This window comes from Carcharhinus amblyrhynchos, chromosome 2, assembly GCF_965287045.1.
Source record: "Carcharhinus amblyrhynchos chromosome 2, sCarAmb.v2.hapA, whole genome shotgun sequence".
Classification (NCBI taxonomy): domain Eukaryota; kingdom Metazoa; phylum Chordata; class Chondrichthyes; order Carcharhiniformes; family Carcharhinidae; genus Carcharhinus; species Carcharhinus amblyrhynchos.
Genome location: NC_137325.1, coordinates 112,214,641 through 112,334,565, shown reverse-complemented (window position 1 = coordinate 112,334,565; position 119,925 = coordinate 112,214,641). Strand labels below are relative to the sequence as shown.

Genomic DNA, 119,925 nt, shown 5'->3' with positions numbered 1-119,925 from the left:
CCACAATGATAATTGTTTAGGAATTGTAAACTATTAGTAGTTATAGTAAGCATCTTTCTATTTGAATGGTAATGAATTGTAAATACTGATGTCTTTAGTGGATATGAACATGCATGGGTAAAGTCATCAGTAATGCGGGCTTTTGGGGGTTTAGTCTACTGAGCTGCCTCCAGTTCTGAGTCCATGCACTGTATTTTGATATCTTTATAAGTAAAGAAGATTGATTATCACAACACATTTGATACAACACATTTTGGGTAGCATAGTGGTTCACACTGCTGCCTCAGCACCAGGGACCCAGGTTTGATTCCTGGCTTAGGTCACTGTGTGGAGTTTGCACATTCTCCCTGTGGCTACATGGGTTTTCTCCGGGTGCTCCATTTTCCTCCCACAGTCCAAAAATGTACGGGTTAGGTGGATAGGCCATGCTAAATTGCCCCTTAGTGTCAGAGGGACTAGCTAGGGTAAATGCATGGGGTTATGGGGATAGGGTCTGGGTGGAATTGTGGTCAGTGCAGAGTCGATGGGCCAAATGGCCTCCTTCTGTATTGAAGGACTCTGATTCTTTTTACTTTTCACAACATCACAGTGCAGGGTCTGTTCCCATTGGAAGACAATGTCTGAACTATCAAGGAAGCTTCAAACCCCAGAAGTGTATCTGAGCTCAGGTCATTACTGGGCATGGTGAATTACTATGGGAAGTTTCTGCCAGACATTTCAACAATGTTGGTGCCACTGTATCTATTTCACAAAGAAACAAAATGGTAGTGGGGTTAGCACAAAAAGAAACTTTTAATGATGTGAAGGTACCTCACAAGAGGTTATTACAGAAGGTCAGGGGGCATGGAGTTGGGGGTAGGGTGTTAGCGTGGATAGAGGACTGGTTGTCAAATAGGAGGCAGAGAGTCGGGGTCAATGGGTGCTATTCGGATTGGCGGATGGTGACTAGTGGAGTGCCCCAGGGGTCGGTGCTGGGGCCTCAGCTATTTACCATTTATATAGATGATCTGGAGGAGGGAACGGAGTGCAGGGTGTCGAAATTTGCTGATGACACCAAAATTGGTGGCAAGGCAAATTGTGCGGAGGGTGTGGAGAGTCTACAGAAGGATCTAGATAGGCTGGGCGAATGGGCCAGGAAATGGCAAATGGAATTTAATGTTGGCAAGTGCGAGGTGGTCCACTTTGGTAGGAATAATGGTAGGAAGGATTATTACTTACGTGGAGAAAAACTGCAGCAGGCGACGGTGCAGAGGGACCTCGGGGTCCTTGGGCATGAGTTGCAAAAACCCAGCCTGCAGGTGCAGCAGGTGGTCAGGAAGGCGAATGGGATGCTGGCCTTCATCGCGAGGGGGATTGAATATAAAAGTAGGGAGGTCTTGCTGCGGCTGTATAGGGCATTGGTGAGGCCGCAGCTGGAGTACTGTGTGCAGTTTTGGGCGCCGTACTTACGCAAGGATATTTTAGCCTTGGAGGGAGTGCAGAGGAGGTTTACTAGGCTGATGCTGGAGTTGAGGGGGTTGAGCTATGAGGAGAGGCTGAATAGATTAGGCTTGTACTCGTTAGAGTTTAGAAGAATGAGGGGAGATCTCATTGAGACGTATAAGATGATGAATGGGATGGATAGGATAGAGGTGGAGAGACTCTTCCTGCTCAGAAAGGATAGTAGGACTAGGGGGCATAGCCTCAAGATAAAGGGGGGGCGGTTTAGAACGGAGTTGAGGAGGAACTTCTTCACTCAAAGGGTGGTGAATCTCTGGAATTCTCTGCCCGTTGAAGTGGTGGAGGCTGCCTCGCTAAATATTTTTAAGACGTGGGTTGATGGGTTTTTGATGAGGGGATTAAGGGTTATGGGGAGAGGGCGGGAATGTGGAACTGAGCCACGACAGATCAGCTATGATCTTATTGAATGGTGGGGCAGGCTCGAAGGGCTAGATGGCCTACTCCTGCTCCTATTTCTTATGTTCTTATGTTCTAAATGCTGCTTCAGTCAGCTAATCTGCTGGTTCACTTTGATCGGGACAGAAAACTCATTCTGTCATGCGATGCCTCACCCTACGGTGTTGAGGCAGTACTCCTTCATCTGATGGAGGACGGGTCAGAAAAACCTATTAGTTTTGCATCACGTACACTGACAACAACTGAGGGGGAATATTCGCAGTTAGACAAGGAAGGTCTACCATCATCTTTGCTGTGAAATGGTTTCATCAGAATCTTTATAGTCTTTCATTCACCACATGTGCCGACCACCAGCCATTGATGAGTCTTCTCAGTGAATCCAAGTTTATTCCCCTCATGATCTCAGCAAGAATACAGCGCTGGGCTCTCACATTGTCAGCTTACCAGTACAATCAGTGGCCTGATAATCCATGGTATGGGACTCATGTGGACTTTGCAGGGCCTTTTAAGGGTCATATGTTTTTAATCATCATGAACACGCATCCCAAGTGGTTAGAAGTATACATCATGGGCAACATTACAGCTCCCACTAGGATAGAGAAGCTACTCCAAGTTTTTGAAACTCATGGTTTACCGGGTTCTCTTGTTTCTGATAACAGTATAACATTTACAAGTGATTTGTTACAAGAGTTTATACAAAGGAATGGAATGCACCATGTGCATACTGAACCTTTTTATCCAACTTCAAATGATTTAGCAGAGTTAGTTGTTCAGATGCTGAAAGAAGGATTGAGGAGAACGTTAGGTAATACCTTGGGAACCAAGCTCTCATGGTTCTTGTTCCCGTATCATATCGTGCCATGAACAACCGGACTCTCACCAGCTGAATTACTAATGGATAGGAAGTCAAATCTCACCTGGATCTGTTACATCCAGATGTCAAAGCGAGAGTGGGAAGGAAAAGCAGTAGACATGATTATCATGCTCAGTACAGACATTTCAACTTGTGTGATTGTGTCCAAACAAGGACATCCAAATCTGGATGTTGTTCAAATCTTGCTGCATGCAGACATGGACTGCTTCATTATGCAATGAATTGTGAGTGAATCTGAACACCAAGCAATTTTCAGTGAACAGTTCCACTTCTGAGTTGATGGAAGGTGAAACAACTGAAAACAGGACCGTTCTGTTCTAGGTCTGTTCTGTTCAGCTGCTGCATGATGCCAAGTGCAATCATTCTTACATAACTTCTGGAGTTCAGTTTTTGTGTCAATTTTTGGACCGAGACTGCATTAAGGTCTGGATATGAGTTGTCCTGAATGAATCCAAACTGAGCATTGGTGTGAGATAGAACATAGAACATTACAGCGCAGAACAGGCCCTTCGGCCCACGATGTTGTGCCGACCAATTAAGGAAAAAGCAATGACCCTCTAATCTAAACCAATCCCTTTCCATCCATAAACCTATCCACGGATCTCTTAAACACCTCCAAACTAGCCGCATCTACAACTGCAGCAGGCAGGGCATTCCATTCCCTCACCACCCTCTGGGTAAAGAACCTACCTCTGACATCCGTCCTATAACTACCACCCCTTAATTTAAAGCTATGTCCCCTCGTGCTAGCTTTCTCCATCCAAGGAAAAAGGCTATCACTGTCCACCCTATCTAAACCTCTAATCATCTTGTATGTTTCAATAAGGTCTCCTCTTAGCCGCCTTCTTTCTAACAAAAACAACCTCAAATCCCTCAGTCTCTCCTCATAGGACCTTCCCTCCATACCAGGCAACATCCTGGTAAACCTCCTCTGCACCCTCTCCAATGCCTCCACATCCTTCCTATAATGTGGGGACCAGAACTGTACACAATACTCCAAGTGCGGCCGCACCAGAGTTTTGTACAGTTGCAACATGACGTTGCAGCTCCTAAATTCAATCCCACTACCAATAAACGCCAAGACACCGTATGCCTTCCTAACAACCTTATCAACTTGATTTCCAACTTTCAGGGATCTATGCACATATACACTTAGATCCCTCTGTTCGTCAACACTATTCAGAGTCCTACCGTTAGCCCTATACTCTACACATCTGTTATTCCTGCCAAAGTGAATTACCTCACACTTTTCCGCATTAAACTCCATCTGCCACCTCTCGGCCCAGCTCTGCAACTTGTCCAAGTCTCTCTGTAAACTATGACACCCCTCTTCACTATCTACCACTCCTCCGACTTTGGTGTCATCAGCAAATTTACTAATCCATCCTACTATACCCTCATCCAGATCATTTATAAAAATTACAAACAGCAGTGGCCCCAAAACAGATCCCTGAGGCACACCTGAGGTAACCGAACTCCATGACGAATACTTTCCATCAACCACCACCCTCTGTCTTCTATCAGCTAGCCAATTCCTGATCCAATTAACTAAATTACCCTCAATCCCATACATCTGCATTTTCTGCAGAAGCCTTCCATGGTGAACCTTATCAAACGCCTTACTAAAGTCCATATATACCAAGTCAACTGCCTTACCCCCATCCACCTCTTTGGTCATTTTTTCAAAAAACTCAATAAGGTTAGTAAGGCACGACCTACCCTTCACAAAACCATGCTGACTATCTCCAATCAATTCATTACTCTCTAAATAACTATAAATCCTATCCCTAATAATTTTTTCTAATACCTTGCCCACAACAGAAGTAAGACTCAACGGTCTATAATTCCCGGGGAAGTCTCTATTCCCCTTCTTAAACAATGGGACATCATTCGCTATCCTCCAGTCTTCTGGCACTATACCCGTGACCAACGACGACCTGAAGATCAGAGCCAGAGGCTCTGCAATCGCCTCTCTTGCCTCCCAGAGAATCCTAGGGTAAATCCCGTCCGGCCCAGGGGACTTATCTATTTTCAAACCCTCAAGAATATCTAGCACATCCTCCTTATCTACTGCAATACTATCCAGTTTACAACACTGTAACCCAGTGTTCTCCACAACTACATTTACGTCTCCCTGCGTGAATACTGAAGAGAAATATTTGTTCAGTGCCTCTCCAGTCTCTTCCGGTTCCACACATAACTTCCCACTGCTGTCTCTGACTGGCCCTAATCTTGCCCTAACCAATCTTCTATTCTTAACATATCTAAAGAAAGCCTTAGGATTCTCCTTAATCCTATCAGCCAAAGTCTTCTCGTGTCCTCTTTTAGCTCTTCTTAACTCACTCTTTAACTCCCTTCTGGCTAATCTATAGCTTTCCAGTGCACTACCTGAGCCCTCAAGCCTCATCCTGACATAAGCCTCCTTTTTCCTTTTAACCAGCGAATCAACTTTTTTAGTGCACCACAGTTCCCTTGCTCGACTATTTCCTCCTTGCTTGACAGGGACATACTTATCAAGGACTTGCAGTAGCTGCTCCTTGAATAAACTCCACATTTCGGATGTTCCCAGCCCCTGTAGTTTCCTAGTCCAACCTATGCTCCCTAATTCTCTCCTAATAGCCTCATAATTACCCTTCCCCCAGCTATAACTACTGCCCCGAGGTTCATGCCTATCCCTTTCCATCACTAAGGTGAACGTAACCGAATTGTGGTCACTAACACCAAAATGCTCACCAACTTCCAAGTCTAACACCTGGTCTGGCTCATTTCCCAGCACCAAATCCAATATAGCCTCACCTCTAGTTGGCCCATCTACATACTGAGTCAAAAAACCTTCCTGCATGCTTTGTGTAAAAACTGACCCCTCTAACGAGCTAGAACTATAGCTATTCCAATCAATATTAGTAAAGTTAAAGTCTCCCATAACAATTACCCTATTACTTTCACTCCTGTCCAGGATCGTCTCTGCAATCCTTTCCTCTACCTCTCTAGAACTTTTAGGAGGTCTATAAAAGACTCCCAACAGGGTGACCTCTCCTCTCCTATTTCTAATCTCAGCCCATACTACCTCAACAGACAAGTCCTCATCAAACTTCTTTTCTGTCACTGTGATACAGTCCTTGACTAATAATGCTACTCCTCCCCCCCCACCTCCTTCTCTACTCCAACTGAAGTATTTGAACCCCAGAACCTGCAACAACTATTCCTGTCCCTGCTCTATCCATGTCTCTGAAATGGCCACAACATCAAAGTTCCAGGTACTGATCCACGCTGCAAGTTCATCCACCTTATTGCGAATACTCCTCGCATTAAAGTATACGCATTTCAAACCATGCTCTACTCCACCCCACACGATGCTGTGCTCTGCAGTCCTCATCTATGACCCCCTCAATTTCATCCCTGCTACTCAGGATCCCACCCCCCCCCCCCCCCCGAATCAGTTTAAACCCCCCTGCATAGCCTTTGCAAAATTTCCCCCCAAGATATTGGTTCCCCTCTGATTCAGGTGTAGACCATCACTCTTGTAGCGGTCCCACCTTCCCCAGAATGAGCCCCAATTGTTCAAGAACCTGAACCCCTCCCTCCTGCACCATCCCCTCAGCCACGAGTTCAAACTTTCCCTCTCTCTGTTCTTCTCTAAACTATCCCGTGGCACAGGCAAGAGTCCCGAGATAACCACTCTGTTTGATTTGGCCCTAAGTTTCCACCCCAGCTCCATAAATTTCTGTTTAATATCCCCTTCCCTTATCCTCCCTATGTCATGTGTCCCCACATGAACTATGACTTGGGGCTGACTCCCCTCTCCCTTAAGAGTCTTGAACACCTGCTCTGAAACATCCCGGGCCCCAGCCCCTGGGAGGCAACACACCAGCCCTGAATCCCTTCCATTACTGTTGACTCTCCTATCTGTCCCCCTAACTATGGAGTCCCCAATCACCAGGCCCAATCTTTTACTTCCCCTACCCACCTGAGCCTTCACAGCAGGCTCACCTCCAGAGACCTGCTCCCTTTGGCTATCTCCAGTTGATTCTTCCTCAACTGTAGCCTCCAGGACAGAAAACTTATTTTGGAGGGGAACAGCCCTGGGGGATTGTCTCCCCGATTGCTTCTCACCCCTCTTCCTAGCAGTTACCCAAGACTCATTTTTAGGAGTGACTATCTCTTTGTAACTCCTATCAATGTCCGCCTCAACCTCCCGAATTATCCGGAGTTCCTCCAGTTCCAGCTCCAGCTCCTTAACACGATCTTCCAGAAGCTGCAAGTGTACACACTTCCTGCAGGTAAAATCAGCAGGAACACTACTGGTGTCCCTCACCTTGTACATACCGCAGGAGGTGCAGCTTACTGCCTGAACCGCCATCTCTGAAACAATTTCCAGGAGGGGGAAAAAAAAAACTTCCCACACACTTATTATTAGGTTAGAGGAGGGGGGAGGGTGGGATACTCTACCTGTGTAGAGGATCGGGTATCCTCTCTGTACCAATTTATAGGGTCAGAGAGACAAAAAAAAACAAACTACAACTACCGGTAAGCCTCCTAATGACGACTTCCGGTTTCTAGCTAATTTAAAAAAAAAGGTTGCTGCTCGCAACTTTAACTAGAAAGAAAAAGTTAAAAATTTTAAAATTTACCTTAATCGTGACCTCCACACACGCCCAAATCGCTGCCTCTCCGTGCTGCTCCACAGGAACAGGATAGTCAATGAACAAGTGCCACTTGACAGTACCATTGCTGCACTTTGTGAGTTTCCAACCTGTGTTTTATCCAACAGTGAGATAGGGACTTGGGGGCAAAATTATAGCCCTATAATTCTACAACCTTGTTGTATTGTCACTTTAGAGAAATAATTTAGCTGATGGTCTGTTGTTTCACAGTTACGTTCATTTTTGTGACACTTTTTCCTACTTATCTATCTAGCCTCTGAATTTCGAACCCTTGCTGCACAAAGTACTGACTTTTCTGTTCTGTTCCTAGCTTCCCAGGCATCTGATCATTTAATTCCCTATCCACAAGTCACCAGAAAATCATGGAAGAAGGTAAATATCAAATGCAAAAGTACAACAGAGAAAAAAAAAGTAGCAAGGCATTGTTTAGGAGAAGAAGAAAGTAACCAATTACAACGACACCATGAAGGAAAAGGAGATGAAATATTCTTTGATGATAACCATTACAGTGAACTGTACCACAACCTTTATTGTCATAAAACAAAACCTTACTGTTCAATTCAGCATAAGCATCCTAACAGGGACTCCAATAGTTTTTCTGGAACAATTGTGTATATTCTTTCAACTGATTGTGATAACTAAGCACTGAAGCTGCATGACTGGTTTGAATAGAATCCAAGGAATTGTGATAACTAAGCATTGCAGCTGCATAGTTATGGCTTGAATAGTATCCAAGGAATTTTGTATATTTGTATTACATTTATCTGTGTTCTAGATAGTTTACATTTCAATTTCAAAAGTAATAAATGAAACCAGACTGTATCTTGGTAAATCACAAATGGGGCCATTATTAGCCATACAAAGAATTATTTGATGCATCTATTTCCACGCGGCCTAAGTCAGACTGCATTGCAGTCAAACATGTTGACTTTTGATTAGAAACATGAGATATTTTGAATATGCTTTCACTTTGCCATGTGTATTAAGCTTGTAATTCACAACAGGGGTGACTTAAGGTTATAAAGTGTGATTTAATGATTTTATTAACATTAGTAGAGATGCAGAAAGAAGTGTGGTTCAAGACATCTAATTTTTGGTGTGGAAAAATCCAATTGAACAGCATAATTTGCACAGGTTACAGAAGTTGTTCTGTATGCATATGGTAGGAGTTATATAAACTGTGCAACTTTAACTAGAATTCAATTTTAATTGAAGTTGGGAGTATGGTTTCAAGAATTGATACAATGATGTAGTTTTTTGGTTGAATGTTGGAAGATTCTTATGCTTGGTTCACTTGATCACACAGAAACCAAAACATCAAAAAAGGATCAAAAATATCCTTTGATAAGGGCAAACTAAGAATAGGTTAAACTATACTGTGGTATCCTGGAATTGACGACACAGAGAAAAAAAGATCAGTGCTACTGGATTTTAAATTCTGTAAAATGCAGCCAATGTATTATCATTTCAGTCCTGTCATAAAATGCCAGTTGCAACTTTGTCAGCTTGGATTAGCTTCAGTTGCTTTGCATGACTAAGTCAGAAGCTAATGGGTTTATACACTAGAATTGAGTATGTTTCCAGGCTGCAGTTCTAGCGCTGTTCCAGGGTCATGATAACTTTTAATGGTGTAAACCTTTACCCAAGATATTTAGGTGGGATGTTAGACATTTTGGCCCTAATGTTCTGGTTGTTCATGCCAGTGGAATCTTCCAGTCCCACTGATGGTGCACCCTGCCACAGCAAGGGGTGCAGTCAATGGGAAGATCTCATCTCCGGCCAGCGGTGGGCCATCCCTACCATGAAACACGCAGCAACTTGCGTGGAAAATCCTGCCCTTTATTTCATTCTTCCAGAAGAACAGAAATTTTCCTGATGTCTTGACCAACATTCCTCCATCAACTAAAAGCATATGAACTGATCATTCTTCTCATGCATCATTCCACATGTGACATTCGATGCTCTGGCAGTATGATCTGACAGTATATAAATGTTTCTTTCATTAATTTTAGTAAAATTGAAATTTAAAAGATGGCCCAAAAATGCTGTTCCCTTACTTAATTGGCTGTAAACTACTATTATGACAATTATTCCGTACCTCTTCTAATGTTGTGTAATGTTCTAATATCTACATAAGAGATAACTCTAATTTTGTATTTGAAGATATCCCTATGAAGACCAATTATATTCCCCACAACTACATTTAGGAGGTCACGCCTACCAAATTACAACTGGCTTAAAAACACATTCAACAACAGAACAAGTACAACTTATATTTATATAGCACTTAATATGATGAAACGCTCCAAGACACCTCACATGAATATTATAAAACAAAATATGACTCAAAGCCACAATAAGAGATATTAGGTCAGATGACCAATAGTTTGGTCAGAGGGAGGTTTCAAGAAGTGTCCAAAAGGAGGAAAGTAAGATAGAGGTAGAGAGATGCAGGGAGGGACCTTCAGAGCTTGAAGACATAGCCACCAATGGCAGAGTAATTATGTTTGGGAATACACAAGAATCCAAAATTAGAGGAGCGCAGCTCCGTGGGATTGGAAGAGATTGCAGAAGTAAGACAGGCCAAGGCCACGGACGGATTTGAAAACAGGAATGAGAGTTTTAAATTCAAATATTGCTCAACTGGGTACCAGTGAAAACATGGAGGTGATAGGGGAATGAGACCTGCTGTGAGTTAAGCCATGGATAGCAAAGATTTGGATTCACAGACCTAGAATGTGGGAGACCAGTCATGGGTCCACTTGAACAGTCAATAGAACAGGTAATAAATGAGGGTTTCAGCAGCTGATAAGTTGAGAATAGATGAAATTGAGTGACATTACAGAGGTGAAAATGGTGGTCTTAGTGCACCAATATAAAGTCAGAAACTCACCTACAGATCAAATATGACACCAATTGCAAAAAAGCCAGCTTAATTTTAGACAGTTGCCAAGGATAGAATTGATAGTTACGGAACAGAGTTTGGAGTATGGAACAAAAACAATGTTTACAGTCTATCCAATACTCAGTTGGGGGAAATTTCTACTCATCCACTACTGGATGTCAGATAAACAGTCTGATAATTTAGCCATAGTGGATGAGTGGTATGCTATGATAGCTTTTCATCTTTAACCAATCAGAACTTAATTGAATAACAAATCTCAAAGGGAATAACAATTTATAAAGTATGAGAAAAGGGTGGACTCTTTAATTGATGGAGGAATGTTGGTCAAGACATCATTGCCATGGAGAATGGGCCAGTTAACTGCCAAGAAATAAAAACAGAAAATATTGATTTGATTGACGAGGCTGGTCGCTACCTCTCCTATCCATGAGGACCAATACTTTTCTGTGGGCCCTCAAAATCCACAGCAGGACATCCAGGGAAGAGTCAGAGAACTAGTGGAGGGTCGTGCATGGGGACAGGGAGGAGGCAAGTTCTGAGAAGGATGCAATGAGTCTGCAAAGTGACATAAATAAGTTGTATGAGCAGCAAAAAAATTGGCAGCTGACTGTAATGTGGGAAAATGTGAGGTTGCTCCCCTTGGTAAGAATATAAAATCAATATTCTATCTAAATAGAGAGACTAAAATGTCTGCTGTCCTCTTATATTAATGATGAAAAGCATGCAGGTACAGCAAGTAATTAAGAAGGCAAATGGAATGCAGGCATTTGACGCAAGGCAGATAGAGTATAAAAGTAGGCAAGTCTTGTTATAAACTGTACAGTGTGTTGGTGTTGTACATCTAGAGTACTGTGTACAATTTTGGTCTCCTTTTTTAAGGAGAGATATACTTGAAATGGAGGAGGATCAGAGAAGGTTTACGAGGTTTGCTAGATGAAGGGGTTGTCTTATGAGGAACGTTTTGAGTGAGTTGGAGTTTGGAACTCATTGGAGTTTGGAAGAATGAGAGGTGATCATATTGAAATAAGATTCTGAGGGGGGATTAACAGGGTCAATGCTGAGATGTTTCCTCTAGAACAAGGGAGCACAATTCCAAAACAAAAGGATTCCCATTTAAGATGGAGCTGTAGAAAAAATTCTGCTCTCAGAGAGCTATTAATCTTTGGAATTCTCTTTGCCCAAGAACAGTGAATAGTCATTGAATATATTTAAGGCTGATCGGACAGATTTTTGAATTACAAGAGTTTTTTTATTCATTCATGAGACATGGATATTGCTGGCTGGCCAGCATTTATTGCCCATCCCTAGTTGCTCGAGAAGGTGGTGGTGATCTGCCTTCTTGAATCGCTGCAATCCATGTTCTGTGGATTGACCCACAATGCCGTCAGGGAGGGAATCCCAGGATTTTGATCCAGTGACTGCAAAGGAACAGCAATATATTTCCAAGTCAGGATGGTGAGTGGTTTGGAGGGGAACTTGTAGGTGGTGGTGTTCTCATTTATCTGCTACCCTTATTCTTCTAGATGGAAGAGGTCGTGGGTATGGAAGGTGCTGTCTAAGGATCTTTGGTGAATTGATGCATTGCATCTTGTAAATAGTATACACTCCTGCTAGTGAGCATTGGTGGTGGAGGGATTGAATGTTTGTAGATGTGGTGCCAATCAAGTGGACTGCTTTGTCCTGGATGGTATCAAGCTTCTTGAATGTTTTTGGAGCTGCATCCATCCAGGCAAGTGGGGAGTATTCCACCATACTCCTAACTTGTGCCTTGCAGATGTGGATAGGTTTTGAGAAGTTAGAAGGTGAGTTACTTGCCACAGTATTTCCTAGCCTCTGACCTGCTATTGTAGCCACTGTGTTTATGTGGTGAACCCAGTTGAGTTTCTAGTGCGGGATTCAGTGATGGTTATACCATTGAATGTCAAGGGGCGGCGATTAGAATGTCTCTTATTAGTGATGGTCATTGCTTGGCATTTGTGTGGTGTGAATGTTACTTGCCACTTGTCAGCCCAAGCCAGGATATTGTGCAGATTTTGTTGCATTTGAACATGGACTGCTTAGTATCTGAGAAGTTGGGACCGGTGTTGAACATTGTGCAATCATTCCTGCATCTGACCTTACATAAGAACATAAGAAATAGGAGCAGGAGTAGACCAACTAGCCCTTCGAGCCTGCCCCGCCATTCAATAAGATCATGGCTGATCTGTCTTGGCTCAGTTCCACATTCCCGCCCTCTCCCCATAACCCTTAATCCCCTCTCTTATCAAAAACCCATCAATCCGCGTCTTAAAAATATTTAGCGAGGTAGCCTCCACCACTTCAACGGGCAGAGAATTCCAGAGATTCACCACCCTTTGAGTGAAGAAGTTCCTCCTCAACTCCGTTCTAAACCGCCCCCCCTTTATCTTGAGGCTATGCCCCCTAGTCCTACTATCCTTTCTGAGCGGGAAGAGTCTCTCCACCTCTATCCTGTCCATCCCATTCATCATCTTATACGTCTCAATGAGATCTCCCCTCATTCTTCTAAACTCTAACGAGTACAAGCCTCGTTTATTCAGCCTCTCCTCATAGCTCAACCCCCTCAACTCCGGCATCAGCCTAGTAAACCTCCTCTGCACTCCCTCCAAGGCCAAAATATCCTTGCATAAGTACGGCGCCCAAAACTGCACACAGTACTCCAGCTGCGGCCTCACCAATGCCCTATACAGCCGCAGCAAGACCTCCCTACTTTTATATTCAATCCCCCTCGCGATGAAGGCCAGCATCCCATTCGCCTTCCTGACCACCTGCTGCACCTGCAAGCTGGGTATTTGCGACTCATGCACAAGGACCCCGAGGTCCCTCTGCACCGTCGCCTGCTGCAGTTTTTCTCCACGTAAGTAATAATCCTTCCTACCATTACTCCTACCAAAGTGGACCACCTTGCACTTGCCAACATTAAATTCCATTTGCCATTTCCTGGCCCATTCGCCCAGCCTATCTAGATCCTTCTGTAGACTCTCCACACCCTCCGCACAATTTGCCTTTCCACCAATTTTGGTGTCATCAGCAAATTTCGACACCCTACACTCGGTTCCCTCCTCCAGATCATCTATATAAATGGTAAATAGCTGAGGCCCCAGCACCGACCCCTGGGGCACTCCACTAGTCACCATCCGCCAATCCGAATAGCACCCATTCACCCCCACTCTCTGCCTCCTATTTGACAACCAGTCCTCTATCCACGCTAACACCCTACCCCCAACTCCATGCCCCCTGACCTTCTGCAATAACCTCTTGTGAGGTACCTTGTCAAACGCCTTCTGAAAATCCAGAAAGACCACATCCACCGGCTCTCCTCTATCCACCGCCCTAGACACATCCTCATAGAACTCCAGTAAATTTGTCAGACACGACTTCCCTTTAACGAAACCGTGCTGCGTCTGCTCTATCAAGCAGTTCCCCTCAAGATGCCTCGCTATTTCCTCCTTGATGACGGATATACGACGGAGGGAAGGTCATTGATGAAGCAGCTGAAGATTGTTGGGCCTAGGACACTATCCTGAGGGACTCCTGCAGAGATGTCCTGGAGCTGAGATGACCAACCAACCACAATCATCTTCCTATGACTCCAACCAGCGGAGAGTTTGCTCCTGATACCCACTGATCCCAATTTCGCTAGGGCTCCTTGATACCACAATTGGCCGAATGCAGCCTTTTTGTCAAGGGCGGTCACTCACCTCTGGAATTCAACTCTTTTGTACATGTTTGAAGCACGGCTGTGATGAAGTCAGGAGACGAGTTACCTTGACAACTCCCAAGTTGGGCATCCCTGAGCAGGTGGTGCTTGATAGCACTGTTGATAACTCTTTCCATCACTTCACTGACAATTGAGAATCGACTAATTGGGCAGTAATTGGCTGGGTTGGATTTGTCCTGCTTTTTGTGTACATGACATAACTGGGCAATTTTCTACATTGTTGAATAGATGCCAGTATTGTAACTGTTCTGGAAGAGCTTGGCTAGGGGAGCAGCAAGTTCTGGAGCATTATTCTTCAGTACTATTGCCAGAATGTTATCAGGGCCCATTGCCATTGCGGTATCCAGTACCTCCAGCTGTTTCTTGATATCACATGGAGCGAATTGAATTGGCTGGCGACTAGCATCTGAGATGCTGGGGACCACTGGAGGAGGCCGAGATGGATCATCCACACTGCACTTCTGGCTGAAGATTGCTGCAAATACTTCAGCCTTATCTTTTGCATTGATGTGCTGGGCTCCTCCATTGTTGAGGATGGGGATATTTGTGGAGCCACCTCCTCCTGTGAGTTGTTTAATTGTCCACCACCATTCTCAGCTGGATGTGGAAGGACTGCAGAGGTTAGATCTGATCCGTTGGTCGTGGGATCGCTTAGCTCTATCACTTGCTGTTTTTGCCATTTAGCATGCAAGTAGTCCTGAGTGGTAGCTTCACACCTCATTTTTAGATATGCCTGGTGCTGCTCCTGACATGCCTTCCTGCATTCTCCACAGAACCAGGGTTGATCCCCTGGCTTGATGGTAATGATTGAGTGGGGAATATGCCAGACCATGAGTATCAAGGGTTATGGGAAAGTGAAGTTGAGGTCATGTTCAGATCAGCCATGATCTTACTGAGTGGAACAGTCTCAAGGGGCTGTATGGCCTATTCTTGCTCCATGTTCCTATTTTCTTCCTATTTAACTAAAACTATCTACAAAGAAATGCACAGTCCTGTATCTTTAAGATGTTGGCCGAGAATTCAGTTCTGAACAGGACAAGATAATAACAACAAAGTTGTTCATCTCATGATTTTAAAACTTGCTATAGGAGCCATAACATTAATAATGGTCTTTTCAATAAGTAGTGATTGTGTCATTCTAACTTTGCTTTATTATTTATCATCCAATTTATAATGTAAAATAACACACGTACAGAATTTGTGGGAATTTGCTAACAGGCAGAAGAGCCATTGAAGTGTTTGTCTTTATGAAAATCCAGTAACATGTGGGCATCTCAGCTACACTTAAAAAATCCTATTCAGAAACAAGGTTATTTCACTTAGTAATAAAGAAATAAGAGGATGATTAGAAATATTTTAAGTGAACAAATTGGAATGGAAACTTACTCTACTGTTGTAAGATGGCATTTATGATTTTGCAACATCCCTTTGCAATGTGTTTAAATCTGTTAACACTATCAAATGCAGAGACTAGCAATTTATCACTTTTCAAAGTGATCTAGGTACCAAGACAATTGTTTGCAACATTTACAAGTTGCAAGTTTACAACTAGTATAAGTTTCATAGTGTGCTGCGTCTGGACTGTCAACCTTCATCAAGTTGCCAACTTGATGCATGAGATCCAAGATGTATGTTGTTGGTGGAACGAAAAGCCCAATAATATCTTGTGGCGGTTGGTCAACCAAGTGGACTTCATTCCAGGCTCGGGTATAGTTTCCACGAACAAGACTACAACTGATCCCTATTCTATCAGCTAAAGCCTGAAAAACAAATGGAATTATTAAGCAGGTTATTACAAATACTTTAAATTATTTCACTTTGGAAACTGTATAAAAGAGCAATTGAATTGTTTACCAGAAAAAAAAACCTACCTTGAATAGAAGGGCTCTGTGGTAGTAGATTCCTTTTTCAATTTTCCCAATAGGAATGATATTTGATTTTAATTCAAATTTCACATCAGCAATGTGAAGTTCCCAGGTGAATTCATGAAGCTTTTCCTTGCTTACAGGTCCACCCATCTTGTCAGAAACAAACCTTGTATTGAAAATTAAACAAAGTAAATTAATTGTTGATTACCAAGCAAAGGGATAAAAAGAATGAGAAAAAGGAAGAGTCCCAGGATAGAAACTTGAGGTCTCTGGATGTTGTTCTCAAGGCAGGAAGGGAAGCATATAGTTATGCAGACTAAATACAGGCAGCCTAAGGGAAAAGAGGCATGAAGTTCAAATTAATCATTAATTTCACAAAGTTCTACTTGTTTGTTAAACTGCATCTGAAAATATTTTGCATATACACAAAAGAACTTATGCAGTTGTGAATCTGTAGTAAATATGTGAGATTCCTGAGAAGAAATCCTCCTCTGGCTGCCTTACCTGAGCCCCACACTGCCGCTCCTGTGACCTTACCTGGGCCCCACACTGCCGCTCCTGTGACCTTACCTGGGCCCCACACTGTAGCTCCTGCTGCCTCACCTGGGCCCCACACTGTTGTTCCTGCTGCCTCACCTGGGCCCCACACTGTTGTTCCTGCTGCCTCACCTGGGCCTCACACTGTTGTTCCTGCTGCCTTACCTGGGCCCCATACTGTTGTTTCTGCTGCCTCACCTGAGCCTCACACTGCCGCTCCTGCTGCCTCGCTTGGGCCCCACATTGCCATTTACTTTCAGTACCTTCCTTCCCTCTCCTTGTTACTTATCCAGTCAGACTGGTTTCTCTCCGATTGCTGCTAATAAATTCACTAGTGAGCAAATTCCATAGAGAATCAGCCTATGATTGGATCAGAGCAGTTTTACAGCATCTTTCAAATATCAATCACCTGAATGTTTATGTTTGGTAGGCTGCATTGAGCTTACAAGTTTGCTTGAAACCGAAGGTGCCAGGGTGGTGATATTTCACATCATCGGATCATGCGATCTGTGCATGAAGTCACAACATTAACTGATTAAATCTCCAGGAATGCCTTGCATAAGCAACTCTATGTCCTAACAACATCAATGGAACATGATATGATAACTAAAGACTGGCTGACCCAGCTCGGAACTAGTATCCTTGTTGTCTGCAATTTGAAGTTAGTCAGTGAGATTGGAGTGGGAAACCTACAGGTAAAGTTCCATATTGACTAATGCTTATCCAGTCTTTGCCATTATAGAATCATAATGTGGAGATGCTGGCGTTGGACCGGGGTAAACACAGTAAGAAGTCTGACAACACCAGGTTTAAGTCCAACTGATTTATTTGATAGTAAACTCGCAAGCTTTCAGGCTTTGCCCCTTCGTCAGGTGCATGGAGAGTTCTGGCCTCAGACAGAGCATACAACAGCACAGACTATTTACAGGTTACTGATTAGAATGCGAGTCTTTACATCTAACCTGCTATTCAAGTCTTAAAGAGGCCAACAATGTGAGTGGAAGGAACATTAAGCCCAGGTTAAAGAGATGTGTATTGTCTCCAGCCAGTACAGTAAGTGAGGTTTAGCAAACCCAGGCAAGTCACGGGGGTTACAGATCGTGTGACATGAACCCAAGATCCCTGTTGAGACCGTCCTCACATGTGCGGAACTTGGCTATCAGTCTCTGTTCAGCGACTCTGCGCTGTCGTGTGTTGTGAAGGCCGCCTTGGAGAATGCTTACCCGAAGGTCAGAGGCCGAATGCCTGTGACCACTGAACTGTTCGCCAACAGGAAGGGAACAGTCTTGCCTGGTGATTGTCGAGCGATGTTCAGTCATCCGTTGTCATAGCGTCTGCATGGTCTCCCCAATGTACCATGCTTTGGGACATCCTTTCCTGCAGCGTGTTAGGTAGACAATGTTGGCTGAGTTGCAACGGTATGTACCGTGTACCTGGTGGATGGTATTCTCATGTGTGATGATGTCATCCATGTCGATGATCTGGCATGTCTTGCAGAGGTTGCTGTGGCAGGGTTGTGTGGTGTTGCGGTCACTATTCTCCTGAAGACTGGGTAGTTTGCTGCGAACAATGGTCTGTTTGAGGTTGCGCAGTTGTCTGAAGGCAAGAAGTGGGGGTGTGGGGATGGCCCTGGCGAGATATTCGTCTTCATCAAGGATATGTTGAAGACTCCGGAGAACATATTGTAGCTTTTCCGCTCCGGGGAAGTACTGGACAACGAAAGGTACTCTCCACCATGTCCCGTGTTTGTCTTCTGAGGAGGTCGGTGCGGTTTTTCGCTGTGGCGCACTGCCTGATATGATGGGACGGTCCCATTGCCCGACACAATGGGACGGCTGGGCAGTAGAGATCCCCAACGCGGGGAGTACATGGAATGAGAGCACGGAGGGTGCTCTGAAGGTCTGGATCAAAGGTCTTGATCAGAGTGTTGAGTTGATGAGTGTGTTCTTTGGACTCTGATCAAGACCTTTGATCCAGACCTTCAGAGCACCCTCCGTGCTCTCATTCCACGTACTCCCCACGTTGGGGATCTCTACTGCCTCCCAAAGATACACAAGGCAAACACACACGGCCGTCCCATCGTATCGGGCAATGGGACCCTGTGCAAGAACCTCTCTGGCTATGTCGAGGGCATCCTGAAACCCATTGTACAAAAAACCCCCAGCTTTCGTCATGACACTATGGACTTCCTACGGAAACTCAGCACACATGGAGCAGTTGAACCAGGGACACTCCTCGTCACAATGGATGTCTCGGCACTCTACACCAACATCCCCCACGACGATGGCATTGCTGCAACTGCCTCAGTACTCAACGCCGACAACTGCCAGTTTCCAGATGCAATTTTACAACTCATCTGCTTCAACCTGGACCACAATGTCTTCACCTTCAACATCCAGTTCTTCATCCAGACACACGGAACAGCCATGGGGACCAAATTCACACCTCAAAATGCCAACATCTTCATGCACAGGTTCGAACAAGACTTTTTCACTGCACAGGACCTTCAACCGATGCTATGCACTAGATACATCGATGACATTTTCTTCCTTTGGACTCATGGTGAACTTTCACTGAAACAACTATATGATGATATCAACAAGTTCCACCCCAACATCAGACTCACCATGGACTATTCTCCAGAATCGGTTGCATTCTTGGACACGTGCATCTCCATCGAGGATGGTCACCTCAGCACTTCACTGTACCACAACCCCACAGACAAACTCACAATGCTCCACTTCTCCAGCTTTCACCCTAAACACATTAAAGAAGCCATCCCCTATGGACAAGCCCTCCGTATACACAAGATCTGCTCAGATGAGGAGGATCGTGACAAACACCTCCAGACGCTGAAATATGCCCTCATAAGAACAGGACATGGCGCTCGACTCATCGATCAACAGTTCCGATGCGCCACAGCGAAAAACCGCACCAACCTCCTCAGAAGACAAACACGGGACACAGTGGACAGAGTACCCTTCGTCATCCAGTACTTCCCTGGAGCGGAGAAGCTACGACACCTTCTCCGGAGTCTTCAACATATCATTGATGAAGACGAACATCTCGCCAGGGCTATCCCCACACCCCCACTTCTCATCTTCAGACAACCGCACAACCTCAAACAGACCATTGTTCGCAGCAAATTACCCAGCCTTCAGGAGAACAGTGACCACAATACCACACAACCCTGCCACAGCAACCTCTGCAAGACATGCCGGATCATCGACATGGATACCATCATCACACGCGAGACTACCATCCACCAGGTACACGGTACATACTGTTGCAACTCGGCCAATGTTGTCTACCTAATACGCTGCAGGAAAGGATGTCCTGAAGCATGGTACATTGGGGAGACCATGCAGACGCTATGACAACGGATGAATGAACATCGCTCGACAATCACCAGGCAAGACTGTTCCCTTTCTGTTGGCGAACACTTCAGCGGTCATGGGCATTTGGCCTCTGACCTTCAGGTAAGCATTCTCCAAGGCAGCCTTCACAACACACAACAGCGCAGAGTTGTTGAACAGAGACTGATAGCCAAGTTCCGCACATGTGAGGACGGTCTCAACAGGGATCTTGGGTTCATGTTGCATTATCTGTAACCCCTATTACTTGCCTGGGTTTGCTAAACCTCACTTACTGTACTGTCTGGAGACAATACACATCTCTTTAACCTGGGCGTAATGCTCCTTCCACTCACATTGTTGGCCTCTTTAAGACTTGAATAGTAGGTTAGGTGTAAAGACTCGCATTCAAATCAGTAATCTGTAAACAGTCTGTGCTTTATATGGTCTGTCTGAGGCCAGAACTTTCCATTAACCTGACGAAGGGGCAAACCCCAAAAGCTTGCGAGTTTACTATCAAATAAATTGGCTGGACTTAAACCTGGTGTTGTCAGACTTCTTACTGTATTAAAGGATCATACAGCATAGGAGGCCATTCAGCCTATCATGCTGGTGCCAACTCTTTGAAAGAGCTATCCAATTAGTCACCCACTCCCCTAACAGAAAGCAAAGAGTGGGATAAAATGGGTGTTTTTCTGGTTGGCAATTAGTGACTAGTGGTATGTCTCAGGGATCAGTGTTGGAACCGCAATTGTTTGCTATTTACATAGATGATTTGGAGTTGGGGACCAAGTGTAGTATGTCAAAATTTGCAGATAACACTAAGATGAGTGGCAGAGCAAAGTGTGCAGAGGATGCTGAAAGTCTACAAAGGAATATACTTAGTCTAAGTGAGTGGGTGAGGGTTTGGCAGATGGAGTACAATGTTGGTAAATGTGAGGTCATCCATTTTGGTAGGAATAACAGCAAAATGGACTGTTATTTAAATGGTAAAAAATTGCAGCATGCTGCTGTGAAAGGGTCCTGGGTGTCCTTGTGCAAGAATCACAAGGAACTGGTTTTCAGGTGCAGCAGATAATTAAGGCGGCAAATGGAATTTTGTCCTTCATTGCTAGAGGGATGGAGTTTAAAAACAGCAAGGTTATGTTGCAGCTGTGTAGGGTACTGGTGAGGCCACATCTGGAGTACTGTATACAGTTTTGGTCTCTTTACTTGAGAAAGGATATACTGGCACTGGAGGGAGTGCAGAAGAGATTCACTAGGTTGATTCCGGAGTTGAGAGGGTTGGCTTATCAGGACAAACTGAGTAGACTGGGGCTAAACTCATTGGAATTCAGAAGAATGAGTATAGAAACATATAAGATTATGAAGGGAATAGATAGAAACAGGGAAGTTATTTCCTTTGGCAAGTGAAACTAGAGCTAGGAGGCATGGCCCCATGCTTTGGGGGAGCAAAGTTAGGACTGAGTTGAGGAACTTCTTCACACAAAGGGTTGTGAATCTGTGGATTTCATTGTTCAGTGAAGCAGCTGAGGCTACCTCATTGAATGTTTTTAAGGCAAGGTTAGATAAATTTTTGAACAGTAAAGGAATTAAGGGTTATGGTGAGTCGGCAGATAAGTGGAGCTGAGTCCATGAAAAGATCAGCTATGGTCTTATTGAATGGCAGAGTAGGCTTGAGGGGCCAGATGGTCTACTCCTGCTCCTAGTTCTTATGCTCTCCTCTTTCCCACTGACATTGTTGTTGACCTTTTCATGTAAATATCCAAGTCCCTTTTGAAAGTTATCAATAAGTCTGTTTCCACCACTCTTTGAGGCAACACATTCCAGACCCTAACAACACACTTTACTACAAAAATCTTCTCATCTGCCCTCAGGTTCTTCTGCTAATTATCTTAAATTTGTGTTTGTCGGTTACCAAGCCAACAGCCACTGGAAACTCTTATCAATGCCTTTTGTACCTTTAATCATCGCTATTAAATCTCCCTTGACCTTCACCATTCTGCAGAGAACAATCCTGGTTTCTGGAGTCTCTTTACAGTACTATATCTGTGAAATAACTATTTGAAGTTTAGGAAAGGTTTTATGAATTAGGAACACAATTCAAAAATATTGCCTGTTTGGATGTTTTAAATTTATGCAAAATTGTGTAGAAAAGTACTTACGTTGCAAGTGCCACGATTTGTTCTTTTGTGCTGGCAAGTGGTAAAATATTTCTTGTAACTTCACTGATGTAAGCATCAAAAAGTACATCATAAGGACACTCCCATGGCTTATTTTTCTCTTCCTCCTCAGTCTTTAGCTGGAGTTGTTCCTCTTTCAGTTTTTCCTCCTCTTTTTTCCCTCTACTTTTACTTTTGCTGTGATAAAAAATATTTGGAGACTTGTTTAAGATGATGGGGTCAAAAATTTATAGTTCTTTGTCATATTTATGATGAAATGGGAATTGCACCCCATAGAATTTCCAGGATCAGATCACTGACACGTAATGTACAAGGTGTTCATGCACCTTGAGTTCCCACTGAGCTGCTCAGGTAAAATGGAGCAGTCACAAGTTCAGCACTTACCACGTCGGGGTGGGGGAACATGCCGCCAGTGTGTATGGGGAGGGAGGGGGTTTCCTAGTGCACTGAGAAATCAGGGTGCCTTTGCGAAATGATGCTCGAGCACTCTGAAGCCAGATTCACTGGTGTGTTTAGGCCCTATCCCCTAGTACAGCTCACGCACTCCAAAAAATTTACTGAGTGTGGGACGATTGCTGTACGGAGCACTCCTGAGAGATTGGTGCGGATCACTGCACTATTCTTGCTGTTATGACACTTTGGCCAGAATGTTATGGCCATTCACGCTGGCAGGAATTTCGTATCCCACTGCAGCAAAGGAAGATTTGACTGGGTGCCAAATTCTCTGACCTTGCTGAGAGCATGGCATGAATGGCCGCTAAGGTTGCACCCCATGTTTCTTGTAAGGGGTCTGTTTACAGTTCAGATCGGTTCTGCAGGGTGTTAATTTGTCTAGGAAAAGCCTTCAAATCGGTCGCTGGGAGCACAAGATAAGTACTCATTTTAAACATGGAACTCGCGATCTTACTAACTCGTCTCACCGCGAGGTGAGGGTGAGAGGCAAAAAGTCTGTATCATGCTCAGTTTCTTGCCTCTCACAATTTGAATATGCATGACATGCTTGTCATATCATCAGTGAGCCCCAGATGCTATCGTCCTGGCTCAGTGGCACTTACCCACTCACCGTTCGAGGTCTTCACTGGTGAGAATCACATATGGTTCCCACCAAAAGGGGGTGGGGTCCTCGCTGGTGGGTCCGGAGGCAATTGAAGCCCCCTGGCTGGTCAGAGGCAAGGCCTGGCAGTGCTCACCAGGCACCCTAACAGTGCCCACTCGACACTGTGGCAGTTCCAACTAGGCACACTGGCAGTGCTTGGGGCAGTGCCAAGGTTAGGGTGAGGAGGGCAGTGGGGCTCTGCAGGGGAGTATAAGGGGGGCGCTTTGCAGAGAGGGTGATTGGGAGGAAATCTGCAGGGATGGAGATTGGCGGGGGCAAAGCGAGGTGCTGGGAAGGGGACAGACAAGGCACAGTGAGTGATCGGGGTGTGTCCCAGTGTCCATGGGGGTGGGGGGGCAGAAGAGCTTCCAGTATACGGGGAGATTGGGGTGCCTGCGCAATGGTGCCCCAAGAGATCAGCAGTCAGCTTCACCAGTGAAATTAGGCTCTGCCCCTCTCTCTACTGGCAAGAATTGCATCCTGGCTTCTTTTTTAATTAAGTGCCATACAGTTGCAACTGGGAGCTCACCCAAAAAATTAACGTGATCATCTCCTGTTTTCACGCTCATTGGGCACCTAGAATTTATTTTGTAAAATTCCACCCAGAGTGTTTATTTAAGTAGAACTCATGCATTTATGTTTATTTGGGTTCCCTTTGGGGTTTCAGAGTAGAGTTTTGATTAGGTTGGATTAGGTAATCTTGCTTTGCTGGACTACAAAAGTCAGTGTGTCATTTTGTCATCCTGTGAGCAGCCTCACAAAAATGGAGCTCTGCTCTGGCTCCATCTACGCTGCTTCTGCTGGAAATTCTGTACCATTGTCTACAAGAATGCTTCATATCAAGGTGCCTATCGCATTGTGTGAAGTCAACATCATTGGAAAAGTAAATTATACAGCATTGGTTTTCAACCCATGGATCTCTGTGAAGTAATAACTCATTGGATTTTGATTCTGGACACTGGAACCCATGTGAAACAATATTTATTTTCTCTGCAGCCTCTTTTTTGTAAATATTTTCTTTCCTTATCCATCTTTAACTGTTTGAATGCAAAGGAGGCAATGTTGTGACCCATCTCATGTTTTATATGTGCAAATAAACTAATCCTTTGAGTTCATCCTATCTTGAATTTGCTGTGGCATTATTAATAGAAAACTGGATCATACCAAAACTGAGGGGTCAGGAAATATACCAATATTTATAAAGGACGGAAGCAAATCAAAAACAAAGAAATTAATGCTATTTAGATTAGCCACCACTCCTGTTCATAACAATGTGAGATTTGCAGTTATGGATTTTGATACTAGGAACTCAGGTTATTAACTCAAAATTTTGATTGTTATAATTTCACGACCATTCTGTAAAACAGTAACATAAAAAGTTAGACAGACCTAGATGATTTGTCTTTGGTATAGGATTTGCTCGAAGAGTAGCGATTGCTGCCAGCTGACAGGGCCTCAGTAAGTTTATCGTCAATTGATAATCCTGCCGACTGTCTGCAAAATAAGACACTAAATCAGTGATTTAATGATATGGGACAAAGTCTTATATCCTGCAAGCTTTCTAATATTCAAAAGATTTTCAATTCTAATATTTAACATGATGGGCTGAGAATTTGTCTGTTTCATCTTTTTGGTGGGAAGATCACAATTCACAAGTTGCCTGTTCCAATTCTACTGGCTGTGGGACATATGCTGTCATGTCATTGTCATGCTTATAGCCTGGATCTGGGCATTTCCATTCCTCTGGCATCCCCTGTGTCACTACCTCTGCACTCAACAGGGGGCCAATGAGCTTTGTGCTCAGAGTGGCTGATGCAGCCAACCTGCTCTTCTTAAAATCAACCTACCCCTCCTAAAGGAAAGTTGCACTTAATAATGTTGTTTGAATTTAAATGAAACACCAGGACAGAGGGTTCCAGGTTCACAGATGTGGCATCAGAGACATAAGTCGTGGAAATGGGCTGGACTTTTGAAAATTTTAAACATTTTTCTTTTAAGAATTTTGCTTTCTATTTTCAGGGTTTCTCTGACCTGCCAGCCACATAAATGATGCAAGCTTTTAATGGATTCAGAGGCTAACCTGTAAATTGTCACATTGCACCATTAATTGATCTACAAATATTTACCGGTTTGATGGCATGATGGCACAGTGATTAGCACTGTTGCCTCACAGCCCCAGGGATCCGGGTTTGATTCCTGGCTTGGGTCACTGTCTGTGTGGAGTTTGCACACAGTTTTCTCAGGGTGCTCTGGTTTCCTCCCACAGCCCAAAGATGAGCAAGTTAAGTGAATTGGCCATCCTAAATTCTCCCTCAGTGTACCCGAACAGACGCCAAGAGTATGGCAACTAGGAGATTTTCACAGTAACTTCATTGCAGTGTGAAAGTAAGCCTACTAGTAACTAATAAATAAACTTTCAGGTCTTGAGTTAAATTACCCTAACGAGGCAGACAGAACAAGAGGGAAACCCCTATAATGCTGTTCACATGAGGCCTGGGTCTCATTTCCATGAATGACAAATTGCATTCTGATCACATGAGGAATTGGGCAGCCCAACCACAAGCCGTGCATAATTCATAGTGTAACTCTTAAGGTCTATTTAAAACAGGGACATTTCTTTTTAAGAGGGGTTGCTTCCTCTCCTCGTGTTATCATAGATAATGCCACCACTGATCTCTTCCTTGTATCAACCTCCAACCTCACCCCCCCCTTCCACATGTCTATCAGCCTCTGTGGAAGAAACAACACCTCCTCAATTTATTTGCACTTTTAAATCCCAACTGTTTAGCCTTTGGCCCACTTTCACCACAGTTACTGATTTCGTTATTTCCACTTTTACCCAGCTCTGTGGGTCAGTGTTGCAGATTCTATTCTTAACTGTAATTGCAGACAGAGTATCACTTGTAATGTCTTCACTTTCTGCTTCCTGACAGTTACTTCTCATGTGGCCTAAGGATTTAGCTTGATCCCCTTCCACATGCTGCCCCAGCTCAACATAACCTAAAAACACACTGTTAGTTTTCATATGCACCAGGTCCTTTTCATCCCTCAGTCCTGTGTTCCTGATCCATCTTGGCTCTCAGTCAAGTATTGCTTCGATGAGAAAATTCTCATCTTTGTTTTCAAGGCCCTTTAGGGTCTCATCCCCACTCCACTCTTCCCTGTAATCTCCTCCAATTCCACAACTCTCTGAGATTTAGATGCTGAGATGTCAGAATGTCTAAAAAAAAATGTGGTTAAAAGACACTAGACAGAAGCGCATTGGGAATGTAACCAGCAGACAATCATCATTTTAACCATGTGCTTTGCCCCTCTTTTTCTGGGCATACTGGATTAAAATCAAAGCTTTAGAATATCAGTATATCTGGTGAATTTACAAATAGGATTCATAATCAGAACTTCCCATTGATATTGTCACTGAACTAGTAATGCAGAGACCCAGGGTAATGGTCTGGGGACGTGGGTTCAAATCCCACCATTTAAAGTAATGACCATGGCATTTGTAAAAACCCAGCTGGTTCATTAATGTCCTTTAGGAAATGAAATCAATCGTCTTTACCTGGTCTGGGCCATATGTGACTCCAGACCCACAACAATGTGAATGACTCTTAACTGCCACTTAGTTCAATGGCAATTAGGGATGGGCATTAAATGCTAGTAATAAGTCTGACAACTACAGTTTACCTGTCTGTGCTGTTATATGCTCTGTCTAAGGCCAGAACTCTCCATTCGCCTGACAAAGGGCAAACCCCAAAAGCTTGCGAGTTTACTATCAAATAAATCGGTTGGACTTAAACCGGGTGTTGTCAGACTTCTTACTGTGTTTACCCCAGTCCAATGTCAGCATCTCCACATCATTAAGTGCTAGCCAGCAGCACCCATATCATATCACTGATGTGGATGGAGTTATGCTACTCACCAGCAATTCATCTGAATGCTTAAAAAAAGTTGTCCATTTCTTTTAACACTCAATTTTAAATAACAATTTGATCTTCACTTTTTGGAATTGGGAATACTAACATGAAATAAAACTTACCCATCTGTTCTTTTTGCATTAATTAGCAGTATTGGTCGGTGCTGGTTCAACTCCTGGTTACTGAATTCTTCGAGAGTCAAGACCTTCATGCCTGGTTTAATCTATAAAAATAAACTTCAGTTAACTCAGCTTCTGTGTCAACTTGTATTGCATTTTAAAAAATGAATCTCACAAATTGACTTGAAGATCTATGATTATTCTCATTTCTTGTCTGCCACCATAAACCATTGTGCCCTTTATCTCGTGGAGCTTTTTCCCAAGACCATTTTCTCATTTTAAGTCTTACCCTCTCTTCAAAATCCTACTAATTCTCATCACACCCTCAAAGTTCCTCACCCATCCTCTTACTGATTAGTTTTCACATCACCTTTTCCATCTTCCAAAGCACAATACATTTCCTATTTACAATACATAACCACTTGTGGTAAATATTTATCATACCTATTCACTGCAACCATGCTTGCAGCTTGAGGAACTTTGGCTCCTAGTTGGTGAGCTCTGAGTTGCTTACCAGCCATACGGTGAATGCAAGAGCAGGTCAAAGGTTGGGAATTCCATGGAGAATAACTTACCTCCTGACTCCCCAGATACGTTCGCAAGGCATAAGTCAGGAGTATGACTCTCAATTTACCTGGATGAATGCAGCTTTTTGTAATATTCAATTTTTAATGTTTTGGAATAAACTTCGACAAAATTTATGAATAAGTATATTTGTGGACAAAAAATAACTACTATCTTACCAGCAATGCACACAATCCATGAATGAATAAAAAAGTCAGTTTTTTGCCCTTGTGCTTCCTTTCAACTATCTGTTTTCTGTATCTTTGCATTAAATACAATCTTTGGCAATATGGCTCATTTTGCAAACAATACAGCATTTATGTTATTTTAACATCAATTCACGAAAATGCAGATAATCAATGAACACATTAATAAAGATCAGATCTATATTTGCATGATATAGTTGGCAGAATCAACTTTATAGTGATTAATATTCAAATGGTTTTAGCAACAGTTCTACAGTAAAAAACGTGATGAAAAATTGCCTCCAATTTGATACCCAAGGACTCAGATTCCAATATGCAGCAAATTTAAATTTTGCTATTTTTACTAAGTTTACCAATCAACTAACCTGACATCATAGCAGAGAACAGGACCCTGGGTATCTATTTTCATTGAGCTAGTTTGTTGTTAGTTGGAATGGAGCAGTCGGGCTGAATGGTTTGTTACTGTGTTGACTATCTTACGTAAAATGAGACATTTAGAAAGTTTTTATATTTATAAATAACGTGTACCCGACCAGGATCATAGAAACCATCTGTAATTATGTCTTTGGATGATAAGTAGCCAGTTAAAGCATATTTGAGAGCAATGTTATGGTCCAGCAATCTTTTCACAGCTGCTTCACTAAAATTGTTCTTGCGACTGGAGGACAGGTTTACTTCGTCTAGGATTTCCAAAACTCTATAAAACAAAAGTAAATAAACGCTCAGAAAGCAAGCTGGAGGACAGAGTAACACACTGGTATGCCAGTTGTACTTTCATCTATTGTGTTGGACTTTCAGATAAAAATTAACAGAAAGCAGTCTGAGAATCCTCTTGGATTCTAAGATTTGAAGTAAAATGAATGTGAAGTCTAGATAAGAAATGGATGATATGAGTTCTTCTCAATATCAGCTCATGCAACTCACTCTATTTCTAACATTTTTAGTTAGCTTTTAAGTCACATTAATGCATTAAGCATTTTTTTTATGAATGAAACTTCGGCACATTTTGTGGGCAATCAGTGTTCTACATGGTGTTTGATCATGGAATTACTGAATGTTCTCAGTTCCTCAGCGTTGGAGTCCTTCATCTCAATAAATACAAACATTAAAAAAACATGCAAAATAAACTGCATATATTAAAACAAAATAATTCACTAATAAGCTTTTTCTGGTTCTCAAAAGCCTATTGAACTACTGTCTGTTTCCTTACATCATCCATTTCAACTACTCTCTGCCAATGTTGTTCATCTGAGTGGAAAGCAGAACACATTGTACTTATTAAGGAGGAATCCATGCTACTTACACCTCAAATACAGACCAGAATCCCAAAGGACAACTGTATGAAAGCTCATGAAAACCACAGTGAATGAAAAATGGCGATGTCTGCTGTTTTCCATTTGGAGGAAAGATCATGTATTGAAAGAAAAATAAATGAACCATCTATCTTCCACCATTCTGGCAGCCTTTTCTGAGAGTTGGACAATTTGGTACTGATGTTTAATTTGTATCTCCAGTGAACTAATGATGTGGTTACTTTTCCATGATGTGGTTTATTGATAGCCTTTTCTGTCCTTTTGATTGATTTATCTTCCCAATCCACAAAAATATTTTCACTTTTTAACTAGTAGTGTAGTACAACCTCCCTGTAAACTGATGGCAAACCTAGTTCCTTAAATAAGGCATGACACTAATATATTGACAGGAACTCGCATGAAATTTGTACCTTTCAACTAGCATGTCAATTCAAAGTAACATTTACCTTCTCCAAACTATTTTAATAGGCTAAATCAGACATCCAAACTTTGTATTCAAAAATATCAAAAAAACTGTTGAAACGTAGATCAGGTGATATCAACTATGCCATGAGTGCTTTGTTGAGCATTTCCAGATGATCAAGGAACCAATGAATATTGGTCCTAACTAAATATGATTTGTACGGCAAACCAGCCAGGTAATTTCCCTCAGGGAGGGTAGAAAGTCACATTTGAGTACTCCAGTGTGGTCCTGGCAGCAAACTACATTACAGCATTGGCAAAGATCTATTTTTCTTAGTGAGATGGCTTATGATACAAACAAAAGAGGGAATAATGAGAAATTAGTTCAATTATTATTAACAATTAAGCCATCAGTTTTTAATCAGCACACATATTGTTTGCAATATAAATTTACAGTTAGTATAAGTTTAATTTTTGATGGACTGATATGCATGCAGTTCAGTCAATACTATAATGAATAGAATTTAGTATAATATAATTCACACTGCATCATTGTTAACTGCTCCTCATGGAGAATTATCTCAAATTCTTACTACATGTATACGTTTCCATTAGAATAAATAAAATTGTTATATAGAGAACAGTTACAACAAAATAACAGGACACAGGTTTTATAAAACACAGGAATATTTATTGCATCTGTATAAAGTGATTATTTTTAATGACTAACAGACATAGTAAAACGTAATTACTGAGTGCTGCGCAGTAGCCATGAAAGGCCATTTAAATGCTACTTCCTGGGGAGACAAACTTGCATCAATGTCAATGAGGTTATAAAGGAGCCAGAGCTATAAAAGCTACCTGAAGGGTATTTATAATCCAAAACATCTTCTGAGCAATGTTGTGCATTATAGTTGACTTGCCCTGACAAATCACTCCTTCAAAGATTCATGAATTGGATAGAATGTTGTATTAATTTTTGTTTCCTGGCATTTAGTATTCAATTATAACTGCTTATTCTACTCCATACTTACCCAAGCTTACAAAGTTCAGCTGCTGTTGGCTCATCTTTAGCACAGACAAGTATAGCCCAGCAGGCATTGCGTTTCACTTCTTCATTATTAGAATGGAGCAGTTCAACAAGTGGTTCCAATCCACCAGCGTTTCTCAGCTGTGAAAACAAACTCAATTTTAAATAAGTTTCAGTTATATCCTTCCAATAGCCATTTTTTAAACAGAAAATATTGGCTAAAATGCTACTACATATTAAGAAAATAGCTATGATCTGTTGATTTTCAGTGGGAATGTAACATTCAATTCACCTGATAATCAAAATATATGACTTCTACCAATTTCAGTCCTGAATCCAAAACAATTTGTAACTCTTGTGATAAATTGTTTACAAATGTGTTTGACCTCCAATGCTCATAGCTCAAAAAGCTACTTTTCAAGTTAGTTTTCTTCACCAATCACAGGCTGAGCCCATTAGTGCTAATTTTGTGATTCTGGCCAACAGAAGAGCACACTGACTGCTCAAAAATTTCCAGGGTCAATATATTTGCACCATTAACATGTGCTGTCAATTTGAGTTTCCACTGAAGCACTCAGATGTCACATGGCTTCTGCCCATGCTGCAAAGAAAGCTGAGATATCAGCCATCAGATGCTGCATTACCGCTGGGTCAGAAATTGCTGTCATGGAGTTGGCCACCACTTCCTGCTGGAAAGGATGAACTCTGGGTTTTGTACAAAACTCTGTCCCAATATGGAGCCATTCCTCTCCATGCTCCTTTACTTTGACATGAAGTTCTCAGGCAGCCCTGCCAATGCAGCAAGCATTTCTGCGCAATGTTCATCAAGCCTTTTATGTAGGCTGAGCCATCACAATCCTCATCTGTGGAGCAGTGCCCTTTGTCTTCTGGGAAGCTGGAACATGCGTTATTCTTCCTCCTGGCCTTGTTGCAGCCCATTTATGCCTGGTGGCTCACCACTGTGCAAAAGTATGCACAATACAGTATTTGAGTTGGTGGTTATGTGTGTCAGATTAAATAATGCTGCTGCTTTTTTAGGCATATGGGCTTCTTCTCATCCTGCATAGTCAGACAGCACTGGCTGGCCAGATGGCTGCTCTTGGATAGCTGAAAGGGAATATTGGGTGAGGGAAATGACAGATGCATGGAAAGCAAGAGGTATACAGTGTGCGGGATGAGGAGAAAGTGGAATTTGAGAAGGTGCTTAAGGAACATGCCATCATACTGGATACATTCAGCAACACTGGTGGCAAAGGCCTTGGTCAGTGCTTTCTCCTCCAAGGGGCTGAGGACATGCAGATATACCTGTCCCCTGCCAGTTCACTAAATTGACTCCTGGCATGAGAGAGTTGTTCTGTAATGAAAGGCAGAGTAAACAGAACCAATATTCTCCAGGGTATAGAAGGAGAGTGACCTCATTGAAGTATACTAGATTCTGAATGAAGTTAACAGTGTAGACATAGAGGTTGCTCTCCTGGATGGGGAGTATAGAATACAGTCTCAGGATAATGGAAATGAAATTTCTTCATTTAGAGGATTATGAATCTTTGGAATAAAAAACAGAAAATGTTGGAAATATTCAGGTTAGGCAGCACCCGTGAAGAGGAAGAGGTTTTGAAAAAGAAGCTGCCTGACCTGCTCAGTACTTTCAGCATTTTGCTTTGATTTCAGATTTCAGCATCCACAGTATTTTGTTTTTGTCTAGTGTAAATCTTTGGAATTTACTATGCCTTAAGGTTGTGGATGCTGCACTGTTATTTAAAGCAAAATTGACAGATTTTTGGTCTCTCAGGAATCAAGGGCTATGGAAACAGGCAAGAATGTGGAGTTGTGGGAAAAGATCAGCAATGAACATACTGAATGGTGCATTAAGTTCAATGGGGCAAATGGTCTACTTTTGCTTCTATTTCTCAAGTTATGTTCTTTCTTGCTTCCTTGTATTGTGTGCCACCTTTTTTGGCAACAGACGGAAGTCTGTCAGTGTGATGCAATGTATATAGATGATCTGGAGGAGGGAACCGAGTGTAAGGTGTCGAAATTTGCGGATGACACCAAGATTGGGGGAACGGCAAATTGTACGGAGGGTGTGGAGAGTCTGCAGAAGGATCTAGATAGGCTGGGCGAATGGGCCAGGAAATGGCAAATGGAATTTAATGTTGGCAAGTGTGAGGTGGTCCACTTTGGTGGGAAGAATGGTAGGAAGGACTATTACTTACGTGGCGAAAAACTGCAGCAGGCGACGGAGCAGAGGGACCTCGGGGTCCTTCTGCATGAGTCGCAAAAACCCAGCTTGCAGGTGCAGCAGGTGGTCAGGAAGGCGAATGGGATGCTGGCCTTCATAGTGAAGGGGATTGAATATAAAAGTAGGGAGGTCTTGCTGCAGCTATATAGGGCATTGGTGAGGCCGCAGCTGGAGTACTGTGTGCAGTTTTTGGCGCCGCACCTGCGCAAAGATATTTTGGCCTTGGAGGGAGTGCAGAGGAGGTTTACTAGGCTGATACCGGAGTTGAGGGGGTTGAGCTATGAGGAGAGGCTGAATAAACTAGGCTTGTACTTGTTGGAGTTTAGAAGAATGAGGGGAGATCTCATTGAGACGTATAAGATGATGAATGGGATGGATAGGATAGAGGTGGAGAGACTCTTCCCGCTCAAAAAAGACAATAGGACTAGGGGGCACAGTCTCAAGATAAAGGGGGGGCGTTTTAGAATGGAGTTGAGGAGGAACTTCTTCACTCAAAGGGTGGTGAATCTCTGGAATTCTCTACCCGTTGAAGTGGTGGAGGCTGCCTCGCTAAATACTTTCAAGAAGCGGGTTGATGGGTTTTTGATAAGAGAGGGGATTAAGGGTTATGGGGAGAGGGCCGGAAAGTGGAACTGAGCCACGACAGATCAGCCATGATCTTACTGAATGGCGGGGCAGGCTCGAAGGGCCAGATGGCCTACTCCTGCTCCTATTTCTTATGTTCTTATATGTTCTTATATTTGGTCGTCATAGGTGAATGGCTGTAGGTATGTGACCTGTAGCAGTGTTTAGTGCTAGGCATGACTCTGAGGCTAGGATGATAAGAATGACGAGCAATCAATGCTCACTATCCTGCAGGTCAGCGCATAATGCATAACTGCCGACTCTCGAAGTCCCAATGCCATTTAATGCTAACTTGAACATTGGTTGGCAGTGGGTGTGACTTCTGTCCTTGGAAGGATGTCCTACCCATGATAGCTGTTGGCTAATTTTCAACTAGGCCAGGCACAGTGCTGCAGTGGCCAGAAGGAGTACTGCACCGCAGTGTTCTGCCTGGGATTAAATCCCAGACCGTTGAAAAGGTGAATCCTGGGCTTGCAGGGTTGGAGGAGGCGGGGACAGTCTCTGGGTTTCAACATCTTGGGGGGAGGGTTATGCTGCTTTGAGAAATATGAGGCTGGTGGTGTGGTGGACAAGAAATGACATTTGAAGAAGCATTCAATTACCTTGACAACTTGTACAAGTCACTAAACCTTTTCTCGTATATCACTGTGAGGTCCTCCATCTTGTGCCTCTATTTTACCAGATGAGGCGGCTTTCCGTTTTTCCCTGTTTTGAGGCCTCCTGTGGCCTTCAAGCTTCTTAGCCTGCCTGTTATCCTTAATTGGATAGCAAGCCTGCTCTCTGGTTAATCTGGAGAAAATCACAGCTGGCTGACAATTGACCCTACCTTCAGGGTCTCTTATCCATGGGCAAAATGCTGTCCTCTGCTTCAACCCCAGTTCTTGGCCTTGCTCCAAGAAGATTTCTGCTCCTGCCCTTAACCTCAAGAAATAACTCCATTCCTACCAACAACATGATCATGACAGATCTTTCAGTGAACTCAGCTCCACTTACCCGTCCGCTCACCATAACCCTTAATTCATTTACTGTTCAAAAATTTATTTATCCTTGCCTTAAAAACATTCAATCAGGTAGCCTCAACTGCTTCACTGGGCAGGGAATTCCACAGATTCACAACCTTTTGTTTGAAGAAGTTCCTCCTCAACTCAGTCCTAAATCTGCACCCCCTTATTTTGAGGCCATGCCCCCTAGTTCTAGTTTCACCCACCAGTGGAAACAACTTTCCTGCTTCTATCTTATCTTCATAATCTTATATGTTTCTATAAGATCTCCCCTCATTCTTCTGAATTCCAATGAGTATAGCCCCAGTCTACTCAGTGTCTCCTCATAAGACAACCCTCTCAACTTCGGAATTAACCTAGTGAATCTCCTCTGTACCCCCTCCAGTGCCAGTCTATCCTTTCTCAAGTAAGGAGACCAAAACTGTACACAGTACTCCAGGTATGGCCTTACTAGCACTTTATACAGCTGTGACATAATCTCCCTGTTTTTAAACTCCATCCCTCTCGAAATGAAAGATGAAATTCCATTTGCTTTCGTGATTACCTGCTGCATCCGCAAACCAACTTTTTGTGATTCGTGCACAAGGACATCCAGGTCCCTCTGCACAGCAGCATGCTGCAATTTTTTACCATTTAAATAATATCCATTTTGCGGTTATTCTGACCAAAATGGATGACCTCACATTTACCAACATTGTACCCCATCTGCCAGACCCCTGTCCACTCACTTAAACTATCTATATCCCTTTGCAGACTTTCAGTGAAACATATTTCATACAAATATATTTCACACAAATTACATTTAACGTTTTGAATATGATCAGTTTCATTTTGCAGCTTTGAACTAATTCTTACCTCTGTTCTTCCATTTGCATCACAAGCTAATGAAGCCACAACTAGTGCAGCTTTGCTCTGCACCAGAGTGTTGCTAGACTTCAATGGTTCTGTGATGGCAGTCATCGTCCCGTAATTCTGAATACTGGCACGAATAGGTTCCTGTAGGGCTAGATTAGTAATTGTAGCAGCAGCGTTGACAACAATGCCATCTATTGGCTCAGTTAGCAATTTCACCAATGGCTCCACACCTTCAGCAACAAACACAGCCCTGTTTCAAATGAAATAAATATTAGAAAACAAGGATTTCTTCCTAAACTTGGTCAGAATTATAAAGTAACTTTTTGGTGCCTCTGCTGATTTCTTCCCAACCCCAAGCCAAATTTCCTCTAAAGCTCAGCCCTGTTCTAACCTAAATTTGCATTTTTCTTTCCCTCCCCATGCCCTCTCCAAACTTATCTTGTCCACAAGACCTTCCTCTTGATCCATCAATGTCGTTCCCACTAAAACTGTTAACAAATCAATTTCCCTGCTGGCTTCCATATTAGCTGATACTGTTAGCAGTTTTGTCTTAAGTACTGTCTCCATCCCCCCCCTTTCATAAGAACATAAGAAATAGGAGCAGGAGTAGGCCATCTAGCCCCTCGAGCCTGTCCCGCCATTCAATAAGATCATGGCTGATCTGTCGTGGCTCAGTTCCACATTCCCGCCCTCTCCCCATAACCCTTAATCCCCTCGCTTATCAAAAACCCATCAACCCACGTCTTAAAAATATTTAGCGAGGCAGCCTCCACCACTTCAACAGGCAGAGAATTCCAGAGATTCACCACCCTTTGAGTGAAGAAGTTCCTCCTCAACTCCGTTCTAAACCGCCCCCCCTTTATCTTGAGGCTGTGCCCCCTAGTCCTACTGTCCTTTCTGAGCAGGAAGAGTCTCTCCACCTCTATCTTTCAATCTGCTGTCATCTCAAGCTTCCTCAAAAGAGACCCCTGACCCTCCATCTTACCAAAGTATTGCTCACTTCCAACCACCTTTCTTCTCAAAAGTTCACAATATGAAACTGTCTCATCAAAGTCATAAATGAACATTCCATGTGATTATAACAAAAATAACCTATTCCCCTTCATCCTTCTCAAATTGTCTGCAGCTTTTAACATGGTTAACCAAACACATCCTCCTCCTCCAATGCCTCTCCATCATTACCCATCCACCTGTTGTGATCTCTCCAGGTTGCATTCTCTCCAATTGTAGTCTTCCCGCTTCCAAACAGTGACCTCCGATGCCTTCCGCATGCAGCCCCTTGGGCAACGTCATTTGAAAACACAGCATCAATTTCCACAAGTACGTTGGAGACACACAGTTCTGCTGCACTATCACCTCTCACAAACACCCTACTATCTCAAAATTGCCAGATAACATTCCTAACATCCAGGACTGGATGAACAGAATTTTTTCCAACTAAATATTGGGAAGACCAAAGTCATTGGGTGGAATTGAATGTCTTTCCCTGTGGCAGGTTTGGTGACAAGAGAAGCATTTAATTGGGCGGGAGGGTGGTGGGTAGGGTCTCCATCCTGATCAAGTCCATGATAGCCTTAAGTGGACAATAAATATTTACTTTGGGGCCTCATTTTGTAACAGTTAATATTAACCCAGCGATGGGCGATCCCCATGCGGGGATTGGGTTGGGCGGGCTTCTTGAAGTGGGGATATGGTCCTCGATCAAGGACAATTAGAACTCGATCAAGGCAGATTTAGGTTAAAACAGAGATAAGCTTTAGAGGGAGCTTGGCTCGCTTGGCATGGGAAGGGGGGAGCCGCTGAGATTCATCCCCTGCAATTGCTGCTGATCCCCTCCCTCCTCCCTCATGTTCCACAACCCCTATCACCCAACTGTGGCCCGGGTCACCCATGGCATTCTTAGGTCTCAGGGAGTGTCGTACCTACAGAAGCCATCACTCCCTGCTATCAATAGAGCTGTCAACACTTTTGTGGGTTGGACTTTTGTCTCTGGGGTCCTTGATCCCAGGGAAGGCCAGTTGTTAGCCTTTCAAGTGTTCGATTGACACATGATGCAGTGGGCCTTCCCCACGTGAGCCTCTCAAGCCAGTATGCCAGACTCCCATCCATTAAATCACAAACATGTTCCTAGCCACAGATTTCCTCTTGCTCTTTGGCAGCTGTGAGTGACTAACACAGACTATATGCAACTTGGATGTCATATCTGACCATGAGATAATATTTTGAGATAATATTTCACACATTTTTCCCACATACCTACACCACCACTAAAACCACCTATTTCCACATCTGTAATGTTGCACAACTTCACCTCTGCCTTAGCTGAAATGCTGCTGGAATTTTATTTGTGCTTTTGGTACAAATGGAATTGACAATTCCAATTCACTCCTGGCCAGCCTATTCCTTGTAAGCTTCAGCTCCTTCAAAACTCTGCAGTCCTGTCTTGACTCAAACCAAGTCCTATTCCCCTATCACCCCAATGCTCGCTCATCTGTTTTGGTATCAGGTTAAGCCTCAATTTTAAAATTCTATCCTTGTTTTCAAAGCAATGAAGGACCTGTATAGTGCACCGACAAATCTTGCAAAAATGCGCTCCATGCTCTCACCTTCCCTATCCCTTCCAGCCATAAAACCTTCCAAGATATCCATGCTTTTCTAATTCTCACCTTTTGAGCATCCCCAATTTTAATCTCTCTACCATCAGACTTCAGCTGCCAAGGCACAAAGTGCTGGAATTCCCTCCTTAAAACCTCTATGCCTCTCATTCCTCCTTAAAACCTAGTATATCCTTACATGGTTCATTGTTAAATTTTGAGTCAAGATTCTCATGTGAAGTGCCTTTGGACATTTTACAATGTTGAAATGGTATGTAAGTACCTTTTTGTTGGGAGAAATGTATACCTCCGTATGTATTTCAGGTAATTATTTATAGAGATACCTCATTATTTGAAAATAATCACATATTTGCAAGCTTTGTCTGTGCACTATATAAGTCCTTCATTGCTTCAGTAAAAGATCAGTTTCTTATCCCCAATGTGTGTTGTATCATTTTGTTTTATGGAAAAAAGATACATTCCATCTCTTTCAGTGGACATCATTGGATTGCACATTCCAGGAGAAATTCTAACTCCTTAATGAACCTTGTAAACAAAATAATATGCAAAATAAACTTAAAAGTAACTAGCTATCTTGGTAACACATTGAGTCAAAGTAAGAGAGATCAGGTTTAGGAAATAGTCACTTGGCTCAAGGAATTTCATTTCTCCAATATGTAATATTTTCCATATTGTGCTAATATCAACAACTTGCATGTATTTTGAATCTTTAAAATTGGAACATGTCCCAAAACTAAAGGGACAAGAAATAAGCACCAAAACATAAGAACATAAGAACATAAGAAATAGGAGCAGGAGTAGGCCACCCAGCCCTTCGAGCCTGCCCCGCCATTCAATAAGATCATGGCTGATCTGTCGCTGCTCAGTTCCACTTTCCCGCCCTCTCCCCATAACCCTTAATCCCCTCTCCTATCAAAAACCCATCAACCCGCGTCTTAAAAATATTTAGCGAGGCAGCCTCCACCACTTCAAAACAAAGAGGATTTATTAGAATGAATGACTAAAAGGCTTAGTCACAGGCAACGGTACTGAGGACTTGTGCTCCAGAAGTTGCTGCTTCCCTAGCCAAGCACTTCCAGTATAGTTACAACACTGGCATTTACCCAACAATGTGGAAAATCACCCAGGTTAGTCCAGTACACAAAAAGCCAGACAAATCCAACCCAGCCAATTACCACCCAGTCTACTCAAATATCATTAAAGTGTTGGAAGGGGTCATCAACAGTGCTATCACGCGTCACCTGCTCAGGAATGGCCAGTTTGGATTTTGCCAGAGTTACACAGCTCCAGTCATCATTACAGCCCTGGTTCAAACATGGACAAAAGAGCTGAATGCCAGGGATGAGGTGAGAGTGACAGCCTTTTGGACTAGTGACCATAATTCAATTAGTTTTAAGATAGCTATGAGAATGATAGGTCTGGCCCAAAAGTTCAAATTCTAAATTGGTGCAAGGCCAATTTTGATGGCATCAGGCAGGAACTTTCAAAAGTTAAATTGGGGGAGTCTGTGGGAAGGCAAAGGGATGTCTGGTGAGTGGGAGGCTTTCAAAAGTGTGCTTACCAGGGTTCAGGGTAAGCACATTCCTTTTAGAGTGAAGGGCAAGGCTGTAGACGTAGAGAATCCTAGATGACTCGGTATATTGAAGCCGAACATTGAAACCGTATATTGGGAACATCACCACCTGCAAGTTCCCCTCCAAGCCTCTCACCATCTTGACTTGGAAATAAATCACCATTCCTTTGCAGTCCCAGAGTCAAAATCCTGGAATTCCCTCCCTCATAGCACTGTGAGTCAACCCACAGCACATGGACAACAGCGATTCAAGAAGGCAGCCCACCACTACCTTCTCAACGGCAACTAGAGTTGGGCAATAAATGCTGGCTAGCCAGGGACACTCATCCCACGAATGAATTTAAAAAGGTACATTTTAATGGGAGACTTAAAAGAGCAGAGAGAGAGGTGGAGAGGTTTAAGAGAGGGAATTCCAGAGCTTTGGACTTTGGAGATTCTCACACATTCCACATTCCGAAATCTTGCACTCTCTGCTGCTTTCTCCTCTGAGTCTCGCACTCTACACTGCTGTCTGTATGGATTTCCAGAACACATGTAATAAGGTTCCACATAACAGACTACTGGCAAAAATAAGAATGCACTGAAGGGAATACTGATTTTGGCAGAACGTGACAAGTATTGTTTCCAGGAATTTGTTCTGGAATATCAATTTTTCATCATATTTATTAATGATTTTAATGCAAGTATTGAGAGTTGTATATCCAATTGTTTAGATAAATCAGAGGGATGGGACAGTAGATAGTGAAAATGAGAGCAGAATGTTGCAATGGGACATAGACAGGTTAAGTGAATGCGCAAAATGATGACAGATAAAATTTAATGTCGGTAAGTGTTAGGTCATTTACTTTGGACCTACATTGGTGTATTAAATAAATCGTGGCAAAGATGATGTACAAGAAAAAAGTAGATTTGAGAGTTCAAGTATACAAGTCATTTGAAACCAGTAGCGAGGAATGAAATCAAAAAGGCTGATGGAGCATTAGTTTTCGTCACAAGGAGCTGAAATGCAAAAGCAAGTTAGAACTGAACCTGAGTCAGTTTCTGTCTGGTTCCTTTTGTTCAACTTTGGGTACCACACCTAAGAAAGAATATATTCACCAGAATAACATTGAGCCAAAAAGATAAAATTATGAGGAGAGGTTGCACACACATAACTTGTATTCTCCTGAGTATTGGTGATTAAGGGCAATCTGATCGAGGGGTTTAAAATGTTAAAGGGATTCAACAGCTATTTCTTCTGGTGATGCAATCAAAATCAAGGGGACACAATTTTTAATAAAACTAGAGTTACATCACTTAAACAGTAGAATGAGGAAGCTTTTTTTTGTGGAGAACCCAATAGAAATCTGGAATTTTTTCCCACAAAAGTCTAGATGTTGGGAAAATTGTTGTTTTCAAAACAGATGGTTAGATTTTATGAGATAAGGTAATCAAGGGATAGGGAACCAAGGTGAGAAAATGGAGTTGAGGTATAGATCAGCGATGATCTGACTGAAATGTGGAATAAGCTCAAAAGGGTTGAATAGCCTGTGCGTGTTGCTATGTAACGCTACCTTCCTGTGTCTGAATATTTTTTTGAGTTGCACAAAAGTTTTGACTCTGAACCTGAAATCTCAAACCTCAGGGTTCTTACATTTATGAGTAGTACAAAAAACATTACCAAGAGTGTTGACTGATGTAGAAATTAAGTATACTGTCCTTTTCCTTTAGGAACCTAAAATTTTAATTTAGTAGAAACTGTTGACTGCACAGATCCAAAGTCTTTGGACTTCAAACCTTGCAGTCTGTGGACTGAGCCTGAAAATACAACATGTCGATAATGTGAAGGTAAAGGCAGCTGGAACCAGAGATTCAATAATTCATAATGATGTAATGAAGATGCTCTTTTGCAATTGGGATTAAGACAACTTTTAAACTGCTTGAGATAGATCTTTAGGGGCTGAAAGTCCGGAGTTCTGCTATGCTGAACAATGCATGGAGTAAGCTTTATGTTCGCACAAAAGCCATGGTCTCTATCTCAAATCATGGGAAAGGGTTATTGATTTGATCAGAGCAGGTGTCCATTTCTGTAAAAGCACAAAGGCAGTTTTACTAGTCTACCAGCAGATGGCGAAGCACCCCATAAATATACTGCTAGTCAAAGGGAAAATGAGGTTTTTTTTAATAGATCTTAAAAAGGAGCCATACAGTATTTAATTAAAAAATAACTGTCTATCTTTGGGATCAAGATGTCCAAGCAACAAGATTTCTAACAAAGCCTTAAAATTTCGGCACGGGGGGGGGGGGTCAGAATTTGCAGGATTGCCCGAGCACTCATCTGATGTGAATGCAGGCTGAAGAAGTGCCTTTTTCCTCACTGGGATTTGTGGCGGCATTTTAAATTCAGGATACAACCTCAGTAGGACCAACAAATTCTTATCCCACTCCTGAACCACACCATTTCGGAATTCTATTTTTCTATCCTTTTCCAACTCAAGAATTTCAGCCCTCAGTTGACATATTATCGTGATATAACTAACTTGACAATGATTCATGCTAACACTAGGGCTTTGAAACTACGGGTTTGCAAATATTAGCTTGAAACTTTGATATAGATCTCATTTATTTAAATCCTCTTTAAAACAAAACTGCAGACACAGTGAATTCTTGTACATTGATATTCACAAATTTCAAGTTTTTGTTGCACAAAACAGATAATGGATCCATTCCTGATCAGTGACATTGCTCTTCGCATGAGCAACAAATTTACAGGGAAAATCAGCATGACAAGCTCCGATGCAAAGTACGTATAGCATTTATAATAAATCTGATTACCTAGCATTGCTGGAATTAGCAGTTGTTAGATTTGCCAGAGCTAAGGCTGCTGCCTCTTTCATTTCCACATTGTCACTTGTCAGAAGTGGAACCAGATGATCAATACCTCCTGCAAAAAAAAGACCCCAGAGAAATCTAGTTTCAACTTCGCATGTGTGCAAGTTGTCTATTATAAAATTTGTTATTCATGGAACAACAATTTAACCATGATTTAAATCATCTGTACTTACCTTCTGTTCTGAAAGTCTCTTTGCTAGCTTCATCTTCACTCATAACTGCTACTGCTTCACAAGCAGCTATTCTTGTTGCATCATTGTTGATTCCCAAAAGCATCACCAATACTTTTTCCAAACCATGTTGATGGAAAATACGTCTGATTTCACCTTATATTATTGAGACAAGTGTGAATGAAAGTTTCAAAACACGTAAATATTAGAGATATGGAGAGTTTTTTGCACATCTAATAACTGCAATGACAAATATATCGGATCATTACATTTCCAAAATTAATATATTAATTATTTTCAATGTACCTTGCATCACTCTTAATTCAGGTTTCCTTCCACAGTCCAAAGATGTACTGGTTAGATTGATTGGCCATTCTAAACTGACCCGAGTGTCAGCGGGACTAGCAGGGTAAATATGTGGGGTTACAGGAATAAGGCCTGGGTGGGATTGTGGTCAGTGCAGGCCCAATGGGCCGAATGGTGTCCTTGTGCACTGTAGGGATTCTATGATTGACACATTATTTTTGCACAAACCTGTAGCTGGTGCCTAACTTAATAAAACTCATAACAAGGATACTCAGCAATACCAGTAGGTATCATTCACCACATCTTCATTATGACTATTTTTCCTGTTTATAATCCTCCATACTTCAGTTCTGAACACTTTTCAAACAATCAGCATACTTGGGTTATAATCAGCAATATTCAATCAAAATTATTGAATGATATTGTGTAAAATCATGTACGTCACAGAAAGCATATTTCTTGACTGCAGAGAAGGGTTCTTTAGTTTAAAGTATACAACTTTCTAGACACTGGCCAGAATTTCCTATTTTCCTTGAAAGCCTGCAGTAATGCAAACACAAATTAACAAGTGTTCACTGCAACCATTAACACCACAAGCAACACTGGCATCTGCAATAAAACTCATTTGATGGCCAAAACAAACTGAAAATTATTACACAAAACATACACTTATAGAAACAATATCTCCAAAATGATTTCAAGACAGGAATGTAAACTTGAAGATCCATTGATAAAATGGTGCAGCACAATCCATAATTTTTGATGTCAGATGGAATGCTCAAGTAAATTATTGCAATCACTCACAAAATATCCATTTTGAAAAAATTAAATGTCAACATTACAGCCACTGTGTTTGTAATTGGGATCCTACAGTGTGTTGCCAATAAATACTGAAATAAATCCTCAGAGACATGTGTCCATTCACCGGATTTCCTTTATTTACAAACTCAATTCCACTCCTAATAGTGCTTGAGGTATAAAGTCAGAAACCAGAACGTCAGCAGCCCTGACACTCCTCAGGTGAGACTCTGATTGGGCAGGCAATCATTACCTCAATCAGGGAGCTCATATTCCAAGAGGCCAACCTCATGGGCCTTGTTGAGGTCACTCATAAAGACATGTTATCTGTTGAAGACAGGGAGCCATGGGTCCCAATGTTCAAAGCAGTTATGACTCTACACGATGGCTTGAAAAACATATGTTTTTCCTGAAAGTGGTACTTGGAGAATTAATAAAATTGTATCATGTTATCAACCTTACTATCTGTCCAAACTCAAAATGTTTGCTTTGTTTTTATTTGTTCGGAGATGTGAGCATTACTGGTTGGGCCAGCTTTTATTGCCCATCCCTCATTATCCTTGAACCAAGTGGTTTGTTAGGCCATTTCAGAGGGCATTTTAAGAGCCAATCACATTGCTACGGGTCTGGAATCACACGTAAGCCAGACCAGATAAGGGTAACAGATTTCCTTCTCTACAGGACATTAGTGAATCAGATGGCTTTTTATGATAATTGATCATGTTTTCATGATTATCATTAGATTTTTAATTTCAGATATATTTAATTCAGATTTCAACACCTGCTGACGCAGAATTTGAACCCACGTCCCCAGAGCATAATCCTGCGTCTTTCGATTACTTGTGCAGTGACAATAACACTATACCACCACTTCCCCAATTTGTTAAAGGAAAAATTGATGAAAACAAAGATGTTATTTGAAGCACAGACGACATGTGTGATCCTCAATTTCATGCAACCTGATTAAATTGCATCATACCTAAATTAAAGGAAATTTGATAACACTGCATATTAACATTGCTGGAAACCTACACAGCAGTGCAAACTTTAATTTGGGAATCAAGGGGAAAAGTCTACACCCCAGTCCTCAACCTACACACCATACTGCACATAAGCATCATTGCTCAAACAGGCCTTCTTCCGCCAAAGACCAGGACCAAGAAATGCGTGACATACAGAGCCCTCCAATATGGCTTCAACCTCAGGATTCTTTGCAGCTACAGGCCCTTCAGCCCTCCAAGCCTGCATCGATCATGCTGCCTGACTAAACAGACAATGTGAGTGGAGAGGGAGTTAAGCACAGGTTAAAGAGGTGCGAATTGTTTCAAGCCAAGATAATTAGTGAGATTTTGCAAGTCCAGGCAAATCGTAGGGGTTACAGATAGTATGACATGAACCCAAGATCCCAGTTGAGGCCATCCTCATGTGTGCGGAACTTGACTATCAATTTATGCTCGGCGATTCTACATTGTCATGTGTCTTGAAGGCTGCCTTGGAAAACGCTTATCCAAAGATTGGAGGCTGAATGTCCTAGACTGCTGAAGTGTTCCACGATAGGAAAGGAACACTCCTGTCTAGTGATTGGCGAGTGGTGTCCATTCATCGTAGCATCTGCATGGTGTCACTAATTTATATGCCTGAGGACATCCTCCCCTGCAGTGTATTAGGTAAACAACCTCCTACTTACTATCCTGGATTGAGACAATTCACACCTCTTTAACCTGTGCTTAACCTTCTCTCCACTCACATTGTCTGTATCTGTAAAGACTTGATTAAGACTCATATTCCAAGCATTATATTGCAATTGAGTCTGTGTCTATATATGTCCTGTTTGTGAAGTCAACTCTCTACTCACCTGATGAAGGAGCAATGCTCCGAAAGCTCATGCTACCAAATAAACCTGTTAGACTTTAACCTGATGTTGTGAGACTTTTTACTGTGCCCACCGAGTCCAAAGCTGGCATCTCCACATCATCCTATTCATGTATTCATCTAGTTGCCCTTTATATGTCACTATCATACCCGCTCTATCACCTCCCCGGGTAGTATGTTCCAGACATTCACCACCCTCTGTGTAAAACACTTGCCTCGCACATCTCCTCTAAACTTTTCCTTATGCACCATAAATTTATGTCCCCTGGTACTTGACTGTTCTACCCTAGGAAAGAACATCTGACTATCCATTCTGTCCGTGCCACTATAATCTTGTAAACCTTTATCAGGTCATCCCTCAACCTCTGTCATTCCAGTGAGAATAAACCAAGTTTATCCAACCTTTCCTCATAGCTAATACCTTCCAGACCAGGCAACATCTTGGAAAGCCTCTTCTGTAGCCTCTCCAAAGCATCCACATCCTTCTGGTAGTGTGGCAACCAGAATTGTACACAATATTCTAAATAAGGCCTAACTAAGGTTCTGTACATCTGTAATATGACCTGCCAATTTTTATACTCAATGCCCCAAACGATGAAGGCAAGCATGCTGTATGCCTTCTTGACTACCTTATCCATCTGCATTGCCACTTTCAGTGATCGATAGACATGTACGCCCAGTTCTTTCTGCCTGTCAATACTGCTAAGGGTTTTACCATTTACTATATAATTCCTACATGCATTGGACTTTCCAAAATGCATTATCTCACACTTATCTGGATTATACTCTATTTGCCATTTCTCCGCCCAAGTCTCCAACCAGTCTATATCTTGTTTCATTCTCTGACAATCCTCTTCACTATCCACAACTCCACCAATTTTTGTGTCATCTGCGGAACTTACTGATCAAACCAGCTACATTTTCCTACAGATAATTTATATATACCATGAACGATAAAGGTCCCAGAACTGATCCCTATGTAATACTGCTAGTCACAGCCTTCCATTAAGAAAAGCACTCCTATACTGCTAGCCTCTGTCTTCTATGGCCAAGCAGTTCTGGATCCATCTTGCCAGCTCTCCTCTGATCCCATGTGGTTTCACTCATACCAGCATGACCAACTCTAAGTTGTGAATGAACTAAAATTCGTCAGGAGTAAATCAAAGAACAAAGAACAGTACAGCACAGGAACAGACCCTTTGGGCCCACCAAGCCTGTGCCGATACAGATGCCTCCCTAACCTAATATTTTCTTGCCTCTACGTGGTCCACATCCCTCCATTCCCTGCCTATTTGTGTATTTATCCAGATGCCTCTTGAACATTGTTATAGAATCTGCTTCCACCACCTCCTCCAGCAGCACATTCTAGGCATTCACCACCCTCTGGTGAAAAGTTGCCCCTGATATCTGTTTTAAACTTTCCTCCTCTCACTTTCGACCTATGCCCCTGAGAAATTGACCCTTTAACCCTGGGAAAAAGACTCTGACTATCCACTCTATCCAAGCATGTCATAAGAAAGAACAAAGAACATCCCAGCACGGGAAACAGGCCCTTCGGCCCAACGAGCCCGTGGCGCCGCATTTTCCGACACCTACCCTGCCCTGTGTGTATGTGAATGGAACCCCTAATGTAGCCAGATTCAGGGGAGAATAGTGTCAATTTGGTACACCAATCAGCCTAAGAGCACATCTTTGGGGTGTGGGAGGAAACCGGAGCGCCCGGAGGAAACCCACGCAACCACAGAGAGAATGCGCAAACTCCCACACACACAGGCCCAAATCCATGTATCTGCACAGCTAGCAGTGATAGTCACTGAGCTGTTGTGGTGCCCGTCTGCTGGTCCAGGATTAAGCATACACAACGACACAAAGTACTAGGCCACTCTCGGAACCTCCAAGAGCAGCCCACGCACAACCCACCGTATGCATGCCCCTCGTTTGACAACAAGGTGGACCGACACCTGTGGATTAAAAAGACAAAACATTAACATGTAATACTACATTTCCAGTGTCGTCCCGAGGCTCTTACCCTATTTAATACCCTCTACTATAACCCTCCATCCCTGTTTCGCTCATGTGTCTATCTAAGTAAACCTTAAACAAGTCCAACGTGCCTGCCTCCACCACCTTACTTGGTAGCGCGTTCCATACCCCCACGACCCTCTCCGTGAAAAACCTTCCTCTCGTATCCAAATTATACTTCTCCCCCCTCACCCTTAGATCGTGACCTCTTGTAATTGTCCCCAATCTAGGGAAAAGCCTACCACTGTTGACTCTATCTACTCCCTTCATTATTTTATACACCTCTATCAGATCCCCCCTTAACCTCCGTCTTTCTAAGGAGAAGAGCCCTAGTTTCTCCAACCTTTCCTCGTAACTCAGTCCTTCCATGCCAGGCAACATCCTGGTAAACCTCCTCTGCACCCTCTCCAGGGTCTCCACGTTCTTCCGGTAGTAAGGTGACCAGAACTGGACGCAGTACTCCAAGATGCGGCCTAACCAATGTTCTGTACAACTGAAGCATTATATGGCAGCTCTTATACTCTATACCCCTTCCTATAAAGGCTAGCATTCCATAACCTTTCTTCACAACCTTCTCTACCTGTGTTGATACCTTCAGAGACTTGTGCACCTGCACTCCCAGGTCCCTCTGTATTTCTATACTCTTAATCGGTCTACCTTTTATCATGTAACTCCTCCCTGCATTATTCCTTCCAAAATGCATCACCTCGCATTTGTCAGGATTAAATTCCATCTGCCATCTATCTGCCCAATATACCAACCTATCTACATCCTGCTGTGTCACCTGACAGTCCTCCTCAGCATCTGCCAATCCTGCCATCTTGGTGTCATCCGCAAACTTGCTGATCACACCACGTACGCCCTCTTCCAAGTCGTTTATATATACTACAAAGAGGAGAGGTCCCAGTACTGAGCCCTGCGGCACACCACTGGTGACTGACCTCCAGCCAGAAAAGGACCCTTCCAATACTACTCTGTCTCCTATTGCCCAGCCAGTTTTCAATCCACCTAGCTACCTGTCCTTGTATCCCATGTGCCTTAACCTTTTCTACCAGCCTACCGTGAGGGACTTTGTCAAACGCCTTACTGAAATCCATATAGATTACATCAACGGCTCACCCATCGTCAACCGTTTTTGTCACCTCCTCAAAGAATTCTACCAGATTCGTAAGGCAAGACCTCCCCCGAACAAAGCCATGTTGCGTATCCCTAATCAGATCGCAACACTCCAAATGCTCATACATCCTATCCCTAAGAATTTTTTCCAATAATTTTCCTACCACTGATGTCAAACTCACTGGTCTATAATTACCAGGGTTGTCCCTACTACCCTTTTTAAACGGCGGTACCACATTAGCTGAGATCCCTCAGTATGCTAATATTTCTAAGGGCTCTACCATTTACTGTATACTTTCCTTCTGCAGTAGGCCTTCCAAATCACATCACCTCACATTTGTCTGGGTTAAATGCCATCTGCCATTTTTCAGCCCACGTCTCCAGTTTATATCCTGCTGTAGCCTCTGACAGTCCTCCTCATTATCTGCTACTCCCCCAATTTTTGTATCATCTGCAAATTTATTAATCAGACCATCAATATTTTCCTCCAAATCATCTATATATATTACAAACAACAGAGGTCCCAGCACTGATCTTTGCGGAACACCACTTGTCACAGACCTCCAATTAAAGTCTGCATGTTATCCCAGTGTCTGTGTGGGTTTCCTCCAGTGCGCCGGTTTCCTCCCACAGTTCAAAAGAGTGGTACTCCGGTCATACTCTCTTCCATCCTTTTCCATCAGGAAAATGATACAAAAGTCTGAGGACACTACCAATCAACTCAAAAAAGGCTTCTTCCCTGCTGCCATTAAACTTTTGAATGGAACTACCTCACATTAAGTTGATCTTTCTCTACACTCTACACCCTGGGACCGCAACTGTGTCCAAGGAAGAGACAAAGATTTGCGTCAGAGGCGCAGCAATTTCATCTTGTAAACCTATCAGGTCCTCTCTCATCCTCCAATGCTCCAATGAAAACAATCCAAATTTGTTCAACCTTTCTTCATCGATGATATCCTCCAAACCAGGCTACATCCTGGTAAGTCTCTTCTGCACTCTTTCCAATGCATCAACGTCCTTCCAGTTGTGTGGCGACCAGAATTGTACACAATACTCCAAACGTGGCCTATCCAGCTTATACAGCTGCAACATGATTTTCCAAATCCTATACTCAATGCCCCAACCGATGAAGGCCAGCATGCCACGTGCCTTCTTGTCCACCTGAGTTGCTACCTTCAGAGAACTGTGGATCTGCATGCTGAGATCCCTCAGTATGCTAATATTTCTAAGGGCTCTACCATTTACTGTATACTTTCCTTCTGCAGTAGGCCTTCCAAATCACATCACCTCACATTTGTCTGGGTTAAATGCCATCTGCCATTTTTCAGCCCACGTCTCCATTTTATATCCTGCTGTAGCCTCTGACAGTCCTCCTCATTATCCGCTACTCCCCCAATTTTTGTATCATCTGCAAATTTATTAATCAGACCATCAATATTTTCCTCCAAATCATCTATATATATTACAAACAACAGAGGTCCCAGCACTGATCTTTGCGGAACACCACTTGTCACAGACCTCCAATTAAAGAAGTACCTTTCCAATGCTACTCTCTGCTTTCTATGCCCAAGTCAGTTTTGTATCCATCTTATCCAGCTCATCTTGGATCCCATATGACTTCACCTTCTGTAGCAGCCTGCCATGAGGAACCTTATCGAAGGCTTTACTAAAGTCCATGTGTATAACATCCACTGCCCTGCCCTGATCAATTTTTCTTGTCACTTCCTCAAAGAACTCAATCAAGTTTGTGGGACATGACCTTCCCTTGGGTAGCACAGTGGTTGGCACTGCTGCCTCACAATGCCAGGGACCTGGGTTCAATTCTAGCCTTGGTCCACTGTCTGTGTGGAGTCTGCATGTTATCCCAGTGTCTGCGTGGGTTTCCTCCAGTGCGCCGGTTTCCTCCCACAGTTCAAAAGAGTGGTACTCCGGTCATACTCTCTTCCATCCTTTTCCATTAGGAAAATGATACAAAAGTCTGAGGACACATACCAATCAACTCAAAAAAGGCTTCTTCCCTGCTGCCATTAAACTTTTGAATGGAACTACCTCACATTAAGTTGATCTTTCTCTACACCCTAGCTATCACTGTAACACTACACTCTGCACTCTCTCCTTTCCTATGAACGGTACGCTCTGTCTGTATAGCATGCAAGAAACAATATTTTTCACTGTATACTAATACATTTGACAATAATAAATCAAATCAAATCAGAGATCAAAAGCCTAATCAAATAGATTTTAAGTGTGATGTTGAGGGGCAGAGGCACGAGAGAGGAACTTCAGAGCTTATGGCTCAAGCAGCTAATAGCATAATCCTCAAGAGTGCAGTGATTAAAATCAGGATTTTTAAGAGACCAGAATTAGAGGAGCACAGAAATCTCAGATGAGGGGCTGGGGAACATTACATATAAAGGGATGGATGAGGCTATGAAGGGATTTGAAAACAAGAATGAGAATTTTAAAATCAAGCCATTGCTTTATTGAGAGCCGATCTGAGTCCAGATTTTTAGCAAGAAATGCTACAGCAACAGAAACAGAAGTCAGAAAAAAATGACTAGGAGCAGTTTGCAGTTTACAGGTATGTAAAAATAATTACCAGAACAAACAGCTTTTGACAGTATCTGGACTGTTTATTCTTTGTCTGGAAATGAAGCATCATCTTCACATCATACTTAAGCGAACTGTACATATTCTGATTTTTTTGTGTGCATGTCCAGTTACCAATCTAGTGTGTCGGGGGAAGAAATTGCACTGAGTTGTGTTAAATCTTTCAACATTAGTTTTTGAAAATTCCCTATCCAGTTCCACCCAAGCTGACAGTGGCTACTGATCATTTCTTCAAAGATGTTTCCAAGTTTTTAATTTTTTGAGATTATTGATTCGTCATTTTTTAATCTAACTTTTCATTAGAGTTGCCTATCTCTGAACCATATGTTGTATCGTGAGACCTTGTCAAGTACATTATTAAACATGCGTGGAATTGACCAAGTCACCAAAGACTTTGGTAAAGTAGGCTTTTCATTTACTGGATAAAAGCTTTTGATTTACTGGCCCAAGGGAGTAACAAATTACAAAAATATCAAACTTTGCTCTGTTTCTCTTGGGTGCAAAAAACGTTTTGAGTCATTTTTATGGTGCGATTACAAATTGTGTACTGCACAACTATAAATTCACATTCTGGCTAGAAACATACACTAGCAGCATCTAAAATTAAGTTGGGCTGAGGGGGCTGAAATGCAGCAACTGAGACATTGCCAGGAACAGAGAGAGCATTGGAGGAATACAGAGAGAGTAGGAGGGATCTCAAACGGGGAGTTAGGAGAGCAAAGAGGGGGCATGAGGTGGCTTTGGCAGGTAGGGTTAAGGAGAATCCAAAGGCATTTTACTATCTTAAGAACAAAAGGGTGGCTAGGGGTAAAATCGGTCCTCTCAGGGACAGACGTGGGGAATTGTGCTAAGAGGCAGAGGGAATGGGAGAGATCCTGAATGAATACTTTGCGTCGGTATTCACGAAGGAGAGGGGCTTGATGTCTGGTACGGTCATTGAGGGAGCAGTAGACCAATTGAAAGATCTATCGATTACGAGGGAAGAAGTTAGGGCTTTTAGCTGGCATTAAAACCGATAAATCTCCGGGGCCTGATTGCATTTATCCTAGGCTGCTTAGGGAGGCGAGGGATGAGACTGCTGGGCCTCTAACGCGAATCTTTGTCTCTTCTTTGGACACAGGTGAGGTCCCAGAGGACTGGAGGATAGCGAACGTGGTACCGTTGTTTAAAAAGGGTAGGAGGGATAGCCCAGGTAACTATAGGCCGGTGAGCTTAACGTCAGTGGTAGGTAAGTTGATGGAGAGGATTCTTAGGGATAGGATGTATGCGCACTTAGAGCATTGTGATCTGATTAAGGATACGCAGCATGGCTTTGTAAAGGGGAAGTCTTGCCTTACGAATCTGGTAGAATTCTTTGAGGAGGTGACAAAAACGGCCGACGAAGGACAAGCCGTTGATGTTGTCTATATGGATTTCAGTAAGGCGTTTGACAAAGTCCCTCATGGTAGGTTGGTACAGAAGATTAAAACTCAAGGGATATGTGGCCAGGTATCTAGTTGGGTAGAGAACTGGCTTGCAAAGAGGAGTCAGAGAGTAGTAGTGGAGGGGTCCTTTTCTAGCTGGAGGTCTGTCACTAGTGGTGTGCCGCAGGGCTCAGTACTGGGACCTCTTCTCTTCGTAGTGTATATAAATGATTTGGAAGAGGGAGTAGGTGGTGTGATCAGCAAATTTGCTGATGACACCAAGATGGCTGGATTGGCGGGCAGTGAGGAGCAGTGTCTGGCAACACAGCGGAATATTGATAGGCTGGTTGATTGGGCAGATATGTGGCAAATGGAGTTTAATCCAGATAAATGTGAGGTGATGCATTTTGGCTGGAGTAATGTAGGGGGGAGTTATATGGTAAAGGGTAAGCCCGTAAGGAGTATAGAATCGCAGCGAGACCTGGGGGTGCAAGTGCACAAGTTTTTGAAGGTGGCAGTGCAAGTGGAGAGTGTGGTGAAGAAAGCCTATGGTATGTTAGCCTTTATAGGAAGGGGTACAGAATATAAGAGCTGGAGTCTAATGTTGCAGTTGTACAGAACGTTGGTTAGGCCGCATTTAGAGTACTGTGTCCAGTTCTGGTCACCTTACTACTGGAAGAATGTGGAGACTCTGGAGAGAGTGCAGAGGAGGTTTACCAGGATGTTGCCTGGTATGGAAGGACTGGGGTATGAGGAAAGATTGAAGAAATTGGGGCTCTTTTCCCTTGAAAGACGCTGACTGAGGGGGGATCTAATAGAGGTATATAAGATTATGAAGGGTATAGATAGAGTAAACAGAGGTAAGCTATTTCCTATGATAGAGACACGTAGGACAAGGGGCCATGGACTTAAGGTGAGGGGGGAGAGGTACAACACAGATATTAGAGGGAGGTTTTTCCCACCGAGGGTACTGGGGGTATGGAATGCTCTGCCAAGTAAGGTGGTGGAGGCAAACACGCTAGAGTCATTTAAGAGTAACTTAGACAGGCACATGACCGAGTTGGAGATGGGTGGATATAGGAGATTGTTTTAAATAAGAGTCATTAGCATTGGGGCGTCCCTGGTAAGGTAAATGGATACGGTATAATAATAATGTTTTTTTCCCTTTTCATTCACAAGTTATAAGTCGGTCCGCCTCGTGTCCAACGAGGGGCATACACGCGATGGGTTGTACTGGGGCTGCTCTTGGTTGTTCGAGACAGGCAACATCCTGGCAAACGTCCTCTGCACTCTCTCCAGAGTCTCCACGTCCTTCCGGTAGTAAGGCGACCAGAACTGGACACAGTACTCTAAATGCGGCCTAACCAAAGTTCTGTACAACTGCAACATTAGACTCCAGCTTCATGTCGTTAGTGTGTGCCTAAACTGGACAAGATACTGGGCAAGACGACAGCTCAGTGACTATTGCTGATTGCTGTGCAGACACATGGATTTGGGACGGTGTCTGTGGGAGTTTGCGCATTCTCCCCCTGCTTGCGTGGGTTTTCTCCAGGTGCTCCAGTTTCCTCCCACACCCCAAAGATGTGCTGTTAAGCTGATTGGCAGGAATAAATTGTCCCTAAATCAGTTTCCCTCAATCTGGATGGCCATAAAACATTAGACAAGGGTCGTGGGTGGAAAGGGGGACTGGTGGTGTTGAGATGGCAGCGCTGGCTCGTTGGGCCGAAGGGCCTGTTTCCTGGGCTGTTTTTGTTCTTTGTTCTTTGTCATTGTATCACAGGTTAAAGCCTCAGCCCGTGACGCTCATAAGGCCAAATTTTCAAAATATTGTAAGTGAACAATTAGCACTAAACTACAAAAAAAGTTTAAAAAGTGAGCATATAACAAACCTTCCATCCAGGGGGCAGCACCTTCTAAAACATCCCAGTGTAAATTTGTATATCATTGATATTCCCCAACAACAATCATTTACTTTTTATACAAAAATATGCAGTGCTGTTACACATACCAGTGACAGCAGGCAAAAAAGCATTATTTGTACTGTATTTACCTAGAGTGCTAATAATTATTTTTCATCAAATGATAACCAAGAGAAATTTCCTATTGTTTCAATCTAGGTAATACTGTGTCTTAAATATGTTTTTCAAAATTAAATTCTGACATACTATTACGAGCTGATTTTGTTATTGCGTTAGTTGCATGCCTTTGTGCCTCAGGAAAAGTAGATGTAGCCACTAATACCAAAAGCTTTTCCAGGGCTCCTGTTTCACGGATGATTGCAACATTCTGTGACTCTTCCAGACAGTTTGCCAGTACATGCAATGTATCTGCATGAAGATCACTAAATTCCTGGGGGGGACAAAATAAATGCAATCACTAATATTAAAATGTAGTATTAATATTTGCAATTTTGTGCAAAAACTGTTAAATATTCTGAATATCACTGTAAAAATCATGAATCATAAATTATAAAATTGTCTTCTACTTTGTAAAGTATTTTTCTTTGGAGCCTTAATAACCAATTAAATTCCATTGAATAAAGCAAATAAACTCCAGCAGAAACCTGTAACTGGAAGTGTAATCGCATGACATGACTTCATACTGTGTGCACTGATCATGGAAGCCAGCCAGTGAGCTGGTATACGGAGCAAATTGAATCAAATTCCTATTTTAAGTAGGCCAGTAAACTATATTCACATGCCTCACCTGAATTGTACATCCAATCATGTGATGAAAAGGTTCAATTTCAGAAAAATTGTCTAATTATAGATTTAAGTATACACAGCCCGAAGTGTCCAAAATCAAATGCCTATCTTAAAACAGCAATACCACAAGAATTTCATCATGCAAACCACCATGAAAATGTTACAAAATTAAATCAAACCTAAGGAAATTAAAACAAAAATGTTATATTTTCCCCACCAGTCATGGAAAATATTCAAAGAGCCAGTTAATAAAGATAGGATAAGGACAGGTTAAATTAAATGTAAGGCCAGACGAGTACAGCTCCACAGGAACACAAAACAGTATCTTTTAATAAGAAGACAATACCAGTAAAATTTTCAGGAACGAGTTGGCTCTCCCAAACTGATTATTAATGTAATGTACGGTCATTGAGGGAGCGGTAGACCGATTGAAAGATCTATTGATTACGAGGGAAGAAGTGTTGGGGCTTTTAGAGGGCATTAAGACCGATAAATCTCTGGGGCCTGACTGCATTTAACCTAGGCTGCTTAGAGAGGCGAGGGATGAGATTGCTGGGCCTCTGACGCAAATCTTTGTCTCTTCTTTGGACACAGGTGAGGTCCCAGAGGACTGGAGGATAGCTAACGTGGTACCGTTGTTTAAAAAGGGTAGGAGGGATAGCCCAGGTAACTATAGGCCGGTGAACTTAACGTCAGTGGTAGGTAAGTTGATGGAGAGGATTCTTAGGGATAGGATGTATGCGCACTTGGAGCGTTGCGATCTGATTAAGGATACGCAGCATGGCTTTGTAAAGGGGAAGTCTTGCCTTACGAATCTGGTAGAATTCTTTGAGGAGGTGACAAAAACGGTCGACGAAGGACGAGCCGTTGATGTCGTCTATATGGATTTCAGTAAGGCATTTGACAAAGTCCCTCATGGTAGGTTGGTACAGAAGATTAAAGCTCATGGGATATGTGGTCAGGTGCCTAGATGGGTAGAGAACTGGCTTGCAAAGAGAGTCAGAGAGTAGTAGTGGAGGGGTCCTTTTCTAGCTGGAGGTCTGTCACTAGTGGTGTGCCGCAGGGCTCAGTACTGGGACCTCTTCTCTTTGTAGTGTATATAAATGATTTGGAAGAGGGAGTAGGTGGTGTGATCAGCAAATTTGCTGATGACACCAAGATGGCTGGATTGGCGGGCAGTGAGGAGCAGTGTCTGGCAATACAGCGGGATATTGATAGGCTGGTTGATTGGGCAGATACGTAGCAAATGGAGTTTAATCCAGATAAATGTGAGGTGATGCATTTTGGCCGGAATAATGTAGGGGGAAGTTATATGATAAAGGGTAAGCCTGTAAGGAGTATAGAGTCGCAGCGGGACCTGGGGGTGCAAGTGCACAAGTCTTTGAAGGTGGCAGTGCAAGTGGAGAGTGTGGTGAAGAAAGCCTATGGTATGTTAGCCTTTATAGGAAGGGGTATAGAATATAAGAGCTGGAGTCTAATGTTGCAGTTGTACAGAACGTTGGTTAGGCCGCATTTGGAGTACTGCATACAGTTCTGGTCGCCTTACTACCAGAAGGACGTGGAGACTCTGGAGAGAGTGCAGAGGAGGTTTACCAGGATGTTGCCTGGTATGGAAGGACTGGGGTATGAGGAAAGATTGAAGAAATTGGGGCTCTTTTCCCTTGAAAGACACCGACTGAGGGGGGATCTAATAGAGGTATATAAGATTATGAAGGGTATGGATAGAGTAAACAGAGGTAAGCTATTTCCTATGATAGAGTCACGTAGGACAAGGGGCCATGGACTTAAGGTGAGGGGGGAGAGGTACAACACAGATATTAGAGGGAGGTTTTTCACACAGAGGGTAGTGGGGGTATGGAATGCTCTGCCAAGTAAGGTGGTGGAAGCAAACACGCTAGACTCCTTTAAGAGTAACTTAGGCACATGACTGAGTTGGAGATGGGTGGATATAGGAGAACCTTTAATTAAGGGTCATTAGCATTGGGGTGTCCCTAGAAATGTAAATGGGTATAGTATGATAATAATGCTTTTCTCTTTTCATTCACAGGTTTTAAGTCGGTCCACCTCGTGTCCAACGAGGGGCATACACGCGATGGGTCGTACTGGGGCTGCTCTTGGTTGTTCGAGATTGGCCTAGTGCTTCATGTCGTTAGTGTGTGCCTAAACTGGACAAGATACGGGGCAAGATGACAGCTCAGTGACTATCGCTGATTGCTGTGCAGACACATGGATTTGGGCCGGTGTCTGTGGGAGTTTGCGCATTCTCCCCGTGCTTGCGTGGGTTTTCTCCGGGTGCTCCGGTTTCCTCCCAAACCCCAAAGATGTGCTGTGAGGCTGATTGGCAGGAATAAATTGTCCCTAAATCAGTTTTCCCTCAATCTGGATGGCCATAAAACATTAGATAGGGGTCATGGGTACAGAGGTGGTGTTGAGATGGCAGCGTGGGCTCGTTGGGCCGAAGGGCCTGTTTCCCAGGCTGATTTTGTTCTTCTTTGTAAAATAACTAATTCAAATCACAGTATTAAGCCTGCTCTGTCATTCCATATGATCATAGCTGATCCCCTGTCTCAATGTAATACTCCCACTCTCTCGCCATACCCCTTGATGCTTTTAGATATTAAAAATCTATTTCCTATCTTCTATATTCAGTGACTTGGCTCCACAGTCTTCTGTGGTAAAGAATTCCACAGATTCGCCACCCTCCGAGTGAAGACATTTATTCTCCAATGCTGTATTATATTCTATCTGCCATTTCCTCAATCACTACATGTAATACCCCTTTGCAGACTCTCTGCAACCTCCTCGCAATATAATTTTTTTTAGCAAACTTAAAGACATTACACATACTCTTCTCACCTAAGTCATTGATATAAATTGTAAATAGTTCAGTTTCAAGCAATGATCCTTGAACATCCTTTAGTTACAGCCTATAAATCCAAAAATAACCCATTTATTCCTATTGTCTACTCTGCCTGTTAGTCAATAACCAATCTACATTAATATATTGCTGCCAACACATGAGTGTGAAGTTTGTCTCATAACCTCTTGTACTGTACCTTACTTTTAGGAAATCCAAATGCACTACATCCACTGATCCTCCTTTGTTTACTTGCTTGTAACAATTCCAAAAACTTTCAAAAAATTTATCAAACATTATTTCCATTTCATAAATCTGTATTACTCTGTTATGACATTCTTAACCATATATTCTAGTATCTTTCCTGCTAAACATATAGAACTAACTGGTCTATAGTTCTATGTTCCCTCCCTCCCTACTAATTCGGTGAGCTTCTCGTTAAGTACAGGACCAGCAGCTTTGTAGATCTCTGTGGGTATGGCATCTGTCCCTGGGGCTTTGCCACAGGATAGCTGGCTGACAGCTTTTGTGACTTCGGCTACTACCGGTGGGTCATCCATGGCGCTGCTGATATCAACCTGGGGAATCCTGTCTATTGCCTCATCGTTAATAGATGACGGTCGGTTGAGGATGGCTTCAAAGTGTTCAGCCCATCTCTGCAGGATCTGAGCCATCTCTGCAATGAGAGTTGTACCATCTGTATTCAGTAGGGGGGAACTCCTGAGAGATTGAGGTCTGTAGAGAGTGTTGAGGGCTTCACAGAACTATTTCAAGTCGTTTCTGTCAGCGTATCCCTGTACTTCAACTGCCTTGGTGCTCAGCCAGGCATCCTGCATTTTACGCAATTTATTCTGGACTGTGCTGCAAGCACTGGTAAAAGCATTTTTCTTGGCAGCTGACGATGGGTCATTCTGACAGGCCCGATGAAGACAGTGCTTTTCAACAAGTAGAGCCTGTAACTCCTCATCATTCTCATTAAACCAATCATGCAGCTTGCGGGTAGAGGGCCCGAGCATCTTCGGTGCAAATGTATGGACAGCACCCCTGAAGCGTTCCCAGTCATCCTCAGCGTTGTCTGCGAGGTGTATGTCAGCAAGCTTGATTTCTAAGTCTTCCGCCAGTACTGAAGCTATCCTGGGGTTCTTTAGCTTGGCCGCATTGATTCTTTTCATAACCTTGCTTCCTTGTGATCGCCTTTTGGGTCTGATGCGGAGCCTCATTTTGGGGACAATGAGCCTGTGATCTGTCGAGCAGTCAGCACCACACATGGCCTTGGTCAGTCTGACATCCTGCCTGTCTTTTCTCCTGACAATGACATTGTCAATGAGATGCCAATGCTTAGAGCAGGGGTGCATCCAAAAGGTCTCGTTATGTGTAGGCAGACGGAAGGTTGTGCTGCTGATGACGAGGTCATGTGCTGCAGAGGTCTTCATTAAGGGTAGGCTGTTACTGTTACACTTGCCCACTCCATGCCTCCTAATGACTCCGTATCAGATTGCAGAGTCACACCCTACTCTTGCATTGAAATCTCCAAGCAAGATCAGCTTGTAGGTACTGCTCACTGCTGATAGTAGGGCGTTTAGTTCTTCGTAGAACTTGTGTTTCATCTTGTCCAGGTTGTTCATTGTGAGGGCATAGGCGCTGATCAGGTTGGCTTGACTTCTGTTCTGTAGCAGAAGCTGTAATGTCATAAGCCGGTTGTTCACACCTTTGGATAGACTATCAAGTTTCTGAACAAGGTGACTCCTGACAGCGAATCCAACTCCAGCATCACGATGCTCATCGCTGCCACGACCACTCCAGAGAAAAGTATATCGACCTCCGGTTTCAATCAACTGACCTACGTTGGTCCTGTACTTATCGAGAAGCTCACCGAGTTGTTCCAGTCCTTTTGGAAGCAAGGATCCATTCCTCAGGAACTTAAAGATGCTTCCATCATACATCTCTACAGGAGGAAGGGCAATTGGCAAGTATGCGACAACCACCGAGGAATCTCGCTGCTCTCCATCACAGGAAAAACCCTCGCAAGAGTCCTGCTAAATCATCTGGTCACTCATCTGGAGCTGGGCCTGCTTCCAGAGTCACAGTGTGGCTTCCGCAAAGGTCGCGGGACTATTGACATGATTTTTGCTGCGCGCCAACTTCAGGAGAAGTGTCAGGAGCAGAATCGCGAGCTCTATACCTTTGTTGACCTCGCGAAAGCCTTCGATGCTGTAAGCCGACAAGGCCTGTGGAGGATCATGTCAAAGTTCAGCTGCCCGCCCCCCCCCCGAATTCATTCGGATGGTACGCCAGTTCCATGATGGCATGATGGCCAGAGTTCTGGATGGCGGAGAATCCTCTGAGGCATTCCCAGTCACCAATGGCGTCAAACAGGTCTGTGTGCTCACACCCACACTGTTCAGCATGATGTTTACTGCCATACTGAATGATGCCTTCCAGGACAGTGTTGCTGGAATCAGCCTCAAGTACAGAGTGGATAGGAAGCTGTTCAACCTGAGGAGACTTCAAGCTTTTCAAAGTGAAGGAGACCGTTCTGAGAGACTTCCTCTTTGCTGATGACTGCGCCCTGTATATTGGCTCAGAGATACAAGTCCGTATGAATAAACTTTCCATGGCTTGTGACAACTTTGGACTCACAAGTCATGTACCAGCCTGCTCTTCATGCACCATACACAGAACCCATAATCACAATCAAAAGGCAGAAACTACAGGCAGTGGACCAGTTCACTCATCTTGGCAGCACCTTCTCCCAAGCAGTGACTATTAATACAGAAGTTAACTGCAGAATAGCAAAGGCAAGTTCTGCTTTCGGCAGACCGCACTCCACTGTATGGGAACATCGAGGAATCCGCCCAGCAACAAAACTGAAGGTCTGCGGTACTCACTACCCTCCTGTATGCCTGTGAAACGTGGATTGTGTATCAAAGGCATGCAAGACAGCTCAATCATTTCCACATGACTTGTCTTCGCAGAATATTACGCATCAGATAGCAAGACAAAGTACCGGACACTGAGGTTCTCTCTAGAGCAAGTCTACCATCAGTCCACACACTGCTGATGACAGGGCAAACCAGGTGGGCAGGTCATGTCATCTGTATGTCAGAGGAGCGCATACCCAAGCAGCTCCTTTTTGGGGAACTCTCTGTTGGAAGGCGCTCACATGGAGGGCAGAAGAAACGTTTTAACGGCACACTCAAGGCCTCCCTGAAGTCGCCTGACATTGACACGACCACCTGGGAAACGCTGGCACAAAATCCCCCTACCTGGCGCTGCCTCATCCACAAAGGCTGTCAAGCTTACGAAGCAAGGTGTATTGCTGAAGCACAACTTAAGCACAAACTGTGCAAGTCTAGAGCCATCAGCGTAACAACTACAGTATCTACACAAGTCTGTCCAATATGTGCCAGGACATTCCGTGCCCGAATTGGCCTGATCAGTCATCTTCGGACACACTGCAACCAGCCTCAAAATGACTAATGGTGTCGAGGTCCTCATCGATGGTGATGGACAAACAACTTTCTTCAATAGCGGAGTTGGGTTTGCTACCTTGCAGTCCAGAAGACGATTCTAAAATCTAGACAATTCTGAAAGATCAATATATCCACCACCCACTCTGTAGCTACCTATGGTCGCTGGCCCCCCGACCATATCCGGGCCCAGTCACGATCCCCTCTTCCACCTCCCCGCCCTGATTTCTCCCCACCAACAATGCCAACCCAGCCCCTGCCGAAGATTGACCACACCCACACCCTCAGTGTACCCCAATCGCTGGCCTCCCTCCCTCCCTCCTTCGCCCCCTCCCACACTGATCCTGTCTGCAGGGTGACAGCAGGACGCGCCCCCCCCGCCACCTGACCTTCTGGGGGGCCCCGGCTGTAACCCCTTCACTTGAGGAGGATCAGGCTGCTAGCTTTCCAAAAGTGAGAGCTACTCTAAACCCCATTGAGTGAACCACTCCCAGGGAGGGAGGGGGGGAGGGTTTGGGGAGAAGGCTAGCGGTCTTGGAGACTTCAGTCCCGGGATCGTTAATCATTTTTAAATTATATTAAAATCTGCCCCCCCCCCCCACCCCACCCCCGCCACCTCCCCGCCCAACCACCGGCACAGCACACCTAACACAGCTCCACGCCTATTTCCAGCACGGAACTGTCAGTGCCAGAAATCTGGCACTGCAAGTGGTGCTCAGGACCAGATGCCCTGCATGGATCACACTAATCCAGCCCCGCTGAATTCTCCTGGGAGAATCTCCCCCTATATGTTTGCTAATGCTAATTTCTTTACATTACACATTTTCAACTAATTTTAGTGCCTTGTGTTTTCTACAATAAAGGCTGTCAGAAAGTATTTGGCATCTCCTCATACAACATTTTAACTTTTCCTCTCTCTGAGTCACTTTTGCCAATCTCTTCCTTTTTAAAAACCATAAAAGCACTTACAATCTTTTTATGTCACTTACTAGTTTCATATTTTATTTTATATTAATTTATTGGTTATCCTTTGCAGAATTCTAAAATCCTCTGAACCCACAGTCTGTCAATTCTTTTTAGCAATATTCTAAGCCTTTATCTTAAAATTTTGTTAGTCACATCCCACCACTGTTTCCACGATTTTTTAAAGGCTCAAACTTGCCAAACTGATTTTCTCATGAGTTTAAATAAAACATAAAACTAATCCAAAAGAATGAGATTGGGGATGTACAAGACAAAAATTGTGAGTGCTTATCAGTCACGCAAGCTATCCAGCAAATCGCAGATGCCATAGCAGACTTAGTATGGCTCCTGCACTGTCCAAGACCACAAGGAACTACAAAGGGTTGTGAACTAAGTCCAGTCCATCATGCAAACGAACCTCACATCGATTGACTCTGTCTAGGCTTCCTGCTGCCTCAGAAAAGCAGCCAGCATAATTAGGGCCCCATACACCCCGGACATTCTCTCTTCCATCTTCTTCCATTGGAAAAAAGATACAAAAGTCTGAGGTCACGTACCAACCAATTCAAAAACAGCTTCTTCCCTGCTGCCATCAGACTTTTGAATGGACCCACCTTGCACTCAGTTGATCTTTCTCTACACCCTGGCTACGACCGTAACATTACATTCTGTACTCTCTCCTTTCCTTCTCTATGAATGGTATGCTTTGTTTGTATGGCACGCAAGAAACAATACTTTCACTGTATACTAATACATGTGACAATAATAAATCAAATCAAATTTTAAAATGGTCTTTCACTTTTTTCTTTAGTCTGCGCCATTTCTAATTTTTGACATACGAAAGAGCTTCCCAATTTGATCACCTTCTGTCCTGAAATGGGAAGTTAAGCTGATGTGCTATTACACTTCAAGTGAATCTGGCATTACTAAATGAAGTTCTAATATGGTCTCTAGTTGCATTCCTATTTTCCATAATAGCAAGTGGGTCAAAATTATTTTACTGTCTTGCTTGAATGGGAGGAGGAAAACATTATACATTTGGGGAAGAATTTTCAGTCAACAGTTGTTGTTTATACAGGACACATGGAATCAATAATTGATTTTGATGCCACATGACAAAACGAACTGATTTCAAATTTCATTTACTATTGTATGTTGGTCATTATGGTAATGACTAGCATGTGATATCACAGTTGCTCAAGAAAGTACTGAAACTACTTCCATTACTGCATCATACTGTTAACAGTTGGATCAAACACTGCACTTTTACAAAATACACAATTTTATTACCGGTGTTTCAAGGACCTGCAGAAGGCTTTCATGGCCGTCGTTCTGACACAGTGCCTTTCTGCTCTCTACATCAGTGGATATGGTTATTAGGGTTTGCAATGCCAACTGTTGAATGACAGGATATTCAGAATTCAGTAGGTTCAGCACAGGAAAAATTCCGTTCATTCCATTAAGTGCAGCACGACACACATAGTCCTAGAAAAAATATTCAAGAGGAAAATAACCTTCAGAATTTTAATTCACTGTTGAATGAATATTTTAAAAATACTATAAATTTACTTCTGTGAATCCTAATTACATTCATACTTCGTAATTGTACTTACTCTGCCTGATTGAATTAAAAACTGTGCCCTTGTATCTCAGTATTCAGTCATACATTGTTCAATTTTATGGCCAACGATCGTAAGATGTATGGAGGTTAAATTGACTTGCACATTACAGTACACATTAGCCTGTTCCTGATTATTGCATTGCAGGCTTCATATTAAGTTCTGATGAAGTATCCTACAGATTCGAAACATTAGTTCTGTTTCTCTCTTCAGAGATGCTGAGGTTTTCCAGAATTTTCTGTTTCTATTTCAGATTTCCAGCATCCACAGTGTTTTGCTTTCATATTATATATTGTTGATATTATGTATATGTAAAAAATTTGTACTGCCTACTATTTTAAACAACTGTTGTGGGCCAACAGCCCATCTTTAGGTGACTGGCAAATTAGATATATACAAATTTGGGTTTGGTTTAGGATTACTTTAAAAAGGTCATAACAGCAACCCCCATGACATCTGATTTTTTAAATTGGTTTCACATATTGATTACGTTCATTAAATTAAGGAAATCAGTATTATCACATTATGTCTGAGAATACGCTTGTCAATCATAATTGAAGAAAAATAAATATTACCTTAACTAAATTTGAAATACACTCAATGGAATTCTTTTGAACATCAGGATCTGTACTTGAAAGAAGTTGAATGAGTGGTTCCATCCCACCTTTCTCATAAATTTCCACTTTACTGGTAAAATCAATGGACATGGAAGCTAGGCACAGAGTAGCGAGTTCATGGACAACAACATCATCTGAAGGCAGAAGAGGCAATAAACAGTTAAAATCGCTCATTCTCTCTCTGTCCCAATTCAATGTGTCACACTATTACACAAGCAAACAAAATTGGAATGAAATAGAGCCCTACTCTTTCTTGATGGGTTCTCCTGACCTGGAGTCAGAAAGTTAAAAACAATTAAAATTGTCCACGGTCGAGCTCAAGAGTTTAATAGAACTACAATTACCTGTGTTTTCTTTTTAGGCCATTTTAGGCCACTAGGAAGCACAGCACAGTGGCACAATCGTTAGCACTACTGCCTCATAGTGCCAAGGACCCAGGTTCAATTCCCGGCTTGGGTCACTGTCTGTGCAGAGTTGCACGTTCTCCCCGTATCTGCGTGTGTTTCCTTCAGGTGATCCGGTTTCCTTCCACAGTCCGAAAGACATGTTGGTTAGGTTCTTCGGCATGCTAAATTCTCCCCTCAGTGTACCTGAACAGGTGCCGGCGTGTGGTGACTAGGGGATTTTCACAGCAACTTCATTGCAGTGTTAATGTAAACCTACTTGTGACATAATAAATAAACTTAAACTTCTCAAAGGGAAATTACCTCAAAGAGAGTCCAAATCTAACTGAAAACATCACAACAATAATCAGACTCCAGACTAAACATGAGCAATGCCATATTTTTCATTTTTTTCTTGTATACTTCTGAAATATGAAACTATGGACAGTGCCAAACACTTAGAGAATTTCACCAAATACAAGAAGAAATCAACCAGTAATTAACAAATGGTTAACATTCATTCTAAATAGCACTGGTAAGACAGGAAGTCCTACATGCTGCTCAACATGCGTTCAGCTATGAGAAGTTAAGAGCTGGATGGACCATGGATATTCAAAATGGCAGCACTGGCGGATGTCAAGATCTACTTGCTCAGCAAAATTCTGGCAGAACTTAGCTGCACGCATATTAACACCTTCGCTAAAATGCATGTGGCGCAATTCACAGTATGAGCGAGTACATGTGCGTTTGCGTGCACACTATTTTGGCACCAAAATGGCCCAAACAATGAGTGCTACCAAGCATAATTGCATAGACACAATTTCAACACTTGGGACCAAACATTAGCATTAAGGCCTTTCAAATAAGTTAACTGAAGTGTAAAGCTCTCTGTGCTACCTTGCCATTGTACCTTAAGACAGTAAAAACTCCTTCACAAAAATATTATTAAAGATTGCTCAACTTGTTGTTTTGAGATGTCTTAAAGCAACTAAAGGAGACCTAGCATATCAGGTCTCCCCATCAGAAGATATTCATCTGAATGAAATATTAGGCTGAGTTTTTATCTTGAAGCAGAGGTAGGTTTTGTCTGGAGGTGGACATTCCAGCAATTTTGTGCTATCAGTTGGTGTGCTGCCAACAGTTTCCCACATCTAGCCTATAAGCAGGCAGCTTCTGGGATTGGTCCTTAATTGACCACTTTCTTGAAACCCTTCTCCAGCGTCCAAGCATAGCCACTCCCGAGTCCAGACCTGAAATTCAGCTCAACGTTGGAACTGGGGCCCTGGAATAAAAATCTGCTCATCATTGTTAAATGGGTGCAAGCCAGACGATGAAGTATGAAGCAAGACACAACTCATTTCTTTGAGAGGAGGTTTATTCATGTTGTGCGGCTTTACAGATCGTTCCTTCCTAACTACTACCCCGGTGTCCCAGTTAACTCTCCCTTTACTCTGAGTATCAGCTAAACAAATGAACTAATAGAAAATTTACGAATTAGCAGCCCCTTAAAGAGGTACCATAATAATAAAAACTTTAAAGGAAACTTAACAAACTAAATTAAAATATTGTTTCCAGGGTAGGTGATGCACTCCAGCTTTTGCAGCACCCACTTGTCACGGAAGGCTTCAGATTCCATATGCTCCCTCTGTAGGGACACCTGGATGTGAACACAGCCATGGAAGGGGTGCAGACAGTTAGGTTGGACGACCCCTGTTAATGCTCATGTTGTAAACACAGTAAAAAGTCTGACAACACCAGGTTTTAGTCCAACCTATTTATTTGATAATATTCTCACAAGCTTTCGAGGGGACAGCCTCTTTGTCAGGTGAATGGAGAGTTCTGGCCTCAGACAGAGCATATAAAGCACAGACAGTTTAGAGATTACTGATTAAAATGCGAATCCTTACACCTAACCTGCTGTTCAAGACCTGAAGTGGCTGACAATGTGAGTGGTAGGAGCACTGATCACAGTTTAAAGAGATGTGTATTGTCTCCAGACAGTACAGTAAGTGAGGTTTTGCAAACCCAGGCAAGTCACGGGGGTTACAGATAGTGCGACATGAACCCAAGATCCCTGTTGAGACCGTCCTCATGTGTGCGGAACTTGGCTATCAGTCTCTGCTCAGCGACTCTGCGCTGTCGTGTGTTGTGAAGGCCGCCTTGGAGAATGCTTACCCGAAGGTCAACACACGACAGCGCAGAGTCGCTGAGCAGAGACTGATAGCCAAGTTCCGCACACATGAGGACGGTCTCAACAGGGATCTTGGGTTCATGTCGCACTATCTGTAACCCCCGTGACTTGCCTGGGTTTGCAAAACCTCACTTACTGTACTGTCTGGAGACAATACACATCTCTTTAAACTGTGATCAGTGCTCCTACCACTCACATTGTCAGCCACTTCAGGTCTTGAACAGCAGGTTAGGTGTAAGGATTCGCATTTTAATCAGTAATCTCTAAACTGTCTGTGCTTTATATGCTCTGTCTGAGGCCAGAACTCTCCATTCACCTGACAAAGAGGCTGTCCCCTCGAAAGCTTGTGAGAATATTATCAAATAAATAGGTTGGACTAAAACCTGGTGTTGTCAGACTTTTTACTGTGTTTACGCCAGTCCAACACCGGCATACCCACATCAATGCTCATGTTGACCAGATGCACAAGAAGGTCCCCTGATCTACCCACGCCTCTCCATCAAAAATTCAGATGGTGAGGTTGAAGTGCAATCAAAACTTGAGGAGCACCAACTTCAAATAATCAAAAAGGGACAGCAAGCTCACTCAATCGATATGCACATGGAATACGGACTCCTCAAGACCGCAGAAAATAGGAGACCTGGGAGTCCATGATCCCATTAACCTATTATTGCATGAGACTGCTGCATGCAATGCCCTTCATGCCAAATCCCAATGGCAAAGTACCCCAATAAAAAGAAACCTCCACTGGGGGCTCCTTCTATTTCAGGACAGAAATCCACAGCGTGTCCAGACAGTTGGCGAGGGAAAGAAGGCGAAGGCTGTGCAGCAGCAGCCTATTCAGGAAGTGCCTCCTAGCAGAACAAAAAGGCAGAGGAAATTTCTGCTAGGAGGTTCAATTTGTTGAGCCAAGATTGTAGAAGGAGGTTTTGGGATTTAAGGCCAATGTGAAATTGGGTCTGAATGGGGATCAGTTCAGATGGGAGTCCACCACATGCTTGAGCTGCCTCAGCACCTTGATTGCAGCTGGGGCCAAATATCAGTTTTAAGGCTGGATATCAATAGGCATGTAATGCTTAAGTTGCTGTGGTGTCATCCAGTCCACTCTTCACCATTCAGGACATTTCTAATTCTGGTCACCCCAGCTCTCATACCCTTCCTCCAGCCACATGAACCAACTGCTTTATACATTTTGAATATACTATTTGAATAAATGGACTAATTGCAAATCAACCAATTAACAGCCCATTAAAGAGGCACAATGACAAAAGAAACAAAAACTAATGGAAACTTAACAAATTAAATAATATTGTTCCTGAGGCTGATGTTGCATGTCTGACCTTGGAATACCCACAGTTGTACGGACACCCAGGTGGAAACACAGCCTCAGAAGAGGGACAGTCAAGTCAAACAACCCCCACCTTGGCCTGCTATCTGAACCTGTTAATGACCACCTTGGTCAGGCCTCAGGGCAGACCCATGAAGTACCTAATCTGCCACCTTCCTCTGCATCAGGTGGCCAAGGATTAGGAGCATGGGGCTGAGATGCAACCAAAAATCGAGGTGCAGACTCATCAAGAAATCAAAAAGACTTGAGCCCTGTTCTTAATCAAATAAAGCCCTTCACAGCGTTTCTTTAGCAGCATAATCAACAAACTATTAACTATCATTGAGAAATTAATGAATTTAGAGATTAGAAAAGATTGTTATCCTCATTTATGAATTCAAATCCTGCAAAACCAATTAAGCGTAGATGATAGAATGGCCTGTGATTGTGTATTGTGTTGCAATGTGAAGTTATAAGGTGACAGTCCAGATTGAAATTATGATCAATTTAATTTGATTATATTTGGGAATCGGTCCCAATGTAGAATTTTCTCTCAGGTATCCTTAATGGAAAAAAATTGCAAAATGTCTGTGGAAAGTATGGGCTCAATTTTTCAAACTATTACTATTGTTTGTGTTATGTCCATAATTACAATGAGCACCCGTCCGGTTCCTGAATGGCAATGTCATGCCCAAACCCACATCAAGGGCCAGGACCATTTTGGGCTGTCAATTAATAGTGAACCTATTTACATGCATTTCATTTTTGGGAATATTCACGTATCTCAGTTATGAATTTCTTCAACAACACAATGTGTTATCTGAGTTTATAGATATTGTGTAATGTGTGAAGCGTGTGCTGAAGGTGTGGGGTGGACAGGGGGGCAGGATAGCAACAAAGGAAGTTTCTTTGTATTGATAACCTTCCATGCAATAAAGTAGTTGACATTTATATCACGTGTACTATAGATGATGGTTCCGAGGTTCTTCACAGAAATATGAGATAAATAAAAAACAAACCAAAAAAAAGATATTTGAAGGGATAACCAAAATTTGTCGGAGTCTTAAGAAAGGAAATTCAGAGTTGAATCGAAGGTAGCTAAAATTTGGAAGCAAGAAGAGAAAAGCAAAAGGAGGTTTGAAGGAGTAAGAGTATGGGAAGGGTAGTATTTGCAGCTGTTGTAGATTACAAGATAAGGAGGGGAGATGTTATGGAGAAAATCAAACACATGATCACAAATTTTATATTGAAGATTTTTGGGGATTGGTGACAATAAGTCAGTGAGAACAAGAGTGAAAAGTAAGGTGATAGTAAATGGCACGTCATAGGATATTAGCACCAGAGTTTCAGGACACAGGAGTAGGTCATTCAGCCTATCAACTACATCATGACTAATTTGTAACAGAACTCAGTTTACCTGCTTTTTCCCTATCCCTTGACACCATGATCTATTTCAGTACTGAAAGCTTCAGTTGCATCATCATCCATATCCTTTGGGAGAGAAAATCTCAGATTTTTTACTATCCATAGTGTGAAAACTTTTTTTTTTGAATTTGCTCCTGAACAGCTGAACTATAATTTCAAGGTTATCTTCCTTGCTCTCCATTCCCCCATCAGAATAAATAGTTCCTTTGTTTATTCTATTCACAACTTATATTTATATAGCACCTTTAACATAATGAAACATCCTGAGGCACATCACAGGAGCATTACAAAATGACAACAAGGAGACATTAAATCATATATTCAAAAGCTTGGTCAAAATGGAAGGTTCTGAGGAATGTCTTAAAAGGAGGCAAGCTGGTTAGATGCAAAGAGGCGTAGGTAGGGAATTCCAGCACTTGAAGCCCCCGCAACTGAAGGGACTGCCAACTATGCTGGAGCAATTATGACTGGGAATATATAAATGGCCAGAATTAGAGAAACATGGGTATACTGGAGGGTTGCGAAGGGAATTAGAGTTAGGGAAAGGCAAGGACATGCAGGGATTTGTAGATAAGGATGAAGATTTTAAAATCAAAATCCAGCAAATTATAAGCCAAAGAAGATCAGCAAGTACTGTAGTGATAAGTCAATGGGACAAAGAGACAACAAAGAAGTAGAGCACAGGAACAGGCCCTTTGGCCCTCCAGGATTGTGCCAATCATGATGCCCTAACTCAAAAAACCTTCTGCCTTTACTCTCCATTTCCTCCCTATTCATGTACCCATCCATGTGTCTCTTAAATGTTGCTTTTGTGTCTGTTTCCACTACATCCTGTGGTTGTGTATTCCAGACATCCACCATGCTCCACATGAAAAATTTACCCTGCACATCGCCCTTAGAATTTTCCCCCTCACCTTAAACCTGTGCTCCCTTGTAATTGAATTTTCACCTTGGGAAAAAGCCTCTGACTATCCATCCTGTCTATGCCTTTCACAATTTCGTAGACCGCTATTAGTTTTCCCTTCAGTCTCTGTCTTTCCAGTGAAAACAATCCTAGTTTATTCAAACTCTCCTCATAGTCAATATCCTTGAGACCAGGCAACAGCCTGGTGAACCTTCTTTACCTTTCTCCAAAGCTTCCACATCCATCTGATAATGAGGTGACCAGAACAGCATGCAATACTCCACATGCTGCCTAACCAAAGTTTTATATAGCTGCAACATGATTTCCCAACTCCTGTACTCAATGTCCTGGCTGATGAAGACAGCATGCCATATGCCTTCTTAATCATCTTGGCCGTCGGTGTTACAACTTTTAAGAAACTGTGCACCTACACACCCAGGTCCCTCTGTATGTTAACATTCCTAAGGGTTCTGCCCTTTACAGTATAATTCATATGTAAATTTTATCCTCCAAAATGCATCATCTCGCATCTGTCTGGATTAAACTCCACCTGCCCAAGTCTCCAAATTATCAATATCCTGTTGTATCCTCTGACGATCCTCAGCACTGCAGGCAACTCCACCAATCTTCACAACATCTGCAAGCTTACTAATCAGACCACTGACATTTTCCTGCAGATCAGTTATATATTCAACAAACAACAAGAGATCCCAGCACTGATTCCTGTGGAATGCCACTAGCTGCAGATCTTCATTCTGAAAAACACCCTTCCACCACTACTCTGTTTCCTGTAACCAAGCCAGCTTTGTATCCATCTAGCCAGCCCACTCCGAATCCCATGTGATTTTAGTTTTTGTACCATTCTGCCATGCGGGACCTTGTCAAATGCCTGACCAAAATCCATGTAAACTACATCCACAGCTCTTCCCTCATCACCTCTTCAAAAAACTCAATCAAGTTGGTGACTCTTGACCTACCCTGTACAAAACCATGCTGCCTGTCACTAACTAGTTCCTTTTCCTCCAAATGTGCATATATTCTGTCCCTTAGTAGCATCTCCAAAAGCTTCCCCACCACTGATGTCAGGTTCGCCGGCTTACAATTTGCTGGATTGTCCCTGTTTCCTTTCTTAAACAAGGGACATGCTGTCAATTAATATACATTGGCAGGGGAGTTTTGGATTATCTCAAGTTTACAGAGGGTAGAATGTGGGAGAACAGCATGAGTGCACTGGAATAATCAAGTCTAGAGGTAACAAAAGTGTGGATTATGAGTTCAGCAGCAGATGAGCCAAGACAGGGGTGAAGTCAAGTAATGCAACAGATTTGAAAATAGATGGTCTTAGAAATGGCATAAATGTGCGGTCAGAAGTACATTTCAGGATTAAATGTGACAACCAAGATTGTGAACAGCCAGGCTTAACCTCAGACTGTTTTCATGGTGAGAGATGGAGTTGATAGTGTTACTATCCTAGCTGATGTTATTGCTAGATGGAAAGGTCCCAGAATGAAACTCTGGCTCAACTGACTGTAAATTCTATTTTAGTTTATAAATACTGATGAACAAAGTCACAGTATTCAACCAAAAAGATGTTTATTATACTTCAGACTCCTTTATCTTTACAAGTGTACACTGATTTTTAAGGATAACAAAAGTTACAAAATGTATCTTTTACAATAATGTTCTTGGTAAGTACATATTCCCTTTCAACCAACAGGCCAACTGTGGTTAGACACACCCCACTCTGAAACTAAGTAGTGGACACCACACAATACAACTTTTGTGCATTTCTCACCAAATGAGAAATGAGATTATCATGCTGAATGTCAGTTGGTCTCACTGGAACTTGAGTGTTTCCAAACAAAATCTTCTGCTAAACAATGCTTTCCCTCTATCATGTGCCATCACCATGGATCCACATCCAGGATTTCAATCTCTCCTTTCAGTATTCCTCTGCTTTGAATATCCATGTGCATTCTACCTTCCACACAACCTTTCTGATACCCAGCTATGCCAACAGAACACCACTGCTTCACAGGCTGTATGTATTAAGGTATCACCTTAATCACCCTTGAATTAGTTCAGATATCTGGCTTCTCACAAGTCCATTTCATCAGGTCTGCAACTTTCAGATCTATCTTTAATAGGAAGCCTCTCTCTGCTCCTTTCTTCAACTTCAGTGAACAGTATATTGCTTAATTTCCAGTTCCTTTGTCATTTTGACTTGCATCTTCCTAGGACATCTCTTTTCATCCTTGGATTCTTGAATTATCTGTTCTTTAGCTTCTGGGATTTGCTTTCTTGCCGTGACTCCATAGATCTGCCTCTCTGCATCTGGCAGTTTCTGAGACAGCTGTTTCCTCTCCAAATGTTACAGGGTCCAGTTTAAAAACAAAACTCAAATTCTTTCTAACCTAAATGACTCTTGGTTGCTAAGTAACGCCCTAGTCTTTCTTTAGTACTTGTTTGCTTTTACATTGTAAACACTCTAATCACAGGGGAAGCAATGGTAACATGGTATTGTCGCTGGACTAGTAACTAGGAGACCAAAGTAACGTTCTGGTTTCTAATCCCACCACAGCAGATGGTGAAATTAGGAATCAATTTAAAAAAATCAAGAATTAAAAGTCTGATGATGACTATGAAACTATTGTTGATTGTCATACCGATCTGGTTTACTAATGTCCTTTAGGGAAGGCAATCCACTGTCCTTACATGTTCTTTCCTACAGGTGACTCCAGATCCATACCAATAAGGTCAACTCTTAACTGCCCTCCTCAAGGGGAATTAGGGATGGGGCAATAAATGCTGGCCTAACCAGCAATGCCCATATCCCATGAACAATTTTTTTTAAAAGTCTCAGAGGTGAGTGTGTCAATTGTCAGCGTTGAGTCAAGACTCAGAAATGGTTCCAACGCTCAGCTGAAGATATTGAGTTGAAAGCTTAACTCAAATTCAAACAGGGACACCCCACATTTGCAAACAATATGGTTTAGCCTGATTCAGGAGAGAAGAGGAATCTCTTGAAAGGGAGCAGGTTTTGATGGGGATTGAATATATCTGCCCAAGCTTTAGTTGAAAGAAGGCTCATCCAATACTGAATGGAAAAGTAAGAATTGCTGTACAAAAAAAGACCATGGTATATCTAATACACATTTTACTCTTGAAATAATCATAACAATGGATCTACAGATTAATGGATGATTTGTCTGCAATACACTCAGACTTGATTTGAGGAAACCCTGGTTGTAGAAAGTTTTGGGGACTACTAGAGGGGGACGAAGGCTAGATGGCCTAATAACCGTGTTGCAAACTGGGCCATGTCCCAATAGATGGAGGCAGACCTTCCAACTTGCCTCTATTGCCAGCTCAGGCCTTCTTTGGGAGATAGTGGACCTGCCTCCAGCTCGTGCCCATCTTCTCAGGATGAAAATATGGCAGCTGGGAACAGCTGAGACAGAGGCAGACTTGTGGAATTGGGAAAAATCCTGACTCCCAATTCCCTTGAAGACAAAAATCCAACCCCAAGTATGTGACAAAAAGCTGTCGAGGAGAATATCACAGATGTAAGGAAAATCCACATAAGCACATCTGAAGACATGAATAGAAGGATACACTGTTAGGGTTAGATAGTGAGGAGTTAGATGAAGTGGGATGCAAAGAGGTTCATGTGAAGTATAAACGTTGGTAGTGACTAATCGCCATGAAGCCTGTTTCTGCAATGTGTCCCTTAAGTGGGGAATTTTAGTCCGGTGGAGTGCATGGGGTTAGTTGCGGTTAGGAAACAAAATGGGGGAAAAATGAGTGCATCTGGAAACCGACTCCAACTCACCAACTTCAACTTGGGCCCATCTGACTATTTACAAGCAACCCCACAGGAGAGACACATTGTCTATTAACAAGCCGTATGGACTTTCCCTGCTCCTATTTTCTATATGTTAATTGCTCTATTAGATTGATATTTCAATTCACTTTCAAATTTAACACCACACACAAATGTTTCCTGAACCTTGCTGGTCAAAGCAAAAGTTCAGAAAACATATTAGCAACTGAGGGCTTTGAATCAAATTCATGGAATTACTGTGATAAATACTCATACTCACAGCTGCTTATTTACCTGCTGGTGAGAAAGGGTTTGTTTATAGCATTTTTGCTGAGAGTTTACCTTTCTCGTATATATTAAAGAACATAAGAACATAAAAAAAAGGAGCAGGAGTCGGCCATTTAGCCCTTTGAGCCTGCCCCGCCATTCAATAAGATCATGGCTGATCTGAAGTGGATCAGTTCCACTTTCCCGCTTTCTCCCCATAACCCTTAATTCCCTTGTCTATCAGAAATCTATCTACCCGTGACTTAAATATATTCAATGAGGTAGCCTCCACCACTTCAATGGGCAGAGAATTCCAGAGATTCACCACCCTTTGAGTGAAGAAGTTCCTCCTCAACTCCATTCTAAACTGCCCCCCCTCTTATTTTGAGGCTGTGCCCTCTAGTTCTGTTTTCCTTTCTAAGTGAAAAGAATCTCTCTACCTCTATCCTATCTAGCCCCTTCATTATCTTGTAAGTCTCTATAAGATCCCCCCTCAGCCTTCTAAACTCCAACAAGTACAGGCCCAGTATATTTAATCTCTCCTCATAAGCTAATGCCCTCATCTCCGCTATCAGCATGGTGAACCTTCTCTGTACTCCCTCCAAGGCCAATATATCCTTTCGCAAATAAGGGGACCAAAACTGCATACAGTACTCCAGTTGCAGCCTCACCAGTGCCTTGTACAGTTGCAGCAAGACCTCCCTGCTTTTATATTCTATCTCCCTCGCGATAAAGGACAACATTCCATTCACCTTCTTGATCACCTGCTGCACCTGCAGACTGAGTTTTTGCAATTCGTGCACAAGGACCCCCAGGTCCCTCTGCACAGTAGCATGCTATAGCTTTTCACCATTTAAATAATAATCTCTCCTACTATTATTTCGACCAAAGTGGATAACCTCACATTTGCTAACGTTATACTCCATCTGCCAGGTCCTCGCCCACTCACTTAGCCTGTCCAGATCTCTCTGCAGACTTTCCACGCCCTCCATGCAATTCGCTTTTCCACTCATCTTCGTGTCATCAGCAAATTTTGTTATCCTACACTCATCCCCCTCCTCCAGATCGTCTATGTATATGGTAAACAGTTGAGGCCCCAGCACCAATCCCTGTGACACTCCACTAGTCACCAACCGCCAACCAGAAAAGCATCCATTGATCCCAAAGACTGAGCTTCCTTCACATGTCCAAACATCAGTGTTTCAGTGTGTTCAGGTTGTCATATCAGGTGGTGATAGCTGCAACCTCCGAGAGGAAGACATGCTATCTGCTGGACTGCATGACCATGCACTACTAATGGCTGCCAAGGTCACTGCAACGTACTTTTTTTTAGCTTTCAGATCCTTCCTTGGCTCTTGCACCAACATCTCCAAGAATTCCTAATCTGCTGACCATAAATGTACACAGCGAAGTCAGTAATTCTGTGGACTTTTCTTGCAAAGATGCCAGTCAGAATGAGCAGGCAGTAGGATTTGCATCTCTGGCTGATTTCCCAAAGCAGCAGCTGGGCACATCAAATAAACTAGACTATTTGTCAATCACCTCCATTCTATAAATATGCAGTTAGGGTGTGCAATCACAAAACAATAATTATACAAGTGTACACAAAATTCGAGGGGAAGCTGCCATGATGCTGCCACCTTGTAGCAGTTAAAGCTCCCCAATATCTTTGGAGCAATAAGCAGATTGGATGATGGCTGTTTGGAGATAAAGAATACCTACTTCAAACATTGTTGATGATAGATGTTATCTACTGCTGATTTTTTTTTCTTTGTTAGGTACAGCATCTGCATCTAACTGAACAAAGCTGGGAGAGGGTTGCAGCCTCCAATCCAGACTCATCACCATAACCTGTTCTTGTGACCAGATAAAACTCTGTCTAACTGATCCTACCAAAGTGTGAACATCTGAGCTAATACTTGTTATGCATGATGCAAACCTCAAGGTTCAGGTGCTCTGAGGAATTGTCATTTGCGGATTGCAGCTACTGCTGCTGTATGCGCAAAGGCACTGTCGGAGATAAAGGACATGAATTAGCATTGACAAGGCAATCCATGTTGCAGTTTACCGTTAAGATAATCACATTTGTTGAAATCAAGTCAATATGACTGGCAGCTGTATGACATAGGGATTGCTGTTATCTAATTGTATCACCAGGTAGCTGGGAGGTGCTCATCTTCAAAGTCAACAATGGGTCACAAGGACAAGTTATGGTGATGAGTCTGCACTGGAGGCTGCAACCCTCTCCAAACTTTGTTCAGTTAGATGCAGATGCTGTACTGAACAAAGAAAAAAAAATCAGCAGCAGATGATAACTGTCATCAACAATGTTTGAAGTAGGTACAACTTATCTCCAAAGTCAAGGACACTGTAACTTTAGTGATCTCCAACAACTCTTTCTCTGCTATTGTCAGCCATAAGTTTCAAGATGAATGGCAGTAGTGGGTGAACAGGTGGAGATGTGAGAAAGTGCATAGAAAAAGAAGAGTTGGCATACTTGCAAGGTAGGTGGGTATGAACATAAGAACATAAGAACATAAGAAATAGGAGCAGGAGTAGGCCATCTGGCCCTTCGAGCCTGCCCCGCCATTCAATAAGATCATGGCTGATCTGTCGTGGCTCAGTTCCACTTTCCCGCCCTCTCCCCATAACCCTTAATCCCCTCTCTTATCAAAAACCCATCAACCCACGTCTTAAAAATATTTAGTGAGGTGGCCTCCACCACTTCAACGGGCAGAGAATTCCAGAGATTCACCACCCTTTGAGTGAAGAAGTTCTTCCTCAACTCCGTTCTAAACCGCCCCCCCTTTATCTTGAGGCTGTGCCCCCTAGTCCTACTGTCCTTTCTGAGCGGGAAGAGCCTCTCCACCTCTATCCTATCCATCCCATTCATCATCTTATACATCTCAATGAGATCTCCCCTCATTCTTCTAAACTCCAACGAGTACAAGCCTAAGTCATGTGATAGAATAGGTTTGAGAAGGCAGATTGAGGATGGGTGATGCATACAGCAACATACAAGTAAATGTGCTACATACTTAACTTCCCTGACCTGGTTACTTCCATAAAGCATTTCCTGCATTGAATCTATAGCCATATGGCTAACTGCTAAAATCTTAAAGCATGATGGGAAAAGAAGTCAACCTTATACCAGCATAAGTGCTGTGGGGAAAAATGATTACAGCTTTACCAGCTGGCCTGCCAAACAATTATCTTGTGATAAGGACCTATTTAACATTGAAATGCTGTAAATGTTCCTAAACAAAGGACTGAAGGAGGAACAATGGAGTAAACATCTCCTTGATCAGTAAGCAACTGAAGAGGATGTCACACATTAAAAGAACTTGCGTGACAGAAGAGGAATGGCAAGAATCAGAATAACTAGAAAATGCAGAGACTTGTTGACCAGAAACTCTGCAGCAACCAGAGGTGTCACGAGACACAGAGTGCTTGGAACATTCGAGAAGGAAGGCAATATAAGCTACATAAGATAACATCTTATCAGGGAGGTGAGTGGAATCTGCAAGAATAACCATCGTGCAAGATGGATCCTAAACTGGGATTCACCTCATCAGATGGCATCTTTAAGTCCGTTATTAATAAATACTCATTTATGATCTAGTAAGTGTGTGTTTATCTGCAATTCCAGCCGAGCAGAGTGAAACTCTGACCCTCAACAAATCAATGAGCATCACATAACATTCCTTGCTATTGCCTTGCAGGGCACCTCCAGCTACACCTTCTGGGTATCAGCTGTTGGTTTCTTACTCCCATTGCTGGGGCAGAGTGCCATCTTCTAACTCTTAAACTAACCATAACAATCCATCAAGTGAGGTGTCACTAAACTGCAGTACAGTCTTTGCCGATATGGAATCCATTCTTAAACTTTCACTTTGTTATTTCCAACTTCAATTCCTCAAGATCCGTCTTCACACTGGCCCTTTAAATGCTGGAGTTGAGATTATGTCAAGTAGGTGCTCATCATGTCTACTGCTGTTCACTAGATTCCAAATCTGGGAATAAAGGGCTTATGAACTGGCTGAGATAAAAAGCGCACGGACAGACATGCTGAACTTTCTTCTGCCTTTCCACACAGTACCAAATGCTCCATAATAGCAAACATGATTTCAGGGGATGACAATGGTGAAACTTTGTCAATAAATTATTTAAAGCTATTTTAAATGAATTTTGTATTTGAAAAGTACTAATTAGCAACAAAGCAATCTAGACAATAATTTTGTAGGTGATGTCAAAAGGTTTTGTTGGTACAGCAATAGATTATTTAACATAAGCAGTTATCTGGATAGAACCATATTCTTCCTCTCTCTGAAATTTATTCTCAGAATTACAGATTCTTTGCAGAATTACAGATATTTGCAGATTCTTAGTAACAGCAATGAGGTTTAGAATTACCATCTGGTGCTAGACATGCGATAATGGATGGTAGAAAATTCAACTGCCTCATTGATTTTCGAACTTCACCTGTAATAAATAAAAACACCAGCATGTAGAAAATGAATCAACAGCTTTAAGTATCTTTATTCATCTTACCAAAGCTCAGCCATTGCAACCAAAGGCCATTTCATCCAGAGGTGTCACAAACCATTGCCCCAAAAGAGAAAAAGGATAGAATTTTAACATGGAACAAAGCATATGTTTGGATGCTTTGTCAAGGGGTCAAAGATGGAAACTTGCTCCAGTATGCTGACTACCCGATTTAAAAAAGTATCTCAGGCACATTCAGCAAGTTGCATGCAATGCACATAGGGATTTGAATGTCTTAATCTTTCCACTAAAGCATTAGTTCAATGTAATATTGAATTTAACAACATTTCCATGGATTTCCAAGCTTCGTGAACCTACCCTTTGACACCAAAGTAAGAACACAGCTGTAACCCATCAGTTCCATTGAAAGTCAAGCAAATGTTGTAATTATTATTCAGTTTTTTTTTAATTCATTCATGAGATTTGGATGGGTGAGCCAGCATTTATTGCCCATCCCTTATTGCTCGAGAACTATAGAATAGAACCAGGGAATCCCGACAGTGCAGAAGGAGGCCATTTGGCCCATCATGTCTGCATCAACTCTCTAAAAGAGCATCTCACTCAGGCTGTCCAATAAAGCATGATCTTGGGTTTGAGACCCTGGTCTACAAGTACTCTTCTCCAGTTGGCTTAAGGCTGAGCTGGCAGGTTGGAAGCAATGATGAAATTAATCATCTATGTCTGCCTTCATTAAGAGAAGGTTCCCAACATATGGAATAGGGCTGTTAATTTTAATTATCGGAAAGCTTTTTGGAATATTCTGCTCAAATTTGACTACACTCATAAATTTGTCACCTTCCTCCATTTACTCCAAGATAACATGCAAACTGTGATCATTACCAACAGTACCTCCACAGATCAGTGAAGACTGGGATCAAATAAGGCTGTCATCTCACCAACAGTCTTCTCTATCTTACTCGCTGCCTTGGTGGTTATTTTCCAGACGTCGCTGGATTCCGGGGAAGTGCCGGAAGATTGGAAAACGGCTAATGTTACGCCGTTGTTTAAGAAGGGTGCCAGGCAAAAGGCGGGGAATTATAGGCCGGTTAGTTTAACGTCTGTTGTAGGTAAAATGTTAGAATCCGTCATCAAGGAGGAAATAACGAGGCATCTTGAGTGGAATTGCTTGACAGAGCAGACGCAGCACGGTTTCGTTAAGGGGAAGTCGTGTCTGACAAATTTACTGGAGTCCTATGAGGATGTGTCTACGGCGGTGGATAGAGGAGAGCTGGAGGATGTGGTCTTTCTTGATTTTCAGAAGGCGTTTGACAAGGTACCTCACAAGAGGTTATTGCAGAAGGTCAGGGGACATGGAGTTGGGGGTAGGGTGTTAGCGTGGATAGAGGACTGGTTGTCAAATAGGAGGCAGTGAGTGGGGGTCAATGGGTGCTATTCGGATTGGCGGTTGGTGACTAGTGGAGTGCCCCAGGGGTCGGTGCTGGGGCCTCAGCTATTTACCATTTATATAGATGATCTGGAGGAGGGAACTGAGTGTATGGTGTCGAAATTTGCTGATGACACCAAGATTGGTGGAACGGCAAATTGCACGGAGGGTGTGGAGAGTCTGCAGAAGGATCTAGATAGGCTGGGTGAATGGGCCAGGAACTGGCAAATGGAATTTAATGTTGGCAAGTGCGAGGTGGTCCACTTTGGTAGGAATAACGGTAGGAAGGATTATTACTTACGTGGAGAAAAACTGCAGCAGGCAACAGTGCAGAGGGACCTCGGGGTCCTTGTGCATGAGTCGCAAAAACCCAGCTTGCAGGTACAGCAGGTGGTCTGGAAGGCGAATGGGATGCTGGCCTTCATCGCGAGGGGGATTGAATATAAAAGCAGGGAGGTCTTGCTGCGGCTGTATAGGGCATTGGTGAGACCGCAGCTGGAGTACTGTGTGCAGTTTTGGTCGCCGTACTTACGCAGGGATATTTTGGCCTTGGAGGGAGTGCAGAGGAGGTTTACTAGGCTGATGCCGGAGTTGAGGGGGTTGAGCTATGAGGAGAGGCTGAATAAACTAGGCTTGTACTCGTTAGAGTTTAGAAGAATGAGGGGAGATCTCATTGAGACGTATAAGATGATGAATGGGATGGATAGGATAGAGGTGGAGAGGCTCTTCCCGCTCAGAAAGGACAGTAGGACTAGGGGGCACAGCCTCAAGATAAAGGGGGGGCAGTTTAGAACGGAGTTGAGGAGGAACTTCTTCACTCAAAGGGTGGTGAATCTCTGGAATTCTCTGCCCGTTGAGGTGGTGGAGGCTGCCTCGCTAAATATTTTTAAGACGCGGGTTGATGGGTTTTTGATAAGCGAGGGGATTAAGGGTTATGGGGAGAGGGCGGGAATGTGGAACTGAACCCACATCAGAACTGAGCCACGACAGATCAGCCATGATCTTATTGAATGGCGGGGCAGGCTCGAAGGGCCAGATACAAAGAACAAAGAACAACCCAGCACGGGAAACAGGCCCTTCGGCCCAACGAGCCCGCGCCGCCGCATCACCCTGCACCTATTCTACCCTGCATGTCTACGAATGGGACCCTACTCAGTCAGATTCAGGGAAGAAATAGTGTCAATTTGGTAGAAACCGATTAGCCTAAGAGCACATCTTTGGGGTGTGGGAGGAAACCGGAGCGCCCGGAGGAAACCCACGCAACCACAGGGAGAATGCGCAAACTCCCACAGACACAGGCCCAAATCCATGTATCTGCACAGCTAGCAGTGCTAGTCACTGAGCTGTTGCGGCGCCCGTCTATCGGTCCAGGATCAAGCACACACACCGACATGAAGTACTAGGCCACTCCTGGACTTCCAAGAGCAGCCCACGCACGACCCACCGTGTGCATGCCCCTCGCTTGACACGAGGTGGACCTCCACCTGTGGAATAAAGACAAAAAATATTAATCATACAGCCTGCCCTTCCGGTGTCTCCCGAGGTTTAACCCTATTTAATAGCCCCTACCATATCCCTCCATTCTCGTTTCACTCATGTGCCTATCTAACTGCATCTTAAACAAGTCCAACGTTCCTGCCTCCACCACCCTACTCGGTAGCGCATTCCAGACCCCCACAACTCTCTGCGTAAAGAACCTTCTTCTTACCTCCAAATTATACCTCCCCCCCTCACCCTTAAGTGATGACCTCTCGTGTTCGTACCCAGTCTAGGGAGCAGTCTCTCACTATTAACTCTATCTATTCCCTTCAGTATCTTATATACCTCTATCATGTCCCCTCTCAATCTCCGTCTTTCCAAGGAGAATAGCCCCAGTCTCTTCAATCTCTCCTCGTAATCCAGTCCCCCCATGCCAGGCAACATCCTGGTAAACCTCCTCTGCACCCTTTCCAGAGACTCCACGTCCTTCTGGTAGTAAGGTGACCAGAACTGGACGCAGTACTCCAAATGCGGTCTAACCAACGTTCTGTATAACTGAAGCATTAGACGGCAGCTTTTATACTCTAAGCCCCTTCCTATAAAGGCTAACATCCCATAAGCCTTCCTAACAATGTTCTCCACTTGTGACGCAACCTTCATGGATTTGTGAACCTGCACTCCCAGGTCCCTCTGTACGTCTATACTCCTAATCGGCCTACCTTTTATCACATAGCTCCTCTCTGCATTATTCCATCCAAAATGCATCACCTCGCATTTGTCAGGATTAAATGCCATCTGCCACCTATCTGCCCACTGCACCAACCTATCTATATCCTGTTGTATCACCTGACAATCCAGTTCCGTACCCGCCAACCCTGCCATCTTGGTGTCATCAGCAAACTTGCTGATCACACCACCTACGCCCTCTTCCAAGTCATTTATGTAGACTACAAAGAGGAGAGGTCCCAGTACTGAGCCCTGAGGCACACCACTGGTCACTGGCCTCCAGCCCGACAAGGTACCCTGCACAACTACCCTCTGTCTCCTATTTCCCAGCCAGTTCTCAATCCACCTAGCTACCTGGCCTCGTATCCCATGCGCCTTAACCTTTTCTACCAGCCTACCGTGAGGGACTTTGTCAAACGCCTTACTGAAATCCATATAGATGACATCAACGGCTCTCCCATCGTCAACCGTTTTTGTCACCTCCTCAAAGAATTCCACCAGATTCGTAAGGCAAGACCTCCCTCTAACAAAGCCATGTTGCGTATCCCTAATCAGATTGCAACGCTCCAAATGCTCATACATCCTACCCCTAAGTATTTTTTCCATTAACTTCCCTACCACCAACGTCAAACTCACCGGCCTATAATTCCCAGGGTTATCCCTACTACCTTTTTTGAACAACGGGACCACATTTGCTACCCTCCAGTCTTCTGGGACCTCACCTGTGTCCAAAGAAGAGACAAAGATTTGCGCCAGAGGCCCAGCAATTTCATCTTTCGCCTCCCTAAGCAGCCTGGGATAAATACCATCAGGCCCCGGAGCTTTATCCGTCCTTACGCTACCTAAAAGCCCTAGCACTTCCTCTCTCGTAATAACTATATCCTGCAACTGAACCTCCGCTCCCTCCAAGAGACCGCACGATTCCGAACCCCTCTCCTTCGTGAATACCGACGCAAAGTATTCATTCAGGAGCTCCCCCATTCCCTCCGACTCAATACACAACTCTCCACTCTTGTCCCTAAGAGGACCAATTTTCCCTCTAACTACTCTCTTGCCTCTAATATAGGAATAAAATGCCTTAGGATTTTCCTTAATCCTACCAGCCAAAGCCATCTCATGCCCTCTCTTCGCCCTTCTAATTCCCCTTTTTAGCTCCCTCCTACACTCTCTATATTCCTCCAGCGCACACTCCGTACCCATTTGTTTTGACCTAACATACGCCTCCCTCTTCTTCCTGACCAAGTCTTCAATATCCCCCGTAATCCACGGCTCTCTAATCCTACCTTTCCCATCCTTTCGCTTAACCGGAACATACCTCCCCTGCAACCATTTCATTTTGTCCCTAAAAGCCTCCCACTTGCCAACCGTGGACTTGCCAGCTAACAGTCCCTCCCAGTCAGTTTGCCGCAGCTCCCTCCTAATCCTGCCATAGCTCGCCTTTCCCCAGTTCAGCACACTCCCGTTCGGACGGCACTCGTCCCTTTCCATTTTTATCCTAAAGTAGACGGACTTGTGGTCACTGTTCGCCACATGTTCGCCTACCTCTACCTCACCCACCTGCCCCAGCTCGTTTCCCAACACTAAATCCAGTATAGCCCCTCCCCTAGTCGGGCTAGTTACATACTGTTCTAGCGACCCTTCCATAACACATTTCACAAACTCCTCTCCCTCCGTACCCCCAGCTCTAGGCCCCCTCCAATTCACTCAGGGAAAATTAAAATCACCCACTACAACCACTCTATTCTTCCTGCACCCATCCAAAATGCCCCTGCAAATGCCTTCCTCCACTGACTTTGGGCTGTTGGGTGGCCTATAGTACACCCCTAGCAATGTGATCTCTCCCTTTCTATTCCTCAACTCCACCCACAGCGACTCAATCCCTATCTCTTCCATATCGCCCTCCCTCTGCACTACTGTGATGTTTTCCTTGACTAACAGTGCCACCCCTCCACCTCTCTTCAACCCTCCTCTGTCACACCTAAAACACCTGTACCCAGGAACATTCAGCTGCCAGTCCTGCCCTTCCCGTAACCACGTCTCCGTTACAGCCACCACATCCAACTGCCTCACAAACATCAAGGCCCTAAGCTCATCCGTTTTCCCTGCCACACTCCTAGCATTGAAACAGACACAGTTCAACCCACAAGCGTCCCTCGGAACCACCTTCTCCCTTATAATTTTCCTTTCACCCGTCTCTCTCCCAGCCACCTCCCCACCCCCCCTCCCTATTAGTTTAAATCATTCCTGAACACCCCAGCTAACCTCCCTGCTAAGACACTAGTCCCCCTCCCGTTCAAATCCTCCCCACCCCTCCTGCACAATTGCCTTTCTCTCCTAAACACCTCCCAGTGATCCACATAAGTAAACCCCTCTACCCTACACCAGTCCCTCAACCATGCATTCAACTGCATGATCTTGTCATTCTTAGCCTTATGGCCTACTCCTGCTCCTATTTCTTATGTTCTTACGTTCTTACACTTCGCCTTTGGTAAATTACCCAAAACGCGTGAAGATAATTTACAGAACCAACAAGGAAACTGTACAACTATGCTGCCTTCAAACCAAAACCAAAATTACTTAAACTTCAGCAAGCAGATGAAGCTTGTGTGCCGGTTCACTTAGAAACTGAGCTCCAGGTCATTGTTGAATCCTTTTCAAAAGCAAATGAAAAAATGGGACTTTCATGAAACACTTGTTCTATTCCACGCAGTGAGTGTACTACAAATTATTTGTTCCGCTCATAATCATGATATTGAAGCAAATGTTTCCTTTCAATAAAACTTAACCCTCGTTAAGTTGAAATTTCTTCACGATATAAATTGTTCCAGACAAAAAGCCTGTTGTCCAATGGGGAGAGAGTGGGAATATGAAGTTGGAATAGAGAATCAGCATGATCACTGAGCGGCAGCAGAACAGGTTAGGTGGGCTGAATGTCCTGCTCATGCTCCTATTTTCTCTGTTCCTATAAACAATCTCCCAATCACAGCTTGTTTTCTCTATCTCACTACTTTTCCCACCTCTCTTAACTGCTACTATGTTCAATGCTCCTACCAAATTTCCTTTTTTGTAAAATTCCAACTATGCATTCTATCAACAATAATAATAACTATGACAGAATATGGGTTGCATGTTTGCACATTGGTTCACACTGCTGCCTCACAGTGCTAGGAACCTGGGTTCAATTCCCAGATTGCATGGAGTTTGCATGTTCTCTCCATGTCTGCATGGGTTTCCTTCAGGTGCTCGTTTTCCTCCCACAGTGTGAAAGATATGCTGGTTAGGTGCACTGATCCGAACAGGCACCAGACTGTGACGACTAGGGGAATTTCACAGTACCTTCGTTGCAATAGTAATGTAAGCCTTACTTGTGACTAATAAAAAAACTTTAACTTTAAACTTTAAGATTCATCAGTCTTTCTCTGCATTGAAAACTGTAGAACTGCTTAAATCTATCAGTCTTTCTTTTCTCAGCCAATATTTGGGATTTTGAAGCCAAGTTTGGAATCACCTCATTATTATAAGTCATTTATTTTGTGTTCTCTTTATTCTTTTCGGTTTTCATCATGTCCTGCACCTTGGGTTTTGGTTCTTTACCTTGCTTTTCCTGTTCCTTTTGAAAAGCATTAAATTCTGTTATACATACTTACTGTTGGTTGCCATTACTCCAAAGGCCATGGTAGCATACATATGGATTTGTTTGTCCTCATGGGGAATTAATTTCGCCAATCTTGGAATAGCTCCAAGTGCCAGGAGACTAATTTTGTTTTCATCCCCTATAACAAAGACAAACCACCATCATTATCTATTGCGGCAAACTTAAAATTCTTGTTAAATATTAATAAATACATTATTATTTAAACAGCCATGAGTGAAGTGAGTTGGCAGGATTCAAACATTTTCTGTCTTTTTAAAGTTCTGTACTTTAATATATGATGTTATGCAGGCCAATTTTCCTCATTGCTGCGCCTGAAGCCAGTTTCCAGAAACTAAAAGGGGCCAAAACATCAGGTCACGCAAGCTGTGCTGTCCCAGAATTTCCATGGCTTTTTCAAATGGCTATACTTGGTCTGTATCGAAAGACTCCAATCATTTTAAACAGTATTTCAAAGGATGTGGGCAACTCTGGCAAGGCCAGCATTTACTGCCCATCTATAATTTCACTTGAGAACTTGATGGTGAGCCATTCATCTTGAATGGCTGCAGTCCATCTGGTGTAGATGCACTCTCAGTGCTGTTAGGAAGGCAAGGAGTTTCCTCACACACCTTCCTCCATGAAATAGGTCACTCAAACACAGGGGTACTGCAGGGTGACTCATGCTGAGATAGCAACACAATGGAGAATCTGAAATAGTCCAAAAAATCTGAAAGGGTCATTAACATCTGGAAAGTTTCTGTTCCTTTTAGTACGATATCCCAGGTTTTAAGGCTGGGTTGCTAAACCCTCAAATTTACACTTTCACTCGTTTCACCAACAGTACAGTTTCCTCGGAGCATGGCAAGAAATGGCCTAAAGCATAATACCTCAACAATGGGTGGACTTTTCACGTGCAATGCACCTCATGAATTCAATATAGTCAGAAAGGAGTAGGAAAATCAACTATATTGTTTCTACCTACTGGCATAGTTTGTGGAAATATCTCCATTATAAAATAACTTGCCAGGACACACTGTTTAGGATCACAGTTGAAGAATGGGCATCTCTGTTCTGTTTCAAGTTACCTGCTGTCAAAACCCTCATCAATGCCTTGACTGTCTCTAGATTCAACAATTCCAATGCTTTCTGAGTTTGTCTTCCAGCCAGCAGGTCATCCAAATTTCTGCTGTCATATACTAAATTGCATCAGGTCCTTTCTATCCATCACCCCTACACTTGCCTGACTTGCATTGTCATAGAGCAACTCAATTTCAAAATTCTCATCATTGTTTTGAAATGCCTCCATGGCTTTGCTCTTAAGAACATAAGAAATAGGAGCAGGAGTAGGCCTTCTAGCCCTTCGAGCCTGCCCCGCCATTCAATAAGATCATGGCTGATCTGTTGTGTCTCAGTTCCACATTCCCGCCCTCTCACCATAACCCTTAATCCCCTTGCCTATCAAAAACCTATCAACCCGCGTCTTAAATATATTTAGTGAGGCAACCTCCACCACCTCAACGGGCAGAGAATTCCAGAGATTCACCACCCTTTGAGTAAAGAAGTTCCTCCTCAACTCCGTTCTAAACCGCCCCCCCTTTATCTTGAGGCTGTGCCCTCTAGTCCTACTGTCCTTTCTGAGTGGGAAGAGCCTCTCCACCTCTATCCTATCCATCCCATTCATCATCTTATATGTCTCAATGAGAACTCCCCTCATTCTTCTAAACTCTAACGAGTACAAGCCTAGTTTATTCAGCCTCTCCTCATAGCTCAACCCCCTCAACTCCAGTATCAGCCTAGTAAACCTCCTCTGCACTCCCTCCAAGGCCAAAATATCCTTGCGTAAGTGCGGCGACCAAAACTGCACACAGTATTCCAGCTGTGGCATCACCAGTGCCCTGTACAGTTGCAGCAAGGCCTCCCTGCTTTTATATTCAATCCCCTTCGCTATGAAGGCCAGCATCCCATTCGCCTTCCTGACCACCTGCTGCACCTGCAGGCTGGGTTTTTGCGACTCATGCACAAGGGCCCCGAGGTCCCTCTGCACCGTCGCCTGCTGCAGTTTTTCGCCACGTAATAGTCCTTCCTACCATTCTTCCTACCAAAGTGGACCACCTCGCACTTGCCAACATTAAATTCCATTTGCCAGTTCCTGGCCCATTCGCCCAGCCTATCTAGATCCTTCTGCAGACTCTCCACACCCTCCGCACAATTTGCCGTTCCACCAATCTTGGTGTCATCAGCAAATTTCGACACCATACACTCAGTTCCCTCCTCCAGATCATTTTTATAAATGGTAAAATGCTCCTCCCTACCTCTGCAACATCCTCCAGACCTACAAACTTCTGAGATTTCTATGCTCCTCTAACTCTGGCCTCTTGTGGTTCTAAACACTTTATCCCAGGTTCCTGCACCTTCAGCTGTTCAAGCCCTAAGCTCAATTTTTTTTCTTGAATCTCTATCTCTTTACCCCTTAGTCCGCTTTTAAAACGCTCATTAAAACCTGCATCTTTGATCAGGTGTCTGCAGCTCAAGCATGTTTGGCTCTGAGCTGTCCACAACTTTCATGCTTGTAAAACTCCATCTGGCGAGCGACACAGCGAATAACATCCAATGGTTTATCCATCACAATAACCGCTGCTGTTCCTAAAGAGGTCTGAGCCTCGATCAGCGAATCAAAGTCCATCATCACATCGCTGCGGACGGATTTAGGGATCAAAGGTGTCGATGATCTGCCCGGAATGACGGCCAGGAGATTATCCCAGGCTCCAGTCACACCCCCTGTGTGTTGTTCTGTCAGCTCCTTTAATGGAATGGACATCTCCTACTCCACGGTGCAGGGACTGTTGATGTGTCTGGAGATGTTGAAGAGTTTTGTGCCGCAATTCCGCTCAGAGATTGCAACTCATGCTGGGAGGGAGAGAGGGGGGGAGGGTTACCTGGACACTTTGTCCCAGAAGGCAGGAACACTCCATAGACAAAGTAGAATTTTAGAGTTGGTCAATGATTCAGGCAAGTACGGAGGATGCAATGATGGAGAAGACTCAGACCTTGGCCACCTGTGCATATCAGAACAAGAACTGCAGGAAAAAAGGCAAACTATCCATTGCATCATGGAGCAAGCTCTTCAATTTGTGTGAGTGAAAAGGAACGTGATCGTGATAGGGGGCAGTATAGTCAGGAGTATGAAAGCTAGTCTCAACATGTTGCTTGACTAATGCTGGGGTTAAGGGCATCTCCTCGCAGCTGGAGATCAACTTGGGAGGGGAGTGGAAAAAGCCAGTTGTTGAAGTCCAAAGTAGGAACCAATGACATAGGAAAAACAAGGAATTTGATTCTGCTTAAAGAGTTTGGGGAGTTGGGATCCAAATTCAAAACATAGAACCTCAAAAGTAGTGATCTCAATTGGTATATGGTCAACAGATAGAGAATTAAATGCATCGCTCAAAGAGTGGAATGGAAAGGAAGGGGGAAATGGCACAGGTACTAAGGAAAGAGGGGGCTGTGACATTGGAACTGGCTCCACTTAAACATGTGGAGGGTTCAGGGTCCAGGTGAATTTTATGACTAGAGCTGTGAGAAGAGTTACAAGCTAAAATGGGGGTGGAGGAAACAAGGGAAAATTTTAAAGCTTTTTTTCAAAGTTTATTTATTAATGTCACAAGTAGGCTTACATTAACACTGCAATGAAGTTACTGTGAAAATCTGAAGAGCAATGTTGAGATAATGGAGCAGTGTAGTAACTTGGGTAAAGATCAGCGGAGTGAGACTGGAAGGGATGGAGAGGTTAACAGTAATAATGCATCAGCGTATAGGGTCCCGGCAAAGGATAAGGTAAAAAATAAAACTAAAGTTGCTTTATCTGAATGCATGAAGCACTTGTATCAAGATGGACAAATGAGTGCCACATATAGAGAAAAATGTATTTGAGATGATTATCGTTACAGAGTCATGGTTGCAAGGTGGCTAAGATTGACCAATGAATATGACAGGGGTTTAAACATTTCTGAAAGACAGCATGGAGAAGGAGCAGTAATAGACCTGATGATAAAGAATGACTTAAGGCAATAGTAAAAAAATGATTCTGGCTCAGAAAAATCAGGAATTAGAATAAGTATTGGTGGATCGGAATAAAGAAAATGCTAGTGGGAGTAATTTAAAGGCTCCCTCACAGTAGCTTTGCTGTTCAAAAGAACACTGCAAAAGAAATAATTGAAGCTTATAATAAAGGCAATGTAATACGTGGCTGACTTTAATCTTCGTATGTCAGAGAAATCAAACTGTCATCAGTAATCTAGAAAATGAGAGCTTGTAGAATGCTTTCATGAAAAATTCCTAGAGCAATCCAATGTGGAACCAACTAGGGATGGATATATTTTAGATGCAGTATTGCATAATTAATTAAATATGTCACCTCATGGGAGAAGGTCTTCATAATACAACTAAATTCCATATTAAGTTTGAGATTGACATACTTGAGTCCAAAACAAGAACCTCAAACTTAGAGAAAGTCAGTTACACAGTTATGAGGAGGGAAGCTGAGTTCGGGGGTTGATTAAGTAAGTGTACTTACATAACAACCATAGAGTAGGTCTGTGAACCTTTACATAGGCACAAGTGAACTCTCATTTAACTTCCATCACCTGCCCACAATATACAATCAACAAATTATCTTCTTTCTCTTCATTACATCCATCATACAGAATATCACTTGCAATAATTGACATCTAGAATTCCATATCCACTGTTTCTAAACCAGTCAGTGTTTCAGCAGCTAAAGTACTTTTTGCAGCCCTTTTCAGTTTTTTTAAGCTTCCCAAGCTAAGGGATAAGCTTTTCCACTTGCATCTGATTTTAATGATTCAATTAATTTTGAGTTTAGTAATTTTGGGTTCTTCTTTGATAACTAAAGTTAGTTATAACTATAAAGTTTGATAACTAAAGTTAGTTAGAGGGGAACCGATGGATGTGGTGTTTCTAGATTTTCAAAAGGCGTTTGATAAGGTGCCTCATAAAAGGTTGCTACAGAAGGTTAGGGTGCACGGAGTTAGGGGTGAGGTGTTAGCATGGATAGAGGATTGGTTGTCTAATAGGAAGCAGAGAGTTGGTATCAATGGGTGCTATTCTGATTGGCGGTTGGTGACTAGTGGAGTGCTGCAGGGATCAGTGCTGGGGCCTCAGCTATTTACCATTTGTATAGATGATCTGGAGGAGGGCGCTGAGTATAAGGTGTCGAAATTTGCTGATGACACGAAGATGAGTGGTAAAGCAAATTGCGTGGAGGGTGTGGAAAGTCTGCAGAGGGATCTGGATAGGCTGAGCGAGTGGGCAAGGACCTGGCAGATGAAGTATAATGTTAGCAAGTGTGAGGTTATCCACTTTGGCAGGAATAATAGTAGGAGGGATTACTATTTAAAGGGAGAAAAGCTGCAGCATGCTACGGTGCAGAGGGACCTGGGGGTCCTTGTGCACGAGTCGCAAAAACCCAGTCTGCAGGTGCAGCAGGTGATCAAGAAAGCGAATGGAATGCTGGCCTTTATAGCGAGGGGGATAGAATATAAAAGCAGGGAGGTCTTGCTGCAACTGTACAGGGTACTGGTGAGGCAGCAGCTGGAGTACTGTGTGCAGTTTTGGTCGCCGCACTTGCGCAAGGATATTTTGGAGGGAGTGCAGAGGAGGTTCACTAGGCTGATACCGGAGATGAGGGGGTTGGACTATGAAGAGAGACTAAATAGACTGGGTCTGTACTCGTTGGAGTTTAGAAGGATGAGGGGGGATCTTATAGAGACGTATAAAATAATGAAGGGGAAGGATAGGGTAGAGGTAGAGAGATTCTTCCCACTTAGAAAGGATAGCAGGACTAGAGGGCACAGCCTCAAAATAAGGGGGGAGCAGTTTAGATCGGAGTTGAGGAGGAACTTCTTCACTCAAAGGGTAGTGAATCTCTGGAATTCTCTGCCCGTTGAAGTGGTGGAGGCTACCACGCTAAATATATTTAAGTCACGGGTAGATAGGTTTTTGACAGACAAGGGAATTAAGGGTTATGGGGAGAAAGCGGGAAAGTGGAACTGATCCACTTCAGATCAGCCATGATATTATTGAATGGCGGGGCAGACTCGAAGGGCTAGATGGCCTACTCCCGCTCCTATTTCTTATGTTCTTATATTCTTATAAGTTAAGTTCTGTTTTTTAAGCAAAAGCTGCCATTAAAAGTTATGGGAAAACCGCTTTCGTGATAAGGCACACAGATGTTCTGTCTGACTCTAACTAGCTTTTGCAGCTGAGACTGAGAACTAAACCTTGTCCCACTCAAGGTCCTCGCCTCATGGCCTGTGCAAATGAGCATGTGATTTTCCTGGCCTGCAGCCAGGATCAGTAGGTAACCTGTATTTTCAGTTCATTAAACAAGGGTCTTATATTTTAATTAGATCATTAATCCAGTAACCATATCCTGCAGCGTTGTTTCTCTTCCTGCATCTAGTGATGCACAAGACAGATTTTTATCTGTTCTCATAACAAGGATTCTTCTGAAACTAGTCGCTAATCTGTTATAGCTTGAGGGGTTGCACTCCACGTCAAGCATGGCTGACCTGGAGTCTCTCCTGCTCTTACTGCCTGCCAATGGCATGTTGGAAGTATTTTGCAGATTGTAACTCAACCTGTAGACTGCATGATTAACACAGCTTCCTTTGCCATCAAGTTCTGGGGTGGGACTCAAATACGGTACTTCTGGCTCAGAGGCAGGGATGCCAACGACTGCATCACAAGACCTTCATCCCATAGTATAGTGTGCCTATATTTTTCCATATCTTGCCAAAAGTTATGGTGCTACATTTGTTTTTAATTAAGATCTGTGTGAATAGTAATTGACCTTATCAGTGTGAACAGAATGAACTGTTGATAAGAGGATGCAACATTGTTTGTGCAACAAGGGATTTTGTTAACAGAGGGATCTGACCTCAAGAACCTTTGTCAAAATGAACTGGACATTTATTTGGGAATATGTGCCAAGGAACTGAAGAATTAAGGAGATGGGGTATCAGGTGATACCTGAATCTAGCCAACCGTGAGTGTTAATTTGAATTATACTCAAAGGATGAGGGTCAAAATAAAGAATAAAAGCAGAAAATGAGAGCCAAGCTTGACACTTAGAGAGAACTTCAAAAGAAGAATGAGCACACTGACATTATCAGCAACGTGAAATACTAGAACTCCGTGGGATGAGACATTTCCACATTACCTTCACTGCTTTTTGTAACATATTTAGCTATTTGCTCAATAAGTTCTGCTTGATTCATAATAAATGGTTGTTCATACTATGTAGGCAAGGGCCCAGTCCAGTGTTGACATATTAAGAATGAGAGTCATAGAATGATTATATCACAGAAGAAGGCCATTCGGTCGATTATGTTTGTATTGGCTCTCTGAAGGAGCAATTCACTTCGTGCCACTCCCCACTTTCTCTTTGTGCCCCACATTATCTCCTTTCAGATAACAATCCAATTCCCTCTTGAATGCCTTGATTGAACCTGCCTCCACTGCATCCTCAGTCAACACATTCCAGATCCTAACCACTTGCTGCTGAATAAGATTTTCTTCGTGTTGTTATTGCTTCTTTTGATAATTACTTTAAATCTATGCCTCTGGTTCTCAATCCTTCCATCAATCAAAACAATTTCTCCCTAACTACTCTGTCCAGACCCGCATTTTTGAACAACACTATCAAATCTCCTCTCACCCTTCTCTTCTCCAAGGAAAACAATTGCAGCTTCTTCAATCTTTCTACAAAACTGAAGTTTCTCATTTCTGGAATGATTCTTGTGAATCATTTCTGCATTTTTGCCAGTGCCTTCACATCCTTCCTAAAGTGTGCTACTCACAACAGGACACAACACTGCAGCTGAAGCTGAATCAGTGCTTTATACATATTTAACATAAGTTGTTTCATATTCACTTCTCAGCCTTTTGACTAAAATCAGGTGTCAATCAAGGCCAAAATGGGTAGCAATGCCTTATCTTGTCAGTTTGGATTTTGTTTGTCTTTTTTGTGGGGACCATGAATTGGATTCAACTGGAATTTGAATTTGTTTTTTGGAATAAGCAAGGAAGGGATTCAGGTCTGCCCACCCAACTCTGAGCATTGGCTTTGTAACTTTAAGAATGGAATAAAAAAAATTCTAAACAAGCACCAAGACCTTGCTTGGCTTGTGCTGAGAAGGGTACTCCCCATCAGATCCTTTATGCATGCCCAAAGTCTCTATGCCACCACACGTTGGCCTTGAAGTGGCTGTGGGAGGGTAAAGAGACGGATTGCACATCTAGTTGTGGAACATGCTTTTGCAAAGTTCTGACGAGAGATGCAGTGGTATTTGTTGAGGTTCATCCTGAACAGTTCTGTGACAAAGAACTCTGCTCTACAGGCTTTTCCAGGGATGCATGTCAAGACAAACATCAACTCTGCTGGAGGACTATCAACTCAGTGAAAGGTGCTCTTTGGTCTGCCCAAAATATGTTGTCCTTTCATCACAAAGAATTGTCCTCAAGCGAGTATTGCAGAATGGCACATTCCAAAGTCCAAGGCTACTGCTGAAGGACGCACTCAAGCTTGCGGTTGTCAAGGTACAAAGGGGAAAGGTCACTGTGTCAGGCTTTTCAGCCAATCTACACCAAGTGGCTGGTAACTGTATAACCATGCACCACCCCGCCCCCGCCCCCCCCCTCCCCCCCCGACTGTGTATTTAATCCTAACCATACGTAACTGTATTTTAGCACTTCAAAGTGCAACGTGATTGATACAGAACTGTACTCTCTGTAACAAAAGTATTGAAATGTTTGTAATGTTTTCAATACAAAATTGATGCACATCAAGAGTGTATCTTGATCACTGGGGAAAATGCAAATATTATTGCATTTTGTTATGACAATCTGAAATGTTTTGTATTGTGTCCTTCAGATATTTTATAAGTAGCAAAAAAAACTGTTCTATGTCCCTATTGATAAAGCCCAGGATACATTATGGTTTATTAATCGCGCTCTCAGTCCATTGTACCACCTTCAATGATTTATGCATATGGAGAACTGTGACCCTCTACTTCTGCAGCCCCTTAGAATTGCAGCTTTTATTTATTTAAAAAAAACCATTCAAGAGATGTGGGCCTTGCTGGCTAGGCCAGCATTTATTGCCCATTCCCAACTGCCTTTGACAAGAAGTGGAGGTGAACTGTCTTCTTAAACCAATGCAATCCATGTGATGTAAATGTACTATAGCGGTATTAGGAAGGGAGTTCCAGAATTTTGACACAGCGACAGTGAAAGAATGTTGATATATTTCCAAATCAGGATGGGCAGTGGCTTCGTGGGGAACTTCCAGATGGTGGTGTTCCCATGCATCTGTTGCACTGTTCTTCTAGATGGCAGCGAGTTTGGAAGGTGCTAAGAATCCTTGGTGAGTCCCTTCAGTGCACCTTTTCAATGATACTCATTGCTGTTACTGTGGCTCAGTGGTGCAGGGAGTGAATGTTTGTGAATCTCAATCAAGCAGGCTGCCTAGTCCTGGGTGGTGTCAAGTATTTTCAGTGCAGTTGGAGCTGACAGTCAGGTGGGTTACTTGCCACAGGATTCCTAGCCTCTGGCCTGATCTTGTAGCCACAGTTTTTGTATGGCTAGTCCAGTTAAATTTCCAGTCAATGGCATCCACCAGGATGTTGACAGTAGAGGACTCTGCAATGGTAATGCCATTGAATGTTAAGGGGCAATGGTTAGATTCTCTCCTATTGGAGTTGGTCATTGACTGGTACTTGTGCGACACTAATGTTACTTGCCACTTGTTTGCCCAAGCCTGAATATTCGACATGGGCTGCTTCTGTATCAGAAGACTCATGGTGGCACAGTGGTTAACACTGCTGCTTCACAGTGTCTGGGACCTGGGTTCAATTATGACCTTGGGCTATTGTCTATGTGGAGTTTGCAAGTTCTTCATGTCTGCGTGGGTTTCCTCTGGGTATTCCGGTTTCCTCACACAATCCAAAGATTTGCAGGTTAGGTGGATTGGCCATGGTTAAAAAAAAATTTCCTCTTAGTGTCTCAAGACATGTTAGGTTAGATGGATTAGCTAATGGTAAATGTGTGGGATTCCAGGAATGGCAGGGAAGAGGGTTTGGATGAAATGCTCTGTCAGAGTTGGTGCAGACTTGATGGGTCAAATGGTCTCCTTCTGCACAGTAGCAATTCTACAATCCTATGAATCATGAATGGTGCTGAATACTGTGCACTCATCAGCAAAGATCCCCACAACTGACTTCATGGTGGAAGAAAGGTCATTGAAGCAGATGGAGGTGGTTAGACCAAAAACACGACACTGAGGAATTCCTGCCTTGGAGACTGAGAAGTAACATGACTCAGATTTATAAAATTATGAGGAGCAGAGAAAGAGTGGACAGGAAGAAACTTTTCCCTTGGTGAAGGGATCAATGATTAGGGTGCATAGATCTAAGGTAAGGGGCAGGAGATTTAGAGAGATGTGAGGAAAACTTGGGGGTTAAGGTGAAGTGACCTACAGGCAATTTGATCCAAGCATTATGGAGTTGTTTATGAGTAACTCCATTGGTCTGATCAAACAATGTGATTGGTTTCCAGTTACACCATTGGCTGAGCGCCAGAAAACTTTCTGGAAGAATGTGAGAAGTTTAGGATGAAGAAAGCCTTTGTCTTCAGGGAGAACACAAAGGCCAACCGTCACAAGCATGCCCTGAAGGAAAAGCTTCAAAGTTAAAGAACCATAAAGGAGAATCCAGATCAGGAATGGATCTGGCCAGTTTGCTCAAGAATGCAGGTAGTATTCATTTTCAGTTAAAGAGTTAAAAGTTGAAGTGTAAGAGTTAAAGTGTTGCAACTGTCGTGAGTTTGGTTTAAATGAATATGAGTCAACTCCTGTCCTTTGGTTTGTAATACTAAACAAAGTAGTTTAAGTTTAGAGTCAAATAGTGGTGGAAGTCAGGAACTCAGTGTCTGAAAGGGTAGTGGAGGCAGAGACCCTCATTACATTTAAGAAGCATTTAGAGGTGCACTTGTGATGCCATGGAATACAAGGCTACAGGCCAAGTGCTAGGAAATGGGATTAGAATAATGAGGTGGCTTGTCTTTGATTGGCACAGACGCAATGAGCCAAAGGACTTTTTTTTGCGCTGTATATCTCTATGACTCTGTGTACTGGAGCTGAAATGACTGACCTCTAACAACCACATCCCTCTTCCTATGACTTTACGCAGTGGAGAAATTTCCCCAGGGAATTTTCCACATTGCTGAATAGATGTCAGTGTTGTAGCTATACTGGAATAGCTTGGCTAGTGGTGCAGCAAGTACATATCTTCAGTGCTATTGTCAGAATGTTATCATGACCAATAGCTATTGCAGTATCCAGTGTCTTCACGTATTTCTTGATGTCACGTGGAATGAATCAATTTGGCTGAAAGTTGGTATCTATGATGCTGAAGACTTCCAAAGGAGGCTGAGATGTATCATCCACTCAGCATTTTTGGCTGACAATTGTGGCAAATGCCACAGCCTTATCTTTTGCACTGGTGGGATGGGCCCCCACCTTTGAGGATAGGGATTTTTGTGAAGCCCCCTCCTCCAATGAGCTATTTAATTGTTAACCACCATTCACAGCTAGATGTGGCAGGACTGTAAAGCTTAGATTTGATCTGTTGGTTGTGAAAACGCTTAACTCTCCTGTAACTTCATCAGGCTGACACCTCATTTTTTAGTTATGTCTGGTGCTGTCCCTGCCATGCCCTCCTGCATTCTTCATTAAACCAGGGTTGATTCTCTAGCTTGGTGGTAGAGTGGGTGCCATGCTAGTCTATAAGGTTACAGATTGTGCTTGAGCACAATTCTGCCACTGCTGATGGCCCACAATGCCTCATGGTTTTCCAGTCCGAAGTTGCTAGATCTGTTGAAAATCTATCCCATTTAGCACTGTGGTAGTGCCAATGAAGGGCATCCTCAATGTGAAGAGGGACTTCATCTCAATTAGGACTGTTCAGGAGATACTTTTACTGATGCTGTCATGGATGGATGCATCTGTGGCAAGCAGGTTGGTGAGAATGAGGGCAAGTATGTTTTCATCCTTTTCTTTATTCCATTATTACCTACCACTACATTCTCCCAAATGCCAGAAAGTTTGATACCAATAAAATATTGTGGGATCTGCTTCTGGTTGAATACAGTTGGTTTTCAGCAACACATATCTCACTGAAAAATATCATACTCTGGAAACATCATTCTCTTAAAGTTGCATTAATTTCATTTCCTTGTTTTTCCTTCTGCATCAGCTGCTTCTTGGCAAGGTTTCAGTAACAGCCCTCTGAAATGTACTATGTTGCAGAAATGCAACTTTTATTTTCATTGATTGACACTCCCATGATCTTAGGGCCAAAAAAACTAAAACAATTTCCAAGATTACTATTCCAGCTTGAGAAAGTCCAGTCCAACATCTGTATAACCCTTCTTCAAAACCCCTAGAAACTATCCTCACTTTAGTCCTACACATCACATCAGCAATGACTTTTTCAGTAAAAATACATCTGTGAGAGAAGGTTGATTGCCCCTTATCTGGTGCCTCAAAATAAACACTCCCTGATAATTAATATAATTATTATCTAATTTCCTTTGTTTTACCTCTCATTAGTTCATCCTCAAATTTATCAGCAGTCATTAAAACTTCATAATCATGAGGATTTCTGCTTTTCGTTCTGTTTGAAGAGCTCTGCAGTCCCTAATTCAATGTCTAATTTCTACTTCATCTCTCCATTGACTAGATGCCACAAGAACATGTGTCACTTAAATACACCACACTGAGACAATCACCGTTGGTCTTAACTCTTCCATGTTCAATTTTACTTTATTGTCCTTATGGAAACTAATTTCAGGTACATTGCTCATTGTTGAAAAAATTCTAAGTGTATAATAACAAGAAAAACAACGAACATTGTTTCATCACAGAGGTCTATATTTAATTAAAGTGTATTAAAAACTACGCAAATACATTGAAATAACCAATTAGTGAGTCCAATCTTGAGTTTCATCATCCATTCAAATTCCTGTTAAATATTCTTATAGGGAAAGGCATAAATGAGTTCAGGAATCATACATATGAGGGATTATAGCCTTTTCCCGAATGCATTCAACAGTCATACTGAGACAAAGTGTAATTCTTATTGTTTATGACATTCGATACTTTCATCAAAATTCTTCAAGCAGAGATTTCATCAAGAAAGATCTACTCAAGAAAAGCCTTCCAAGTAATCTTTGTATACTTAAAGAATCCACTTTCCTAAGGCACAGTACCAGGAGAGATATGTAAAAAGGATAGCATTCTCAACCACAACAATACAGAAGAGTTTCACGATTGTGGGATCTATTTGATTTTAATTGCTGTTTAATCATATATGACTCATGGTTACCACATCTGTGCACTGTTGCCTCCAATTTAATCTTTCATCTACTTTGACACCTAGATACCTGTAATTAGCAACTATTTCAGTGTCCATGTCATGAACCCTTACGAGAACAATTCTTTCATCTTTCTTTCATTCAATTTATGTATCCTGTTACAAACATTTTCACCATGTCCCTGTAACTTACTTCATGATTCCTTATAAGACTTGTAAGAGCGAAACTTACTTTCTCATTGGGAGCAGAGATCGAGAACGCCAACTCCCAGCAAACTTTGGAGTTTCTGCACATGCGTAGATCGGGAGCAGGCTACATATGCAGTTTCACATTTTTTAATTCTTTGGTCTATTTAAGTTCAATGTGCAGCAAAAAAATCACACTATTAAAGAACCTTCTACAGCAGAAGGATGGCTGCATAGTATAAACAACAACTTAGGATTTCACACACAAACTAATTGAGAAGGAGCATTTCCTCTAACCATCTGGAATGAATGTTTTGCATCAATTGCCCAAGATAGAATGGTTGGCAATTTGCAATCTGGCTGATCCCTTAAAGGGAATGAATATTTTATCAACATAACTCCTTTCAAAGTCCATTGCTGAAAGGACTTCTAGCTGCAGTTTCAGGACCAGGGTATTCACATTTTCATATATCTCTGAACTTATAATTGGCAAAGTGCCCTCCATTATCAGGCAGAAACTTTGCTGGTATCCCAAGTTCCCAATGATTTTATCCTTAATAGCCCTTTTGTTATTACTAAGTATGCCTTTTAGGAAAATAGAGTTGTTTAAGGGATTCGTATTTGTACTGACAAATATTAAAAATAAGTTATATTTTTAAATAGGTTTAATTTAATGATGCTGAAGACTTTCAAAGGAGGCAGAGATGTATCATCCACTCAGCATTTCTGGCTGACAATTGTGGCAAATGCCACAGCCTTATCTTTTGCACTGGTGGGATGGACCCCCACCTTTAAGGATAGGGATTTTTGTGAAGCCCCCTCCTCCAAGGAGCTATTTAATTGTTTCTGTGCCTGGAATGGTAAAACCACTAGTTTGATTCATGCAGGACAAAGATGTTTGTATGTGTGGGGATTGGTTTCAATTTCAACTGTGATGCTACTGTGCTTAGAGAGAGCTGCAGCATGAACAGTAAATAGGCCAGCAGAAGTGTGCAGGTATTGCTTGGCAACTGGAGGCCCTCATAAGGGCCAAGCTTTTAGGTTTTAGTTTTAGCTGGATATATTACAGTTGAAGACAGGACATTGGGGACTGAATATCTCTCAACTCTGCCAGAAAAAGGCTTTGTTGGACAGGAGCTGAAAAAAAGGCAGACTACCTAAAGAACTAGTTATTGTTCAGATAATTGGGTCAGAAAGAATGTCTTAGGGTGACTGGAGTTAAAAGAACAGAGCCAAAGGTATTGTTCAGAATAATTCAAAGAACATTAAACAAAGTGTTATGAGTCAAAACAGACAATTGCAGTGAACTTATTTAGTATGAGTACATAAGAACATAAGAACATAAGAACATAAGAAATAGGAGCAGGAGTAGGCCATCTGGCCCTTCGAGCCTGCCCCGCCATTCAATAAGATCATGGCTGATCTGTCGTGGCTCAGCTCCACTTTCCCGCCCTCTCCCCATAACCCTTAATCCCCTCTCTTATCAAAAACCCATCAACCCGCTTCTTAAAAATATTTAGCGAGGCAGCCTCCACCACTTCAACGGGCAGAGAATTCCAGAGATTCACCACCCTTTGAGTGAAGAAGTTCCTCCTCAACTCCGTTCTGAACCGCCCCCCCTTTATCTTGAGGCTGTGCCCCCTAGTCCTACTGTCTTTTTTGAGCGGGAAGAGTCTTTCCACCTCTATCCTATCCATCCCATTCATCATCTTATACGTCTCAATGAGATCTCCCCTCATTCTTCTAAACTCTAACGAGTACAAGCCTAGTTTATTCAGCCTCTCCTCATAGCTCAACCCCCTCAACTCCGGTATCAGCCTAGTAAACCTCCTCTGCACTCCCTCCAAGGCCAAAATATCCTTGCGCAGGTGCGGCGCCCAAAAATGCACACAGTACTCCAGCTGCGGCCTCACCAATGCCCTATACAGCTGCAGCAAGACCTCCCTACTTTTATATTCAATCCCCCTCGCTATGAAGGCCAGCATCCCATTCGCCTTCCTGACGTGCAGTGATGCAGCAGGACATAGGCAAAGAGAAGGGGAAAAGGAACGTAGTAGTGATTGGGGATAGTGGGGTGAAGGGTATTGACACTGTCCTTTGTCACAATGACAAAGTGCACAGAAGGGTGTGTTGTCTGCCTGGTGCTCGGGTACAGGATGTCGCAGCTGGGCTGCAGAGGAATCTGGAGTGGGAGGGTGAGAACCCAGTTGTGGTGGTACATGTGGGTGCCAGCGACGTAGGCAAAGTGCGGACTGAGGATCTGGGGAGGGAGTATGAGAAGCTGGGAATGGAATTAAAAAGTAGAACCGACAAGGTGGTCTTCTCTGGGCTACTGCCTGAACCGAGTGCAGACGGGTGTAGGGTTGACAGGATAAAGGAAGTGAATGGGTGGCTCAGAGATTGGTGTGGGAGGAATGGGATCGAATTTATGGGGCATTGGCACCAGTATTGGGGTAGGTGGGACTTGTTCGGGCGGGATGGGGTTGGTCTGAATCGTGCTGGGACCAGAGTGCTGGCGAATCGAGTAAAGAGGACTGTAGACAGGGCTTTAAACTAATTAGGGGGGGGGAGGGTGCGAGGGTAGGTGATGTTAGGAGGTCCACAGTTAAGGATAGGGTACAGGTAAGGGAGGAGGCTGAGGATGTCCCAAGTGGTGGCGTTACGGCAAATAGGGTCCAGAAGAAGGCTGGGATGAAAGCGCTTTATCTGAATGCACGAAGCATTCGGAATAAAGTGGATGAGCTGGTGGCGCAGATCGACACAAATGGATACGATCTGGTGGCCATTACAGAGACGTGGCTGCAAGGTGACAGGGACTGGGAGATGAATGTACAGGGCTATCAAGTGTTTAGGAAGGATAGGCAGGAGGAAAGAGGGGGTGGCGTAGCTCTGCTGATTAAGGACAGCATCAAGGTGGTAGCAAGGGATGATATCGGAGCCAAAGAGCAGAAAGTGGAATCGTTGTGGGTGGAGATTAGGAACAGCAAAGGGAGGAAGACGCTGGTGGGTGTCGTCTATAGGCCCCCGAATAATGATCTGGAGGTGGGGCGGGCTGTTAACGCGCAAATAAGTGCGGCGTGCAGGAATGGGACGGCAGTAGTTATGGGGGATTTCAATCTGCATATTGATTGGTCGACCCATGTTGGACGAGGTGGGCTCGAGGAGGAGTTCTTGGAATGCTGCCGGGATAGTTTCCTGGAACAGTATGTGTTGGAGCCGACGAGGGAGCAAGCTATCTTGGATCTGGTGCTATGTAATGAGGCGGGTAGAATTAGGGACCTTGAGGTGAAGGATCCTCTTGGAGAGAGTGATCATTGTATGGTGGAGTTTCTGTTGCAGATGGAGGAGGAGAAAGTGGGTTCCCGGACACGTGTCCTTTGTTTGAATAGAGGGGAGTATGGTAGGATGAGAGAAGAATTGGCGAATGTGGACTGGGGGAGCGCGTTGGAAGGTAGGTCTGCTGAGGAGCAGTGGAGGATCTTTAAGGAGATCTTTCTTGGTGCTCAGCAGAAATTTATTCCGATGGTTAAAAAGGACAGTAGGAAGAGAGGTAATAAGCCGTGGATAACGAAGGAGGTGAAGGAAAGTGTTAAATTAAAAGCGGAGGAATTTAGAGTAGCTAAGAGCAGTGGGCGAGAAGAGGATTGGGAAAGGTTTAAATGTCAACAAAGATTGACAAAAAAGTTGATAAAGGAGGGTAGAAGAAGCTATGAAGCTGGGCTAGCGCTTAATATAAAAAAGGATAGCAAGAGTTTTTATAAATATATAAAAAGGAAGAGGCTGGCTAGGGTGAATGTTGGTCCTTTAGAGGATGAGAAAGGGGACCTAGTGGTAGGGGATGGGGATATGGCTAAGGTCTTGAATAACTTTTTTGTTTCTGTCTTCACGGAGGAGGACGTGAATAATTTGCCGGGTGTTAGCGATGGAAAGGTGGTAGGACTGGAGGGTCTTAATGACATTACTGTTACTAGAGAGGTGGTGCGCGACAGACTGGAGGGGCTGATTGTGGACAAGTCCCCAGGACCGGATGGAATGCATCCGAGGGTTCTGAAAGAAATGGCGGAGGTGATAGTGGATGCCTTGGTGGTTATTTTCCAGACGTCGCTGGATTCCGGGGAAGTGCCGGAGGATTGGAAAACGGCTAATGTTACGCCGTTGTTTAAGAAGGGTGCCAGGCAAAAGGCGGGGAATTACAGGCCGGTTAGTTTAACGTCTGTGGTAGGTAAAATGTTAGAATCCGTCATTAAGGAGGAAATTGCGAGGCATCTTGAAGGGAATTGCTTGATAGGGCAGACGCAACACGGTTTCATTAAAGGGAAGTCGTGTCTGACAAATTTACTGGAGTTCTATGAGGATGTGTCTAGGGCGGTGGATAGAGGAGAGCCGGTGGATGTGGTCTTTCTGGATTTTCAGAAGGCGTTTGATAAGGTACCTCACAAGAGGTTACTGCAGAAGGTCAGAGGACATGGAGTTGGGGGTAGGGTGTTAGCGTGGATAGAGGATTGGTTGTCAAATAGGAGGCAGAGAGTGGGAGTCAATGGGTGCTATTCGGATTGGCGGTTGGTGACTAGTGGGGTGCCCCAGGGGTCGGTGCTGGGGCCTCAGCTATTTACCATTTATATAGATGATCTGGAGGAGGGAACCGAGTGTAGGGTGTCGAAATTTGCTGATGACACCAAGATTGGGGGAAAGGCAAATTGTGCGGAGGGTGTGGAGAGTCTGCAGAAGGATCTAGATAGGCTGGGCGAATGGGCCAGGAAATGGCAAATGGAATTTAATGTTGGCAAGTGTGAGGTGGTCCACTTTGGTAGGAAGAATGGTAGGAAGGACTATTACTTACGGGGCGAAAAACTGCAGCAGGCGACGGTGCAGAGGGACCTCGGGGTCCTTGTGCATGAGTCGCAAAAACCCAGCTTGCAGGTGCAGCAGGTAGTAAACAGACTTCAGCGGTAAATCAATGTTTGATGTCATTTTAATCGTCAGGGGTTTGAGAATTTGAGAGCTAAAGCAGTTAAGAAAATTTTGAACAGCAGTCACGACAAAGAAATCCTAAAGGAGGTGGTGTAAAGTCCTGGACTGGATTCACTGTTAAAAAAGGAGGGGAAGCTTTGTTTAAAGTACCATTTGGAAATCCTGGACTGGATTTCAGAATGCAAACCACTAAGGGAAGGCATCACTTAAAAGATTTTAAAATGTATTTTTTGGGAGTGAAATTTGACAAGCTTCTGGGAAGATTCTGAGGAGAAATCCACAGACAATGCAGTATGCGTATTTGACCACAGCCAATTTCTGTGCTTGAAAGAACTTTGTGTTCCTGAGATCATGTAAGATCAGATAAGATGCACATTATAATCTGTGTTAATCTTAAAAGCTGTGTATTTTATAAGGGGAGAGTAAAGGAGTATTGTATAATAATTCAAGTTTTCATGTTTAAAATTTTTACTTGTTGTTGAAACTAGTTGGTAGTCCTGTAACTCTGTTCCTCCACAGAGTCAGCTTCCATTCTGGAATCTTCCCATCCAGTTACAACATCAACTAGGATTGTAACAATGTAGAAAAACTAAATCTGCTTGCCAGGTCTACAAAATGTGGTATCAAAATATTTATGTCTTTCTCCCCTGGTTTTAGATCCATGGTGATTACTTGATTCAAGTCTGATGCTAACGGAAGGCTCACAATAGAACATGGCAGCATCTCCTGATACATTTTAGAGATTTTGCACTTCAATTAACCTTGCATACTCTTGATGAACCATGCCTTTACATGTTTTTGAACCTTTAAGAGATAAGGTGAATAAATTGTTGAAGTAACTCTAAAGCAATTTATTTACTTTCTCTCTCCAATTCTTATCACCTAACACTGTTAATAGTTGTCTAGCACTCAGCTGAGGAACATCAGGTTTTGTTGATAATGTCCTGACTGGGTAAAATACAGATACATCGACTTTCCAAAAGTAATTGTCCTAGCATATTCCAGGTCAATTTTCATTTGTACCTTTTTCATAGAAAGTTTACTGATTACCACAGGTATTTCAATAGAGACCACATCACTAGTTATAAAATGGCTTAACACAACTATTTTACGTGGCATTACTTACAACTTTCATTAGGGATTCCATTGTGTTTTCAGTGCCAAACCTAAAGTAAGCAGTATTTTTATATTTTATAACATTGCACTGATCCATACTACTTAGTGAATTAAGATAACATTTCAACCAATCTATTCTACATCAAGTTGAAATGCATTGTACGGTTAAAGGAGTCCATGACCAACACAGGACTAAAATCCTTCATGACAAACATAATTCATTCAGATTAATCATTATCTTCATTGTCTTGCTAAGAATTTTCTTTGTTTTGCAGCATTTTGAGGACTCTGGGTCTCTACTTTTGGTACTCCATCACATATGGCATTCAAGTTATATCTGAATTATCGATTAGCTGTCTCTTGGATATTCTTGTGATTCAGTCACCTATTATTTTGTTCCAATTTTGTCTTCTACTGCAACAGCCAGATCTGATAAAGGTGCTTTCATTCTCATTCTATCTGCTTTTAATCATTCAATTGTATTATTTGCGTTCAATATCAGCAACATTTCAAAATCATTGAGTCTTCTTTACGTCACCACAGAATGTCCTATTTATTCCATGAGGACCATAAGAAATGACTGATTCCCCCCAGGATCTTTTTCAAGACAGTGGACATCTGATTCAACATGGTCTCCCTCTCCAAGAGCCAAGCATAACTTAGAACCAGGAGCCTTATCCATAATAAATAACTTAGCACAATCCAGCAATTTAAACACTATTACTGATCCAGGAATTCCTAAATTGAATTTAATGAAACTTTTCTACAATAATTTAATGTCCATGATATGTTTTTCCTTGGAATGACCATCTCAAGTCACTGAATCATAGAATGGCAATAAAACAGAAGGAGGTCATTCGGCTGTTCAAGTCTATATCAGTTCCCTTAGCTATCCCTACTTCCTTGCCTATTCCCCAAGCAAATCTTTTCTCTTTAGCTAATTTACCAATTCCTTTTTGAAGCCCCAATTGAACCTGTCTCCTCCAGAGTTTCAGGCAGTGCACCTTACCTTCACACCACTCATTGCATAAAAAAGATCTTGTTCACGTAACTTCTGGTTATTTGCATATCATCTGATTATCATGGAGAACTCTTATTTTTCTGAGCCCAAAAAATAAAATGCCAGCCTCAAATTTTCACACATTTCAAAGACCAGAATGTGTTCACCTTCAGGGACACCTTTTAGCTGTAGCATATCTCCAAAAGGAACCCAATTTTAAATTATATTTGAACTCATAAAAATACAAAATATGCAGTGAATTTAAAAAGCAAACCCTTTGAAAATGCCACCACATAGGAAATACATATATTTTCCTTAAAACAAAATGACATCAAAATTAAAATCTATATTTCACATCAGGTTAATTCTACAAAAGCAATGCAGGAAGGATTGTAATGATTAAGTATTCAAAATTGTAACATGCACTATTATATGACAAACAACTTGTAATCCTAGAGTACGACGAAACAAATGTCAATGAAAATAAACTAACCTTTTTCGGCAAATTTGTAGATGGCTTCACAGGCTTTAAGTAAAATTTCATCCTCTAGCGAATCCAGCATAAGGACCACTGTGTGTACATTTCTGCTCTCGATAACAAGTGAATTAAACTGCTGAAAATAGTAAGTACATTTTAGTGTATTTCTTAATATTCTATCACTGCAAGAACTGAACGAACAATATTATCCAGCATCCATTCAATCATATTTAAAAATCTACCTAGTATTAGATGAAAAAGCTGATTTAGGTGACTTACTAATCTAAATGCTTATAATCATGGTAAAGTGCAAATTTAATTAAGGTGTGTAGTAGAAGATCAGAACATATAACCTACTAATTTAATTATTTTCCAAATTTTAAAAGTGGTCACGAGGAAATAGGATTAACTCAAACGAATTAATGTTACTTGACTAGCTTCTTCACAATTTCATTTTATAGAATTATAGAATAGAATCATAGAAACCCTACAGTGAAGGAGGCAATTAGGGTCATCAAGTCACAACTTTCCAAAAGAGCATCCCACCCAGGCCCTACTTCATTATCCCATATTTTTAGCTCACTAATCCCTGTAAGGGGCAATTTAGCACAGCTAAGCCACCGAACCTTCATATCATTGGAGTGTTGGAGGAACCTCAAGCACCCAGAGGAAATCCACGCAGATACAGGGGGAATATGCAAACTCCACACAGGCAGTCACCTGAGGCCAGAATTGAACCTAGGTCCCTGGTGCTGTGAGGCAGCAGTACTAACCACTATGCCACCATGCTACCTCTTTTTTCTTAGAAGTAGGCCATCCAGTCCTTTGTGCTTGCTCCACCATTCAATATGATCATGACTGTTCCTGTATTGCAACATCATTCTCCAGTGCTCTTCCCATACCCCTTGACAACTTGAGTCTAGAAATTTAATTTTAGTACTTTAAGTAACTTGGTCTCCACAGATTTCTGTGGTAGAGAATTCCAGTGTTCACCACTGTCTGAGTGAAGAAATTTCTCATCTCAGTACTAAATGGACTGACCTGCATCCTGAGATTCTAGCCCTTGTTCTAGACTGTACCCCATCCCTGCATCCAGTCTGTCCAGTCAGAAATTTATACATTTCAGCAAAATCCTCTTTAATTCTTCCAAATTCAAGTAAATACAGGGCCAATCAACCCAATCTTTCCTCATACGCTAATCCTGCCAGCCCAGGATCAGACTGGTGAACTTTTGCTGCATTTTCTCTACAGCAAATATATCTTTGCTGAGATAAGGAAACCAAGACTGTACATAATATTCGAGGTGTGGCCTTACCAAGGCCCTGTATTTGATTTGATTTATTATTGTCTCATGTGAACATACAGTGAAAAGTATTGTTTCTTGTGCACTATACAGACAAAACATAACATTCATAGAGAAGGAAACTAGAGAGTGCAGAATGTAGTGTTACAGTCATAGCTAGGGTGTAGAGAAAGATCAACTTAATGCAAGGTAAGTCCATTCAAAAGCCTGACAGCAGCAGGGAAGAAGCTGTTCTTGAGTCAGCTGGTACATGACCTCAGATTTTTGTGTCTTTTTCCAAAGGAAGAAGGTGAAAGAGAGAATGTCTGGGGTGTGTGGGGTCCTTTGGTAGGAAGAATGGTAGGAAGGACTATTACTTACGTGGCGAAAAACTGCAGCAGGCGACGGTGCAGAGGGACCTCGGGGTCCTTGTGCATGAGTCGCAAAAACCCAGCTTGCAGGTGCAGCAGGTGGTCAGGAAGGCGAATGGGATGCTGGCCTTCATAGCGAGGGGGATTGAATATAAAAGTAGGGAGGTCTTGCTGCAGCTGTATAGGGCATTGGTGAGGCCGCAGCTGGAGTACTGTGTGCAGTTTTGGGCGCCGCACCTGCGCAAGGATATTTTGGCCCTGGAGGGAGTGCAGAGGAGGTTTACTAGGCTGATACCAGAGTTGAGGGGGTTGAGCTATGAGGAGAGGCTGAATAAACTAGGCTTGTACTCGCTAGAGTTTAGAAGAATGAGGGGAGATCTCATTGAGACGTATAAGATGATGAATGGGATGGATAGGATAGAGGTGGAGAGACTCTTCCCGCTCAAAAAAGACAGTAGGACTAGGGGGCACAGCCTCAAGATAAAGGGGAGGCGGTTTAGAACGGAGTTGAGGAGGAACTTCTTCACTCAAAGGGTGGTGAATCTCTGGAATTCTCTGCCCGTTGAAGTGGTGGAGGCTGCCTCGCTAAATATTTTTAAGAAGCGGGTTGATGGGTTCTTGATAAGAGAGGGGATTAAGGGTTATGGGGAGAGGGCGGGAAAGTGGAACTGAGCCACGACAGATCAGCCATGATCTTATTGAATGGCGGGGCAGGCTCGAAGGGCTAGATGGCCTACTCCTGCTCCTATTTCTTATGTTCTTATGTTCTTAATTAAGCTGGCTGCTTTGCCAAGGCAGCGGTGAGTGTAGACAGAGTCAATGGTTGGGACGCTCGCTTGCGTGATGGATTGGGCTACATTCACAACCTTTTGTAGTTCCTTGTGGTCTTGGGCAGAGCAGGAGCCACACCAAACTGTGATAGATCCAGAAAAAATGCTTTCTATGGTGTATCTGTAAAAGTTGGTGAGAGTCGTAGCTGACATGCCAAATTTCCTTAGTCTTCTGGGAGGTAGAGGCATTGGTGGGCTTTTTTAATTATAGTGTCGGCATGAGGGGGACAGGACAGGTTGTTGGTGATCTGAACACGTAAAAACTTGAAGCTCTCGAGGCTTTCTACTTTGTCCCATTGATGTAGACCCGAGGCATGTTCTGTTTTATGCTTCTTGAATTTAATGACAATCTCCTTCGTTTAGTTGACAGAGAGATTATTGTTGCCACACCAGTTCACCAGATTCTCTACCTTACTCCTGTACTCTGTCTCATCATTGTTTGAGATCCAACCCACTGTGGTGGTGTCGTCAGCAAACTTGAGGACCAAATTGGAGAGGAATTTGGCCACACAGTCATAGGTGTAAAAGGAATATAGTAGGAAGCTGAGACACAGCCTTGTGGGGCACTGGTGTTGAGGTTGACCATGAACGAGATGTTGTTGCCTATCCTTACTGATTGAGGTCTGTGAGTTAGAATATTCACGATCCAGTCGCAGAGGGAGGTGCTGAGGCTCATTGCAGGAATTAAAGAAATAGAGAGTAGGAGTTCAAAAGAAGAAATAAGAATGAATGTCACACTTACATGCTAAGAGGGAAAGCTCATGAAAGAAATGTTAGAAGGACTTCTAAGACAAGGGGCGGGATTTTCCAGCTGCGAAACTGGAAAATCCCACCCGAGGTCAACGGGCCTTTCCATGGTCTGCCCTCGCCCATGACAATTTCCATGGTGGACGGAACAGGCAAATTCACCTCATGACGTTCAGATAAGAAATCGAAAGGAATAAACAGTACACTAGTAACAGGGCTGGTCCTGTATTGAGAAGAGCTGACAAGTGAAAAAGATCACAGCCACACCCAAATAAGCTTTCACTGAAGACTGCTATCTAAAGCCTAGGTGTTTGCTACTCTAAACCAGAAGAACATTTCCAAAATGAAAGATTCAGGTCATCTGTGATAATTATTACTGGATCTGACTCCATGTCAAAACCTATGGGATTTTTTGGGGGAGATATATTCTTGGAGTTTAGGAAAGTAGAGATTTGGAAAGAGTTGTTTAAAGAATACTGTGTGTGTAGCCATTACTGTGGTTAATTGTAAGTTTTGTTCAGTATTTCTTGTTGTATTTTACAGTTTAACAAACTTTTTTTGTTGGAATGATTACAACAAGACTAACTTTCCTCACTGGTTTTCAGCTCTTTCTTCACACTACATCAAATTGCAAAATTATCAGTTAAGAACCAGCATTTCAAGTTTCCCTTCAGGGATTTGGAATACCCTCACATTTAAATCATCAGGTCCTTAGCAGTTATTCCTCAGAAAATACAAATGATTGCTCATGATAAATAGGTATTTGTTTTCTGATGACCCTTTCCAGAATGGTTTTCCTTCCAATATTTTTCCTTTTTTTCTCACTGAGCTTAATCTTCCTACAACACAGTTTCACACACATTTCAAGTCTTCTAGCACTTCATTCGATTTGAGAGAGCTTAGACAGTGAAATCAATTGTCAGAATTTGTGTTGAAGCATTCTGTGGGAAGACCAACCTTCTTGACAGGAGTTGTAATAAGAATGAATGTCACACTTACATGCTAAGAGGGAAAGGAAGGATTATCACTTACGTGGCGAAAAACTGCAGCGGGCGACGGTGCAGAGGGACCTTGGGGTCCTTGTGCATGAGTCGCAAAAACCCAGCTTGCAGGTGCAGCAGGTGATCAGGAAGGCGAATGGGATGCTGGCCTTCATAGCGAGGGGGATTGAATATAAAAGTAGGGAGGTCTTGCTGCGGCTGTATAGGGCATTGGTGAGGCCGCAGCTGGAGTACTGTGTGCAGTTTTGGGCGCCGTACTTACGCAAGGATATTCTGGCCTTGGAGGGAGTGCAGAGGAGGTTTACTAGGCTGATGCCGGAGTTGAGGGGGTTGAGCTATGAGGAGAGGCTGAATAAACTAGGCTTGTACTCTAGTTAGAGTTTAGAAGAATGAGGGGAGATCTCATTGAGACGTATAAGATGATGAATGGGATGGATAGGATAGAGGTGGAGAGACTCTTCCCGCTCAGAAAGGATAATAGGACTAGGGCGCACAGCCTCAAGGTAAAGGGGGGGCAGTTTAGAACGGAGTTGAGGAGGAACTTCTTCACTCAAAGGGTGGTGAATCTCTGGAATTCTCTGCCCGTTGAAGTGGTGGAGGCTACCTCGCTAAATATTTTTAAGACGCGGGTTGATGGGTTTTTGATAAGAGAGGGGATTAAGGGTTATGGGGAGAGGGCGGGAATGTGGAACTGAGCCACGACAGATCAGCCATGATCTTACTCAATGGCAGGGCAGGCTCGAAGGGCTAGATGGCCTACTCCTGCTCCTATTTCTTATGTTCTTATGAAAGCACATGAAAGAAATGTTAGAAGGACTTCTAAGACAAGGGGTGGGATTTTCCAGCTGCGAAACTGGAAAATCCCACCCGAGGTCAACAGACCTTTCCATGGTCTGCCCTCGCCCATGACAATTTCCATGGTGGACGGAACAGGCAAATTCACCTCATGACGTTCAGATAAGAAATCGAAAGGAATAAACAGTACACCAGTAGCAGGGTTGGTCCTGTATTGAGAAGAGCTGACAAGTGAAAAATATCACAGCCACACACAAATAAGCTTTCACTGAAGACTGCTATCTAAAGCCTAGGTGTTTGCTACTCTAAACCAGAAGAACATTTCCAAAATGAAAGATTCAGGTCATCTGTGATAATTATTACTGGATGAATAGATCAGCATGAAGTGACAGGTGGGGGCCATTGCAAACTTTTTCTGTCATTTTGTGGGTTGTTGCAAGTTGGCGGATATGTGGAGGAGTGATGTTTGCCAGGAAAGGAAATCGTGGAATAGTGTTAAGCAGTGTTCCAATAATGATACACATGGTGGCATTCAGTTCGGTATCAATGCTACTTGTGTGATGATTTTCACCAAAAAGGAGTGAGCATGAGAGTGCAAGTGCTGAGGTTCAAAGGATGGTGGTAGCAGCACTCCACGTTGAGCCGTCTAATTTGGCAATCAAGTTATTATTGGACTTGATTTTGGCTGCAGCTGTTTTTAGGGGTTCCTGAAAGGTCAGTGTCCTACCTAGGGTCATTCTGAGGTATGTTGGCATTGGGCAGTATGTTAACTTCTAGCCATTCATTTGGATGTTGAGCTCTTTATTGGTTTTTGCACCGTGAAGATGGAATAAGCCGAATATTGTTTTTGCAAGGCTAGGCTTGAGTCGCCATGTGTTGTAGCATTGTTCAAGTATCAATTAAATCAAATGTTTTAAACAAATTGCCACAATATAAAATATTTCACAGAGTGGCTAATAGATATTTGCAGACTTTTATATTTAAAACCAACTTACTGCATCTTTTGGAGTTGGCTCAACTTCTTTCTTTTGCTTCTTACCCATCCTATGCAAAAGACAAAAACAGATATGTTTTAAATAATTATCATATTATTATCATATGTATGTAAATGTATTTACACAGATGCAGTATATCTTTTGTTTTAAATTTTGAATGTATTAAGAGTACTTCACGCAAGTCCCCATCAAGTAAATGGAAAAATTTCACTTAAGGGCTAATGACGTGGAGTTCTATAGGAATTCTGACAGCCATAAATTATCTGGAAGAGTGAACACCTTCAAAGTTTACTGCTGATCCCAAGTTTTGATAAAATTGCAATGGGAAATGCTTTTCTTTCAATGCACGAAATAATCCATGACAACTGAATTATTGCTGCAAGCAGTGGTCAGCACTGCAAATAGAAATGCAAGGGCCAGAATTTTCCTGTTGGAGGCAGGGATCAGGAATCGGAATTAACCCTGCTTTTGCCTGGTAGTGCCAGCAGGTGGAAACATCATGTCTTGGAAGCTGGGAAGACATCACAATGGGTTTGCTGCCTCCAATAGGAGGCCAGAGGGAAACACAAAAATGGGGGCAAGCCCATCTTGAAGTCTCCTGGTTAAAGAGCCTGCATCCATTCCCAGATACGTCTACTCAGTTCTTCAATGGCATCAGTGGTGTGCACACAATAAAGTTAAACCGATGGTTCAGAGAAAAGCTCCCGCTTTGCCCCACCACCACCCACTCCACCTCCCCCAGCACCATCACCACTACACACTTCCCTCACCTACTCATCCAGTATATACTTCCAGTTTTTAAGTTCATTTATTCGTGTTTCAAGTAGGCTTACATTAACGCTGCCTGTTGCCACGCTCCAGCACCTGTTCGGGTAACCAAGGGAAAACTTAGCATAGCTAATGCACCTAACCAGCACATCTTTGGAGGAAACAGAAGCACCCGGAGGACACAAGGAGAACATGCAGACTCCATACTGATAGCGATCCAAGCCAGGAATCGTACCCAAGTCCCTGGCGCTATGAGGCAGCAAGCTAATCACTGTGTCACCCTACAAACAGCACTCACAAGCCCAACAATAACATTTGGAAGATTTTGAAAAACTCAAATGTATTAAACAAATTACTTAACAGTACATTTAAAAGAAAAATAGAAATATACTTTTCAGAACAATTATAGCTGGTGTTATAATCTCAGCTGATGTTGATACAAGACAAGTCAAATCCAAGAGTGAAAATCTGGCTTGATAGATCCTAGCTTTTTTAAGGAACCATGGAGGTAAAGTATGTAACAAATTATAGGAATCTGCTCATTAACTTCTAACACAAAGAATAAAACATCTATTAAGTTAGAAAATGAAGTATATTACACCAGGTTGGGAAGATCTCAATAAAGCACAAGAAAATCAAATATTCACAATTTCTTCAAACCAGCTATTAATTTACAGACACAACAAATTTGGAAAGATAAAACATTTTACCAATTATGGTAAATTACAGTCATAAATGTGAATGAAAAGGCCAGCAATGGTCAGACACCATACTGCAAATTAAATTACAAATGGAACCAAACCTATGGTTTGCTCAACAACCCACCCAGATGCTTAATGTACTGTGAGCAAACTGGTCTCACTGAAATACTGGCCAGAATTCTCCCATCCCACCTGCCACGGGAATTGTCGCGGATGGTAACTTCAACTTCAGAAACCTTCTCAATACACATCCTTTCTAAAACTATCAGGCACACCTTCCTAATTGTCTGATCTGTGATCTTCCTTCATTAGCCTGTCTATTTCAATTTGTAAAGTGCTTTGAAACTTTCCACATTAAAACTACTATATGAAAACAAGTAAGCTATTGATGTTAATGATCTGAATTTTAGAAGGAATTTACTGATCAATTCCTGCCAAATTAATATTTCAGGTTCTCCAAATTGTGTCCCATTTAAAACTACTACATACTTTGCAATAAAACAGAAAAAATACAGCTATTGTAGTCCCTCTGAGGTAACAATAAATTACACAGGGATAATAATTTAGTGCAACCAAGTGCAGAGTTGAAACTTCATCTACTACACATATACTTTGAGGGTGCCACCTAACAATAAACATCAACAGGTATCTAGCAATCTCAAAATATGACTGATGGAAGAAATGGAAATATTCTAACAAACGTATAAGGCAAATGCTCAACTGAATTAAGACTGAGGCACCTTAAAGCAGAACAGACCAATGGTGGGCAACCTGCAGCCCAGGGGCCACATTCAGCCCATCAGGGTTCTGAGCATGGCCCACAAGCCATCTTGTTGACTGTTGCCTACAAGCAGAGTTGCCACATTCCACTGGCTTCCATCACATAGCATTTTCCTACCAGCATGACTGAAATGATATACATGCATGCAAGGGTACGTGATGTGAGGTGCATGCTGGTTGCACACAACATTGCCTGTGAGAACCGTGTACTCCCACTCTTCTATAAGGTGCATTGTTGAGATCTCCACACTATGTAATCCGTAAAATGACAAAACTTTTACTTTTATACTGTTAGTTTCACTGAAAATCCCCTTGAAAAAGTACAACTTTGTCGAATGATGTGTAACTGGGGTTTTAATGTTATACTAAGTTCTCAATAATTAATGCTTCACTGGACTTGAAGACTAATCTCATATTTTAAAATATCAAATTTCTCCATTATGATAAAACATTTTAAAATTTCAATTTGTTACAGTATTTTAATTTATAAATCAAATGTAAATATTTATTTTGTTTTTAACCACTTGAAGTTGATGACAATTCTACTAATATATGAATGATTAAGCATTTCCGAGAATTTATAGTCAGTATGTATTAAATACATTCAATCTTATTCAAGGGTCACAGTGGACATGCCTGATTTCAATCTTGCGGCTTACTGAGATGAAACAGGGCCACTCATGCAGCCCATTCACTAGACTAGGTGGTCCATCACTGGAACAGACAGATCTTTGATCTGTGTCAACAGCTGCATCCAGTTACGCATGATCTAACACTGGATGTCAAAAGTGGAGTGTTTCATTCCCCAGCTTTCACTTTGGCGAGCAGTAAATCGAACCAAAAGAAACAAGTGCCGGAATTTGCCTTGAAGTCAACCTCCTGCTGTGGTTTTCCTGGCAGCAGGATGGACGAGCCATTCAAACTGCCATTGACTTCAGTGGGACTGGAAGATCCCGCCAGGGAGAAAATCTTGCCCAAGGCATTTTTTAAAAAGCAGAAAAGAAAACTGCTCTTTAATTCTAACATTAAACTTCCCAGAAAAATTGTCAAGATCAGTATTTTGAGATGTATAGGTTGTTGAGAAATTCCAAATTGCTATTTTTCCTTCTGCATGCTAATAAGTTCAGCAACACTGACAGCAACTTCTGAAGTGCACACGAGGAAAAACTTTTTAATCTAGAGGAGGTTAAGATCTGGAATGCACTGCCTGAGTGTGGTGGAGTCAGAATTAATTATGTTTTTCAAAAGGGAATTGGATAATTATTTGAGAATGAAAATATTTGCATAGCAACAGGGAGAAAGCAGGGATGTGGGACTATCTTATCTGAATAGCTCTTACAGGCAGCCAGCACAGACACGACAGCTTCCTTCTGTCGTTCTATGATTCCGCGCACAGAACAATGCGGAAATCTAAAAGTTGCTGACAGTGATTGTACACTCTTCTATAAAGTGCATTGTTGGGATCTCCACGTATAATCTGTAAAATGACAAAACTTTTACTTTTATACCGTTAGTTTCACTGAAAATCCCCTTGAAAAAGTACCACTTTGTCGAATGATGTTTAACTGGGGTTTTAATGTTATACTAAGTTCTCAATAATTAATGCTTCACTGGACTTGAAGACTAATGTTATAAAATGTCAAATTTCTCCATTATGATAAAACATTTTAAAATTTCAATTTATTAATGGCATTTTAATTTATAAATCAAATTATAATCATTTATTTTGCTATCTGAGAATTTAAATTGAAACTAAAGGGTAATTAGTTGTTTTATCTTCTGGGTTTGCTGTTGGTGAGAATACTTCAATGTGGTTGGCTACCTACCTTGTTTGCTGACAGCACTGCTGTTGATGCTGCAGATCCCCTCAATTTGGCACTGGATTTAAAGTGCCATTGAGAAAGGTTAAATCATGTCACAGAGATCTTTGAGGTCGGCAGTGAGCACTATTGCAAAATCCAACCATTATTGCATTTATTTGGTTGTTATTGGTGCTTACCCTGATGGTGTTGGGTTCACATCTATTGGCCCAAATTCAAATCAGAAACAAGTTGAGATTTTAACATATTCATGTCTTCCGTTTAATTCCTATATCAATTATCTCAAACAGGAGATGTGCTGCATATGGGCAGCCAACAATAATCCTTCAACTGTTATGAATTTATTTACCCGGAAGTATCTGAGGTCAAGCAAAATGCTGTAGAAACACAGAAACTAGAAGCAAGAGAAGGCCAGTTGGCGCTTTGAGCCTGCTCTGCCACTCATTTTGATTATGGCTGATCAAATTCAATATCCTGATCCCCCCTTTTCCCCCATATCCCTTGATCTCTTTAGCCCCCAGAACTATATCCAATTTTTTCTTGAAATCAGATAACGTTTTGGCCTCAGCTACGTTCTGTGGTCGTAAATTCCACACATTCACCAGCTTTGACAAAAGGTCATCTGGACTAAAAACATCAGCTCTTTTCTCTCCTTACAGATGTTGCCAGACCTGCGAAGGTTTTCCAGTATTTTCTCTTTCGATTTCAGATTCCAGCATCTGCAGTAATCTTATCCACATATTCATCTACAGATGCCACTGATTTCATCAGTAAGGGGAAAGCAACCCACGAATTATTGGCAGATAATTTCCATAAAAGTGGCTACGCTTTTTGGCAACTTCGTCGGCTAAAGCTTTAAGTTTAAGATTTTTTTTAAAGTTTACTTAACATTAACACTGACTGCAATGAAGTTACTGTGAAAATCCCATTGTAATTGTAAAAAATTATAACAGGACCAATCACAATCAATCAATAAATGAATAATAACTTTAATCCTGGTGAACCTTGACCAGAAGCTTATTGCGCCTCGTTTAAAGTGCCAATCAACTGGTGGACAGTCTTATCAGCATCATCACTGCCTGACTGAGCACAGCCTAGGCCTGGCCACCGGACACGCTGTACTCGGACCCGGAGGAAATCACCCACGAATGAGTGAGACGTGCGGGTAAAAGGCCGCCTTTGAGGATAGCAGCCGGGCTCAGCAACTCCCTCTCCCTCTCTGTCCGCAGACACTCACCCACATCCACAGGCCTCCCCCTCGCCGCCTGCTCTCCAGCTCCAGCTCCAGCCCCGGGCGGTTGCCAAGCGACAGCACAACACCACGCGCAGCGTGTCACATGAACCGCCGCCTCCAGGCGGCGTTAGAGCAGCAAAGTGCAGCGAAATATGACATTTGCCACCGTTTGCACAGTAGAAATTTTAACGGGTGGTTCAAACGTCGTGGGGACAAACACAACTGAGGAGATTTTCTCCGTTTAAACTTGTGGAGTGGTACCTTTTTAGACTCAATGTGTTACATTAAAGTTACTGTCACGAGTAGGCTGACGTTAACACTATAATGAAATTAGAATCTTAG

At 42.8% G+C, this 119,925-nt stretch overlaps 1 protein-coding gene across 1 annotated transcript; it reads right to left on the bottom strand.

The window, feature by feature from the left end:
- Positions 1 to 15,216: 15,216 nt before the first annotated feature.
- On the bottom strand, positions 15,217 to 119,635 carry armc3 (armadillo repeat containing 3). Its single transcript, XM_080211186.1, has 18 exons — positions 119,587 to 119,635; positions 114,281 to 114,329; positions 108,275 to 108,395; positions 87,074 to 87,199; positions 79,706 to 79,774; positions 64,931 to 65,106; positions 64,027 to 64,221; positions 54,907 to 55,090; positions 42,618 to 42,770; positions 42,388 to 42,496; positions 35,386 to 35,635; positions 30,668 to 30,804; positions 28,447 to 28,615; positions 27,152 to 27,252; positions 24,505 to 24,609; positions 22,002 to 22,196; positions 15,950 to 16,112; positions 15,217 to 15,838 (listed from the first exon to the last, which is right to left on the bottom strand). Exons 2-18 carry the CDS (start codon positions 114,326 to 114,328, stop codon positions 15,560 to 15,562), a joined length of 2,580 nt encoding a protein of 859 aa, XP_080067312.1. The 5' UTR covers position 114,329; positions 119,587 to 119,635; the 3' UTR covers positions 15,217 to 15,559.
- Positions 119,636 to 119,925: the final 290 nt, after the last annotated feature.

Excerpts from the sequence above, each read along its gene's own strand:
- armc3 (XM_080211186.1), bottom strand. The coding sequence starts at position 114,328 with ATGGGTAAGAAGCAAAAGAAAGAAGTTGAGCCAACTCCAAAAGATGCA. Across the intron at positions 65,107-79,705 it reads CGCATGTCTAGCACCAGATG|ATGATGTTGTTGTCCATGAA; the intron begins GTAATTCTAAAC and ends TTCTGCCTTCAG. Across the intron at positions 27,253-28,446 it reads GTTTCTATGATCCTGGTCGG|ATTAAACCAGGCATGAAGGT; the intron begins GTACACGTTATT and ends TTATTTTTATAG.